General features: G+C 38.3%; 1 pseudogene; it reads right to left on the bottom strand.

Annotated features, from left to right (window-relative positions):
* Window positions 1-3,115: 3,115 nt before the first annotated feature.
* On the bottom strand, window positions 3,116-119,645 carry LOC133093002 (uncharacterized; annotated as a pseudogene).
* Between the last annotated feature and the right edge of the window lie 24,534 nt (window positions 119,646-144,179).

A 144,179-nucleotide genomic window follows, 5' to 3' on the forward strand; every position in this document is an offset into this window, starting at 1 on the left:
CGGGCAACCACTAATCTATTTTCTGCCTCTATGGGTTTGCCTATTCTGGACATCTCATATAAGTGAAATCATGTAATGGACCATGGCCTTTTGTGTCTGTCTTTCTCTCACTTTGCATACTGTTTTCAGGGTTCATCCATGTTATAACATTTATTAGTATTTCATTCCTTTTTATTGCCACATTTTATGTATATAGTATATTTTGTTTGTTCATTCATCAGCTGGTGGACATTTAGGCTGTTTCCACTTTTTGGCTCTTATGAATAATGCTTCTATGAACATACATGTACAAGTTTTTGTGTGAACATATTCTTTTGGGAATATACCTAGGGGTAGAATTGCTTGGTCATTATGGTGATTCTATGTTTAACTTTTGAAGGTCTGCCAAACTGTTTTCCAAAGTGGCTGAACCAGTTTTCATTCCTACCAGCAATGGATGAAGGTTCCAAGTTTTCCACATCTTTGCCAACTTGTTATTGTCCATCTTTTTGATTACAGCCATATTAATATTTATGAATTGGCATCTCATTGTGGTTTTGATTTGCATTTCCCTAGTGACTAATGCAGTTTCTGTTTTACTTTTAATTTCTGAAATGCATCATATTCCCTATGGCTGTAGGGTCTTTTTGCATGCACAGTTCCCTTTTCCCCAATCCCTTAACCTATAACTTGACTCTTCCGTCTGTTCTCTTTATACAGATTGCAATTGTCATTTCCTTAAGGAAGTATTCTCTGATATTTCTAGGTCAAATTCACTGACTATAAGCTCTCATAGGTTCCTGTGATTCTCACTCATAGCGCTTACCACAGTTGTAACTCTACATTTATATATTGTGAGTTTATGATTAGTGTCTTCTCTACCAGACTATGTTTCATGAAAGTAGGAAACTTGTTTATATTAGTCCCTGCTGCATTTTCATCACAGACAATGCCTGGCATATAGTTGTTAATATAGTCAATAAATATTTTAGGAATGAATGAAAGAATAGATTGATTCTGTGTTACAGAAACATCTTTAATAGGTAAAGGCATTCAATGCTGCTGTGTATCCCTGTGGAATTTCTTAGAAGACAGTTTAAGGTCACAAATCCTCTCTCTATGTGAACATACTTTGGTGAGTTAGAAAAGATAAATGGGAGGAGAAAGTCAGGGCAGAGGAAAATGTCTGTAGGAATGAAGGATAGACACTTTTCATCAGATTACTTTTGCATACCCTTATGAATTAAAAAGTAATGGGTTATTATGATTTTGGACAGCTTGTGGAAATCAACTCATTTGTTTTTTAAGCTAATTTCCTCATGAATTGGTTTCCCTAAAATTGTTAAAATGAAAATTCAGTTTCCTTTCAGTGCATTGACCCTTTTTCTGCTACTTGTCTTTGCATTGGTCTATAGGCACTATTTGCCAAGCCTTAGACTTCTTAAAAAAAGCAAAATGGAGGAGTTCTAGCAACATTTATCCACTGACACAAATTATCTCCATTGGTCATTTCTGTCTGAAACCCAAGATTCTTATTCATTTCAGTTGAATGCTTTTGCTAAGCATTAGATGACATTTACTTCTACAAATGAAAGCTAGAATTTCAGGAAAATCTTTTCTAACATCCTCTAGCATTTATCATTTCAAGTGACCCACAGTAAAGAGTAGCATGCACACCCTCGCACTCTGACACTCAGTGGAGATATCAGCTGGCAGTTAGGACCCTTTACTCAAATGCATTGTATCTAGCAAAGGAAGAGAGTGAACAGTACTCCATACACATCAACAAACAATGACATCCTGAAGCATAATGACCACAAGCATGGTAGCCCCTGCCTCACCTGTGGTCAAGTGTAGCCTTGGGTAATAAAGATGGAAAACAGCAATACTAAAGAAAACATACCTGTAAAGAGGCTTTTCCTAAATTGCTAAAGGTGCCAAGCTTCTTTTCCTCCTCCCTGTTAGTAAACTCTTCATGGTTGAAGGCATGGAGGCCTAATGACAGGAGATGGACATGTCATAGACAGAAGTGGCCCTTGGACCCTGGAGGTCACTGTGTGGTGGTGTGTGTGAAGGAATGTGCATCCTTTTCACGTCTTTGTTCCAGCGGACATGGTCCACTGGCAAATCCTGTTGCACTAAGATCGGAGGGTGCAGATAACCCAAACATAATCCAGACATGTGGACATTGTTTCTGTGACATGGCATTCCGAATCCAAAGTGCACCACCCCTCTCAAAAAACAAACAAGGCTTTGGTTTCTTCCTGCGTGTAGAACTCTGGATCTCTAAGTCCCTCATTTTCTCGATCGCTAACTCTTTCTCTCTCTGTGTATCTGTTGCTTTCAGTCTCTTTCTCTTTGTGTCTCTCTTCTTATGTCTCCATTAACTAAATACTTATACTTCAGATGTGTTATGTATGTCTCCTAGATATTGCGTGTTCAATACCTATAGATACAGTTGACTATTTAATATACATAAAACATGTAGCATGTTTGCACAAATCATATATATATATATATATATATATATAATATGTATGTATTCATACCCTAAATACTTACAACCCCCAATTAAAAAGGAAACTCTCAAGTCAATCTGGCACTGAATGGGCAAACATAAATTATCTAACCACATTTTACAGGGGAAAGACAATTTAGTTTTGTCAGAAATAGTGTGAGGACGAACTGGAGTTTATGAATACTTGTCCAAATAGACTCAGTGCCCTTACCTGGGCTTCCCTGCCTATGGGCTCAGCCACAGTCACTGTGTCAACAACTTGGGTTCTCTGTATCAGCTCTTGGGCTCCACCTGGGCTCCATCTTTGGAACCTTTCCTTGGTACTCCTGTTATTTGTTGTGAACTTTGCCCTATGGAGTCTGTCCTGTTCTCTACATATTCACCTGGACCTAGCTCTTTGTATCTGCTTTGGCTCCCAGATCCTTCCTCCCCTGGAGTACTGATCCTAATACCCTGAAGCCACAGGGAAGTAATGTCTGACACTCATTCCCACAGACCTTGGTGTTTCCAGATGGTTCCTTCTGGCCTCTGCTCTGGGATCTCTGCCCCCAAGGGCCTACCCAGTCCTTTAGAGCCACAGCAGATTTTCAGGGAGCATGGAACCCTTGTTGGGTGGCTTCAGAAAGCGTACCTGGGCCCCAGGGCCTGAGTTCTCAGGACCAGGTGCCTCAACTCTAGGCCTCTGAATCCTCCAGAGGCTACAGAGTGACATGCAAGGCCGGCAGTGAGCCCCATGGCCTCCTCTTTCTGCAGCCAGGAAAGCTCATGTTCTAGTACATGGCCTAGGACACTTGGTTCTGTTGGCATTCCTTCTGCCCCAACTGTGTAACAGCTGCAATGGGAGCAATGCACCTGCAACTCAAAGACATTGCTGTGCTCTTGCCTGCAGGGGCAGTTATATCAGGACACGTGGAACTCCAGGTCCATGAGGAGTAATGTGGTTTGCCTTGTATTTGGTGGAAGAAGCAGAGAGTTAAATAGAACTTTTCATCCAGATTAGGAAGGCTCCATTAGAGGACTTCTCAAATGTTCTAGCATCATTAAGGCACAAATTTGGGGCTGTGCTTGGTGTAAGTTGGCCTCAATATTATCATGGTTTTGCCTAGAGGTGGGTAAATGGCCAGCGGTACCAGGTAGTTTCAGAATAGAATGACCAAGTCTTAGGACTTAGTTTTAGGAAGAGCTAAGGGTCGTGATTTTTGATGAACTGGTATGACTCCCTTCCCTTCTTTCCCTTATTCTAATCTCTGACCAACCTCTCTCACACTGACTGAATGCTGTGAGGTAGAGGATGTTCTCATGAAGATTACGCTCATCACCCTGTGCTGCCCAGCCCTGCTCCCATCTGCATCCAGCCTCATTAGGAGGGCAGGTTCTGGATTCAGGCTGCCCAGACTGGATTCAAGTTCCACCTCCACTGTTCACTTTATGCAAGTTACTTTACCTCTGAGCCTCAGTTTCTACAAAATGGCAATAATAACAGTAGGTACTAGTAGGTTAGAACAGTGCCTGGCATGTGGAGAGACTAAAAAGTATTAACTATTGTTACCATCATTGTCATTATGATCAGTCTGCCTTCACACATCACCCAGAGTCCTAATGTGTGACTCTCACTGGTCCAGACTCTTGAACTCTGTCCATCTTGGATAATCTACACTGACAATTGAGTAAAACAGCCTCCGGGAATTCTAAGAGGGCCTGCCTTGATATACCTAGATAGACATACCTCACCACAGGGAAAGTCACACACGGGGAAGAACTGAACTTCTATCAGAACATCTGAATTTGGAGCAATTATGGCATTTATCTCTGCCACATCTGCATTCTTCTGGCAGTGTCATCAGGGCCCTGGCAGTTGGCTCGTACCTGATATATTTTATGGAACCCCACAGGATGCCTTCTGGCCTGCCAAAGCCAAGACCTGCAGCATGTTCTCTAGCACTGGGACTTTCAGAACACCGTCCAAGAACAAACAATGCCTGACTCCCCTACTGTTTACACACCAAGAAGCTGGAGACCAACTTCTGGGTATCTTTCAGGTAGATCGTGACCACCAGAGGTTGTCCTCATTTTTCATTGTCTTCAAATAGAACAATATTTGACCCAGCAGGACCAGATTTCCACATGTGTCCTGGTGACTTGTTCAGGAACCTTGAATAGGATATGAGGAGTGTTGTATAGGAAATGGTAGACCTAAAATAATCCCAGGGTCAGCTTCTATATCCAGTCCTTGGATGAAGGTAACCCAAGGAAGCTATCACAGAAACCCATCTCCCACCTGTGAAGAACTTTAACTTACTGCCAATCAAATCTGATTATCCCTTTGAGCCATGGGTTAATGGCAGAAGGGAAACCGAATGAATAGTGCACTTGATATTGTATCAGTGTGATTTTCGCTTCTTTGAATCCAGATGTTTCTGACTCTAAAGCCCAGAACTCTCTATCACACCTCACTGCCTTTTTCTAATGGTACAGCGGATGCCCACCCTCAAAGAGACCCACCTCCTAAAAGGACATAAGAAATAATATCTATCAGGACTTCCCTGGTGGTCCAGTGCCCCCTGCACTGGGAGTGTGGAGTCTTAGCCACTGGACCACCTGGTAATGATGTTGTGCAATACAGATGGATTAGAGGTAATTTTTTCTTCTTTTCTATAATTTCTCCTGTGCAACCTGCATGTCTTCTGGTCTTGCCTGTGAATCAGTTCACTGTGTCTCATACTATCTCTGTGTCATTGTCACTGCTCTACTCCAGGTCCTTCCTCATGATCCCTCTGCCCTGCTGACGTCATTCGCCTACAAGCCATGCTTCTGTTTGCTCTGTCCAGTCTACTCCCTCCAGAACCGCTGCAAATCATATTACCTAGGCCTCAGCTGATCTGGGCACCCTGCTCCCCTCGGCCCTCTTCTCACTGCTTGTGACCCTGACAACGACCCCCCTCACCTCCCCACCCCAGTCCCCACCCCATCTTACCACCACACTGCCTGCTCTGATCCTCCACTTGTCTGGCCATTGCACCACCCCGTGAGTCTCTTTGGAGTGGCCCCAGACACTGCTGCTTGGGGCCCAAGGTCCCTCGGCCTCCGCTGAGGATTAAGAGCAATAGCCCCACAGCCTGGGCTTTGCTGGACTGAGTACAATGTGGAAAAATGTGCTCTCTTAATTCCTTATAAAGATTGTGCTGATAACACATATATATGGAATCTAAAAAAAAAAATGGTCATGAAGAACCTAGGGGCAAGACGGGAATAAAGACACAGACCTACTAGAGAATGGACTTGAGGATATGGGGAGGGGGAAGGGTAAGCTGGGACAAAGTGAGAGAGTGGCATGGACATATATACACTACCAAATGTAAAATAGATAGCTAGTGGGAAGCAGCCACATAGCACAGGGAGATCAGCTTGGTGCTTTGTGACCACCTAGAGTAGAGGGGTGGGATAGGGAGGGTGGGAGGGAGGGAGACGCAAGAGGGAAGAGATATGGCGACATATGTATATGTATAACTGATTCCCTTTGTTATAAAGCAGAAACTAACACACCATTGTAAAGCAGTTATACTCCAACAAAGATGTTTAAAATAAAATAAAATAAAATAAAGATTGTGCTGAAAAAAACCAAACCAACCAACCAAATGAATAACAAACCATACCCATGGCCACCTTTCCCCAGGGCATCCACACACAATTAGGGTGGATGAATTGGGTGGTTTCAGTGCCTACTCTGTGCCCAGCCACTGCTATGCCAGGTGCTGGGACACACAAGACCAGAGGATCCAAGTTCCACCCTCACAGAGCTCACGTGGCAGTGGAGGAGACTGCACATAAACAAGTCAACCAGCAAACATAAATACTGTAATTTCAGGTGGTGATAAATGCTGTGCAGTAAATAAGTTAGGGTGGGAAAGTTAATGGTCAAAGCAAACACTTATGAGGGAAGGGATCTCAGCCTTACATACCTAATCTCTAGCCGAAGAGGCCTTCTTTAATAAAAATATAATGAACAAACATTTTATATTGCAATTGGTAGAATATTAGGTCATGTCTGTGAAATTGAAGGTCGAAGTGTTGCAAATATTTACTCTACTTTTACGTAAGGACCCCTCTTGGGAAAACTTGGTGTCAGTTCCTTACAAGTTATAATCTGGCAACTTAGATACAGAAATATAAATTATAAAGTTATTGCCTTAGGATAATTTTAAAAGCTAATTTACTGTTGGAATTCTAGATTCACAATATCCTTCCCAGAGTCTGCTGAGGGCTCCCAGCGCTCATTATCTTGCGGTCCCCTTTGTGTTAATGATCCTGGTAATTACCTGCAGGTGTCTTTAGTTCCACCTTTAAGGGATAGGGGTTTCACCTGGCTTAATTCCGATTAAAGTATTTACCTCTCCTCTATGCAAATTCTCCCTGCAACTGGAAGTATGCAAGTAAATCTTGCCGCCCGTTAGGACTGTGCTGCTAAGATAATATTGAGATTTGAGGGGATAGTTTTTGCTACCTATTGTTTTGCATTTTACTTTATGAGGGCAACAAACATAGTTTCAAGATGATTTTTTTAAAACTAAAAAAACCCCAATGATGATGATGATGATAATGGGAAATATTAGTCTAGTGCCTTTTAGTTAGAAACTTCCAAACAAAAAATAAAGTTCAAAGGTTGTTCTTATGATAGATATATATCCCCTCCATAACTGATAGAATTATCTATAAACATATACATTTCTCCTCCAAACTGGGTTTTCTTAACATGGGTCATTTACAAGGAGATTATAAACCACTTAGGGCCATGTTTCAAAAAAATTGAGGTAAAAGTTACATGCAGTTAACTGCGCAGGTCTTAAGTGTAGTATTCAATGAATTTTGATAAATGTATTCACCTTTGTGACCACTACTGTAATTAAGAACATTCCCATTACCCAGAAAATTCCCTAATGTCATAGTTTGAAGTACGTAGACTGTATTTGGCTATAAAAATAATTGCAGCCTGAAATCTGGCTTATTCTCGTTAATACATTTAACCAGGATCTTAACCAAACGAGTCATTTTCTTTAACACCTGCTGGCAGTTAAATATTGCTCATTGCCCATGGGCTTATCAGCAGTGCCAAAATCATTTAGGGAAAACTTTACTCCTGAGGCAGCAAAAGCTTGCTGATTAATTTAACAACGAGCTAATTATAAGAGTTTCTTATAATTAGCTGAAGGTGGGAGGCTTCGTTTCATTTACATCAAACGTGTCCATCATCAGTGTCTTTTGGGCCCAGAAAGCAATCTCAGTTTTCCTGCTGAAATGGACCAGTGCCACCTGAAGAGATATGGACCAAAGCAAAACTGCACAGATTTTATTTTCATTAATTCAACAGATTAACCTCTTACTATGTTCCAGGAATTGTGAGGTACTGGGGTGATAGCAGGGATCAAACAGACAAAATCCCTCTCCTCACAGAGAAAAGTGGCCAAAAAAAAGCCACCCCAAATGAGTCTAATAATGTAATGTTAATGTAGGGGGCTAGGGAATGATGGGGACGAGGGTAACAGTATTATTTTAGTTAGATCATGAAAAGCCTCTCTGAAAAAGTGATATTTGAGTAGAGGTCTGAGAAAAATGAAGGAATGGGACCATGTAGGATTCTGGGAACCGCAAATACATAGGCCCTGAGGTGAGAATGTGCTTGAAGCTTCCAAGAAGAGCAAGGTGATGGGAATGCCTGAGGAGGAGGCAAGTATGCTGGAGGAATAAGAGCAGTCAGATCATCAGATTATAGAGGACATTCTAGGCCATGGTGAGCACTTCTTTGAAATTGGGATTGTGGGAATTATGTGGAGTCTTTTGTTTTTTTTATACCAAAAGTGAGTAAATTTTATTCTGGGAGTATCTTGGTTACCTCAAAATGATAAAACTAAGAAGTTTCCCATCATTTATAGAAATGGGGTTTCAAACAACAAAGTTGATTACAGAAAGATAAAGAAAATTAAATATCTGCATGAGTTTTAAAAACGAACTCTTATTTTGGAATAATTTTAGATTTACAGAAAAGTTGCAAAGATATTACAAAGAGTTGCTGTATAGCCCTTATCCAGTTTCCCCTATGTTACCATCTTAAATTGCAGTGGATAACAGGTCAAGACTAGGAAACTGACATTGGTGTAGTACTATGAACTAAACTCCAGATTTTATTTGGATTCATTAGTTTTTCTGTTACTGTCCTCTTTCTGTTCCAGGATCCAGTCTATAGTAACACATTGCATTTAGCTCTCATGTCTCCCCAATCTCCCCTGGTCTGTGACAGTTTCTTACACTTTCCTTGTTTTTCATGACCTTGACTGTCTTCTCTGGAGTACTGGTCAGGTATCCTATAGAACGTCCTTCAACCTGGGTTAGTCTGTTGTTTTTCTTGTGATTAGACTGGGGTTATAGGTTTTTTAAAAAGTATACGACAGAAGTGAAGTGCCCTTCTCATCACATCATATCAAGGGGTACCTGATATACATATGACCTCACTAGTGATGTTAACCTCCATTTTTTGGTGAAGGTAGGTTTGCCAGGTTTCTCCACCATAAAGTTACTATTTTCCCCTTTTCCTACTTTGTTCTTTGGATTCTAGCTCACCCTCAGGGAAAGGGGACTGGTGGGAATTAAGCTTCTTTGGAGTGTTTTAAGCAGAGGAGTAACACAATTTTATTTAGGCTTTAAAATATGGAATCTAAAAAAAAAAATGGTACTGATGAACCTAGTGGCAGGGAAGGAATAAAGATGTAGACATAGAGAATGGACTTGAGGACATGGGGTGGGAGGGTGAAGCTGGGGCGAAGTGAGAGCAGCATCGACGTATATACACTACCGAATGTAAAATAGTTGGCTGGTGGGAAGCAGCAGCATAGCACAGGGAGATCAGCTTGATGTTTTGTTATGACCTAGAGGGGTGGGATAGGGAGGATGGGAGGGAGGCTCAAGAGGGAGGGGATATGGGGACATGTGTATGCATATGGCTGATTCGCTTTGTTGTGCAACAGAAACTAACACAGTATTGTGAAGCAACTACACTCCAATAAAGATCTATTAAAAAGTGTCACTCTGCAGGGAATAGGCTGTAGAGAGCATGAGCAGAAGCAGACTAGGCCGCACGCAGGTGAGAGATGGCGGCTGGGACTAGGTTGAGAGCTGTGGGAATAATGAGAGTGGCTGACACCTGAGTGTACCTAGGAGCTGCTGCCCACAGGTCTTACATTGCCTTTCTGCCTTCACTGCCATGAGGGTAATGACAGATACTATCTTGTTTTACTAATTACAACATCACTTCCTGGAAGGACAGTGCTCTCCTTTTATAATTGTTGGGTATTGTAACTACTGTTGATCTATTTGTTTGCATTCCCAAAGTAAACCTAACTGGTTCCTTTAGCCAAGCTACAAATAGCACAGATTTGAAAGAGAGAGAGGTATTAGTGTAAAAATTTAAGGTAATCTAGGCTAGGGAATCTAATTTCTTCAAAACCTTTTATATGCTAGGCCCCATTTTAGGTGCTTTGTATTTGTTGTATGAGTTTCAAGGCTCACAAAAAGCAAGAATAGAACTTTATTTTTCTATAAGTGAACTTAAACTTTATCTTAAACATTTTTTTGACATAAAAAATTCAGTCCAGTTATAGCTATGTCAACTCAGTCCCTTTGGTGATTACATTAGTCATTTCATACTTAAACCCATGCAAATCTGGACTTCCCTTCTTCTTCTGTTTCTTTCTGATATTAATTCTCAAAACTGCAGAGATTTGTGAATATGCTGCTGTAGATGTGAAGGACAGGAAGGTATATTTTTCTTGATCCTGATCTGTTGAGATCTTGCTCCAACTCCCATGAGCTAATAGTTGCTTGGTTTGGTCTTTGGGCATGTTCTTCTCCACGCTGCCAATCTCTTAAGAAATAATTGTATTCTCATTAGCTCCCCCGAGAGATTGTACATGCTGTATGTTTCCTGCAGTGTGTCTTAATTCAGCCTGGAGACCTCTTATGGGTTTGTCAGCAGACCCTCTCAGAGCAAGTGAGATTCAAGTCCCCTCTCTTCAGGGATCCTCAAACCTACACCTCCCTCCTCCAGCAGTGCCTCTTCTTACTGGGACTTGGCCTAAGGGTGCAGGATCTTGACCTGTAAATCAGCATATAACTTGTTCTCATCACTTCTCCCAGCCTGTAGACGCTCTTGTTTCTGAAGGGCTTGGAGGCAGAAGTGGAGGAACTAGAAAGGGGGGCACACCCAGCCTGTAGTCTTCCCAAAATCTATTGTTTTTTAGGAGCTAGGCCTTTGGAAAAATAAAATGAACAATTTACTTACTTTGTGTGTGCTAGGCAGTGATAAATGGGAGGCTGCGTTAGAGGCTGGGGTACAGTCAAGGCCAGGATCTCATTTCAAGAGTTGGGTGGAAGAGCGCAGAAGTGAGAAACCAACTGGCAGGGCAATGCATGGGCTAACACTTCATATATCACCTGCCACGTGATGATTTCATTTGCTCTTTATATTGTTTCTATGAGTTTTATCTTCTTATTGCCATTTTGCCAATGAGGAAATTAGTTAAGAGAAGTTACAAAAAATTGTCCAAGTCTGTACAGACAGTATGTGTTGATAGAACCAGGAGTCAAAACCAGATCTGTTCTGACACCAAAGCCCATAATCAGCTCATAATCAAACTCATAGATTAACATTTTCCTTCCATCTGAATGAACCAAAGCATTCCAGGGTAAGCAAAGAATGGGCGCAGGTTATGGGTAGGAACTACCTATTGAGGGCACCTACCTGGTAAGTATGTGTCTAACATCTCCCTTTCTTTTTTCAGATTTCAACCTTCAACCAATAATTATTGAGCGTCCATAGTGTGGTGCAGGGACACAACGGTGAACAAGCCAGTTCTTGCTCTTAAGGAAGTTAGAGCCAGGGAGAGGAGAGAGACAAGTCAAAAGATACTTAAAATACAGCATCGTGAATTGCTACCAATGAATTGAAACAGCTTGATAAGAGAGACCCAGAAGGATCCTCTGACCTGGAGGATGTGAAAAAGCTTCCTGGGAAGAGTGGGATATAAAGAACAGAGCTTTAAGGAGGCTGTGGGATGTGGGGTGGTGGAGGACGAAATGTGATAGCCCATTACAAATCTTCTGGGTCTTTTCCTAAGTGATGTTCTCCTCTGGCTCCTTCAGAGCAGAGTGAACTGAGCTCCAGTTGAGGCAGGGGCAAAGGAGGCTATCTATTCGTGGGCCCACCCCCTAAGATAATGAAGTCCTTGTCCTTAGCCAAAGGTTGGCTGTCCCTTGTGTCTAGTCTAACCATCCCTCAATGAACACTGCATCCTCTGTAGCCAAAGCTACCACTACTTCTTACTGATTGCCTCTGAAAAGGCTTCCACTGTTTGACATCCAGCCTGCTCACCTTCTAGCCCATGGAGTTCTTTTCACTGGCTTTCCTCCCCTCTGGCCTGAACTAGGCCGCATTTGGTGAGGTAAACACCACCAGGGCAATCAAATGCCGCAGAAAAACAGCAGAAAGATGCAAAGCAAACTACACCACTTCTCCCTCCCAGGACTTAGAGGCCCTAGGAAGAGCCGAGGGGAGGATGCTGTTGGAGACTGCTTATTCTTACTTGAACAGGCAGTGTTTAAAAGAAAGAAAAGAAATGTACTTATTTTCAAAATTTGGCCTTTTCCTTCCATTCTCTCCCCGCTACAGGCTTCTATTCAGAGATTCATTTTCTCCCTCAGACATTTCAGCTTCTGAAATTATTTCACAAAAAGCATGATATACATTTTTTCCTTATATGTTTTTTGAGGTGATGGTGAATTTCCCCAATTTCCAGCATTTTCTGCCAGCTGCTTCAGCAGGGGAACACAGAACACACTTCTGCAGCTGCATCTGCCGGAATGAAGCCCCAGGGCCCGTGGCTGGATGGCGATGTTTGTCCTCGGGGGCTTAGATGCTCTAGGGGAGCACCTTACCCTGTGTGCAGACGTTTATGCTTCTGGGGAAAACGGAGTCCCTGGCGCCTGGGGAAGAACAGAGTGTGATCCGATGGCATGCATGTTGGGCTGGGCTTCACTTCCTGAAGCCAAGGGTCTGGTGCTGCCCTGAGGAGGGATCCTGGAGCAAGTCCCCTCCTTCTCTGGCTGTTTCTGGACAGAGGATTTGAGCAAGCCACAGTTATATACTTTGTTGTCTTCAGAAATACGGTGGGGATTTTGTGCCCTCGACCCTCCTACCTGCACACTTCCTGGAGGCTATACTTTAAGCGACCTACCTTAAAAAACCCCAAACAGAAAATCAGAATTTGTGAAAATGATGGTGGGAGAGAAAGGAGGGGGGTGTTGAATATTCATGCTACCACATTTGTTCTTTATATACCAACATCTAAATGATTCAATTTAAAAAATGAATGTGACATACACCTTCTTCATGAGCAGATACATGTAGTTGATAGGAGAAAGGAAACACAGAATTTGTTGAGTGACCTTTGTCTTCTGTTACCTCACTGAGTCTTCACAACAACTGTATATTGCAGATAGCATTATTCTTATTTTCGAGGTGAGAAATTGAGGCAGAGAAGTCACATAATTAGCAAATCAAGTAGCTAAAATTGAGCAAGCCAAGGAAGAGTCCAACCCAAGGCTGGGGCAGGCACTGTGAGACTCCTTAGGGTGTCTGCCATGAGTCAGGGTCCCCTGCTAGTGCCCTTGGCAGTCACTTCCCTCCTCAGAGTCTGATCCTCAGGAGAATCTTGTCTTTCTGGCTTCGCAGGGTTGTTGTGACAGCCATGGCCTCGAGGCACTGTGGCGAAGTGATTCGTAAATGACAATGCATTCTACAAATACCAGAGGGAATCAGTATTACCTCACTGCCACTGAGTAAGGCACATCTATTGCTGAATTCCTGAACTATTTGGCTAAAGGACTTGCTGTGTAGTTTTGTCTCCTGTAGCAGAATACTGACTGAGGCTTCTTGTCACCTGGGCACATGCCCCATGCTGCTTTGTTGGATACACACCGATGCAAAGTGCAGGTCTTATGGAAGGCACTTAATGCCCATGAAGAGGGTATGTGGGGTTATCCTTGAAAGCAGGGCTGCTGGAGCCAAATTGCCTGCCTCTGCCACTTGCCGGCTTTGTGCCCTTGGCCAAGTTACTTAACTTCTCTGTGTCTTAGTTTTCTCATCAGTAAAATGGGCCTACTAATAGCATCTATCTCATATTGTTATTGTGAAGATGAAATGAGTCAGTCCATGCACAGTTCTTAGCACAAGAGTGGAACATAGTAAGTGCTGTGGAAGTGCTGGCTATTCCACTTGCTAGTTGATTTTGACCAACTTGATAGCATTTGCAGGAGGCACACGCTGGTGGCAACAGTAAGCTTCCTGGTAGAGTGCTACACTGTGGAAGGCTCCAGATCAGGGGCTTTCCCTATAAATATTCCCTAAGACTCACAAAGAAATGGCTTCTATGACTAGTACTTCCCCCGGAACAAGTGCTGTGGCAGCCTGGTTAGGGGCTAGGTGTGACACTGCCTGATTTAACTCACCTTTCCAGCCTCACCTCCTGCCATATCATCCTGGAACTTCACATCCACCCATGCTGTACCCTTTTAGGTTTTAGAATGTGACATGATCTCTTCCCTCTCAAACACGCTATTCCTTCTATATACTTGGAATGCTTTTTCTTTGCTATCATAGCCCCAGACCCACCTGTGAGCTTGCTCACATCTCTCTACATATCCCTAAGGTCTCGGTTTAGATGTCATTTTGGGGGGATGTTTGTCCTGATGCCCTTAGACTGGTTTGGAAAAAAGTATTAGGATGCAGTACAGTCTCTAATAATTATTGAAATGAAAACTGTAACCCTGAAAACTCTGTAAAGTAATGGCATTTGCTTAACCAATTACACACTTGTTTTATGCAAATAGCAAGTTATTTTAAAAATATCAACTGCAAGTAATTTATATGTTATATTCTTTGCTAATTCAAGGTAGTTTACTCATGTTCTGAATTATACAAATTTCCTTTTTTCTTCTGTTTTTTTTTTTGGCTACCTATCCCCTTGTGCTACCTCTTGACAAAATCAGGATTGATTCCTCCCACCCGCCCTCCTTTTAAAGAAACAGTGAATTGAAATTTTCATACCATTGAAAAATCTAGAAAATGTCAAATGGCTTCTACCTTTCCTTTTAAAAATTTATCTGAAATACTACTGTACAACATTCAGATATTGCTCATTGGTTTCAGCCCTCATTTTGTAAACAAAAACAATAGAAAAAAGACAGAAAGCTTTATATCTAAGCTTAACAGTGTTATCTGTGAGAGGTAGGTAAAAGTGGATTTTAGTTTACTCCTTTTGTTTCCTCTGTATTCTCTAAATTTCCTAAAATTAATGTATTTCGCAATAACAAAAAGTTATTAAAATTTAAAAACAAAAACAAAGACAACTTCAATGTTCTCTAAGTTCATTTTCAATCGACAAGATTCAATAAACAATGACTGTTGGGGGAATATTTTTAAAAAGTGGACCATTTTCCTGCCTTCAAGGAGATGAACATCCAGAAGACTAATTGATCAGAGAGGAGCTCTAAGAAAGACATGCCTTCAGCTGCTGTACTGAATTCCACTCCCCCACCCCCACCATTTTCTTCTTCTTTCTAACTTTCTCACTCCTACTTCTACTTTCCTTTTTAATATTTTTTTAAGTACATAAGTTGCGGGTGTATGGCATTGTAATACATCTGTATACACAAAGTGATCACCACCACAATTCTAGATACCACCCATCACCATACAGTTGACCCTCTTTGCCCATTTTTCCCACCCCCACAACTCCTCTGCCCTCTGGTAACCACTAGTCTGATCTCTGTATCTATGAGTTTGTTTTCATTTTATTTTGTTTTTTCATTTGTTTGGCTTTTTTAGGATTCCACATATAAGTGAAATCACATGGTATTTGTCTTTCTCCATCTGACTTAACTCACTTATTTTACTTTCAAGGTCCATCCATGTTATCACAAATGGCAGGATTTCATTCTTTTTTGTGGCTGAGCAGTATTACACTGTGTGTATATACCACATCTTCTTTACCCATTCATCCATTGATGGACATTTAGGTTTTTCCATATCTTGACTTTTGTAACTAATGCTGCAATGAGCATAGGGGTGCATATATCTTTTTGAATTAGTGTTTTTGTGTTCTTTGGATAAATACCCAGAAATGGAATAGTTTGATCTTATGATACTTTTATTCTTAATTTTTTGAGGAATCTCCATACTGTTTTTCAGAGTGGCTGCACCAATTTATAGTCCCATGAACAGTGTATATAAGGGTTCTGTTTTCTCCACATCCTCTCCAACATTTATTATTTCTTGTCTTTTCAATAATAGCCATTCTAACACAGGCGAGATGATATCTCACTGTGGTTTTGATTTGCATTTCCCTAATAACAAGTGATGTTGAACATCTTTTCATGTGCCTGTTATTCATCTTTATGTCTTCTTTGGAAAATTGTCTATTCAGATCCTTTGCCCATTTTTAATTAAGTTTTTTTTTTTTTATTGTTGAGTTGTAGGCATTCTTTAAATATTTTGGATATTAACCCCCTATCAGATGTATGATTTGAAAATATCTTCTCCCATTCAGTAGGTTGCCTTTTCATTTTGGTGATGGTTTCCCTTGCTGTGCAGAAGATTTTTAGTTTGATATAGGTCCATTTATTTATTTTTGCTTTTGTTTCCCTTGCCTTTGGAGTCAGAGCTGCAAAAACATTGCTAAGACCTATGTCAGTGAGGTTACTGCCAATGTTTTCTTCTAGGAATTTTATGGTTTCAGGTCTTACATTCAAGTCTTTAACCCATTTTGAGTTAACTTTTGTGTATGGTGTAAGACAGTGGTCTAGTTTCATTTTTTTGCATGTGGCTGTCCAATTTTCTCAACACCATTTATTGAAGAGTATCTTTTCTCCATTGTATGTTCTTTGCTTCTTTGTCATAAATTAATTGCCCATATATCTGTGGGTTTATTTCTGGGCTCTCAGTTCTGTTCCACTGATCTGTGTGTGTCTGTTTTTGTGCGAGTACCATACTGTTTTAATTACTATAGCTTTGTAGTATGGTTTGAAATCAGGGAACATGATACCTCCAGCTTTGTTCTTCTTTCTCAAGACTGTTTTAGCCCTTTTTTACATTTTTCCTTCTTACTTTTTTTTTTTAAACCTACCATATCTGCCTTCTTGACCTTTATCTCAGTCCCTCTATTCCAGTTATACCCTCTTCAGAGAAGATTGTTCACCCTTCTTTCCATGCCTTCCTCATTACACTGTTTTCTCTCTGTCTTCCACTTACTCCTGACTTTTTTTCAGTGATGGGGGCAAGGAAAGCATATAATATTAAATTCTAAGATAGTTTTAGTTAGTGCTTAGAGTTTTTCCTAAACAAAACTTTTCACATAAGCTTTTCACAGACATCAAAATAGAATTTTAGTGTTTTTTAAAAATTCTATTTATATTACAAGCAATATACAAGAGAAATTAGCTATTGGAAATTGTGTTTTCAGAGACCCTTGGCTAGATTTCCTGTTACAGGCCTAAAGGGCCCTGTCACTTACCATACATTTTATGATATTTACCCCTCTCTTGCAAAGATCTGGAAGTAGGAAGTTGTGACTCTTATCTACTATTTTTTAGTATGTCTCACCAAGATCTATCTGCACCTTTCTCAGAAAGATAAATTTTACATTTCAGGAAATAAAATATGTGATGCTTCCTTGCAAGAAATCTCTCTGCAAAAATCAGCTTCTGGTCTTTACTACAACTGAAGACCAGAAGAGGGTCTGTCCAATGAACCCATCTCAAATGAGTAATCATGCTATGATTGCACTTCTCCACTGCCAATCATTCCTGTCTAAAGAGAGGTTGGGAAGGAGGTCAGAAATCCTCTCCCCCTGAAGCAAATACCCTTGTATATAAAATTCATTGGGTCTGTTCCTCAAAAAAAATGGGGATCCAGATCGGTTTGGATATTTGATTTAAAAAATAGTAGAAACTAGCACTATAGGCACAACATACTATCTCATTATTGTTTTAACTGGAATGTCTTTACTTGTGAGTCTGAACATTTTCCCATATATTTGTTGGATATATATGTATATATATATCTACACATATAGCTTAATATATATCTCAATATAAATATATATAATTTTGAATATTTTCTATGCATCCCCTTTGCATTCTTTTCTATCGCTATGATTGTCTCCATATTGATTTATATGAACTCTTCATACATTAAGACACTATCCTTTTGTCCCATGTGTTTCAAACATCATTTTCCAGTGTATGTGCCTTTTAGTTTTGTTTCTTATATGGAAAATAGAAAAAATATGTAGTTGAATCTTGATCTTTTAAAAATGTGTTTTAAAAATTATTTTTTGTTTTCCCTGTTTCTGACACATGAGAGAAAGAGAGAGAGAGAGAAAGAGAGAAAGAGAGAAGTAATCCAGTGTTTTCAGTGAGTTAATAATCAGCCTCTAAATGTTATTGAATCTGAGGGTTAGAAATCAGTTATGTTCCATTTACTTATTTAGAAAAAAAATCAAGCGGTGGGAGGAGAGGAGGAAACATAAATTGGTATTAATTCTGAAGAAAAATGGCTGTGGCTGTGCTCACTGACTCTCCCTGTTTTACCATGCAGAATGGAAAGGGACCTCAGGGTCAGAGGTCCTTTCATCCCCCCCATCCCCCCTCCATCCAGTCAGGAATCCTGCCAGTAAGATTTCCACCATCTCCTTGACAATGGCCAGAATAGTTTAACGCTCCCACTACAATTTTGGAGGTCAGCTGGATTACCTTCCTTATATTTTGCTGAAATTTGCCTGCCTATAAGCTCTACACACCAAGCCTAACTCTGCTCTTTGGAGGCACAGAGACAAAGTTGGTCTAGCTGGGAAAACGTCAACAATTCAGAGAAGGCTGATATCACATCTGAGATGCCTCCTTTCTAGGACACTTTGAAATCTTTTCTCTGTTCCTCTTCCCACACAGTGTGGGACTCCCCTTTAGCCTGTTTGCCATCTCCTGGACACACTCCAGTGTTCGTCTGTCTCTTCTCTTGCGGGCTCCCCCCATCCCCAACTGAATGCAGAATTCTGTGTGAGCTGAATGGGGGCAGAACTGGTGAAAATATGACATTCTCAAGTCCCTTCTCTCTGCTCATCTCCTTTTGCTGTTTTTTACTTTTCCAGCCACTCTCTCTGTGTCTCAGAAACCCTAGAGCAGGTGACCTGGGCACCTTGCCTTGCCTTTGCTCCATTCTACCCTTATGTGGAAGTTTGTTTGTTTTTGTTTGTTGGGCTTGTTGTTGTGAACAGAACCCTGATAAACTTCTTACTTAGCTGCTTGGCAAGAGCTTGTTGGGGACCACTTATTTGCTTCTACTTCCCTTTCTGCTAGTTTACAAGCCGCTGCCTTTTGCTGGCAATAGCAGCAGTTTTCATCCTGGGTTTGTGGGTCAAGGCTTTGGTTTTGGCCCTTGGCCTCACTATCCAGTTAGTCTGGTGTTCAGGACTGGCTTGTCTGGAGCCTTCCACCGATACTTACCTAGGGTGCCTGGGGATGCAGGGCGGGGAAGGGCAGGGCTGGGGTAAAGCAAAGGTGGGGTGAATAGAGGCCGGTGGGGCTGGGCTGCATGGGAAACCAACTTCTTTCTCTAAATCAGTTGGGTCTGGCAATGGTAGGGCTGGTAGGTGGCAGAGGTGCACAGTGGCTGGCAATGCCAACTGCTGCTTTTCATCAAGCACTGACCCTGGCACTGTGCAGCTAACAGCATTACAGGCATTGTCCCATTCGATTACAGCAGCAAACTCAAGAAGAAGGTCCTATTCCTGTGCTCATTTTACAGAAGAAGAGATAGTAACTTAAAGAGGTTAAATAGCTTGCCCAAGGCCACAGTGTTTGTAAGGAGCTAAGCTGGGATTTGAACCCAGGTAGTCTGAGTGCCTGTGCTCCTAACCACGGTGCTATGCCCTTCCTCCACCCCTCCCTCCGCCACCAATTCTGCTCAGTACTATGGCCTGTCATGGTTCAGCAGCAGCTCTAAGAGCTGGGGAGGACCATGTTCAGGCCATTTTTCATTAGTTGGCAGCAGCATCCTGGAAACCTGGGAGTTGATGCTCCTCAATTTTCCACGTCTGAGCTAAGGCCGCCTACACTCTCCTAACGTGTGCAGGCAGCAAACATTCAGGTAGCAAAAGAACATTTCTGCCAGAAGTGGTTTTATGTCAGTTTTGCTATCAGCATCTCCATATTTCAGGGATAAAAACCCAGTAGCAAAACCAAGTATGAGTTTCCCTTGAATGGGAAGCCTCTTTAAAACATTGCTATTAATTATTCAAGTTGGCTGAGGTTGTTTACTTAAAATATTTTTTCTTCCAGTAGACATAAGAAAAATTAAATGCTCTGGCCTTTCCTCTGTGATTTTTGATGTCTTGGCATGCCAATGCCTGAGAAAACTTAACCCACAGAATGAGTAATACGCTGTAGCTAAGGACAAGTGTTTCAATTGCCCAAGGTTGTGGAAATGTTATTGCAACATGGGAATCAGACCTTTAGAAGGAAAGAGAGAGAGAGAGAAGGAGAGAGGAGGAAGAAGCCTGCTGTCCTCTACTGAAAAAATTCATTCCTCTTTAAGGATTTTAATTTGCCTTTCTTCAATGCGACATAATATTGTAGTTATTATCTCCTTGGATTTACACATTATATTGACAGGGCTCAGTGATCCTTGGGTTTGTGAGTGCTCTCCTAAGAATGGAGCATTTTCATATTTATTATCACTGCGTGTGTTCGTGTGTGCGAGAGCGCCAGGATTAGAGAAGTGTTTCTACACCGAAAGATAGCAGATCTGAGGTATCAAGAACTGCCAGCAAAGTGGTGAGGGACAGGAGAAGAAATGAGAGAGCTTTTTCTTTTTAAAAAATCTTGGCTGCACCCTGTGGCTTGTGGGATCTCAGTTCCCCGACCAGGGACTGAACCCAGGCCACAGCAGTGAAAGCACAGAATCCTAACAACTAGACCACCAGGGAACTCCTCAGAGAGGCTTATTTTTATAGATTCATGAACTCTGTGCCTTAGAGACGAAGTGCAACTTTCCAAGAAAAACACCTAAAGTCTTGGCATAAATACTACATGGCACACAGTAGATGTACTCAATACATGTCAATTCTAGTCTCTTCCCCTCCAATAATATAATTGTATTTACCATAGACTTGCCGCTTCCATAACAACTAAAATGAATTGGTGCTGTCCCACAAAAGTCAGATTTCTGTGTCTCTGTAGTTGTTTACTTTTAAGGTATTTTGATCCCAATTACATCACTAGGAACCCTCCAGCAACATTTATCTAAAAATGGTTATAGCTTACATGGCTTCGCCCGTGTTCTCTCTCTCACCTGTTTGTACCGGGGTATAACTTAATCTTCTGCCTTTTTGTTTTCTTTCTGCCTAAGTGAAAAGCAAGAATGCCCAGATTGCTCCTCGACACACCTGTGCACTGTTGCAGAGAGACTGATCTTGAGGGAAGGCTGGTTTTGCCACACAGGTGGTGACTGGGAGGCCTCAACAAGCCTCCAAATAAAGAGGGGAAAAAACCAAAGCCCGGATAGGTGGAGGTAGGGGCTGGCAGGAGGGAAGGGAATACACCTTTGACAGGGTATTTAGCAGATGTTGCTTAATTACTCTGGGTGCCAAAATAGAATTAGAAAGCCAAATGTCACAGGGAAGTAGAATTTTAACATGTGTGCATGTGCACACACACCTACCAGCCCCTCTTCCCCCTCCTGTCTGAGGTGTGCCCTTTCTACATTTTCTTTCTCAGGTGGCTCCTCTTCCTTGACACTGTCACAGAAAATGAAAGATTGAGAGACTGCATCCAGTTAACCCCATGCACTGTTAGAGACAAGGGGCAGAGGTGGACTGCCCCCAGATGGAGCTAATTTTTCTTTGGGGTTGAATCACTTTTTTTTTCTCAACCCAGAATATAATGTTTCAATATTTTCACCACACACTAAAGAAGAACTGAACATAGCACACGGTTACTATTGGCATTTTAGGTGCTAGTGCAGCACGCCAAACAAGGGGTTTAGATTTTGGAGTTTTGGAACACAAACTCAAATGCTTTGTCAGTTAGAATGTTTTTTGTTGTATAATATGTGGTGTTTGTGAGAATGTGGGTATGTTGAATCAACTTCTCCCATAAGCTATATTGTCAACATATTTCAAAATTAAAAATGTCATGCATTTTGATGAAGTGACCCCTTTTCTAGAAATTTATTCTCAGGAGAAAATTAGAAAAGTATTCAAAGATATATTTATAAGATTGTTCATCTCAGCTTTATTAAAAAGACTGAAAAATGGGGAATAAGCTACATGCCCACTAATAGGAAATTATTTAAATGAATTACAAAATGACCCCCAAATGGAATAAATACTCAGTGGCTGTTCAAAAGGAGGATGTAACTCTGTATTTATTGGTATAGAAAGGAATCTAGAATATATTGTTAAGTGAAAAGTAAATCATGGAACTATATGTTTAATATTATTCCAATTGGATGGATATATTTATATTTATACATAGATTTATATTATATACATGAAGAATTTGTGTATAATGGTCTTTGGAAAAGGGGGGTATTGTAGAAGGACTTTGTATTTTACACACTTCTGACTTGCTTAAAAAATTTTTTTTATGATGAATGGTGTTATGTTTCATAATCAGCCAAAACAATAATAATAAAGAAGAAGAAAGAACCCAAGGGGCACTCAAATGAAAGAAACTCTGAATTCTACTGCTGCTACTAATTTCTCTCATTTGTAATATGACCATTGAATTGGATACGCTCAACTTCTGATCAGCTAAGTAGGTACATGGGCCTAGGCTATTTACAATGGACTAAAGAAACAGTAAAAGATAAACAAGTATAAGATAAACAGTATGAAAATATGATATAAATTGGTGGGGACTGCCATAAATAACACACTGGTCTATTTAATGAAATAATATATGACAGGCACCTGATGAGCTTATGAATTGAATATCATGTGAAAATAAGGTCATTGGACATTACAGTAAATGATAGGGGCCACCGCCGGGCTATGATAGGCACTGTATTCAATGCTGTGGGAAGTATGATTCTCTCTCCAACCTCTTTTCTTTCTGAGAGACCCAGCAGTGGGCATTAGAGACTTTCAGTCTACTTTGCCTTTATTTTGGACTGAGACCTAGATGTTATCATGTAAAAATATCCCTGCTAATGCATATTAAGATGTGACATACTTCCTTTTTTTTAATTTTGTATGCCTTTGTATCATTAACCTGAGAGGAAAAAAAAAGAACTCATATCCTGACGTGTAACTAAAAACCTCCCGGTGGGATTTGTTTAGTGTGAGAGCATGATTAGTAATTTTTAGTGATTAGTAATTTTCTCCCTCAGGTGGTTTTTCTGCATTCCTGTAGAGATCGTGTACACAACAGGGCTGCCAAGTGAGAAGAAAAGGCTGAGGCAGAAAACATCACACTTTAGAAAACAGTATGTGTGCGGGCGTGCACATGTGTGTGCGTCTGTGTTTTAAACAACTATTTCAGTTACTTTGACAAATGAAGTGCTTTGATTTGGAATCATTGCTTTTATGTCATATATTCTCTGGTCTTGCAAAAAGTTCCATTATGCAATAATTTTATACAAGGGAGTTATACCTGTGTTTCTATCCATTCACAACCCATCTCCCTCACACCCGTTCTATCCCACATTGGTTTTGGAGAGCAAGCAATTCCAAAAATCTTAGCTTAAAGGGCTTCCCTGGTGGCGCAGTGGTTAAGAATCCGTCTGCCAATGTAGGGGACACGGGTTTGAGCCCTGGACCAGGAAGATCCCACATGTCGAGGAGCAACTAAGCCTGTGCGCCACAACTACTGAAGCCTGCACACCTAGAGCCCGTGCTCCGCAACAAGAGAAGCCACCGCAATGAGAAGCCCGCGCACCACAATGAACAGTAGCCCCAGCTCACCACAACTAGAGAAAAGCCCGCGTGCAGCAGCAAAGACCCAACACAGCCAAAAATAAATAAAATGAATAAATTCATATATATAAAAAAACCTTAGCTTAAGGAGGCCTCAGGGGTTTTTTTTGCAGTTTTTTGTAGGGCCCACTGTGGAAATCATGGGATTGAGGCAGGAGTTTAGCTTTTTAATTAACAAAAGGAAAAAAAGACTGCAGAGGTCTGCAATAAGAGCTCCAGGAAGGACAGCCATTTTTTAGTGTCTCTCCAGGTCAACCCCAATCCACTTTCCCAGTAAAGTGGGCATTCACATGAACTCACACACACCCCGACAGTTGGGTTGCTAGCAAGAGTGTGTAGTTGTTTTTCTCCTTGCCACTCCCTGGGGATTAAAGTTATTTAGCACAAAGATTAAGCAACCTGTGTGGCCTCAGGATTTTCCCACTTGCAGCTTTCATGATTTTATTTTTGCATATCCATAGGCACATATACTAAGCCCAGTGACCTCTTTGGTAACTGCTAGCTCCTCAGAATGTTGCTCTCTGAACCCATGCAAGTGATACACTGTGTTTGGGTTACTCTTTGGTTTCTAAGGCTCAAGTTGGCACTTAGGACAGTAAATGAAATAAGCTTTAAAGTTGAGAGTTAAGGCATCTGCAGTGTAAACTAGGCATTCTCATACGCCGTACCTCACGTATTCCTTACAAAATCCCTACTAGGTGGATACTCTTGTGTCATTTAGTAGAAAACTAAGGCTTTGGAAGACTAAATGAGTGGCCCAAGCCACTGATGGACTGACTGATGGAACTGACATTCATACCTGGGTCTGCTTGAAAATCTCTGCCATTCAAGCCAACAAGAGAGCAAGGGCACTGAAAGCAGAAGCACCAAACAACCCACATCTTTCTTATCATTTTGCTCAAGGCTTTCTTTGAACCTGAGAAAGGAGTCATCTGCATTCTAACATAATACCCTCAGATATTATACATCACTCACATTTAAAAATATCTTTACTCCTGGCTGTACACATTATCTATGATGATAAAATCACAGGAAACAAGAAAAAAATAGTTACATGAACTCTAACACTATCTACCACCTCAGATTCACCAATAGTTTCTCAATAATTTCAATTTACACACACACACACAGAGGTCATAGGGGAGAAAAGAGGCATAGGCACAAATGCTAAGAAATATAGAACTAAGTTAACCACTATTTCATTTCATCTTCCCATGAAATACATGGGCCAAATGGCAGAAGGAAAGAGAACATATTAGTGCTGTAGATGATCAGCTAACTATATAATCATTCTATTCCATTTCTTCTCTCCATAGATATCCATTCTTAACTATTTGGTGTATATTTTCTAGACCTTTCTCTATGCAAATATACACAAATATGAATATATATATAAATATAGACAAATAGAAAATACATACATGTATGTGTACATACATGATAATATATATGTGCATATATATGCAATAGTATACATTTATATATGATAATATATTATGCATATACATGTACACATATATATGCATATACATACACTCATATATAGGCTTTTTAAAAACAGTTTGATCATACTAAGCAAATTATTCAGCCCCTTGCATATTAAACATAAAAATATATCCTGGATTTCCCTAATTCCTTTGACTCGAATAATATTCTACTGTATGGATACATTATAATTTATTTACCAGTTTCCTTGTTAATGGCCTTACAATGGCTTTTGTTTTTTTACAATCACAAATAATGTGTAACTAAGCATCTTTGCAATTACACCCTTGCACACTTATGTATCTGTAAGTTGGATTTCTGGAATTGAAATTACTGGATCAAAGTGTTTACACTTTTTTTTGATAGATACTGTCAAGTTGCCTCCAAAAAACTAAATTTTTCAGCCATAAAAAAGAACAAAATAATGCCATTTGCAGCAACATGGATGGACCTAGAAATTGTCATACTGAGTGAAGTAAATCAGACAGAGAAAGACAAATATCATATGATATCGCTTATATGTGGAATCTAAAAAGCACAAATGAACTTATTTACAAAACAGAAACAGAATCACAGATGTAGCAAACAATCTTATGGTTACCAGGGGGAAAAAGGGGGAAGGGATAAATTGGAAGATTAAGATTGACTACTATATATAAAATAGATAACTAATAAGGACCCACTGTATAGCACAGGGAACTCCACTCAATACCCTGTAATGGTCTATGTGAAAAAAGAATCTAAAAAGAGTGGATATATGTATTTGTATAACAGATTCACTTGCTGTACACCTGAAACTAACACAACATTGTAAATCAATTATACCCCAATAAAAATTTAAAAAAATAGGGCAAACCAGAGAATACATGCAGCATTGCTACCATCAGGCAAAGCCAATTACCAGGTTATAGTAGGTTTATCCACATGAATTATTAAAAACAACTCCAGTTGTTTAGATACCTAGATATGACCTAAAAGATTTTCCGTGAATCACTAATAAATGATTGGTTAAATATGCCTAGATGCTACAAAAGCACAAACAATACGTGGATTTCTTTGGTTAGCCAAACGTTCTGCTTTGAATGTGAAAATGTTAGGTTAGAATGATTAAAGGAGATTTCATGTTTAATCTGGTCTGGTTCACCAGAACTTTACAAATAGTCAACTAGAGAAATCCTGCTTCCTCCCATTCTCCCACCTTAGCATTTAAAGCCAAGGTTAATAGTGAAAATCAAATATTCTGGGCTATTTTGCATACTGAATTCCTTTAAAAGAAGTCTGAAGTGGTCAACTGAGTGTTTTAACTAAATTGAACAGAGTGTTAGAAAGACTTTTTTGAAATATAGCTAGTTTTAGTTTGACAAAGTCCATGTGAAATATAAGAATATTTTGAATGTAAAAATATTGCTTTGGCAACGTAGTCATACTTGTATACATAATGTCAGAACTTGCAGAGTAGTTTATTGAGTCAAGTCATGGGACTGTGCTATCACTATGCCTCTCTTCTGAGAGTAAAAACAATACTGGGAGCATTAGTTCATCACAGTGGGATAAGGAGAAGGATTAAGGAATTTCAATAATTATTGTAACCTTAATCAAAAATTAAGCCTTATTATTTTTGAACAACATCAGGATTGGGATAATATAATCCATTCATTTTATTATTATTTGAATTGGTGATACATTCACATTTTTTTTTTTTCACGTTTTAAATATAAAATATATAAAAGATAATTATTAAAAGACTTTTTTCCTTCCCCGCCTTTCATCCAACCATCCTTATCCCTCTGATAGGTAACCACTATTATTGATTTATTATCCTATCAGATATATATATATATTTTTTTTTAATGTCTGAAACATTTATATTAACATATTTCCATACAAATAACCCAATGAAAGTTTAGTATTAGTTGTTTTGTTTGTTTGTTTATACTGCAGGTTCCTATCAGATATATTTTTAAATGCAAATAGAAACCAGTGCAAATATATATTCCTTTTCTGTCTCATTCCCCACCCCCCCCAAATTTTAATATCCTATAAACCCTTTACTTTTCATCAGTATAACCTACCTAGAGATTTTTCCATATCAATACATTAACCATTTCTTAATTCTTTTTCTACATTTTCATAGTATTCCATTGTGAGGATGTACCATAATTTAATCAGTCCCCTGTTGATGAACATTTAGGTTGTTGACAAATTTTTTCCATTACAACCATGCTGCAGGTAACATCCTTGAACTTAATTCATTTTGCATTTGTATATATGTAGCATAAATTCCTAGAAGTAGAACTGCTGGGTCAATGGGATATGTATTTGAAGCTTACTGTCTGATAGCCCTCCATAAGAATTCTACCAAATTCATACTCTCACCAGCAACAATATAAAAGTATCATTTTTCTGCAGTCTTGCCAATATAGTTTATTATCAACTTCTGGAACTTTGCCAGTCTGTTACAAACATGGAAAAAAACCCAACTTCATCTCATTTTAATTTTAATTTTTATTACTGTGAGTGAAGTTGGGCACCTTTTTTTTTTTTTAAATTATTCAAGAATGGTATCTATTTTCTTTTCTGTGAATACTCTGTTTATCTTTGTGGACTTTTTAATCAGATAAACAATCTTTCATTTACTCTTATGGATTTGTAGGTATTCTTTATATATGTGAGAGATTAGCCCTTTGTCTATGTTTCAAGCAGCAAATATTTTTGCCTAGCTGTCATTAGTTTTTTACATGGGTTATTTTCTTTCCCCAGAAAAAAATTTTTTGATTCTTATAAAGTGGATCGTATCAAACTTTTCTTCCATGACTTCTGAATTTTGTAACTTAGAAAGGCTTTAATACTCAAGGTTATAAAATAATTCTCTCAAATTTTTCTTTACTTCTTTTACATTTAAATACTGAATCTATTTAAAATTTCAGGCTCCCTTTTAGGCCATATCAAGCAAACATATCCCTGGGATAAGTTTGCTAGATTTTACAAATAAAAATACAAATACCCCATTAAAGTTGAATTTCAGGTAAACAACAAATCATTTTTTAGTACAACTATGTCCCATGTAATATTGGGAGTTTTACTGGGGACATACTTATACTTAGTAATGATTCATTGTTTATCTGAAATTCAAATTTAACTGGGTATCCTGTATTTTATCTTGCAACCCTATGCTGGAAGGCAGTAGCCTCTCTGCTTAGATACTTTAGATTAGTCTGATTCTCAATTTAGGCTATGTCAAGGTCTTACTACTCTTCCTCATTTGCTATTTAAAAGTTTAATGGTCTTATACGATGTCTGCTTCCATCTCTTACAGGTTGTGCACACAATTGGTATTAGACAAATTGAAATCAGTTCACCTGCTTATGAATAAATGAATGTCTAGTTCCCTTCTGACACTCTGTCCAATGTGTGCTACAAGAAAATCATTTCCAGGAGCAAGAAGAAACTGCCCTATGGTAGTGAAGAGCTAGTTCCCTGTCTGTGTTGTTCTAATGAAACAATTGAGTTTCTGAGAAAATTTCCTAATTGGAATAATTGTCTCAATTATTGTTTCAAAAGGTTAGAAGCCAGAGTTTCAGATTGACATAACATTGCTATTTTTTCTTACAGGAGTTTTAAATAATAACATTTAAAAATTATAAATTTACTAATGTTTGATTAAATTGCACAAAAACAAGTCTAATGTCTCTTTCTTACTGCTTTTGAAAACACAGAGTCAGAAGTCTTTTCTCTCTGAGCACTTCCATTATGATTAACAAAGCACAGTGTTGAGATAATACTCCCCTTCCCTCCACAGAATTGTAGCACAAATCATGACCACCATGATAAATAGAGACTGTGATGTCACTGAAGCAGCAAGGTCCTGGTTATATTATAACCAGTGGAAGACAGTATACTTCTACCTAATTTACTTGATTGCATCTCATTAGTTCACTAATTCATTCATTCCACGAATATTTATTGAGTGTCTACTGACTGTTAGGCACTGTGTTAGGTGCTAGGCTGAGCAAAACAGGCATGAACACTGTCTTCATGAAGCTTTGCAGTGGTGTGCTAGAGCCAGCTCCTATTGGCTGGTTGAGAGCCCACTGTTAAATTTTTAGGAACTTTGTGAGCATTATAATTGGCAATGGTGAGAGTATTTATACACAAAAATGAGCAAACACTAAAAATCAGGCCTTTCTTTGTTTTTTCTTTTCTCTTCCATTGTCATTTTTATTTAAATAGAGAGCTGGTTGTTAAACACTGACCAGCACATCACTGAGTTTACAGAGATGCGTCTCGACCGAATCACCCTTCCTGCCTTTCTACCACCACACAAGGGCCCCACAGCACCAATATACCTTGCTTTTTACAAATAATAGCTTCTTGAAATGTTGTGAAGGAATCAAATCATTATAAGATATTTTAGTTGACACATGTTGTTGGTTGTTGGCTATCTAAAGAATCCAGAGGGAAACTTTTAAAAGAAACTCTGCAATGTTAAAAAAAAATTCTGAGTTTATATTTAGCTATGTAAGATGGGGATAATAATAGCACCTCCTTCACAGGGTTGTTGTGCGGATTAAATGAGCTACTATGTGTAAAGCACTTTGGGAAGTGCCTGGCACAGTCACATAGAGTACACAAAACATACAAGTCAAGGTCCACCCTGTTCTTATTTTGCATGATATATGCAGATGAATTTTCTTTGTGGTACTGATAGTATGGAAGGTAAGTAGGAAAGTTCATCTGTATCTATCAGCTCCGTTCAATAAGCTAAAACGACCTCTATGATTTAAAAAGATCCTTAAAGGATTTTAGATCTGGAATCTTAACTGCTGGAAGAAAGTTAAGAAAGGCAATATCATGTCCTTGGAGCCGGGAGAAATGCTGTACTTGCTTCTTTTTGCCATCTGACAGAATTAAGGCTTTTTATGAAAAACCTTACTTTTTCTCCCTCTTTGTTATTTTCATGGCTTTCCTAAGTGAGTTAGGGCACTCTGAGTATGCCACAACTGATTTTGTTTCCCTTATTCTATAAGAAGAGCACAGAGGGGAGAAGGGGACCAGAGAGCCTCTGATGGGCTACTAATCCTGGGAATTTGAAATCTAGAATCTCACCTCAGGCAGAATTCCCCAGTCTTTACAAAGATAAAGAATATACTCTATTCCTGATTCTGTTAACCTATTTTTATGTACCAGAAGGTTTTTCTCTCCCCTTTGAAGGTAATTTTTCACATGCAGTTCCTGTATATATTTTGTTAGATTTATGACCAAGTTGTTGATGTTCTTCTTCTTGGTAGTATTGTAAATGGTATTGTTTCATAATTTCATATCCAAGTTGTTCATGGCTAGTGTATAGGAAAACAATGACTTTTGTATATTGATCTAATTTCCTGCACCCTTGCTATAATCACTTACTAGTTTCAGGAGTTTTTTGGTAGATTCCTCAGAGTTCTCTATATTAACAATGATGTCATCTGCAAATAAAGACAGTTGTATTTCTCCCTTTCTAATCAGTACATCTTTTATTTATTTTTCTGGTATTACTGCATTAGCTAGGACTTTGAAAAGGAGTGATGAGAGAGGATATCTTTGTAGTGTTACCATCTTAGGGGAAAGGTATCCTGTCTCTCACCATTAAGTATGACGTTAGCTATATGTTGTTTTGTGTGTATGCCCTTTTTTAGATCATGGAAGTTCTCTTATAGTTTCGTTTTTTGAGGTATACAGAATGTAAATGGTTTGTTTTAATTTAATCTATTGAGAAATTTGATTTTTTTTGTCATTGCTTTCAGGGCGGGGGTGGTTTAAAAGTGGTAGAGGGAGAAAGAAGGACGTTCTACCCTTGATCCCGTGATGACTGGTCCCTGAGTCATCTCTCTGCTGTTTTCGTCCTCCACCCCTTGTCATAAAACAGGGATCTGTAGCAGCTGCATTTGGGAAAGAGGCAGCATGAGATGGAGTGATGAACTTGCTTTTAAATCTGAAGAGCTGCCACTTCTTATCTGTGCGAACTTGGATGAATCATAAAACTTTATTTCTAAAGTCAGGGCCATAATTACCTTTTAGGGTTGTGAAGATAGGTTAGTATGATGTAAACTTGAAAGTACTCTATAAATTTAAGTTTTCTTTTAGACTATAAATTCTTGGACGTCAGGATCCATATCAGTTCTTTTTTGTATCCCCTACATAGTCTGGGGCACAGTAAATGCTTATTATGTATCTAATTATTGTGTTACTGCGTACATTTGTTCCTCCAAGATCTCTTTGCTTGCCCTTGGGCTGTGTGTGTGGGGTGCTAACTAGTGGGCATTACTGCATGGTCTACCACAGCCAGGCTCTATGACGTTGGGAATAAGCCACCCAAGCGCCCTAAAAAATAATTGGACTGTTTGGATGATTATGTGAGAGGACCCAGGTAAAGCACTCTGCAAATATTGACTCATGGAAAATGCTCATTAAATGCTAGCTGTTATTTTTATTTGGGTAATACCTTCATTAGGGAACTAGAGAACGAGAGGGAAAGCCATGGGGGTTTTGGTTTATATGTTTGTGGTTGTTCTTTGGTGTCTCCTTAAGGGAACTTGCTTGTTTGCTCATAGGTGATAAAAGAGAGCCAAAATAAGGGGGAAATGTGGCCCAAAGCTGACAGCTGGTCCAAGCTTGTATCTGTGCCGATTCACTGGTTTTCTTCTTCTCCCGTCCACTAGGTGACACTGTTTACTCATCTATACTACTCTGTTCAGGCCTTTCCACAAACCTTAATTCAAAAGTAGCGTATTTTGTTTGGGGTAATGGTGGTGGTGGTGATGGGGATGGGTGCGTGGAGGGAGTATATTGGGAAAGAAAATATAAATGAACTGCCAGTGACCAATCTTTGAGGTACAATTGTCACCTATGGTTATGCTACTTTATGGGATAAGGTTCAAACTATTTTTTAAACTGATTTTAAGAGCAGCATGCAATTAGTTTCCATTTCTATTCCAAGAAATGAACGAAGGGAGGAACTGCTCCCCCTCCCAAGCCTTCACCAAACCAACGGATAAGATAAAAATGTTGTGGCTTTGAATGTAGAGTTGAGTAGATGCTCTTAAAGGTCTATGTTTTCCTCTCTTCAAGGATAGTTACTGAGGGCACAGACCATTAATAAGCAGTTGAAACAGTTTCTAGGCTAAGCTTAAGCTGGGCCTTCAAATCTAATAAAAATTAATCACTGCAGAGAAGAGACCAAATGCCCTGTGTTCACTTGGATGTGGAGTTTGCAGAGGCCTTCCTTGTCTTCCAGGTTAGTTTTGATCCCATTTCTGCATTGCTATATTGCCACATACTCAGCAGAAGCTGTCATTTATCTGGATACCACCCAGGTGAAACTTGTGATGATTCCAAAATGGCACATGTAACCTTTGGGTAGAAACAAAATTCAAAATGATTTTCTTCCCTTGCATTTCCAGGTTACAAGCCTGGGGAAGCATGTCAACCATATAAAACTAAAGGGTCAAGAAACCAAAGATTTCATCCATTTCCTTGTAGTTTGGGGTCGGTCTTTTCTATTTATCATCACCTCTTCATTGTCCATTACAACTTTAAAATTAAATTGTTTATGCTGCTTGTTTAGGGCTTAGATTATTTTTGTCTTCAAAAGTAACTGAAATTCTCTAACAAATACTTCCCAGTTTAGAATTTTCCTAAAGCTTTCCTGGCCTCCTTTGCTAATGAGCTCCAATTTTCTTTGCTTTTCTGTGTGTCTACCAGCATGCACCACCTTGAGTTGGTGTGTAATAAACAACTAAATATAGTCACAGTTTTGGCAGTTAACTTTTGGAAGACTGTCACAAGGCCCCCTAAAACAGGAATTAAGCAGATTTAAAATGAACAGGCAAACTCTTTTGTGCTTGGTAAGAGAGGATTTTTATATGTTGTGAACAGTAGTTACCACAATGTTTTCTACGTATTTATGCCCACTTTATTTAACTAACAGTAATAACTTTAATGATTGTTAGCAAAGCACTGTCAAATGCTCAGCACCCCTCTCTGAAATAGCGCTTCTTCCAGAAAATTCTTTATGTGGAACCAACACTGTGTAATCAGCAGTTGCATGAAGAGGTTTGGGCAGCAGAGCAGATAACAGCAGCCTCTGCTAGCTACGCAGAACCGCTGTGGCTGAAACATGCATTTTGTTTCTTGATTCTGTGTAGAGCCCCCATGACATCTGGGGTTTGCTTATTCACATCTCCAGTTTGCATGGTCCTCTGAGGAAGAAATGAGAGAGCAGAAAAAAGAGAGGAGGGAAAAGGGAGAGAGGAGGGGGACAGAGAGAATTGCAGGGCTAGTTTCAGTACATTTGAATTCTAACTGTTGGGGCATTCTCCTAAGTAGTGAATACTAATTATGCCGAGTGTGTCAAATCATGTCCTTTTTTTTGTAAATCAAACAAATGTTCCCAGGAGATAGGTGGAGGCCACCAAGCCCATTTCATTTATGATGCAACCAGAATTGAAAGCCAGGACTCGAGAGGGGATAGGCTTTGTGAATTTATTTAATTTTATGACATGTGCCTTGCACCTTCAATGTTACCTTGACATAAATGCTGCAGGCTTTAGTATAATGCTTTCATTTGAACAGTTAATATGCTATTAGGGATGGCTATAGCACTTTTTAGGGACATTGAGAATAAATAAATTGTTTTGAGGGACAGGGGTTGTAGTGCTTTTTTTCGGGAAAAATGAGAGATAGATCATGGTGCATGTATGGCGTTGCTCTCATCCAAAAGGCCTACAGATCTTTACCAAACTCTAGCTAGGTATTTGTGAGATATTTATTGGTGAAAATATAACAGTGCTGCTTCCAAGAGGAAGACTTGACATTCCATGTTATATTGGAGCACCATAGGCCCTCAATGATCCTGTCTTAGCTTTTAGAAGAAAGGAAATAAGTTTTTCTTTTTGTTGCGAGATTGATCTTCCTAAAGCACTCCTTTTTTTTTTTCTTTTTTATCCCCTCCCTCTTGCATCTCCCTCCCACCCTCCCTATCCCACCCCTCTAGGTGGTCACAAAGCACCGAGCTGATCTCCCTGTGCTTAAAGCCCTCTTGTTGTTTACTAACTAGTGCCTAAACTTAGTGGGGACAAAAGCCTTCGCAGCCCAGCAGTGCCTTTTCCAGTCTTCGCGCTCATGCTCTTCTATGTCTCACAGACCAACCACATGGGACTCTGGATTTGGCTCTCCCAGTCTTTGCCAATGCCTGTCACATTTTAAAAATGTGATATGAACTAACACTGACATTTATTGTGCACTTATTGTATGCCAGGCACTCTGCTCATCAGCTTACATGCATGACTTCATTTGGTCTCCCAATAATTATTATTTCCATTTACAGATAAGAAAAATGAGTCTTAGGAAAGTTAAGTGAATTGCTCAAAGACACATAGCTAGTAAGTGGCAGAACTGGGATTCGAACCCAGGCTAACTCCAGTGCTTATACCATTCTGCCTTTTTGTGCAAATTTATGTCCTTCCAGAAGAGAATATAATATAGTGTATCTTAGGCAGTGTTAGAAATAGAAGTTTTCATTCAGCCCAAACCTTCTCTCCTCAATGCCCCTATTTTACAGATGAAAGAACTGAGGCCTCAGAGAGGTTAAGTGACTTATCCAGGATCTCAGAGCTAGTGAGATCTGGGATTAGACAACAGATACCTAGACTTTCAGTCTGGAGAGCCCCCCCTGCCACCTTAGAAAATGGTGTGTTATCACACAGATTTGCATGTACATGAATCTAGCTGGGTTCCCTTAAACATAAGCCCTTTGTGCAGTGAAAGTTCAGCTGACCCTAGATGGTCTCAGTGCTGTCTGCTTTGTCAGGAGGTCTGACTACCTTCCTTTTTGCTTATTAGCTAATCCAGCAGTACTCATTTCAATTTGGCATCTATGTGACTTATCTACTTTAATCTTTCTGAATCTCTGACCAAAGCAACCAAGGGTGATGGAGTTGGCCATTTATGTACCAGAGACAGAGACATTTCCTCTTCTGTGGCTGACTTTGCCCTCTTGTATGAGAACCAGGGTCTGAAGAGGTGGCTTGGGTTTCTGTGTGGTGCCATTTGGAGGCTAGTCTGCTATTTGGGGGCCACAGCTTTCTAAAATATTCACAATGAAGGGTCTCTTAGGGTTAAGGCATTTCCTTAGTGATAAATACTGAGATTGTGGAAACAAAACAAAATAAACAAATAGAGATGACAAGGATGACAACAACAGCACAACCAGAATAATACAACAGAGCATTTGGAATCAAAAAGCTAGAGAACTGGGCACTAAAGGGTCATGACTTCAGGGTGAGTGCCACTTCCTTCCCAGTTAAGCAGGGATGGCCCTGCTTAAGCTCTCCTGTGGAGATTATAAGCACTCAGTCTTCCAGATATTGAGATGAGATTTGAAATCAGAAATAACTCTGCTTCTTAGTGTCAGCTGATCATGGAAAAGCTACTTAGTCTGTTTGGACTTCAGTTTCTTTTTCTGTAAAATGATACCTATCTTACCGAGCTGGTGTGGCAATTAGGTTAAATTGGACAATGTATTTGAAAGCTTTTAGCAAATACAGCACTATACACACACCTGTTCTCCATTAATGATCAACTGATGCTTTTAGAGGGTCCTCATGAAAATGAAAATATACCTTCTGGGAGAGCAAACTAATTTAGTTATTTTATATCCACATTACCTTAAAAAAATTGGTCTTATGATAAAGGATGGCTCTGGGTGAATAGGGCATAGTTAGGGGCATTTCTTTGGTTGTGGTGAGTAGGAGACAGAAGGAGAATGAAAAGTCAGGAGCAAGAGCTTCATCTAAGCAAAGGTCTCAACAGCCAATCAATGTGAAGGTCATGGGTACAGGCGAAGAGTAAGAAGGGGTCAGTGAGGGCAAACATTTCTCGTATCACTGTTTGGCCCAGGGCTGTCCTTCTGCAGGTGTCTGAGTTACCTCATGTGGTATTTCTCAGTCACTGGGCTTTCAAGCTTCTGATATCAAAATTACTGTGGTGACTTAGCAACTTAAAGATCTTGTAGCCATCAGATAATACAGCCTGATATCCCAGTAGCAGGAACACTGCAGGGAAGGAAGATTGAAATGAGTTTTAACCAACATCTATATCTTCCATTTGTGTTTCACATACTATGACTTCTGTTTGGAGAGGTGAGTTTAGGTTATATTTTACATTTTCTATTTCAGAGAGAAGGGAACCTCAATTATCAGGGTGGTTTTGCCCTTATGTATAGGAAAAGTCCCAGCACCCAATAGACAGGTAATAGTGATCATTATAGTTTCTACCTGTACATTATAACTTTCTTGCCCAAGTATCAAATCAGGGTTTTAAAATCTTAGAATTTAAAGACGACAAAGTATTTTCTACCCTCTCTATATATTTAAGCCATCCTAAATAAAAATGATATTCTCCTGCTTCTAGAAAGAGATTCCCAGAGTCCTTTGAAAAGGAACTTCAATATTTTACTAGTCTTCCAACTACATATTAAATCCCACAGCTATTAATTTTTCCCTAATTGAAAATGGAGGCTAGCTTATTGCCACACTTCTGTGGGTGATGCTTTGTGTCATATTCATATTTGCATTCCCATCATTTACCACTGTCCCTGGCATAAAGCAAATGTTCAATTAGTGTTTGTTGAATGAATGAATGAAAAAAATGCATGAATGAATGAATGATTCTTCCATCTAATTTACTCCATTGGTGTGTCTCCTTTTTAGTCAGAAAAATTCTAGTTCTTTAATGTTTCATGAGGAATCTGCCTTCTTTTGAACATCTGAACCTTTGATTGGCTCTTTACTCAATTCTAAGTTTTTCATGTTTCCCTTTGGTTTGAAGCACAGAATTGGAGATCAGTGAAGCTATCAGGTAAAAATACTAAAACTCTTCCTCATTTACAGAATGGAGTAAAAAGTTTTAGTTTTAGGAAAAGGTGGCTATAACAGACTAAAATCTAGTTTGTGGGAGGTTTTGGGGCTTAAAATGTTAGAGTTGAAAGTGATTGAAGGAATTATTGCCAAGTGTTTTTGTTCTTGGTTTTGTTGGTTTGTTTTGATGTAATGATGATAATGCAATGTGGCTAAGGCAACAGTCTTGATCTCTTAGAAATACTCATTTACAGCTTAAATGTTATGATGTCTAGGGTTTGCTTTAAAAAAAAGTCAGCAGGAAATGATGTGGGAGAAATCAAGGCAGTATAGATGAAGCAAGGTATACTGATACTTTTTGAAGCTGGGTTAACTACTATTTTCTCTACTTTTGTCAACGAGTTTTTCTTTTCTTTTTTAAAATATTTATTTATTTATTTGGCTGTGTTGGGACTTAGTTGTGGAATGAGGGATCTTCGTTGCTGTGTGCAGGATTTTCATTGCCGCATGTGGGATCTTTTGTTGTGGCATGCAGGATATTTAGTTGTGCATGCGAATTCTTAGCTGCAGCATGTGGGATCTACTTCCCTGACCAGGGATCAAACCTGGGCCTTCTGCTTTGGGAGCGTGCAGTCTTAGCCACTGGACCACCAGTCCCGAGTTTTTCTTTTTAATAATACAAAGTTAAGGGACTTCTTTGGTGATCCAGTGGTTAAGACTTTGCCTTCCAATGCAGGGGGTGCAGGTTCGATCCCTGGTCAGGGAACTAAGATCCTATATGCCTTGGGGCCAAAAAACCAAAACAAAAAACAGAAGCAATATTGTAACAAATTCAATAAACACTTTAAAAATGGTCCACATCAAAAAAAAATCTTAAAAATAAAATAATACAACGTTAAGAAAAATGTATGTAGACAAACCTACTTATTCTAGATGAGAAAAACCAAGATCTAGAGAGGTGAGGAGGCATGTGTAACATCACAAAGCTAGATAATGGAGAACTTGGACCAGACGGCAAGTCTTCTATCTCCTACTCAAATGCTTTTTCCAGGACACTACATATTAGTTCAGCTTGTTGTGCACTCTCTGTAGACCTTATTCATATCATCTTCATCCTGCTTATGATAATATTAACATGCAAAGACCATTTATGATTCTAGTCTACTACCAAGCTAACTTGGTTTACTATCCCTGTGATTTTAATAAGCACAAAGATTTCCCTAGTCCAGGTAATAATCAAAAGAGAAAGAAATGTTGATATAATGCTTTTTTTTTTAACATCTTTACTGGAGTATAATTGCTTTACAATGAATGTTGTGTTAGTTTGTTTTATAGCATTCTTAGGGACTAAAATAAAACAATAGCAGAGAATAAAACACAAACACATGTGCAAGAATTTCAACTGATGAACAGTCACTAAACATATTTAAACTTTTAAACAAGAAATTGCACACTGCAACAGAATCTAAATAATGTCCCAGAAGTAAATGCTAATTTAAGTGTGTACTCAAATGACGAAATGCTTTGATAGGGCTCTGGCCTGCAGAGTCTCTGTGATACATGCAGCAGCTTGGCAGCCATCCAAAGCCCAGAGTGGCTTCAAGTTTGGAATATCTATCTCAACAGAAGCCAAGACCACCTCAGGAATTCACCTGTGCCCAGCACTTTCAGGGTTATATGGTTTTTTCCATGTTTCTCTTAAAAAAGAAAGAGCAAGCATCTCTTTATTTGGAGGAAAGGAATAGGGGTTGGTCTAAAGAGGGGAGGAAATGGAGAACTGTGTGTGTGTAGGGGTGGGAAGAGGAAATTGTTGGGGGAGTTAATTCATTCAGGTGTAGTCCTAAGATAAATACCATGAAATGGTTAATGAGAAACTGCCAGAGTGGTGTAGCCCAGAATATGAGTTTGATAGTAGAAAACCTCAGTCAGGTGACTTACTCCAGGTGTGGAGAAGTGTTTCAGGGAGAGCCTAACCAGGAAGCTTTCCTCCTGTTCTGAACCAGGGGAAACCACCTGTGAGATGGCTCTTAAACCAATTAGTGCCAATAAGGTGCTGGGGGCACTAAGAAGGAATTTCTAAACCAATGTGGAATTCAGATAGCGCTCACTCCCTTATAAGATAGGCTCAAGGATGTACCGTACAACATGGGGAATATAGCCAATATTTTGTAATAACTGTAAATGAAAAGTAACTTTAAAAAATTATATAAAAATTAATAAATACACGAAAATGAAGGAAAAAAACCCCAAACAAATAGCAGTCACTCCCTTAAATAGTTTTCAAAACATTTTTGGATTAGGTTTAAGACACTTTAAGTGATTTGTACACATAGGCAACACATAGGTATTTTGTCCATTTTTTTCCAATCAGAATTAATTCTCTTTGCTTAAAAGATGCATGTCATCAGAATAAAATTCTTTTTTGTCTAACTTTTGATTGTATCCTCTAATTCCCAGGGTGATATAAAACTTCTTAAGAGGTTAACGTTAACTACGGATTTCAATTTTTTAAAAAAATTTATTTATTTATTTTCGGCTGCGTTGGGTCTTCGTTGCTGCGCGCGGACTTTAGTTGCGGGGAGCGGGGGCTACTCTTCGTTGTGGTGCACGGGCTCTAGGCGCGTGGGCTTCAGTAGCTGTGGCTCACACAGGCTTAGTTATTCCGCGGCATGTGGGATCTTCCCGGACCAGGGATCGAACCCATGTCTCCTGCATTGGCAGGTGGATTCTTAACCACTGTACCACCAGGGAAGTCCCCTGGATTTCCGTTTTAAACAAGTTTCTGAGTGAGAACCAGACAGTCATGAAAGCATACTTTCAAGTGAATTGTGTATTCATTTAAAGTTAAAAAAAAAAATAAAAACAAACCCTGCTCCACCCCACCTAGTATGTGACTCCAGGTCACCACCCTTGGAACGTTGTGTTTTTGAGCTTTTGACTGGATTTGCTTCTGAGGTTAAGAGAAGTGTGTGGCAGATGTTGGGAGGCAGTTGGGGACAGGGGTGGGGTGCAGGGATGAAGGGGCTGCCAGATGTTGAGCGGGAGAGTGGAGTGTGAGGATAAAAGCCTGCCAGATGTCTGCAGTGCTGAGTGTCGGGGACCTGCTTTCCATGATCTTTGGAAGATGATTTACATCCCTTCAGTAGGATCTCATAAAGGTCTTACTCTTCCCCCAATAAATACTGAATCCAGGGCTCATGTAACTATTTTCTGCATGGTATCTTGCCTCGGATTATGTCTTTTTAAAAATCCAAGCTGAGGGTTATATGAATGAAAATACACAATCAACCAATATACTCATTTGTAAACAAAAGAGGGTTGGGGAGCTTTACATTTAAATCTGTTTTTCTGAATTATAAAGACAATCACCTTTTATTTTCTATTTATTTTATTTTTCCAATAAGGAATGATTCGCTTTTCTCTCTTCCCCACAATGAATTTAATAGATTTATTCATCAAGTTTTCTAAATTTAGACACCAAACTGATGTTTTTCTCCCACTGCTTAATTTTATTCTTAGCAGCACTTACATAAAGCCAGGCAGTGAAAGATATGGCAAAATTACTAACTTGCTGTGACCTGGAATGCACCGATAGAATAAAATAACAATAATGAAGATTGATGTACCAGAGAGACTTAATATCATGCACCCCTAATGAAATCTGTTTTATGCTTACAGTTTTTCCCCACAGTGCTTTTGGCTACATGTTTCTTGTGGTTTTTAGGGGTCTATATTTTCCTTGTGATGCCTGGAATAGACTCAATTCTTAGGCTAATAGATGGGCCACACAAAAGAAAATATGTGGACCTTATACTTCCCTTGGATTTTGAAAACTTTACTGTTTTACAGGACTAGATTTGATTATAGCAGGTAAAATTTCTCACTCTGCTCTTGTTTGAAAGGCTTAGAAATAATGGTATTTGGGAAGCTGGAGAGTGAACCAAGAGACTGGGAAGACTGAAAGAGAAGCTACCTTTGTCCCAGTGGCTTCTCAATCTTCAGAAAGCCAAGGCTTGTCATTTACCACAGACCACACTTAGCAGTGTTGATCACTGTTCCTCTAGATTGCACTGACATTCACGCATTCAGTAAATAATTACTGAGCACTTAGTAGGTGCCACACTGCTAAGTTCTGGGAATATGTGGTGAAAGAAGCCCTTTCCTTCTTGGAACTCACTGTGTACGGGGGAAGACAGTCATTGAACAGATAATTGCTCAAATAATTATTCACAATGTGTGCAATGAGAGTATATAATAGTGGGGACTTTGGTAGATGTCCTCAGATAACCGTGGAATCATGATCTGGCAATTTGGTCTCTCATCTAGGATCACCAGGCAGACTATCCACTTGGTTGGGTGAGTCAGATTTCAATGTGATGGTGTGCAAGCATTTCGTCAGGCTGCACTTTCTTAAGTACCACCAAGAAAACAAGAAAACTCTTTTAGACTGTGTTCCAGATTCTTCCGGGGACAATTCTAGAGTTGAAACTGTCTTCACATCCAGACCCTGTGTTTTTTTTTTTAAAAATAAGCTTTCAATTTTAGAATAGTTTTAGATTTATAGAAAAGTTGTGAAGATAGTACAGAGAGTTCCCATATACTCCACACCCAATTTCTCATATTATGAACATTTTACGTTAGTATGGTACATTTGTCACCATTAGTGAACCAATATTGATACATTACTATTGGCTGAAATTCATCTTTTTACTCAGATTTCCTTAGTTTTTATCTAATGTTCTTTCTGCTCTAGAATCGCATCCAGGATACCACATCACATTTATTTGTCATGTCTCCTTAGCTCTTTGGTTGTGACAGTTTTTCAGACTTCCCTTGTTTTTGATGACTTTGACAGTTTTGAAGAGTACTGTTCAGGCATTCTGTAGGATGCTCCACTAGTGGAATTTGTCTGAAGTTTTTCTTATGATTAGTTAGGGCTATGGGTTTTGGGGAGGAGGACTACAGAGGTAAAGTATCATTCTCATCACATCATATCAAGGGTACTTACTATCATCATGACATCACTGTTGATGCTGACCTTGATCACCTGGCTGAGGTAGTGTTTGTTTCTCCACTGTAAGGTTACTCATTTCTCCTTTTTCCATACTGTATGCTTTAGAAGGAAGTCACCATGTGCAGTCTGCACTGAAGGACTGGGGAGTTATGCTCCACTTTTTGAGGGTGGAGTATCCACATAAATTATTTGGTAGTCTTCTGCATGGAAAATTTGTCTATTCTCCCCCATTTATTTCTTTATTAAATCATTTATTTATGTCAGCTATGGACACATGGATATTTATTTTATACTTTGGTTTATAACCCAATACTACTTTATTTTGTTGCTCCAATTGCTCTAGCTTTGGCCTTTGGAAGCTCTTTCAGTTGGCTCTTGTGCCCCTTAGACATACGCACATCATTGTGTGTGTATGTGTTTTCTTTTTGTAAGTTTCTGGAGTGCTTCATTACTTGCTGGCACTACAAATGCTCCAGGCTCATCTTGTATATTACCAGCTACAGTCCTAGACTCAGCCATTTCTCCAAGGAGCCCTGGTTTCTTTTATTGGAGAATGGTATTAGAAACTGACACCTGTCTGTGCCTCTGGTTTGTTTTTCACACTATAAATTACCTGTGAAATAGTGATTTAACAGAAGTGTGGGGTGGAGAAGGAAGTCTGAACTTCAGAGACAGGCCTTATTTCCATTTCCTATATTTCCCACTTATTAACAGCAGAGTTCTGGGCAAATAATTCGGCCTCTCATGATCTCAATTTTCTCATCTATAAAATAGGCATAATATTACTGACCTTGCAGGGTTGTTGTGAGAATTACAAAAAAAAATATTTATAATGGGTCTGGCACACAGCATCTCTTCAAAAAGTCATTTATATGGAGTGGTAGGTCCATATGGGTGTCACCACCCTGGAGTTGTCTGAACACCAAGGAAAATAAATGTTTAATTTTTTAAATTGCATAAACAAAACCATATTGTCCATGAAGGAAATTTTAAAACGAGGATGCTTTACTTACAATTCTATTACCCTAACATATGTTCCCTTTTAGTCCTTGTCATTATGTACTTGTTTTAAAAATATTTTCATCACATTGCATATAAGAGAAATAATGTTTCACCATAGCATATATAGTAATAATAAAATAGCAGCACTTATTGAGTGCTTGTCTTATACTCAACCTTTTACATGGATTATTACAATTTCCATTTTATAGTTGAGGTAACTGAGGCACAGAGGGGCTAAGTACCTTCCCAGAGGGCACTCACCAAGGAGAGGGGAAGACAGGGTTTGAACTGAGGTCTGTCCGACACCAGAGCTTGAAATGCTTAATTATTGTTATATTTTCTCTTTAATGCAGACACACACGCACACAGTCCCATATACACACACATATGTATGTATTCATTTCTTTATGCAACACATACTGAGCATCTACCATGCTAAAGGCAATGAATGATGTTGGTAATAAAAAAAATGCATTGTTCATAGTCCCTGTTTTTAAAGGTTCTCAGGATTTTATAGGGGATATTGCACACAATGACTGCAATGAAATTCTATGTGTAATAAATAATATTTGAGCCATACAGATTTCAGTGTTTGGAAAAAGGAATGATTATATCTGCCCAGTGACACCAGGGAGAGTTTGATGGAGGAGGTGACATTTGAACTGGGACCTGAAGGATGATGGGCCAGATTTAAATAGGTAGGTTTGTGGATAGTAAATGTATTTCAGCCAAATGGGGTAGTAAAAATAAAGCTGCAGAGGCTTGTGGTAAATTAGATCACTGAACAGCAGTTATTCATTTAATTCCCCAAACTGCTTGGGGTGGAGCATCCTCCCTTACCCTCAGTGTCTTTGGTCTTGGCCTTGTGACTTTCTTAGGCCAATGGAAGTGACATCATGACACTTGTGAGTATAGGCCTTAAAAGAGGCAAGATAAGTGTCTGCCAGCCCTCTTGGAGCTTCTTCCTTTTGTCTTAAGAAGAGCATGTTTCCGGTAACAGTTACTCCTTCAGCCTGGGACCCAGTATGAAGGCACACGCAAGCAGACCTGAAAGTGACCTGGCCTGAATCCAACCCGGCCCAGATGAGCCCAGCTGAGATCACACAACCTTTGGCAGATATGCAGACTTGTGAGTGTAAAATAAATGTCAGTTGTTAGAAATCCATGAGATTTTGGGGTGTTTGTTATGCAGCATAATCTCAGGAAAAATGTGATTAAGACAGGCCAGAAAAGACAAATTAGAAGAGAAGGTAATTGTCCAGTTTGGCTGAAGAATATGCATGCATGCCTGTAAGAAGAATTTACACTTAAGATGAAAATAATGAGTAAAATGACTTGTACTTTGTTGGATTTTGGCTGCTAAGATGATTTTATAGGTATCTTATGTAGGATTTATGAAAAAATCTACAAAGTTATGGACTTGGAATAAAAGCACAGACTGTCTTGGGTATTTTTCCTTCTCTCCCCACCACTTTTGTGCCCTTTGAGCACATACCAAGTGAACAATGGGGACATGGGTCTTCCCCCCAAGGACTTTATAATCAATTTAATAAGCAAGATACATATACAAAAAGGAAATACAAGGGGAATTTTTGTAAACAAGAAAGCAGGATTGAAGGTAAAGAAGGACTCTGATACCATTCTAGCTTAATAACATAAAGGTTAAATGCTAGCAAGAAGTTAATCACAACAGTATGATGGGTATGATTCATTCATAAATATCCTCTCCTGAGGACAGTTAATTGCCACGGGTCCCCTACTCTTTCTACTTCTCCATCTTCCAAGTCCAGGAACATAAATGCAAATTGCTGATGATTGACAAGCCACCTGGATGCTTAGCCCAAGGTAGAACCCTAGTGGGAGGAAAGACAATGTTTCAAAAGCAAAATGAAAGAATAAAAATTGAGTGAGTGGGTGGCTCCATGGGAAAGGACCACGAGGGCATAGCTTTTTGGGAAAGACCTAGAGTGTAGAACTAAAACTAATGCTGGGGCAGGGGATGGGTGGAATAGACTAGAGAGGCCTTTCTTTCACCTCCATCCATTTTGGACTCAGGTTGGAAAATGTCGCTCCAACTTCACATTAAAGACTGTTTCCTCCTGGTTTTGTTGTTGTGTTTACTGTGGTCAGTAAGGCCATTTGGTTATAAACTATGCCACCCCTGCCTCTTACTTGCAACTCATCTATATATTGTCATGTCTAAAGAGCTTGTCTCCTCTCAGCCTTCAGGACATGCCCTTGTATTACATGTCTCCTTTTATGAGACGAACTTGTATCATTAATTTTCATCTAATGAATTCTGCACCATGGAGTAAATTTACAACCATAACTTTCCTCTGGCTTAAAGATGAGGGAAAATTTGTGTCTTTGGTACATCATTCTGAAGTGTTTCTAGCACTGCCTCAGCCTCCAGTGAATCAAGCCTTACTTTTGCCAGGGTGGGCAGGAGAAATATAAGGTCCTCCGGCTGAGTTCTGACTAAGCACTGCCCCGATCCCCTCATTAGTGTGACCACAGGGACTGCAGCCATAAACAAGCTCCATAGGAAGTCTTGCCACTAAAGAACTATAAAACATATTTTACCAACATTTGTTGAACACTTGCTATTTGACAGGCATTGTGGTAGGCATAGCAAGGGACACAAAATGAATAAGACATGGTTTTCTCCCCCATGGGGGTTTATAATCAAGTGGAGAAATAGATAGGCACAGAAGCAACACAGGATGTGAGAAGCTGAGTGGAAGGACAAGTTTGAGCATGGGCCAAATACAGAACCACCCAGTCTCTAGGTTCCAAATTGGAACGCAGTATAACGGAAATCCTATTCTAGTCACATGGAAAGCCAGAAGAAGACCCAATGGAGGACACTGATTTAAAACATTATCCTAGCAGGGTGGTCAAAGCTGAGGTACCCTATACTGGTCTGGGGAGAGAAGAATAGGCCCAACTGGATAAAAGATCCTCTTTTTAAAACCCCATTTCAGCATCTTTTCTTCCTAACTTCCTATTTTTGTTTCATCTTCCAGAGGCGCTGGCTAGAAGACTCCTAGAACATTCTTTGCCTGTGGGATAAAGATGGTATGATTTTACTGGGCCTCAGATCAGAACCAAGTGGGTTTGTACTTTAAGCAACAAAACTCCTGCACTCACCATGAGCTAGTTTCCTTTTGGACTGAATAGAAGTGAAGGAGTTAGCACTCCATTCCACTATGTAGACGCTAAACTCCTTTCAGCTTCAGTGAGCTCTTATGTAGATCATCTTGGAGATCTGGTAGCAAAGTACCACTTGCTAATAGTTCATTCATTTTTTTGTTTAAGTAGAACAGTCTTGGAAGACAGGCCTGGGAACCAGGCTTATAGGCTGGGAAAACAGACAGGGATTCAGGCAGCAGCTGTTTTTAATGTGCTTAGAGACTTCATCTGTTCTATGTAGAGAACACACTGCACTCAGTAAGATCATAAAATATGCATGCGAGTGTGGTAAGAACATGACAGTAAAAATGGTGCTGCCAACACAATGGAAACACTTTGCTGCTAAACCATGTGGCTTCATGTCTCAGAACATGGCAGCAGGATACACACACACACACACACACACACACATAGTTGAGATTCGTTGTGTTCTAAGGCCACAATCCTCTACTTTCCCCACATGATTAATATATAACACTAATAGTATTGCTAATGGTACCCTCTAAACTCTGGGGGGAATGCAAGGCTCCCTCTGCCCCCAATCTATGGAATGGTCTAAGGACAACATAGTTAAGGACAAAATCCTCAGAAATGGGCAATTTGCCATACTAGCAAAGTTTTGAGAAGGGAGGGTAAATGGTGTCAAGTGAGGTAGATGGACCTAGAGTCTGTCATACAGAGTGAAATAAATCAGAAAAACAAATACCATATGCTAACACATATATATGGAATCTAAAAAAAAAAAAAGGTTCTGATGAACCTAGGGGCAGGACAGGAATAAAGACACAGACGTAGAGAATGGACTTGAGGACACGGGGAGGGGGAAGGGTAAGCTGGGACGAAGTGAGAGAGTAGCACTGACATATGTACACTACCAAATGTAAAATAGATAGCTAGTGGGAGGCAGCTGCATCGCACAGGGAGATCAGCTCAGTGCTTTGTGACCACCTAGAGTAGAGGGGTGGGAGAGGGAGGGTGGGAGAGGGAGGGTGGGAGGGAGACACAAGAGGGAGGGGAGATGGGGATATATGTATATGTATAGCTGATTTACTTTGTTATACAGCAGAAACTAACACAACATTGTAAAGCAATTATACTCCAATAAAGATGTTAAAAAAAAAAAACTAAATAAGTTAAGCAATACTTTAAACTCTCATTCAGTGCACCTTAAAAAATTACTGTTTTTATTTTAATAAACTTTTTATTTTGAAATGGTTTTAGATTTACAGAGAAGCTGCAAAGATAGCACAGAGAGTTCCCTTGTACCCCTCAACCAGTTTCAGTTTTCCCTCATGTTGCGATCTTACAGTATCATGGTACATTTGTCAAAAATAGAAGACCAAATTGGTAAATGACTGTTAACTCTAGACTTCATTTCACCAGTTTTTCCATTAATGTCCTTTCCTATTCCAGGATCCAATCTAGGATACTATATTCCATTTATTTGCCATGTTTCCTTAGTCTCCTCTGTTCTGTGACAGTTTCTCAGTCTTTCCTTGTTTTTCACAACCTTGACAGTTTGAGGAGTATTGGCTAGGTATTTTGTAGAATGTAAAAAAAAAATGCTGTGCTTTAAAATGAGGCCTGATCCTCTCTTACTTGGGAGAAACTGCTTTCTGTCTTGGAAGGCCAGAGAAGAACCATGGTCGACTCTGGGGGAGAAAAGGCATAGAGGAGGACACTAGGCCTCCTCCCACTCTGGTCTTCTGCTCTGGGGATGAAGAGCACCTGAGGACCATGGGTGGTCCAGTATATTTGAGGGCAACTCCCGGAGTCAATGGTCTAACCCGGTACACATCAGAATCACTTGCGGAGCTTCTAAAAATACTCAGAACTCACACCAGACCAATTAAATCAGAATTTCTGGAGACGTGGTCCAGGCCTGGGTATTTTTTTTCTTTTTTTAAAATTTTTATTGGGGTATAGTTGATTTACAATGTTGTGTTAGTTTCAGGTGTACAGCAAAGTGAATCTGTTATACATATACATATATCCACTCTTTTTTAGATTCTTTTCCCGTATAGGCCATTACAGGGTACTGAGTAGACTTCCCTGTGCTATACAGTATGTCCTTATTAGTTATCTATTTTATATATATTAGTGTGTATATATCAATCCCAGTCTTCCAATTTATCCCTCAACCCCCCTTACCCCCTGGTAACCATAAGTTTATTTTCTACATCTGTAACTCTATTTTTGCTTTGTAGATAAGTTCATTTTTAGCCTTTTTTTAGATTCCACATACAAGCGATATCATATATTTGTCTTTGTCTGATTTACTTCACTCAGTATGACAATCTCTAGGTCCATCCATGTTGCTGCAAATGGCATTATTTCGTTCTTTTTTATGGCTGAGTAATATCCCATTGTATATATGTACCACATCTTCTTTATCCATTCCTCTGTTGATGGACATTTAGGTTGCTTTCATGTCCTGGATACTGTTAATAGTGCTGCAATGAATATTAGGGTACATGTATCTTTTTGAATTATGGTTTTCTCTGGATATATGCCCAGGAGTGGGATTGCTGGATCATATAGCAGCTCTATTTTTAGTTTTTTAAAGGAACCTCCATAATGTTCCCCATAGTGGCTGTACCAGTTTACATTCCCACCAACAGTGTAGGAGGGTTCCAGGCCTGGATATTTTTCAATAGCACACCAGGTGATTTTCTTTCTTTCTTCCTTCCTTCCTTCCTTTCCTTTCTTTTTTCATTTATTTTTTAATTAATTAATTTTTTTAACATCTTTATTGGAGTATAATTGCTTTACAATGGTGTGTTAGTTTCTGCTTTATAACAAAGTGAATCAGCTATACATATACATATATCCCCATATCTCCTCCCTCTTGCATCTCCTTCCCACCCTCCCTATCCCACCCCTCTAGGGGGACACAAAGCACCGAGCTGATCTCCCTGTGCTATGTGGCTGCTTCCCACTAGCTATCTATTTTACATTTGGTAGTGTATATATGTCAGTGCTACTCTCTCACTTCGTCCCAGCTTACCCTTCCCCTCCCCGTGTCCTCAAGTCCATTCTGCACGTCTGCATCTTTATTTCTGTCCTGCCCCTAGGTTCTTCAGAACCATTTTTTTTTTCTTAGATTCCGTATGTATGTGTTAGCATACGGTATTTGTTTTTCTCTTTCTGACTTACTTCACTCTGTATGACAGACTCTAGGTCCATCCACCTCACTACAAATAACTCAATTTCCTTTCTTTTTATGGCTGAGTAATATTCCATTGTATATATGTGCCACATCTTCTTTATCCATTCATCTGTCGATGGACACTTAGGTTGCTTCCATATCCTGGCTATTGTAAATAGAGCTGCAATGAACACTGTGGTACATGACTCTTTTTGAATTATGGTTTTCTCAGGGTATATGCCCAGGAGTGGGATTGCTGGGTCATATGGTAGTTCTATTTTTAGTTTTTTAAGGAGCCTCCATACTGTTCTCCATAGTGGCTGTATCAATGTACATTCCCACCAATAGTGCAAGAGGGTTCCCTTTTCTCCACACCCTCTCCAGCATTTACTGTTTCTAGATTTTTTGATGATGGCCATTCTGACTGGTGTGAGGTGATACCTCATTGTGGTTTTGATTTGCATTTCTCTAATGGTTAGTGATGTTGAGCATCCTTTCATATGTTTGTTGGCAATCTGTATATCTTCTTTGGAGAAATGTCTATTTAGGTCTTCTGCCCATTTTTAGATTGGGTTGTTTGTTTTTTTGATTTTGAGCTGCATGAGCTGCTTGTATATTTTGGAGATTAATCCTTTGTCAGTTGCTTCATTTACAAATATTTTCTCCCATTCTGAGGGTTGTCTTTTCGTCTTATTTATGGTTTCCTTTGCTGTGCAAAAGCTTTTAAGTTTCATTAGGTCCCATTTGTTTATTTTTGTTTTTATTTCCATTTTTCTAGGAGGTGGGTCAGAAAGGATCTTGCTGTGATTTATGTCATGGAGTGTTCTGCCTATGTTTTCCTCTAAGAGTTTGATAGTGTCTGGCCTTACATTTAGGTCTTTAATCCATTTTGAGTTTATTTTTGTGTATGGTGTTAGGGAGTGTTCTAATTTCATTCTTTTACATGTAGCTGTCCAGTTTTCCCAGCACCACTTATTGAAGAGGCTGTCTTTTCTCCATTGTATATTCTTGCCTCCTCTATCAAAGATAAGGTGACCATATGTGCGTGGGTTTATTTCACACCAGGTGATTCTAATGCGCATCCAGGATGGATAAGAGCAGAAATAGCTAGAAATAAAGAATATAATTGCCTAAGTATCCTAGATATAGCCAGGGAGAAGGAGTAGGCCACAGGCATACAGTTGGTCAAGGATTTGGGATTTGGGATCCTGGAAAAGGCTCTTATCACAGATTTAATTGACAGTATTATTCTGTTTACTTACTTTTCTTAACTAGCTTGACAACTAAGTGCCAAGCAGTGGATTTGTTTCCTTAATCATCAGTCTGATGTGAGACTAAAACAAATGAGATTTGGAACCCTGTTCCTCATTTAGTTGTCTAGTGACCAGAGCTGACCATTTGGAGATGCAATCTATTGCTCAGGTAAAAACACTGAACTGGGAATTGGGAAACTGGGTTTTAGTCTTAGGGCTTTAAAAGCCATTTGACTACTGGTTAGTTAAGTCACTAAATTTCTCTAAAACTCAGAGCACTCACCAGAAAAATGAAGGGTTTGAATTAGGTCACCACTGACATCTCATCTGGCTCTAAAATTCTATGCTTCTTGTAAGTCCCAGTTTGTTACTGACTAAATGTTCGTACTTAAGTGAGCCACTTAATCTTGCTAGGCCTCATTCCTATCTGTTAAATGGAAATAGGGATATCTCACTTCAGGGTTGTTGTGGGCAGTAATTGAGATCATTCTTTCTGAGGTATTGTACAATTCTAGCTATAATGTTTTCTGAAAAGGTGGGTGATTCTTCCCTCTCTTGGGGATCCTTGTATCACCATTGTATATCTTTCCCATACCACATAAATGCCTCCCAAGTACTCAATATTTGTGGATTGAGTAAATGCCATAATTTGAAGATAAAACTTTAGTCAACATAGCAGTGGATTGCAACAGTGGCTTCCAATTAGATTCACCTGAGATGCTTTAAAAATCATGATTCTCCCATTGCCCCACAGACCATCAAATTAGAATCTCTGGGTTTGGGATCCAGGTGTCAGACTTTTTTGTTGTTGTTTGTTTGTTTGGGATCTCCAGGTGATTCCAATGTGCAGCCAAAGGTGAGAACCACAGCTTAGGATGGCTGGTTTTCCTTGCTCAGCAAGTTGAAGAAACAGAAGATGGCTCAAATATTAAAGATTGCCCAATCCTTTTTTTTTAAAAAATAAATTTATTTATTTACTTTTTTACTTAAAAAATTTTTTTTGGTTGCATTGGGTCTTTGTTGCTGTGCATGGGATTTTTCTCCAGCTGCGGCAAGCGGGGGCTACTCTTTGTTGAGGTGCGTGGGCTTCTCACTGCAGTGGCTTCTCTTGTTGCAGAGCACGGGTTCTAGGCACACAGGATTCAGTAGTTGCAGCATGCGGGCTCAGTAGTTGTGGCTCATGGGCTCTAGAGAGCAGGCTCAGTGGTTGTGGTGCACGGGCTTAGTTGCTCTGCGGCATGTGGGATCTTCCCGGACCAGGGCTCGAACCCATGTCCCGTGCACTGGCAGGCGGATTCTTAACCACTGCGCCACCAGGGAAATCCAAGATTGCCCAGTTCTTTAAGGACATGGGTTGTATCTTTATCTACCACAACACTTAGCTCAGGTGCATGGCTGGAACTCAATGCAAACTTGTTGAATTGGATGGAATGAAAGAAGAATTCCCAGATCACCATTTACTCCCTTAACCATTTCACTCACTGTGTGATACAATGAGAAAGGCAGGGGAAGTCAAGGGTTCTAATCCCCTTGATTGTATTCTCACTACAACACAGGTTCAGTTTTAAAAAATGATTCTTACAATTTAATGAATTTAGTTTGAAAAAGGGCTCCTTCCTCATTTCACCCCCACTCTTCATCCTCTTGTTGGTTGGGCTCTATAGTCCTGCAGCTGATTGAAGCCTGGGGATGGGGAGCAAGGTAAGTGTCAGCTGGCGGTGGTGGCATTTTCAAGAGCCAGCGTTACTGCGATGAGTCCAGGGCATGTCACTGCTTCAAGGTGTTTCATCTACTGACCAAAAGGTACCTGATTTGATCTCCACACTCCTTAGGTTCACAATGCTTTATTTATTCTCATATGAAAAACATATTTTTAAAAAGATTCTGAGGTGCTCCTCTTATTATTAATACAGGTGCTTACTTAGTTCCAGATAAATACAGACACCCCCCCCCCTTTTTGAATGAGTTGTAGCTTTATATGAAGCTAATGGAGCAAGGCAATGCTCAAACGTCAAATTAAACTGCACAGCTCTGTAATCACTCAGACTGACATGGCATAAAAGGATAATTAGTAGTTCATTACATGGAACATTGTTTGTTCAGCTAAATTGATTTCTCAGCTGCCCATGTTTTCTGTTTACTTAGTAAGCGCTCCACTGCACATTTTTATTTGAGAGCTAGGAAATCCCTTTCCCTGAACTTTTTTTTCTCGATCAGTGCAGTTTTAAAATATTATTTGCTTGAGCTGGGTGAACCTCTGAATGACACACAGGTGTACAGTAACAATCACGAGTGTGGATTGATGCACGGAACATAAAACCGGCTGTGGTTAGAAACCTGGGAGACTCTCTCCAAAGGCCGGGATATACCCCGTGGCTTTGTATCTGGAAATGCTTTTGTGGCTGGTTGCTTTTCAACTTAAGAGTGAACTCCCCTCTCAGAAAGGGAGGAGGGAGAGAGAAATTGGAATAAACACTAAATCCCTTGCCGTTCAAAGTGGAAATTTTCCAACAAAGTTTTCTTCATGTTGCCTGCTAATGCCAAGATAAAGAAAACAGTGGCTGTTTTAGGATTTCCTGTGTCCCTGTGCACCAACAGCAGGGTTTAGGAAAAAAAAGAAAACAAATGCTGACTTCAAAACTTTCTGAAATTGCTACCTTATAACGATAACGTGAATTTTCTAGGTTGGTGCAGCACAGCTATCCATAGAACATGCCCGTCGGCTGTTTCCATGTCCATGGCAATTCTCCTTCCTGGGGAGTGAAGCAGCCACGTAGATCTTACTGGTCAAATATAGGCATTCAGATGTGTGGTCTTTGACATCATCAGCACCTGCCTCCTAATGCGTAGCTCACCCAGGGTTTTGCCATTGGCTTGCTCAGCTCTGCTTGACCCATAGGTTAATGCATTGACCTGAATGGCACCTTGGCGTTGTGACAGTCACAAAGAGAGGAGAGACACCAGTTCTGCAGCAAGTTCAGACTTTGGGCACATGATGAAATATAAATCCAGGCAGGGTGTCAGGCTGGTAGTTCTGCCACAAAGATTCTCGACATTAATTAGGTTTTGCTAGTCCTTGGAGGAACTTAGAAATCTGCTGTTTGAAATTAAATATTTATGTTGTCTGTATTAAGTGGAGAAGGTGGGTCCATGTGAAGAGAGGGGAGGTCTTTTGAGGCTGGGCAAAAAAAGCTTAGTGGCTCACCCTGGTTAAGAATTCTTTCAAAATACATGTGTGCAGCTGGAGTTCATGCTAGTGGAACTAAAGATTGTATTAAATTCCACCACAACAAGTTCTGGGTTTCTTTCCTTGGCCCATTAGAAGGCTCCTATAACATAAACATGACATATTGAGCAGGCATTTCTCAGTTACCAATATTAATGGAAGGAAATAGAACCTGCACGAATGAAATCCGAAGATAATCCCAGGGGCTCACCAGTGCTTTTTGATTTAATCTTCTTCCCTAGCAACATTTGGTGCTGGAGTCAGAGTTGAAGGTATACTCAGAAGAAGAGAATCCCATCTTTTGAAGAGAGTATGGACATATTATAGTTGTATTCTTCAGCAAAGACCCTTTATTTTCTGTAAAGAAAGTAATTTGGGGGTCAAAATCCTGGGCAGGCCATTCTCTTATAGGCTTTGAATGTGAAGACCAGTCAGAGTGAAGATCTGTGATTACCTGGTTTGTATTGGGACATTGCTCAGGTTAAAACAATGATAGCTAATGAATGTGCCTGTCATGAACTGAAGCCTACTGTGTGTCTGGCACTGTGCTATGTGTTTTACATCTGTGATTGTGGTCCCTTCCCTCCCAACTCTAATTGCAGGTTTCCTTTTCCTTCTTTGGCTATTCCCAGTACTCTATGTTAAGGCAATGGGGTGGTTATCGATATAAGACTGTCCTTTATTCCTGAGCAGTACCTGCCACCTGGATGTTTGCCTGGATGCTTGCTCACCTGTTCTACCCTCTTTATATGCTGCAACCTCCCTGGGTTCTCTCGGACAGGGCTTGGACCTTCCGGCTCCCTTTTGTCATCCTCAATCTCATTTTTCCTGTTACAGTTTTCCCTGAGTTTTGACAATCGGATTAGCTATTGCTGGTACCCCATGCCCCCAAACTCCCTGCTAATGTGGGAATATGGGCTCAAACACAGCTCAGTTCCTAAGCAGATGCCTATAAAGGGAGAATGAAAGTAAGCAGTCCTCCCCAACTTGCTCTTGCAGTGTTTTATCAAAGTTCTGCTGCTAAACTGAATTATCTGAAGGTCTTGTTACAACTCCTGAGTTCCTGTTTACACTAACTCTCCTTGGCTGCCAAAGAGACCTGTAAACTGCTTCTCTAAGGGTAAATCCTGGGCCCCATATATCTCTCTCCTCAATCACAGACTCTCCTCAGCCCTCTTACATTGGCCCAGGATACAGGGTTAAGATTCTGTCCAGATGGCCCTTCCCCTGTGCCTGGAACAATGCCTGGCATGTAACAGATGCTCAATAAATACTTGTTGAATAAAGTCCGGCATCCTTGTCTAGCCTGGGGAAGGGTCCTAACCTGTTAACACTTATGTCTCTGCCTTTGCCTTCAGGCTGGGATCCTGCCTTGCTTGGTCAGGAACTCTGCCTGGTTTCCAGTTCCTCATCTGCCATCACCTTTGGAGATGCTTTTCTCCAGCTCATTTCACTCTGCCCTGTCTTGCTCTGTGTGGCTAAGAGGACTATGATGCCTCATTCCTGAGTTTACAAAGCTGAGTTACAACAGCTTTGCCCTCCAGTTTCTCATTTGAATCTCTTGGCTTTCATCTGTGCTCCAAACTGCTGAGAATCTGAATGTTTGCTCTAATCACTGCTTCTCACATATGACTTTGGTTTTGTCGCCATCTTGCTCTCACCTTGATGCTGGCCTAAACCCCTAGGTCTTGCTTCATATTCCCCAGGAAGAAGCAGTTGGAAGCTAAACCCCAACAGAGCCTGAAGAAGGCAAGTTGACTTTTCATCTCAAGCACAGTTTCCAATGCAGTCATGTGCCATGGATGTTTGCTGCCACTCCCTCAGGCATTAGTGAATCAGGAAGTATGTTGGTTCCCTTGACCCTTGCTGGTGAAGACCAATCACATAGCTAAATACATTAAGGCCCATTAAACTGCAAAATCTGGTTGTGAAGCAAACCAAGGAAAGCAAAATTTACAAGATTACCAGCTTGAGACACAGTCTAGAACTGATATGGGAAAATAAGTGTAATAGAAGCCTCAGAATTAAAAAGGAAATTCCACTCTTATGTCCTAGCTATTGTTGGGCTTTTTGATAGTAGGTGTGAGTACATGAGTGTAAATAATTTGCATATATTTATACTCCAATTACTGGTTTATAGATGATGTATATAAAATGTAGGTGATATTTATATTTTACTTTAATGAAAAGTTATAAAATGAGTAATATTTATTCAAGAACCTAGAATAACTCCTTTGGATTTACTTGGATGATTAGGCCAGGAACACATTATATACATATATGTATAATATATAGTCTCTCGTCTCTCTGAAAGAACAAAGTGCTAGTTCTGCAGCATTTCAATCTGTCAAGCAAATATATATGAGCATGTTTTTCTTTTGAAAGGCATATTATTATGTACCCAATAAATCAAAATGAGCTCTTCTGAGTGACTTACATCTGTCAAATAAATAAAATTTGATCCCACATATATATATCACCTATTAAACAAATCCAATGTGGGGACAAAACTAATTCAGTTATGTAATGCTTTTAAGAACAAAAATTAAAATAGATGTTTATATAATAAAACTTGTTTAGAAAAGAAATATACTCCATAATATGGATATTTCATACTTTATTTAATCATGCTGCTATTGATGGACATTTAAGATTATGTGATTATAAACAATGTTTATATTTGTATCCATGTGGAAATATTTCTGTAAATTTAATTGTTGGGACTTCCCCGGTGGCGCAGTGGTTAAGAATCCGCCTGCCAATGCAGGGGACGTGGGTTCAATCCCTGGTCCGGGAAGTTCCCACATGCCGCGCAGAACAACTAAGCCCATGTGCCACAACTACTGAGCCTGCACTCTAGAGCTGGCAAGCCACAACTACTGAGCCCACGTGCCACAACTACTGAAGCCCGCATGTCTAGAGCCCATGCTCCACAACAAGAGAAGCCACCGCAATGAGAAGCCTGCGCACTGCAAGGAAGAGTAGCCCCCGCTCACGGCAACTAGAGAAAGCCTGCGCGCAGCAACGAAGACCCAACGCAGCCAAAAGTAAATAAATAAATAAATAAATAAATAAATGCATTAAAAAAAAGTGACATTGCTGTTTTAAAGAGATTGTGCATTTTAATTGATAGATATTGTGAGACTTAAGCTCCAACCAACACTGCATGAAAATGTTCATAACCTTATACTATCTCCACTACAGGACTTTTAGTTTTTGCTTACTTGGTCAGTGAACATAGTTTCCTTTGGATTTATTTACTTATTTATTTATTCTTACAATTTTGCTGACTTAAGTATAATTGACCTACAATATACTTGACATGTGACTTCGTGTGTTTATATACGGGTTGTGTATGAGAAACTATCACCACAATCAAGCTAATAAACATTACTATTGCCTCTAAAAGTTTCCTTTGCCCCTTTGTAACTCTTCACTACCTCTTCCATCCCCTCCCCACACTGTCCCCAAGCAACCACTGATCTGCTTTCTATCATTATTCTATTTTCTAGTCTTTTATTTAAATGGAATTAAAAAGTTTTCTTTTTAGTCTGGCTTCTTCTACTCTGTATAATTATTGTAAGATTCATCCATGTTGTTGTTTTATCAACACTTCATGCCTTTTTATTGCTGAGTATATATGTCCGTACTATAGGATATACCACAATTTATTTTCCATTTGCCTGTTCATGGATATTTAGGCTGTTCTCAAATGTCTTGGTTATTAGAATTGTGTGCCTACATGCTTTTATTTCTCTTGGGTACCCAAGCATGAAAGGGCCAGGTTGTATGGTAGGTTTATGTTGAACTTTTAAAGAAACAATCAAATGGTTTTCCAAAATGGTTATAACATTTTACATTCCCACAGTGAGAGTTCCAGTTGAACCACCTCCTCTCCAGCACTCTGTCAAGTTTTAATTATTTTAGTGGATGTGTACTGGTATTGCACTGTCATTTTAATTTGCATTTTTCTAATGACTAATGATGTTGAACATCTTCTCAGGTGCTTAACTGCCATATACATATCTTCTTTGGTGATGTGTCTGGTTGAATTTTTTGCCCATTGTTTTATTCAGTGGTTTGTCTTATTATTGAGTTGTAAGAATTTTTTATATATTCTAGGTACATGTCCTCCATCAGATATATATGTTCTGCAAATATTTTCTTCCAGTCTGTTGGCTTGTTTTCTCCTCCTCCTCCTTCTTTAATAGTATTTTATGAAGAGCAGAAATTTTAAGTTTCGATTAAATCCATTTTATTGATTTTTTTCTTTTATAATTTGTGTTTTTGTGTTGTATCTAAGAAACCTTTGCCAAATCCAAGATCACTTGCTGACTTTGAAGCTAGAGGAAGAGGGCTATGATCCAAGGAATCAAGTGTTCTCTAGGAGTTGAAGGCCAGAAAATGGATTCACCCCTAGTGCTTCTAGAAAGGAAAACAGCCTTGCCAAACCTTGATTTTATCCCAGTGAGACACACATCAGACTTCTAATCTACAGAACTTTAAGATAATAAATCTGTGTTGTTTTAAGCCACAAAGTTTGTCGTAATTTGTTACAACAGCAATAGAAAACTAATACGGCATAGTTTACCTAATTTTAGTTTTTGATTTTCCTTACAAGTATGTAGAAATAAAATTAATTTTTATATATTTGTCTTGTATCTTTCAACCATGCTAAACCTTTCCTACTTTCCATGGAATTTTCTATATAGATGATCATGTGATCGTGTATGAATAAAAACATTTTTTTACTTCTTTCCAATCTGCGTGCTTTTTCATTTCTTTTTCTTGCCTTTTTGTACTGGTTAGAACCTCTAGTACAATGTTTACTGGAAGTAGTAACAGTGAGCACCCTTATTTTTTCCTGACCTTAGGGGGAAAGCATTCAGTCTCTCACTGTTAAATATGGTGTTAGGGGCTTCCCTGGTGGTGCAGTGGTTGAGAATCTGCCTGCTAATGCAGGTGACACGGGTTCGAGCCCTGGTCTGGGAAGATCCCACATGCCACGGAGCAACTAGGCCCGTGAGCCACAATTACTGAGCCTGAGCGTCTGGAGCCTGTGCTCCGCAGCAAGAGAGGATGCGATAGTGAGAGGCCCGTGCACCGCGATGAAGAGTGGCCCCTGCTTGCCACAACTAGAGAAAGCCCTCGCACAGAAACGAAGACCCAACACAGTCATAAATAAATAAATAAATAAATAAATAAATAAAATTAAAAAAAAAATATGGTGTTAGCTGTAGGTTTTTCATAGATGCCCTTTATCAATTTGAGAAATTTCCTTCTATTTTAAATTTGTTGAGAGTTTTTATTAGAAATGGATTTTTGATCTTGTCAATTTTTTTTTGTTTTTTTCATTCTTGAGATGACCATATGGTCTTTTTTAGTTTGTTAATATGATGAACTACATTGATTGACATCAAATGGTAAAGTAATCGTATATTGCTGGCATAAACCACATTTGGCCATGATTATGTTATCCCTTTATCATTGGGTTCAAGCTGTTAAAATTTTATAAAGAATTATTGCATTTAGGGCTTCCCTGGTGGTGCAGTGGTTAAGAATCCGCCTGCCAGTGCAGGGGACACAGGTTCGAGGTCTGGTCTGGGAAGATCCCACGTGCTGTGGAACAGCTAAGCCTGTGCACCACAACTACTGAGCCTGCGCTCTAGAGCTGGTGAGCCACAACTACTGAGCCCACATGCCACAACTACTGAAGCCCGCGTGCCTAGAGCCCGTGCTCTGCAACGACAGAAGTCACCACAGTGAGAAGCCTGCGCACCGCAACAAAGAGTAGCCCCTGCTCGCTGCAACTAGAGAAAGCCCATGAGCAGCAATGAAGACCCAACACAGCCAAAAATAAATAAACAAAACAAACTATTAAAAAAAAGAATTACTGCGTTTATATTACTGAGGGATATTGGTATGTCCTTTTCTTGAATGTCTTTGTCAGGTTTTGATAACAAGGCAATGCTGGCCTCATAGAATGAGTTGGGAAGTATTACCCCTTTTTAAATTTTCTGAAAAAGTTTGTGTAGAATTGATATTACTTCTTATTTAAATGTTCAGTAGAATTCACCAGTGTAGGCTTCTATGCCTGTGGTTTTCTTTGTAAGAAGGTTTTAAACTACAAATTAAATTTCTTTAATAAATATAAACCTACTGACGTCTATTTCTTCTTGAGTAGACTCTGACAGTTTTTTTCAAGAAATTTTTCCATTTCATCAAAGTTGTGGCATTTATTGACATAAGATGTTTATAACATTTCCCATCTATCATTTTATCATCTGTAAGATCTATAGTTATATCTCACATTCTTGTTATTGGGAATTTGTGTCTTTTCTCTATTTCTTGATCAGTCTGACTATAGTGTTATCAATTTCATTGATATTTCAAAATAATCACCTTTTTGTTTCATTGGTTTTTATTCTTTTTTCAATTTATTTATGCTCTTTAAAAATTATTTCTTTTCTTTTGTCCATTTTGGGTTTAATTTGCTCTTTTTCTCATCTTATAACATGGAAACTGAAATCACTGTTTTGAGACCTTTCTACTTTTCTAATATAACTGTTTTAGTGCTATAAATTTTCCTCTAAGTACTGCTTTAGTAGCATCTCGCAAATTTTGATAAGGCATGTTTTTATTTTCTTTCAGTTTAAAGTACATTCTGATTTCCCCTTCGATTTATATTCTGATCCATGGATTACTCAGAAGTGTATTATTTAGTTTTCAAATTTTGGATTTTCTACTTATGTTGTTGATTTCTAATTTAACTCCATTTTAGAGAACATACTTGTATGATTTGAACCTTTTAAAATTTATTGAGACCTGCTTTATGGCTCAGAATATGGTCCATCTTGGTAAATGTTCTCCATGCACTTGAAAAAAAATATAGTTTGCTGTCACTGGTTGGAGTATTCTGCAAATGTTAATTAGGTCAAGTTGGTTGATAGTGTTTTAAATCCTTCTAGATTTTCTGTCTACTTCTTTTATCAATCCCAGAGGCAAGTTTTTGTTTATTTTTTTAAAAATGTCGATAATATATTGTGGATTTATTTATACATTTGAAAATAAAATATTTAAATACATTAATTATAAATTATTTATTTTTATTTCTAGTTCTATCAGTTTTTGCTTTATGTATTTTGAAGCTCTGTTAGGTTCATAAACATTTGGGATTTTTATGTCCTCCTAGCATACTGACCCCTTTATACTGGTATAGTGATGACAGCAGATTTCTTTCAATTAGAAAGAAATTATATGCATGGCATATAATTTTCCATTATTTTACTTTAATCTATTTCTGTCTTTCTATTTAAAATGAGTTTACTTCAGGCAGGATATAGTTAGGTTTTACTTTTTTATCCAACCTGATGAGTGGGAATAGAAACAGTGCCCTTGTGAGTTCTTAGGCTTATTCTTTTTAATCATTTTGGGAGTTTACTTTGCTGGTCTCAGGTTTTTTCACAAGCATGTGCTGATCTGAAGGCTCAAGGGGAGGTCTCTGCAGATCTCCAGAGTTTTCTTCATGTAGATTTCTCCTCTCTAGTTCTCTGCCCTGAAAACCCTAACATGGCCTTCTAGACTTTCAACTCCATTTCCTCAGTCTTTTCAACTCAGGAAGATTGCCAGGCAACACTTGGGTTCTCCCTGAATTGTGACCTGGAATCAGGCCCCAACAGTAAGTTGGGACCATTCTTGGTCTTACCTTTTTTATTTCTTCTCTTTCAGATATCACTTTCTTGCACTATCTCATTCTAATGTCCGAAAGTTTTTGTTCTAAATACATTTATTTTGTCTAGTTTTTAGTTGTTTTGGGCAGAGGGTAAATCTGGTCCTTGTTACTCCATCTTTGCTGGAAGTGGAAGTTTCAAGTGGAACTTGGATATGATTTAAATTTTAAAATTTCCTTATTTCTAGTGATATCAAGCATATTTTTGAAGGTTTGTTAAATATTTAGTTCTTTTAATGACTTAATCTTTATATATTTGCCAGTTTTTTATATATATATTTTTATATTAATTTGTAGGAGTTAAAAAATATATTCTGGATATAAAATCTTAGTCTTTTTTATATGATGAAATATTTTTTCTCAGTCTATTATTTGGTTATGGTGATTTAGATATATATGTACTATATGTTCTGATACGGAAAGAGCTTCAAGAAATTTTCAAGTTAAAAAAAAAGCAAGATGTAAGATAATCCATATAGTATGATTCCATTTTAGTAGAAAACTATTATGCATAATATGTGTATTATATACACTGAACAGAATGTCCACTAGAATGTAAGTTCCTTGAGGCCGGAGGCATTCTTCTGTTCATTGTTGTATCTCATTGCCTGTAACAGTACATAGAAGATAGTTAGCAGTAGGGGTCAATATAACTTGCTGAATGATTGAATTAATAATCTATGATGTTGGGACTTCCTTGGCGGTCCAGTGGTTAAGAATCTGCACTTCCAATGCAGGAGGTGCAGGTTTGATCCCTGGTCGGGGAACTAAGATCCCACATGCCACACGGCCCAGCCAAAAAAAAAAAAAAAATTAAAAAACATAATCTATGATGTTACTACATTTACGTAAAATAACTATATAGGTACAAGTTATGTGGAGGAGGTTGCATGTATAGCTATATATATTCATTTATATATTTAAATGCATAGAACAATGTTTGGGAGAATATATACTAAACTGTTATCAGTGGTTATCTGTGGGTTATCTTTTGGGTGGAAGGGAAGTGAAAATAGACGTTTACTATTACTTGATATATTTCTGAAATCAGATGTTCATATCATTTATTTTAATAACAAAAATATATATCAGTAAAGAAAATAATTATTATCTCAATTCTGATCAAAGGTATTTAAATTTGAAGATCCTATGTCCTATATCATTAAGCACTATTTTTGCCAAGGAGATTTTAAAGGGACACTTAAAACAGTCCTTTAAAAACTAAGGAACAGGCACTTCTTATAAAGAAGTGCAAACCAGACTTGGAATGTGGCATAAATAAAATATGGGTGCATGGTGAACAGGAACACAAGCATTTTTTTCTATCATCAGGCTTTGGGCAAGAAGATCCAGATGGTAGTGTCATAGTGGGTAGATCAGTGGGCTCATAACAGGTATCACTGAGGGGACACTAGAAGTTACTTAATAAGGGAACCAATAATCTGATATCCAGGGATGAAACTGAGTCAGGAACTAAAGAAGAGAAAGATGCAATTCTACTGATGGACTGAGTTATGAGTCATGAAGCAACTTGGATGATTTTTCTTGCTGGATTTTATTGCCCAGCAGTGCCTGTGGCAGTTGTTATATTTGGAGTTATTATGAAGGTTCCAGGTGTCTCCAATTAGGCAAAACCTATCCTTTTGAATCAGCTTCACAATCAATATTGTCAAAGAGGAATGTATTATGTGAAGATTCAGATTTCATTCAATATGAGTTTATACAATGCTTATAGCACACAAAGATCTGGAGTAGGCTCTGTCAAGAATACAGCAGCAAATTAGGCAGGTACCCTCTTCCTTAATAACAGGATCTTGGAGGTGAATCAAAACATGAACATAAATTGCCATGAAAGGATTAAAGTGATGAAGATACAAGGTTATTAAGTCAAGAAGTAACAGTATCAGCGGGAAAGAAAGGAGGGAATGAATTTGAGAGGAATTGAAGAGAGAGAATGGAAAGAGAATAGCCATTGATTGGATGCAGTGACTGTAAGAAAACTGCCAAGCATCTATTGGAGTCACTGAACATCCCAGGTGACTCTCTTGAGAGAGTGTCTTTATCAGGACTCGCCTAGGTCCCAGGATTTCCTGGACTACAGAGGGTAAAGAAAGCTATTTATTAATGGGTGTCTATAGCCTTTATGGGCAGTGAGGGAGCCATTTAAGACTCTACCAGGTCAGGACAACTCATATTTTACTTATTTGTCTCACTCACCGCCTATAAGTTTCTCTGGGAAAGGACTCAATAGTTATTTCCATATTCTTAGTGTGTTACACAGTGCTGGGTACAGAGTAGACACTCAATTATTTCCTGAACATAAAAGCAATAATTGGTCATTAGGAAGAGATACCATGAAACAATAAGCACTCAAACTTCTTTCATTTGTCTAGAAGGACTGAGTCCCTGACTACTTGTGATATTCATTTTACAGAAGGCAGATACATAAATTCAGCCCCAACACTGGAGTTACGTAGATCCATTGTATTTGTTGATTTATGTAAGCAGACTGCTCCTGGACAACCAGAAAAGGAGATCTTTCAATGTCAAAACTTATGCTAATTTTCTGGGGGTATAGACATGACTATGATAAGGTGTCTCCTCCCACGAGTCCAGTGAGAGTTCATCAGATATACTAGATGGGTGCAGAAGGAAACTACAACTCAAGAAGGGCGACAAGTTTTGCTACCAGCATACTCGTGTGTATCATTCAGGATGGGCTAGTTATGCTGTGGCAAAAACAACCTCCACACCTCAGAGGTTCCCAAGGACAGTTTTCTGCTCACACCACATGTCCATCTTGGGCTGGCTGTAGCTTGGCTGCCCATTGTCTTCACTCAGCGACCCAAGCTGAAAAGATCATCTTTTATACCTAGAGCATTGCAGGTCATTGTGGCAGAGGCGTGCACTGGCTTTTAACTTCTTCCTGGAAGTGACATATATCACTTCAGACATTTCATCAGCCAAAGCAGGTCACATGGGAATGTCTGAGTTCAACAGGCTAAGTAAGTATAATCATCTCACAGGGAGGGGCAGTGAGGTTTTTTTTCAAACATCTTTATTGGAGTATAATTGCTTTATATTGTTGTGTTAGTTTCTGCTGTATAACAAAATGAATCAGCTATACGTATACATATATCCCCATATGGCCCCCGTCTTGTGTCTCCCTCCCACCCTCCCTATCCCACCCCTCTAGGTGGTCACAAAGCACCGAGCTGATCTCCCTGTGCTAGGCAGCTGCTTCCCACTAGCTATCTATTTTACATTTGGTAGTGTATATATGTCCATGCCACTCTCTCACTTCTTCCCAGCTTACCCTTCCCCCTCCCCGTATCCTCAAGTCCATTCTCTATGTCTGCATCTTTATTCCTATCCTGCCCCTAGGTTCTTCATAACCAATTTTTTTTTTTTTTTTAGATTCCATATATGAGTTAGCATACAGTTTTTGTTTTTCTCTTTCTGACTTACTTCACTCTGTATGACAGTCTCTAGGTTCATCCACGTCTCCACAAATGACCCAATTTCATTCCTTCTTATAGCTGAGTAATATTCCATTGTATATATGTGCCACATCTTCTTTATCCATTCATCTGTCGATGGGCATTTAGGTTGCTTCCATGACCTGGCTATTGTAAATAGTGCTGCAATGGACATTGTGGTACACGACTCTTTTTGAATTATGGTTTTCTCAGGGTATATGCCCAGTAGTGGGATTGCTGGGTCATATGGTAGTTCCATTTTTAGTTTTTTAAGGAACCTCCATACTGTTCACCATAGTGGCTGTATCAATTTACATTCCCACCAACAGTGCAAGAGGGCTCCCTTTTCTCCACACCCTCTCCAGCATTTACTGTTTGTAGATTTTTTTGATGATGGCCATTTTGACAGGTGTGAGGTGATAACTCATTGTAGTTTTGATTTGCATTTCTCTAATGATTAGTGATCTTGAGCATCCTTTCATGTGTTTGTTGGCAATCTGTATATCTTCTTTGGAGAAATGGTCTTCTTAGGTCTTCTGCCCATTTTTAGATTGGGTTGTTTGTTTTTTTGATTTTGAGCTGCATGAGCTGCTTGTATATTTTGGAGATTAATCCTTTGTCAGTTGCTTTGTTTGCAAATATTTTCTCCCATTCAGAGGGTTGTCTTTTCATCTTATTTCTGGTTTCCTTTGCTGTGCAAAAGCTTTTAAGTTTCATTAGGTCCCATTTGTTTATTTGTGTTTTTATTTCCATTTCTCTAGGAGGTAGGTCAAGAAGGATCTTGCTGATTTATGTCATAGAGTGTTCTGCCTATGTTTTCCTCTAAGAGTTTTATAGTGTCTCGCCTTACATTTAGGTCTTTAATCAAGTTTGAGTTTATTTTTGTGTATGGTGTTAGGGAGTGTTCTAATTTCATTCTTTTACATGTAGCTGTCCAATTTTCCCAGCACCACTTATTGAAGGGGCTGTCTTTTCCATTGTATATTCTTGCTTCCTTTATCAAAGATAAGCTGACCATATGTGCGTGGGTTTATCTCTGGGCTATTTATCCTGTTCCAATGATCTATATTTCTGTTTTTGTGCCAGTTCCTTACTGTCTTGATTACTGTAGCTTTGTAGTATAGTCTGAAGGCAGGGAGTCTGATTCCTCCAGCTCTGTTTTTCTTTCTCAGGATTGCTTTGGCTCTTAGGGGTCTTTTGTGTTTCCATACAAATTGTGAAATTTTTTGTTCTAGTTCTGTGAAAAATGCCATTGGTAGTTTGATAGGGATTGCATTGAATATGTAGATTGCTTTGGGTAGTATAGTCATTTTCACACTGTTGATTCTTCCAGTCCAACAACATGGTATATCTCTACATCTGTTTGCATCATCTTTAATTTCTTTCATCAGTGTCTTATAGTTTTCTGCATACAGGTCTTTTGTCTCTTCAGGTAGGTGTATTCCTAGGTATTTTATTCTTTTTGTTGCAATGGTAAATGGGAGTGTTTCTTTAATTTCTCTTCAGATTTTTCATCATTAGTGTATAGGAATGCAAGAGATTTCTGTGCATTAATTTTGTATCCTGCTACTTTACCCATTGATTAGCTCTAGTAGTTTTCTGGTAGCATTTTTAGGATTCTCTATGTATAGTATCATGTCATCTTCAATCAGTGACAGTTTTACCTCTTCTTTTCTGATTTGGATTCCTTTTATTTCTTTTTCGTCTCTGATTGCTGTGGTTAAAACTTCCAAAACTACGTTGAATAATAGTGGTGAGAGTGGGCAACCTTGTCTTGTTCCTGATCCTAGTGGAAATGGTTTCAGTTTTTCACCATTGAGAATGATGTAGGCTGTGGGTTTGTCATATATGGCCTTTGTTATGTTGAGGTAAGTTCCCTCTATGCCTACTATCTGGAGAGTTTTTATCATAAATGGGTGTTGAATTTTGTCAAAAGCTTTTTCCGCATCTATTGAGAAAATCATATGGTTTTTCTCCTTCAGTTTGTTAATATGGTGTATCCCATTGATTGATTGGCATATACTGAAGAATCCTGGCATTCCTGGGATAAACCCCACTTGATCATGGTGTATGATCCTTTTAATGTGCTGTTGGATTCTGTTTGCTAGTATTTTGTTGAGGATTTTCGCATCTATGTTCATCAGTGATATTGGACTGTAGTTTTCTTTTTTTGTGTCATCTTTGTCTGGTTTTATTATCAGGGTGACGGTGGCCTCGTAGAATGAGTTTGCGTGTGTTCCTCTCTCTGCTATATTTTGGAAGAGTTTGAGAAGCATGGGTGTTAGCTCTTCTCTAAATGTTTGATAGAATTCGCCTGTGAAGCCATCTGGTCCTGGGCTTTTGTTTGTTGGAAGATTTTTAATCACAGTTTCAATTTCATTACTTGTGATTGGTCTGTTCATATTTTCTGCTTCTTCCTGGTTCAGTCTTGGAAGGTTATACCTTTCTAAGAATTTGTCCACTTCTTCCAGGTTGTCCATTTTATTGGCATAGAGTTCCTTGTATAGTCTCTTAGGATGCTTTGTATTTCTGCAGTGTCTGTTGAGTAACTTCTCCTTTTTCATTTCTAATTTTATTGATTTGAGTCCTCTCCCTCTTTTTCTTGATGAGTCTGGCTAATGGTTTATCAATTTTGTTTATCTTCTCAAAGAACCAGCTTTTAGTTTTATTGATCTTTGCTATTGTTTTCTTTGTTTCTATTTCATTTATTTCTGCTCTGATCTTTATGATTTCTTTCCTTCTGCTAACTTTTGGTTTCGTTTGTTCTTCTTTCTCTAGTTCCTTTAGGTGTAAGGTTAGATTGTTTATTTGAGATTTTTCTTGTTTCTTGAGGTAGGCTTGTATAGCTATAAACTTCCCTCTTAGAACTGCTTTTGCTGCATCCCATAGGTTTTGAATTGTCGTGTTTTCATTGTCATTTGTCTCTAGGTATTTTTTGATTTCCTCTTTGATTTCTTCAGTGATCTCTTGGTTATTTAGTAACGTAGTGTTTAGCCTCCATGTGTTTGTGTTTTTTACATTTTTTCCCCTTAATTCATTTCTAATCTCATAGCATTGTGGTCAGAAAAGATGCTTGATATGATTTCAATTTTCTTAAATTTACTGAGGCTTGATTTGTGACCCAAGATGTGATCTCTCCTGGAGAATGTTCTGTGTGCACTTGAGAAGAAAGTGTAATCTGCTGTTTTTGGATGGAATCTCCTATAAATATCAATTAAATCTATCTGGTCTATTGTGTCTTTCATAGCTTCTGTTTCCTTATTAATTTTCATTTTGGATGATGTGTCCATTGGTGCAAGTGAGGTGTTGAAGTCCCCCACTATTATTGTGTTACTGTCGATTTCCTTTTATAGCTGTTAGCAGTTGCCTTATGTATTGAGGTGCTCCTATGTTGGGTGCATATATATTTATAATTATTATATCTTCTTCTTGGATTGATCCCTTGATCATTATGTAGTGTCCTTCCTTGTCTCTTGTAACATTCTTTAAAGTCTATTTCATCTGATATGAGTAATGCTACTCCAGCTTTCTTTTGATTTCCATTTGCATGGAATATCTTTTTCCATCCCCTCACTTTCAGTCTGTATGTGTCCCTAGGTCTGAAGTGGGTCTCTTGTAGACAGCATATATATGGGTCTTGTTTTTGTATCCATTCAACAAGCCTGTGTCTTTTGGCTGGAGCATTTAATCCATTCACGTTTAAGGTAATTATCGATATGTATGTTCCTAAGACCATTTTCTTAATTGTTTTGGGTTCGTTTTTGTAGGTCCTTTTCTTCTCTTGTGTTTCCCACTTAGAGAAGTTCCTTTAACATTTGCTGTAGAGTTGGTTTGGTGGTGCTGAATTGTCTTAGCTTTTGCTTGTCTGTAAAGGTTTTGATTTCTCCATCAAATCTGAATGAGATCCTTGCCGGGTAGAGTAATCTTGGTTGGAGGTTCTTCCCTTTCATCACTTTAAGTATATCATGCTACTCCCTTCTGGCTTGTAGAGTTTCTGCTGAGAAATCAGCTGTTAACCTTATAGGAGTTCCCTTGTATGTTACTTGTCATTTTTCCCTTGCTGCTTTCAATAATTTTTCTTTGTCTTTAATTTTTGCCAATTTGAGTACTATGTGTCTTGGCGTGTTTCTCTTTGCGTTTATCCTGTATGGGACTCTCTGTGCTTCCCGGACTTGGGTGGCTATTTCCTTTCCCATGTTAGAGAAGTTTTCGACTATAATCTCTGCAAACATTTTCTCGGGTCCTTTCTCTCTCTCTTCGCCTTCTGGGACCCCTATAAATGCGAATGTTGTTATCTTTAATGTTGTCCCAGAGGTCTCTTAGGCTGTCTTCATTTCTTTTCATTCTTTTTTCTTTATTCTGTTCTGCAGCAGTGAATTCCACCATTCTGTCTTCCAGGTCACTTATCTGTTCTTCTGCCTCAGTTATTCTGCTACTGATTCCTTCTAGTGTATTTTTCATTTCAGGTATTGTATTGTTCATCTCTGTTTGTTTGTTCTTTAATTCTTCTAGGTCTTAGTTAAACATTTCTTGCATCTTCTCGATCTTTGCCTGCATTCTTTTTCCGAGGTCCTGGATCATCTGCACTATCATTATTCTGAATTCTTTTTCTGGAAGGCTGCCTATCTCCACTTCGTTTGATTGTTTTTCTGGGGTTTTATCTTGTTCCTTCATCTGGTAGATAGCCCTCTGCCTTTGCATTTGTCTATCTTTCTGTGAATGTGGTTTTTGTTCCACAGGCTGCAGGACTGTAGTTCTTCTTGCTTCTGCTGTCTGCCCTCTGGTGGATGAGGCACCACTTATCCATTCTTCTGCCTCAGTTATTCTGCTATTGATTCCTTCTAGAGGATTTTTAATTTCATTTATTGTGTTGTTCATCATTGTTTGTTTGCTCTTTAGTTCTTCTAGTTCCTTGTTAAATGTTTTTTTTGTATTTTCTCCATTCTCTTTCCAAGATTTTGGATCATCTTTACTATCATTACTCTGAATTCTTTTTCAGGTACACTGCCTATTTCCTCTTCATTTGTTTGGTGTGGTGGGTTTTTACATTGCTCCTTCATCTGCTGTGTGTTTCTCTGTCTTCTCATTTTGCTTAACTTATTGTGTTTGGGGTCTCCTTTTCACAGGCTGCACGTTCGTAGTTCCCATTGTTTTTGGTGTCTGTCCCCAGTGGCTAAGGTTGGTTCAGTGGGTTGTGTAGGCTTCTTGGTGGGGACTGGTGCCTGTGTTCTGGTGGATGAGCCTGGATCTTGTCTTTCTGGTGGGCAGGACCGAGTCCAGTGGTGTGTTATGGAGTGTCTGTGACCTTGTTATGATTTTAGGCAGCCTCTCCGCTAATGGGTGGGGTTGTGTTCCTTTCTTGCTAGTTGTTTGGCATGGGGCATCCAGCACCGGAGCTTTCTGGTTGTTGAGTGGAGCTGGGTCTTAGCATTGAGTCGGAGATGTCTGGGAGAGTTCTTGCCGATTGATATTACATGGGGCCGGGGGGTCTCTGGTGGTCCAATGTCCTGAACTTGGCTCTCCCACCTCCGAGGCTCAGGCCTGACACCCAGCCCGAGCACCAAGATCCTGTCAGCCACATGGCTCAGTAGAAAAGGGAGGAGAAAAAAAGAAAGAAAGAAAATAAATAAATAGAAGAAAATAAAGTTATTAAAATAAAAAATAAAAACAACTTTAAGATAAAATATTAAAAAAGTAAAAAAAAAAAAGCAACAAAACCAATAAAGAAATCCACCAATGACAACAAGTGCTAAAAGCTAAACTAAGATAAACATATAAATCAGAAACTAGTCAGTTGCATACAGCAAACCCCAAGTCTACAGTTGCTCCCAAAGTCTACCGCTTTAATTTTGGGATGTTTCGTTGTCTATTCAGGTATTTCACGGATGCAGCGTACATCAAGTTGATTGTGGAGATTTAATCTGCTGCTCCTGAGGCTGCACGGAGAAATTTCCCTTTTTCTTTTTTCACACAGCTCCTGGGGTTCAGCTTTGGATTTGGTACTGCCTCTGCATGTAGGTTGCCCTCTGGCGTCTGTTCTTCACCCAGACAGGAGGGGTTAAAGAAGCAGCTGATTAGGGGGCTCTGGCTCTCTCAGGCCAGAGGGAGGGAGGGGTACAGTAGTTATAATTGGAATGTGGCATAAGCCTGTGGTGGCTGAGGCCGGCGTGACATTGCAACAGCCTGAGGCGTGCCGTGTGTTCTCCTTGGGAACTTGTCCCTGGATCATGGGACCCTGGCAGTGGCGGGCTGCACAGGCTCCCGGGAGGGGCGGTGTGGATAGTGACCTGTGCTTGCACACAGGATTCCTGATGGCTGCAGCAGCAGCATTAGCGTTTCATGCCTGTCTCTGGTGTCTGCATTGATAGCCGTGGCTTGCACCCATCTCTGAAGCTCGTTTAGGTGGTGCTCTGAATCCCCTCTCCTCACGCACCCCAAAACAATGGTCTCTTGCCTCTTTGGCAGGTCCAGAGTTTTTCCCGGACTCCCTCCCAGCTAGCTGAGGCGCACTAGCCCCCTCAGGCTGTGTTCACGCAGCCAACCCCAGTCCTCTCCCTGGGTTCTGACCTCCAAAGCCCAAGCCTCAGTTCCCAGCCTCCACTGCCCTGGCATGAGCAGACACGCCTCTCAGGCTGGTGAGTGCTGGTCGGCACCGATCCTCTGTGCAGGAATCTCTCCACTTTGCCCTCTGCACCCCTGTTGCTGTGCTCTCTTCTGTGTCTCTGAAGCTTCGCCCCCGTCCACGCACCATCTCTGCCAGTGAAGGGGCTTCCTAGTGTGTGGAAACTTTTCCTCTTTCACAGATCCTTCCCAGACGTGCAGGTCGGACCCTATTCTTTTGTCTCTGTTTCTTCTTTTTTCTTTTGCCCTACCCAGGTGTGTGGGGAGTTTCTTGCCTTTCGGTATGTCTGAGGTCTTCTGCCCGCGTTCAGTAGGTGTTCTGTAGGAGTTGTTCCACATGTAGATGTATTTCTGATGTATTTGTGGGGAGGAAGGTGATCTCCACGTCTTACTCCTCCGCCATCTTGAAGGTCCTCCTGGCAGTGAGTCTTGATGAACAAAAATATCTTCTACCACATTACTCCTCTGTACTACATTTTCTCAACCCTAAGACTTCATGTCGTAGAGGAAAATCTTGAGACTTTAAAGCATTTCTGGAGAACAAGGTATAGGGTACAGGAATAAAGAAGATGTTCTGAGAGAAGCTGGGACTGTGGGAGAAAATTCAAATAAAGGAATCTTCAGGATAAACGTGAGAGAGGATTTTTAATTTAGCCATATACCCAATAAGGTAGTTGGTAGGAATGGTTGTGAAACCACGGAATTTTATTTTTCTGTGCAGATGATATTATCATATGCTTGTCACGACTAGACTATTACTGTAAATTTTTTAAAAGAAGAAAAATGAAAAAATTTTGATCTAATGTCATCTTTATTTCAGAAAAAAGATAAGAACACTAATTGTTAAGACTGACAAAGAATTAATTTCTAGTTGCATTGAGAGGAAAAAAATTAGCAGACTATCAAAATTATAACCTTAACATGATTGAACTCATTACTCTTGAAATGTGGAGCAGATACTTTGTGTTGGTTTTTTAGTTTGTTTATAGAGCTGGAAATGACTTTAGCATGTTAATATTTTATCAAATCAAAATTAATACCATTATGTTTTGAGAATCAAAATGTAAATGCCATTATATATGTTAGAGCATGTGCTTTTTTAATTAAAAAACACAAGCTTATTATCAAAATTTCAAGTAGTATGAAAAGTACAAAGAAAGAAAAAATTACTTATAAGTAACCTAGTAGAACATTTGGTGAACACTATCTTTAGTCAACCCTATATGCATGTATAGAGATTGACAGATGAACTGAGAGGCAAGGCGATAGATAAATAGATAGATATAGAAATAATTTTATAAGAATGAAATCATACTATGTCAGCTATTAGAAATATATTTAATTTTCCTTTAATTTACTAGATTTTGAAATGCAGGAATTTTGAATCTTTTTAAAGGAATTTTGAATTTTTGATAAATGATTTTCTCCTCCAGAGATATTATTCTCTTAAGATCCTAAGCTTGAAGATTCTGAAAACAATCAAGACATTAGCAACATTACTTTTAAAGACTGAAATGTTTCCAGTATTTTACAGAACTCACTGATTTTTGCTATGAAGGATGAAGTCTTTAACAGTCTTATTCTTCCTTCTACCCCTGTTTTGTTCTGATTTTATTTAATTTTAATATAATTTTCAACTTACTCCAATGTTGTAAGAATAGTACAAGGCATTCCTGTATACTCTTTACCCAGATTTACCAATTTTAAAATATTTTTCCCCATTTTTTATTATTCCTTGTATTTTACCCATATGCATATTATTTTTTCTAAACCACACTTAATATATATTTCTGAAGAACAAGGACATTCTCCTACATAATCACAGTGCAATTTTCAAAAGCATTAACATTGATGTAATACTGTCTAGTCTGCAATTCTTACTCAAATTCTGTCAGTTGTCCCAATATGATTTTATAGATCTTTTTTCTAGTACAGGGTTCAACCTAGGATCATGCATTGCTTAGTTATCATGCCTCTTTTGTCTGCTTTAATCTGAAACAATTGTTCAGTCTTTCATTTTTCTTGATCTTGACATTTTTGAGGAATTTAGGCCAGTTATTTTGTACAGAATGTCCCTCAATTTGGATTTATCTAATGTTTCTTCATGATTCAATTCAGGTTATGCATTTTTGGCAAGAACATCACTGAGGTGATGTATCTTTCTCAGTGGAAGCACAGATGTCTATTTGTCCCAACTTTGCTGATGTTAATTTTGATCACATAATTAAAGTGGTGTTCACCAGGTTTTTCTTCTGTAAAGGTAATGTTTTCCCCTTTTTAATTAATAAGTATATTGAGCAGAGATATTCTGCGACTATTTAATATCTTACGACATCAAAATTTTGCCCACTAATTTAAACCCATTGATGATTTTCTATTTCCATTGTTCCTTCTATATTTATTAGTTGGCTTTCTATTAGAAACAAGAATTCTACTTTACCCATTATTTACTTATATTTTCATTGCAGTATGCATTTCTTATGGATTGAATTGTGTCTCCTCCACCCCCCCCAAAAAGATATGCTAAAGTCATTATCCCAGCACCTCCGAATATGACCTTATTTGGAAATAAGGTCCTTGCAGATGAACTTATAAGGTTGGGCCTTAATCCAATATGTCTGGTGTCCTTATAAAAAGGGGAAATTTGAATACAGATACACACAGAGGGAAGATAATATGAAGACACACATGGAGAATGCCATGTGAAGATGGAGGATCAGAGTGATGCCTCTACAAAACAAGGAATGCCAAAGATATGCTGGAAAACCACCTAGGGAGGTGCTAGGAAGAGGTAAAGAAGGATTTTCCTACAGATTTTAGAGGAAGCATAGCTCTGCCAATACCTTGATTTTGGACTTCTAATCTCCAAACCTGTGAAACAAATTTTTGTTCTTTTAAGTCACCCAGTTCAAGGAACTTTGTTACAGCAGCCTCAGGAAACTAATATAACACATGTGGATTTTTCTTTTGTTCACAAGTTATAATCAATTACCATTATTATTTATTTTGATGTACCAATTGTCCCAGATTTTGCCAGAGGGAGCCACTTCAAGCTGGCTCATGCATCCTCCTGATATTACCCCATTATTTTTTGAGCATTTCCTTAATTTCTGGCATAAGAAGATGTTCATGCTCATCTTTTAATTCCCCTGTCCTAGCCCTCCGCACTCCCCCCAGCTCTACAGCTAGGAGATATCTCTTTCTCCTTCTTTCTCTCTATCTCACTCCCTGTCTCAGTCTCTCTCTTATCTCTGTCTGTCTGTATCTCTATCCTCTATCATCTCCATAAGGTCATACTGACACTCTCAGTTTCAACCCAGTACCTCAGGGTACATTCTTGTCTTCCTCCTTTCATATTTGTAACTCCTACAAGGAGAAATCTGGCTGTCATATTTTGAGCAATATATTTACTCATTTGCTCAAGCCTAAAATATGTTTACCCACTTGTCTAAACTCACACAAATTAATTTTAGAATTGCTAAGCCATACTACTGAAAAAAGAAAATTTACTAACCAGAGTTTAGTATTTGTTTACAGTTTTTACTTTTTTTTTTGGTGAAATTTAAATACAGTGAAATACACAAATCCTAAGTATACAATCTAATGAGTTTTGACAAATGCATACACTTATGTACTCCACACCTCTATCAATATACAAAATCTTTCCATCATCCCAGAAACTTTCCTTATGTCCATTACCAATTAATCCCTTCCGTCAAAGCAATATCTTTTCCATTTTTTTCACCTTTGTATAGTCTTGCCTGTTCCAGAATTTTATATAAATGGGATCATATATCATGTATATTTTTGTGTCTGGCTTCTTTCACATAATGTGAATAATGTCTGAGATTTGTGCATGTTGTTACATGTATTCATGACTTTGTTAAATTCGCTTTAAGTTTTAGTAGTTGCTTTGTAGATTCTTTAGAGTTTTCTACATACAAAATCATATCATATGTGAATAGAGACAGTTTTACTTTTTCCTTTCCAATCCATATACCTCTTATTTATTTCTTCTTGCTTTCTTGCACTAGCTAGAAACTCCACTACAATGTTGTATAAAATTGATGAAATCCTTTCCTTGTTCCCAATCTTAGGGGAAAAGCAGTTAATATTTTATCATTAAATATGATGTTAGCTGTAGTTTTTTGTAGATGCCCTTTATCAGATTTAGGAAGTTGATTTGTTTTCCTAGTTTGCTAAGAACTTTTATCATGAATGGGTATTGAATTTTACCAGGTGTTTTCTGTATTCATTGAAATTATTATATGAGTTTTCTCGTTTACTCTGATATTATGGTCTATTACATTGATTGATTTTCAAATGTTGAACCAACCTTCCATTCCTAGATAAACCTCACTTGGTCATGCTGCATTTTCTTTTTTATATGTTGCTGGGTTTGTTTGGCCAATATTTTTTTCACCATTTTTTTTTTTTTTTTTTTTTTTTTTTTTTTTTTTTACCAAATGGACCAAGTGCCTTTTTTTTTTTTTAAGATTTTTTTTTTTTTTAACTTTTTGGGTTTTATTTTATTTATTTATTTATTTATTTATGGCTGTGTTGGGTCTTCGTTTCTGTGCGAGGGCTCTCTCCAGTTGCGGCAAGTGGGGGCCACTCTTCATCGCGGTGCGCGGGCCTCTCATCATCGCGGCCTCTCTTGTTGCGGAGCACAGGCTCCAGACGCGCATGCTCAGTAATTGTGGCTCACGGGCCCAGCCGCTCCGCGGCATGTGGGATCTTCCCAGACCAGGGCTCGAACCCGCGCTCCCCGCATTGGCAGGCGGACTCCCAACCACTGCTCCACCAGGGAAGCCCCACCATTTTAATTTTTATTTATTTTTGAATTTTATTTTATTTATTTATTTTTTATACAGCAGGTTCCTATTAGTTATCTATTTTATACATATTAGTGTATATATGTCAATCCAAATCTCCCAGTTCATCGACCCCCCCCTCCCGCTTTCCCCCCATGGTGTCCATACATTTGTTCTCTATATCTGTGTCTCTATTTCTGCCTTGTAAACAGGTTCATCTGTACCATTTTTCTAGATTCCCCATATATGCGTTAATATATGATACTTGTCTTTCTCTTTCTGACTTACTTCACTTTCTATGACAGTCTCTAGGTCCATCCATGTCTCTATAAATGACCCAATTTTGTTCTTTTTATGACTGAGTAATATTCCATTGTATACATGTACCACATCTTCTTTATCCATTTGTCTGTCGATGGGCATTTAGGTTGCTTCCATGACCTGCCTATTGTAAATAGTGCTGCAGTGAACGTTGGGGTGCATGTGTCTTTTTGAATTATGGTTTTCTCTGGGTATATGCCCAGTGGTGTCACTATTTTTATATGTATATTCATTTGATTGTATTAGTCTATAATTTTTGTTTCTTGTAATATTTTTGTCATGGTTTGGTATCAGGGTTTGGGTGGTCTCCCAAAATGAGATGAAAACTCTCCTTTTTCAATATTTTAAAAGGATTTGTATAAGATTGGTGTCATACCTTCCTTAAATGTTTGAGAGGATTTATTGGTGTAATCATCTAGGCCTGGGGTTTCCTTTGTAGGATGTTTTTCGATCATGAATTCAATTTCTGTAATAGGTACAAGGTTATTTAGATTTTCTATATCATTTGTCTCATTTTAAGTTGTGTATTTTACAAGAAATGGTTTCATTTCATCTATGTTATAAAATTAACTGGCACAAAATTACCTTTTAATGTCTGTGTGATTTGTAGTTGTAACTTCTCTTTTGTAACGGATATTAATAATTTTAATTTCCTTCCTCCCTTCCTTCTTTCCTTCCTTCCTTCCTTCCTTTCATTTTCTGGTTAGGGATTTATCAATTTGGTTGATCTTTTCAAAGAATTAGCTTTTGCTTTTGTCGAATCTGTCAAGTGTTTGTTTCACATTTCATTGATCTCTGCTCTTTATTTTTTTCTTCTTTGCACGTATCTAAAATTTACTTTTTTAAACCTTAAAATTGGAACTTGAACGTTGATTGTAAACTTTTTCTCTTATTTAAGGTATGTATTTGACACTATAAATTTCCATCTAAGCACTGCATTAGCCACGTCCCATAAATTTCCTATAATGTAATTATCATTCTATTAAAAATAATTTATATTTTCTCTGTGTTTTCTTTAACCCATGGATTATTTAGAATTGTGTTGTTTAATTTCCAAATATTTGGTGGCTTTTCTTGATATCTTATTACTATTGATTTCTAATTAATTCCTTTATGGTTAGAGAATATACCCTGTAAGATTCCAATCTTTTAAAATTTATTGAGACTGAGTTTATGGCTCAGCATATAGGTATTATTTTAGTAAATATTCCATGTATACTTGAAAAGAATATATATTCTGAAATTTTTGAGTGTTCTGTAAATGTCATTATGTTAAAGGGGCTAATAGTGTTATTCAGCTCTTTTATATTCTTACTCATTTTTTTAAGCAGTTTTTCTATCAATAACTAAGAAAGGGATGTTATAATCTCCAACTGGTCAGTTTTTGCTTTATGTATTTTGCTTGTCTGTTAATTAGGTGCATACACACATGATTGTTATGTCTTCCTGATGAGTTGACTCTTTTAGCATTATGAAATTTATCTCTATCTCCGGCAATAATCCTTACATTTCTTACAGTTATTTTTTTCTGATATTAATATAGCCACTCTAGCTTTCTGTTGCTTACTGTTTTTATAGTATATGTATTTTTTCATCCTTTTACTTTTAACCCATCTGTGACTTTACCTAAGGCATTTATTATGTGCAGCATACAACTGAGTCTTACTTTGTTGTATAGTCTATCAATTATGCCTTTCAATTACATATTTAGTCTATTTATTTTCAGTGTGATTATTGATATGGCTGTATTTTTGTCTACCATTTTGTGCTTTGTTTTCTATTCAGCCCATTTGTTTTTCTGTTCTTGTTGTCAAATATATATATATATATATACCCTAGAACAGAATGTTAAAATTTTTGCTTTAAACAGTCATATGTTTAAAAAAATTAAGAGAAAACAAATAGGGGGTTTTATATTTATCATTTATGTTTTCATCTGGTGCTATTTCCCTTTAGCTAGAAGAGCTTTCGTTAATATTTCTTGTAGTGTAGATCAACTGGCAACAAAATTTTCAACTTTTCATTTATTTGAAAATGTGTTAAATTCATTTTCATACTTAATGGATAATTTTGCTGGATATAGAAATCTGGATTCAAAGTTTTTTATTTTTCTTTCATCATTTTGACAACATTGTTCTGGTTAACTATTGCTGCCTCACAAACACCTCCCAAACCTAGTGTTTTAAAACAACACCAATTTGTTATATTACATCTAATGATTTTTTTGTTCAGAAATTTGGGCAGGGGTTGGCTGAGTGATTCTTTTTTTCCACGTGTCATTGGTGGTAGTTACTTGGTGGTATTCAGCTGTGGCTGGTCAGCATGGTCCAGGATGATTTCATTCAAATGCATGTCACCTTGGTAAAATGTATGGAAGCTAGGGCTTAGCTATACATTTCTCCCTCTTCATGTAGTCTCAGAGCCTATCCATGTGATCTTTTGAGCAGGGTATTTGGACTTTTATCTGTCATCTCAGGACTTCAGGAATAAGTGTTTCAAGAGATGAAAAGAATCTGCCACTCTCTTAAGGCCCATAAACAGATACAATATTACTTCTACCACATTCTTTTGGTTATGCTATCACATAGCTCACTCAGATTCAAAGGAAGGGAATCTCTCGATTGGAGGAGTACCAAAGAAATGTTGGCCATCTTTTGTCTACCACAGCCCTCCACAGTTTTCTCTTGGCCTCCATTGTTTCTGATGAGAACTCAGCCATCATTGCTATCATTGTTTCTCTATTATGTAATATGTTGTTTTCTCCTGTTTTCAAGACTTTACTTTTATTTTTAGTTTGCCGTTGTATGACTACAGTGTATCTAGCTGTGATTTTCTTTATATTTATCTTGCTTGAGGTTTATAGAAATTTTTGGTCTGTAAGTTTATGTTTTCCAGTAAATTTGGGAAATTTTTGTTGCTATTTTCTTCTTCCTTTTGTTCCCCCTCCATTCTCTCTATCTACTCCACAGGTAACTGAATAGTTGCTCATATTTTCCTCTTTTTCCCCCTTCTTTTCTGATTGGATAATTTCTATTAATCTGTCTTCAAGATTTTAGAGACTTGCTTCTTTTTCCTTCAATATTTTATGTGGTGAATTTAATGTAAAATATTATACTTTACCATTTTAGGATTTCCACTTGGTTCCTTTTTATAGTTTCATATCTTTGAGATTCTTCTCCATGTGTTCATTTATTTTGATGAGTCATTTTTTTTTAAAATTCTTGAACATATTCTTAATAGCTGCTTTAAGTTCTTGCCTGCTAATTCCAGCACCTAGATCAACACAGATGTTAATTTCTGTTGACTACTTTTTAATTGACTATGGGTCACATTTTTCTGTTTCTTTCTTTTTGACTTTATGCTGGATATCATGGCTAATACACTGTAAAGATTCTGAATTCTACTGCCTATTTCTGAAATGTGCTGATTTTTGTTCTAGCAGGCTGTTAACTCAAATTCCACAATCTGTCTCCTCTGTGGTATGCTCCAGCTACAGTCTCTGCTCAGTTCTTTTAGCCTTCCAGCTGTCACCTCTCAGGATCCTGGTGAGACATTTTAATTTTGTCCTTGTAGTTGCCTTCATCTATGTGCAGTTCAGAGTTAGCCAAAGACTTGGGTAGAATTTACATGCAGATTTTCTTTTACATACATTTCTCTGATTCTCCAGTTTCAGAGATTTGTCCCCTTACTTCCTCACTTTTTAGCTGCTTTGGCAGCCCCGAACTCCATTCTCTAACTTCTTAAGTCAGGAAGAATGAAGCTTCCTGCTTAGAAAGTTGTGATGTGCTGTGTAAAACAGAAAGTGACTATAAGTGAAAAGCTGTACAAATGCAAATGTTGCCCAGCAAAGTTCCCTTTTATTGAGTCAACTCCTTTCCAGTATGGCTGCCTTTTGTCATTCTCCAATGCATTAAACTAATTAAAAAATATTTTGTCTAGATTTTGTAATTGTTATATGTGGGAGAGTTAGTCTGATACAAACTATTCTGTTATTACTAAAAACAGACATTAATTTTTCCTATGTCATGGTTATAATATTTTCATTTTATTCTGTAGCCAAATTTCCCCAGAGATATAGACTTTGTTATATGTTAAAATTCATTAAAATTTAACCATGACTCCTCTTACTTATTATCTTATTTAATGATGATTTCTTTATTAGGGTTTCATATGGCATTATGAGTATTTTATTTCCTAAGCTCTTCCAGGTGTAAATATATCTGGACAGTTGCCTTTCTATTTCAACGGCAACAGGATTGGATATAATATTCTTGGTCATAGATATTTTTTCCCCTCAACTCTTAAGGGAAGAAAAGTTGAACTCAGTTGTTGAATAATGTTGCATAGATTTCAGAGTCCAGGCTGATATTTTTTCTTCTTGTAAGTTACTTAATTTTTCTGCCTAGATAAGAATTCTTTCTTTATCCTTAAAGTTCAATAACGTAATCATGATTGGTTGTTATATAGATGATTTTGTCTCACTTTTCCCTGGTATATGATAAGCCCTTTTGATCTTCAGATTTAGTTCTTTCTTCATGTTAGTACAGTTGTCCCTCAGTATCCACAGGAGATTGGTTCCAGGACCCTCTGTGGATACCCAAATCCATGGATCCTCAAGTCCCTTACCTAAAATGGTGTAGTATTTGCATATACCTATGCACGTCCTCCCATATACTTTATTTTTTATTTTTTAGATATTTTATATTTTTTATTTTTACTTTTTAAATTTTTATTGGCATATAGTTGATTTACAATGTTGTGTTATTTCAGGTGTACAGCAAAGTGAATCTGTTATACTCCCATATACTTTAAAGCATCTCTAGATTACTTATAATACCTCATACAATGTAAATGCTATGTAAATAGTTGTCAGTGTCAGTAAATTCAAGTTTTGCTTTTTGGAACTTTCTGGAGTTTTGGGGGGAATATTTTCAATCTGCGGCTGGTTGAATTCACAGATGCGAAACCCACAGATATGGAGGGCTGACTGTATTCCTATATACCTCTGAATTATTTTTTTCTTTTCTATTAGTTGGTTTCTCTGATACCAATTATCATTTTGTTGTAAAGATTTTATCTCTTTCACATCTAACAGTTTTTTGTAATTGCTTTACTAGCTTGTCTTTTTCCTTTTATATTTAAAAAATTATATATATAATGTATAATATATATAAACATATAATTCCTTTATGTGTAATCATCTGAAGCCTTTCTTCTTTGTTATTTGTTCCCATATATTTGCTGCTTCTAATTTATGTATTACACCTTCAATGTTGTTATTTTGCTTCTCAATTTGTTTGTTGATATGGTACCTTCTTTGCAATTAGTTATGTTGTTGTACCATTCCATCTTTGAATACATATTCTTTTAAGTTCCTTTATAGATAAAGCATTCAGGCATTTTCTGCTCTTGGATGATATTTTCTGAGTTCATTAGGCTTTTGCCTCCTAGGATATTTGATACATTTGAAAATTTTTTTCTTCTACAGTGTGATTGCAAAGTTGCCATATTTAAGTTACTCAAGCTTAATGTGGGAAACTCAGTCTAGATCGTACATTTACTCTGACTTTTCCTTGACTCCATTCTCCTCCATTTCTTGATCTTTCTCCCTTTTATCAGTGTGGGGACAAAGTGTTGCTTTCCATGTACTTTCTTAAAGTCTGAAGGAGTATGGATAGAGTGAGCTGGGTACCCATGGTGACCAGCATAGCCACTTCCTGTGGGCTCAGAGATCTCCTCTCTCTTTTGAGAACCCACTGTACCACTTTTGTACCAGGATCCTCTCCATTTTGCCAAGGGTGTATCATAAACCTACAAGCTTCAGCTTATTCCCCCAACTCAGCATAGAACCCTGGGATATGGCAAACTCAGGCTACTAATCATGCTTAATAGAGGTCCTGGGGCATTAAAAAGCAGATTTTACTTTTAGGAGTTTTTCCATGGAATATCCTAGGGTGCTTTACTCACCTGAGTCTCCTTTGCTCCAAGAGTACTTTTTAAAATTCTCAAGATTTTGGTGACACACTTTGTTCCCTCAGTTCTGCTTTTTAAAAGGTTAGAAATTGTGGGTACAAGTTTAGAAGTTGGGCTCTGATACAACAGAATCTTTTATTTCTTTTCCTGGTTACCATTTTTCTGAGTTTAGGTTATAAGGATGAGATCCTTTTTTGGGTTTGGTAGCTGTTGGTTATTTTTTCTAAACTTCCCTTGAAACATTTTTTTTCCCCATTCAAGCCACTTGGTATTGGGGGAGGAATATTTTGTGATACTGATTCATTTGGTCATCTTTCCTCAGATGTTTCCAATAAGATTTTGTTGTTGTTGCTGTTGTTGTTTTAACATCTTTATTGGAGTAGAATTGCTTTACAATGGTGTGTTAGTTTCTGCTTTATAACAAAGTGAATCAGCTATACATATACATATATCCCCATATCTCCTCCCTCTTGCGTCTCTCTCCCATCCTCCCTATCCCACCCCTCTAGGTGGTCACAAAGCACCGAGCTGATCTCCCTGTGCTATGCAGCTGCTTCCCACTAGCTATTTTACATTTGGTAGTGTATATATGTCCATGCCACTCTCTCACTTCATCCCAGCTTATCCTTTCCCCTCCCCGTGTCCTCAAGTCCATTCTCTACGTCTGCGTCTTTATTCCTGTCCCAATAAGATTTTATAAAGTTTTTTGCTCATGTTGATGCATGCAAGTATTCACTTAAATCATAATTATAAATGTAAGAGAAGCAGGAAAGACACAGCTCTTTCCACTACTATAAATGTAATAACTATCTTGCAAGATCTCAAATGACAACACACAATCATATAAATGTTTCATGAAGTTTGGGTTTAATTGATTAAATTATTTTTTCTCCCTACATTAAATAATTGTCACTAAGAACAAGGCACATTTTAATAGATTTTCTTGATACTATTTTAGATGAATGAAGCTCCTGGCGGGCAGAGGCCCAGGTGTATTTGAGGGTACTAGTGTGGCGTGATAGGAAGGTGTGGCTATGGAGTCAAATTAACCAAGGCTCAAACCAATAAACATTCACAGGAAACCCATTCAAAAGGTTATGTTCATCTTGCCTAGAAATATATAGGCTTCCCTGAGCAGTTACATGGCTATTGATGGCTAAGAGTAGGAGCATTTCTTATAATCTCACTTCGAACTGCTCTGGAGAAGTACGGTGAAAGGTTCATACTATTCTCTATTAAAGTTTAAATCCCATTAATAATAATAATAATAAAGCTACCATATGGTGATGGAAAATATTTTTTTATCCTCTGCTTCATTTAATTAATTTCAAAGTACTAAAGAATTTGCATTCTCTGGTGGTGAGCCCTGAGTCTGAATGGGTACACATGAAAAAAGCCAAATAAATAAGTGAAATATAGCCAGTGGCACTCCACCAATCTTCAACAGTTACTATAATTCAGAAAGTCCTGGAATAAAATTTATTTTTGTATTCTACATAAAGAAAGGATTTGCCAAGATTAGTTGTTTAAAGCAATCAAGAAAAGAAACAACTTTAAGACAATTTAGAGGCATTCACTGTAAACAATAAAGATATTAATAAAATCACAGTTATCTTTTGTGGAATCATTAATTAATGGATTAATTTTTTAGTGAAGATCAATAAACTGCAGTTTCTCTACCTGAGGCTCTCATAATATGGAAAGAATATCAGACTAAGCTCCCAAATGAGGTATGGGTAAAGAGTTGTGAGAGTTTGAAGAGAGCAATACTACATTTTTTGGAGACTAATCTTAATAATGAAAACTAACATTTATAGAATGCCAACTAGGTGACCAATCCTGGAAAACCTGGCTTTAAAAGGTTTATCGCCAAAGCTGATGGGAACTTGCCCTGCCTTCTGGGTAGAGGTTGTCCAACACTGTAGCCTGGCATTAAGCTTTAGGTCCCAGTTAATGGAACAAGGAAATGTCCTGAATATTTGTTCAGAATGGAGGTCTTCAACCTTCCTACTTTTGAAAGAAAGATGAAAGAGAAACTTAGATTGTACAAACTCTGCTTCTCTGATTTGTATACTCAAAGTATCAATAATGTAGCCATATATTTTTCTTGGAAATGGATAAGAATAAACTATCAGATAAGGTACTATTGGTAAGAGACTCATGAAACTTCAGTTTTGTGAGGAACTTGTAAGTGATCATTCTTAGTTGCAACAAATGAGTACTGGATTTCTGTTTTGGGCTACCTATCCCAGGGCACTGAGAAAAACTGTAGATGAGCTTAGTCCTTAGGCACCTGTGGAGAATGGAAGAAGCACTAGAAGAGGGACATAAGACTTACTGGTATTACAGTGACAAACTGGTAATCCAGGCATCAAACCGAGATAGAAGTATGATTTATGAATATATAGAAAAGAAAGCAATGGGTTCACTAAGTCATGTCAAATAAGCTAAATTTTCTTTTTTGACAGGGATACTAGCTTGGTAGCTTAGGAGACAGCTCTAAACACAGCATTTATTTCAGGATTGCATTTGGCTGTCTCTCTTGAACTTTGTTTTTAAAAAACAAAATGGAGAATGGCAAATAGGATGTCAGTATCAGGGTATGTATTCATAACTGGTCAGGGAAATAACTGAACCCCAAAGAAGACTAATTAATGCAACATTGATAACTGATGTACAGTTCTATAGTCCTACCACATAGACTGGGCCCTTTTCCTTGTCAATAACTGACAAAGGTTTGTTTAGTGTCTACTATGTACCAGGCATGGTGCTGAGTGTTAGAATTAACACTGGATTACACATGCCATGAACTGTACTCAATACTTTATAATCTTATTTGATTCTCACAATAACCTTATTAGATAGGTATTAGTATCTCCATTTCATAGATGAGGAAACGGAAGGATGGAAAACTTAATTAGCCTGACCAAGGTTGGCCACATAGCTACTAAGTGGCAGTGCTGAGATACAAACCTTGGTCTGTTGACTCCTCTTCACTGCCAATTTTTTTTTTTAAATTAATGATTAGAACAAGAAAATGAATCAATAGGCATATAAAATGAATGCAGAAGAGAGATTGACGTGGGCACATGCTTAATGACAGAATTAGTGTCCAAAAGAATTTTAATGGGCTAGAGCAAATTTAATCAGAGAACATTTAACAGAGATGCACATGAGATCCTGAGCTTGGTTCCAAATATCCAGCTGCACAGGGCAATGTGGCTTAGCAGCTGCATAAGCTCAATGTGATTTAATAGTGTGACGTAGCGGCCCTAAAAGTGAATGAAAATGAATGCCACATTTGTATAAATCTAGTATTCCAAACAAGGAGACAGATTATTCTGTTTTATTAGGGAGCCTAATAGCTCTAGGCAGCACACCTTTGAAGGGGCATAGAGTTAGCCAGACTTGTGAAAGGACTCAGTATCATTTTTCTTTCATTCTTTTGACAAGTTCTTTTTTTCTTCATTGAAATATAGTTGATGTACGATATTATGTTAGTTTCAGGTGTACTACATAGTGATTTGACATTTGCATACATAATGAAATGATAATGATGAAATGATAAGTCTAGTAACTATCTGTTCCCATACGAAGTTATTAGAATCTTATTGTCCATATTCCTTATGCTGTAATTACATCCTTGTGGCTTATTTATTTTATAACTGGAGGTTTGTACCTCTTAATCCCCTTCACCTATTTTGAACATTGGGGTGCATATAACTTTTTGAATTACTGTTTTTGTCTTCTTTGGGTAAATACCCAGAAGTGATTTGTTGGATCATATGGCAGTTCTATTTTTAACTTTTGAGGAACCTCCATACTGTTTTCCATAGTGGTTGCACCATTTTACTGTTCCACCAACAGTGCACAAATTTCCTGAAAAGTATTTTTTTTGAGTGCTTACTATGCACCAGATATTGTGTTAGGCACTGAGGAAATCGAAGTTTATAAAACAGCCCTCTTATAGTTTACATTCTTATTGGAGAGGAAAACAAAAACAAAACAAATGAATAAATGTATACCGTAGTGTCAGACTGTGATAAATCCTGGAAGAAAACAAAGCAGTATAAAGGGATAGAGAATAGGGCGGAGGCTATTTCAGATAATTTGGTCAGGGAAGTATCTCTGAAGAACTGTCATTTGATTAGAGACCTGGAATAACTAAGGGACGGCATCATATATTGAAGAAGAAAATTCCATGCAGAGGGAAAAGAAGGTACAAAACCTTGAGGTGGGAGTTCGCTTCTTATGTTCTGGAAGGAACTCAAGGAAGCCATTGTGCTATGTTAGCAGACAATAATGCAGGAGGAAAAGCAGGACTCTGGGCTGTCACAGAGGTCAGGTGAATAAAGGATTGCAAGAAGGACAGAGGGAACAACAGGAGTAAGATGAGTAAGATGAGAATAGAGAACTGATCATTGGATTTGGACATGTGAGAGTTTGTTGCTCCTCATGAGAATTAATTGAAAGTGTCTGAAGACATCTAGTCGTGGAAAGAAAAGTCTTAGAGCAGTGTAATTGTGGACCATCTGAAGACCTCCTGAAATTAGATCTCTAGGGATATGGAGGCCTGGAATCTGCATTTTTAGCATTAGGAGTTTCTTCTTCACCTTAAAGTTTGAAAAGTATCTGATTTGGAATATTTACAAAGTTGTTCTGCATCTCCACTATGGGACTGATGAACAGTGGCTAAAAGTAGACAAATTTTTTTTAAAATTTAAATTTAATTTAATTTTTTAACATCTTTATTGGAGTATAATTGCTTTACGATGGTGTGTTAGTTTCTGCTGTATAAAAGTAGACAAATTTTTGCTATACATTAGATGGAACACTCAAATGCTGGCCATCTTAAAGAAGGAGTTGCTTATGACAGAAATAAGTTCTCTCCCATTGAAGGAGAGACTGGTTAACTACTTTGGGAGGGGGGGATTATTTGGAGGGAATTTAAACATTGTATGGAATGGGAAGAGTGTTATACTAAGTAAAGTTCTAACCCCAAGGTCCCATTATTCTGAAATGTAAACAGCAAAACTGCTCCAAAGAGCCAGAGGAACACTGGCTCCAACTAGCTTTTTCTATGTCTTATTTGACTTTCAAAATGTAGGAAAAAGACCTTTCTATTTTGTTGAGTCCTAGGATTAGAGTTGTCAAGTGACCATAAAGCAACATCTATTAATTAAGGAAAAGGAGGGAATTAAAATCTTACTGAAAAATGGCAAGAGAAAAGAAATCTTAATAATTGAGAAAACATTGTATAAACATTAATGTTCCCATTACAACATATAGGAAAGTCCTGAAAGTCAATTCCCTTGCTGTTATTGGATTTATTATTATTATTATTATTATTATTATTGAATTAGGGCAAAAGGGCACGAAGTCAGAACAGATTATCTTGGATCTGTTAGTGAATGAGATGTTCCAAATTTTGTGTCACACAATAAGTGTGGTGGGTTTCTTTCCTCTGATCATAGCATTTCCTGTATGCCTCAGAGGCTGGGCTGTGGACCTCCTCGTTTGTTGAAGCATATGCACTATTGTTGAGCTCACCACACAGCTGTGGGGGGAAAACGTTGCTCACCCTAAGGTTATAACCCCCCTTCTCTAAATTACTGTTTACTGATGTGGGAGAAAAGGACTCCTGGCATAGCCCAATAATTACTCTTGGCACAGCTCAATAATTAATGAAGTGTTAGAAAGACACTGCTAAAGTTTGTGCATCTGCTATGGAGGGTGCGAAAGTACAAGAAACTCGCCTGCGTCGCCAAGTCAAAGACACACATGGCTTGGCCCGTCCTCCCAGGAGAGGACCCGGTGGGGAGTGAGCACAAGCGAATGAGTTAGTGAAGGAGAGAAGGGGACTCTTACTACCAAGCTGTTTCTACCTTACTGAGAATAGAGAAGCCCAAGGTGGTAGAGTTGTAATTTCTCAGACTTTTCTCCCCTGTGATTTACAGGTAGGTCCTTTAATTTGTGAAAAGAAATTTATATGCAGAAACAACCACTCTCCTTTCTCTATTGGTTATAATATAGTACTTGTTAAATCAGCAGTTTAAAATAATTTGATGATGATAATGCAACAAGGACAAATAATTACTGCCACTAGTGTGGTATTTATCTCCTGAAGTTTTCTGAGGTTGCAGGCTGGCATTTAGTCTAGTGAATAAGATATCAAGAGTGCTTTTTTAGCTGCAAAATTAACAAGGGAAGGAATAAATATTATTTTTCCCTCAAAGGACCCAGTTTGGAAAAAGCCCAAGGATTAACTCTTTGTGCCTCAGTCTGATTTCACAGTGTGTCACCTCTCACACTTGTCCTCATCAATCACTGACAAAGGACCAGGACTCAGACAAGCCTCTGGGCTTTCCCAGGAATCCCTGCTGCTTGGCTGCAAAGTCAGGTCCAGGCCAAGGGTTTCTGAAACACAGCTCAGGTACAAGCTGACTCTAGCTTCTAGCCAATTTCTTTAAGCAAAAGGTCTTTGCTAATATGTGGAACAGAAAAGAATGTTGGGAGAATGAGTTGGTGTCTTTTCATTCTCCCTCTTCCTCTGTCCTCCCCTCTCCCATCCCTAAGCTTTTTAAGTTCTAGTTTAGACTAAAAGGAAGACATTTGACAAATTCTGTTTTATTAACTCTACTCTAGTTTGGTTGATGATACATTGAATATTGTTTTCTCTTTTCCTTTTTTTTTTTCAGTGTTGTGTATATAAATTTCTTAATGGTCACAATTTCTCTATGTGACAGCTAAGGGGGAGTATAGGGCAAGGAGTAAACCTTAAAGAATTAAGGTGCAGGCTACCCTATTTTTTTCCCCTCCTCTTTGATATGAAACTGGTTACAGGCACATTTTTTTAAACCTCTCAGCAGGAATTGCAAAGTTTTCCTGGTCATCACCTAGCAACAAAACCCAGCAAAACATTCGCAAAGCAGTTTTTGCAATGCAGCCATCACTGACTGGCAGAACTGACTCGTGGAAGGCTGAATTTGTAATGGAGGCGAATTGAATGCTTTCTTCTTTATTCAAGTAGAATGCTGAGATGTGCAGTCTGGATCCTGTTTGAACCAAATTAATGTACATTAAAGAATAAACCATAATGCCCATTGTGAATAGGAGGTCGGAATGATTCAACAGAATTTGATGATGAGCCAGTTCTTGTTGAAACTATTTAAATTGAACTTTTAAAGTAGTTGTTTTAAATAAAGCAAACTGAGATTGATATAACTATCCCTTTATTAGATAAAATATTCTGAGGACCTTTGGGTAGTATAAGAAACCTTAAGTCTATTGGGTAATAAGTTCAGAATTCAACTGAAGATTACTTAGCCTCTTCTCTGAAAATAATGATAAAAATTCCCCTTCAGAAGGACAGGAAATCTGCTTTGTCTGGCTTTGACTTCTACTCAGAGTTAGCAGCCAGGCATAATGTCTGTTATCATTAAGAAAATATGCTACTCTGGAACTTGGTTATAATACCCATCTGAAGGTCCATGCTGTGGGTCTTTTTCTTTAGACATATAAGAATCTTACAACAAGATCCTTTTACTTTGTCATGTACTTTAGAACCAAAATATTGGATGCAAACACATTTTGTTTCAATTATTTTTTTCTGTAGTAGCTATATGTGGAGACTCAAATATATCAAGTCAACGATTTGATTTTTAATACTCAGGGCCTTCTGAATGCCTATCTCTTTTGATAACAGAGGAAGTTTTTTAGCTCAGTATTTCAGGCAGATAGCAAAAGGATTTGTTGAATGTGACAGAATCCTCACTCTCCAACGAGAATTCTACAAAGTTTGTTTCACATATGTACAATATGTGATGGAGGCTATAGAGTATGTTCTCATATCAGGCTTCAGCTTTTGATCACTGAGGAACTAGCGAGACTAGTAACTTGTGAGGAAATTGTTGTGATCCCGTTTAGATTCTCTTCCTTGTGTCCCATAGTCTGGTTGTCGTCCGGGGTGCCAACTTAGCTTTCTGTCCATTATTGCTAATGACAATTTTTCTGTACACTTGCCCATGTCCTTGCACAAAATGGAGCTGTTAAGTACTGAGTCCTTTCCAGTTGATTTGTGTAAAAGTCTTTGCTTCCCTCCATTATGCTCTGTGAAATGTTGGCTATCATTTGTCCATCTCTCTTTAGGCTGAACTCCCTTTGACAGTTTTCTCTCTTGTCACAATTAGCCCTTCTGTGGCTATGGGTAAATCCTTGTTGCACAAAGCAAAGTATGGTCTGCATCAGCACCTGGGGACTTGTTATATATATAGAATCTCAGGCTCTACCTAAGAACTACTGAGTTAGAATATGCATTTTAAGAAGTTGCCCAGGTGATTCACATGCACACTGAAGTTTAAGGAAGATTGTAAATCTTTTCGATTCAACAATTTGCTTCCTGCTAGGAGTGCTAGCTGAAAATGGATCTTCCTTTTGATATTTCCTCTAAAACAGCATTAAACACTCCCTACTCTCAACAGTACTGAGGTAAAATTAGAGGCTGAACCATACAAGTAACAAGGAGATGTGAGCAAAGATATAGAGACTGCCCATATGTTAACTGGCACACACAGCACAAACCAATGGCTCCACATGACCCAGCAGACTATCAGATAGTTTAGTCTGTACCCATTTTAGCGAGAATTCTACATTTTGTCTTATATTGTAGTTATTTTTATATATGACAATTCTCTTGCTAGATGAAAAATTTCTTGAGGCAGTATATGTTTATATGCTTAAATATAAGTACTCATATTTATCCCCTTCACATCCCTAGCCCAGGGCTTTCATAATAATAGGAACTCAACAAATGATGGCTGCATCGAATTGGTAACATATCCAGTAGATGCAGTATGTTTAAAAAGGCTACAACCTCGCTCTTTCTAGGGAAATTGCATAGGAACTCAATAATGACCTAACACAGAGCACTGAGGGGAAAGTGTGCCTTAGTGACCCTAGGCATTTGGGTCACATTTCAAATGGTACAGTCTGGTTGAAATTAATCCTGTCTATTACCAAATAGGCCAGGTCCTCAAGTCAGTTATGAAAAGTAACATAATTTGGGGGCATCCTTTTGATTTTGGGCCTAGATTGGCTTCTTACAATACTAGTTACCAAAAACGTGTAGAGTTTTCAGTAGACTTATTGATTGTAGAAAACTTCTAAAATTTAATCCAATTCAGATTTTCCAATTCCTGGTTTATCCAATAGATTATACAGATGAAGTGCTGACATTTTGGGAGTATGAATTGGCCTACTTATATTTATATGCAGTTTTACAAAGTTTGTGAAGGGTAACACAACTCAGCCACAGTGCTCTCACATCCAGGTTTATGTGATATATTGGCAATTTGAATTGGTAGTGGAAAAATTGGAAATGAAAATTCTGTCATGTGCAATATTAGGAACCCACATTGGGGAGAAGAAACTAAGCATAAACAGGCAAATTGGTTTCACCTCAAGGTAAAAAGCAAGAGGTAGGATAAAAATTACAGGTTTATACAAATTACTGCATACATCACCCTGAAAAATACAGGCGACCAGATGGGAATTTTTATCCTGTTTTCATGAAGTATAAGTTTCTTTTAAAGGAAGGGTTGTAGTTACAAAAAGGAGTAGTTAATAACGTGTAAAAGCTGCACTAGTTTCAGCAGCACGAAATTTCATTTATAGCTAAAGGCAAGTTTGTCACTTAATTAGTAATTCTGACACAGGTAAAGGGGAAGACAGCTGCTTTTCTAGGCATTTTATGCCTCACTGGTCCCCGGTAACCAGATGGCATTGTTGTTGCTGATGGATGAACCAGAGAAGATGTGGGAGAGGGTCCACCCCACCCCCCACCCCAACTCCTTGAAATAAAAAGCTTGGATTAGAAATCTCGCAAGGAGTAGGCTTTCTTCTGTGGTCACTCGGCCAGGGTGCAATGGGGAACAGTGTTGGAGCTGAACCAGTAACTGAGCCTTCTACCCTCCTCACAACTTGTCTGGGGAGACCCTGAAGTTGGTAGGTAAATGAGCAGCTGCACATACTAGCTTGCTTTCTTTTGTTTAGAAAAAGTCCCAATTACAGAATTATTCAATAATATTACACAGGTTTTTAAAACTAAAAGAAATCCCATCTATTTGTCTAGCATTTTGGAGTTTTCCACTTGCTTTTTCATCTATTATTTTACCAAACCCTCACATTAACTTTGCGGAGAAAGGCAGGAGTGGGACTATTATTTCCATTTGTCAGATTGAGAAACTGAGGTTCAGAAAGGTGGATTTAGTTCATCAAAGTTTGCAAAGCTAGTTACAAACCTAGGACTGAAATCTAGTCTTTAGATTCCCATAATTAGTGCTTCTTCTAACTAATGCAAACATAAACAGGCAACAAGTAGATGAAATGATGATCAATCTCACTAGTAATCAGAAAAAAACAAATTAATGTATCAAAATTTTTATCATCAATTTGGTAAAAATTAAGAAAATTAATATTCACTGTTGGCAAATATACAGAGAAACACACTGGTGTTGTTATAAATAGGTGCAGCTTAGAAAATATTCATAGTCTTTAACATAACAATTCCACTTCTAGTAATCTATCCTACAGAAAAACACATTTGTACATAAAGATGTATGTACACTGATGCTGATTGTTTCTATTAATAAAAAACTGCAAGCAACTTTAAAGCCCCTAATTTGGAGATTATTAAATAAATATGGCATATATATCATGAAATATAATAAAACTATTTTAGAAAGGATGGATGTACATGTACTGATACACAAGAACTCCCAGACATATTAATAAGTAAATAAAGCAAAATGCACAACACATACCATTTGTTTTTTTAAAAAACAATGTATGTGCACACACATCTGCATAGGAAAAAAGGTTTGTGAGAGCACAGACCAAACCGAAAATAGTGATTACCTATGTTGAGAAGAGTGATATTGTGGGATGGGCAGATGAAGAGGAAATTTTACACTTGGTCTCTATATTTCTATATTAGTAGACTCTTTTAAAAGAATTTATTTATGCATTATTATAAAATTAAGAACATTTAAAAAGAAAAGTTAAAGTTCCCAGGGCTGCCTTCATTTCTTGCATCCTAGATAGCTGCCTCTCCTATACTGTCTGATTAGTAGAGCCATTCCTGAGTCTGAGCTGGAGCTCAGCAAGATGTCTCCACCTTGCATCTCCAACATCTTTAGGTAGGGGAAGGGCCTGAAATTGACCTTTCAGGATCATCTAGGTAGACTTTCTATCCTTGCACATGATGGAGCCTTACCAACCCAGATATATAGTTTCATGCTGATTTTTTTTTAACCTTTGCTAGACCAATGGTTTCAAAATACTTGTGGCAACACATTATATTCAGAAGCACAATGCATGAGAAGGCAAAAGTAGAGCTCTTTTGGTTGAAGTTGAGGAGGGTGGAGGCATCTTTTCAACCTCATTACTTCTCCCTACTGAACTCCAAAAAACTGCCTCCAAAAAACTCCTAGGTCTCCACAGACGAATCACTGACACCATGTCATTTTATAAAGAAACAGGAGTCCAGCGAAGTGAAGTTCTTCAGCTGAGATTATACAAATGCTCAATGTAGAGCCTGTCTTTGAATCCAGATATTCTGAGTCCAATTTCTATTGGCCTTCCCAAATAGGGAAAGGTGCTTCACCTTTTAGGCAGCTCCAATTAGCTTTGTCTTTCCAGACTTTTTCAAAATAGCAAATAGCATCTCTACAAATGTTTCATTTTCCTCCTTGCTTCTTCCTAATACCACATTTCACCTTTGCCTTTTCCGTGATCATTTTCTTCTATTCTGATCTTATAGAGGTGATTCCTTGCAAAGATAATAGATAGGAATATTATAGAAGCCTCTCATAGTGTTAAATAGGTAAGGGTTGAAAGTTTTTAAAGGATTTTCTGTTAGTCATGGGCTAGTGAACGAGGCTAGTCACAGTTGAGACATTGCTTAGAATCTGTTCATCAACAGCAGGCTTCACACACACACACACACACACACACACACACACACACCCCTCCACTGAAAGCATTTAGTGACTCTGTTATCAGCAGGTCTTATTCCTTCAGACCAAAGAAATCATAAACTACTTACGTTCTAGTTTTCACAACCTCTTCTAAATGTTAAAATAGATTTTTATCTATTTATTTTTTTGGTGCACACTTCTCAAATACTCTCTACGATTAACTTAAATTGCTTTTTTTTTTTTTTTTTTTTTAGAAAACATAGTTTTAAATATTTCTAGTATATTTGAAACAATAAGACACATTTCCACTTAAAAACTTGACTTCGGGGTTTGGGGAGAACCAGTAAATAACATCTGTTTATCAGCCCATCTGGGTCTGGAATCAGCAGAGAAAAAGACATAGGACATAGACAAATGGGACCTCAAAACATCAACTTTAATACTGACAAAATATGATTGAAAGACACGCCTTTGGGTGCAGTGGGCCTCCTAATAATTCACCCAAATTAAGTTTATCCAGCTAGTCACTAACACAGTAGGCCTTTACTGTGGAGGTGGGGGACAGAGGGGTGCAGAGGAAACAGCCTGCATATTAGAAAAGGAGAGCAACTGTATTTTCTCTGGTGCTAGGCAGCAATGTCTGTGACCGAAATTCAATTACAATTAACTTTTTTTTTTTAATTCACACTTTTATTTTATTTTACTTGAAAAAAAATTCTTTTGGCCATGCAGCGTGGCACGTAGGCTCTTACTGATAGTTCCCTGTCCAGGGATCAAACCTGTGCCCCTTGCAGTTGATGTGTGGAGTCTTAACCACTGGACTGCCAGGGAAGTAACTGATTAACTTCTTAATTACTTTATCTCAAAGAGCTCCACTGGGTAGATACTACAAAGTAAAGTTCAGTTTCTTTATACTATTTTACTTTAGGAGATGAGAAGGTAAAACTTAGTATCTTGTAACTTGTGTGTTTTGAAATATCCAGATGGTGGTCACGCTATTCTGCATTGAGCCATAATGATCCGGTGCTTAACATCAAGAGCTGGGGTTTGGAAAACTTGTCAGTGTGAAAAACCTCACAGTCCTAGTGTTGGTGAATGAGGCCAACGAGCCTTTAACTAGATTAACTGGTTAGGCCATGCTCATCCACGTTTACTAATTTTCACTCACATTGGAACTATGGGTGAGTCACAGGTTTACAGTGATGCTTTCAGCCTATTTTCTGGTTGATAAGCAAATTATTTCTCATAGTAAACTACCCTTAAACATCATCAAAGTCAATTTTTTAAACAATTAGAATAAAGAAATTCTAAGACCAGGATTTGATCTGTATTGAGTGTCGTAAAATGCTCCATTAGGGCTTCCCTGGTGGCGCAGTGGTTGAGAGTCTGCCTGCCAATGCAGGGGACACGGGTTCGAGCCCTGGTCTGGGAGGATCCCACATGCCACGGAGCAACTAGGCCCGTGAGCCACAACTACTGAGCCTGCGCGTCTGGAGCCTGTGCTCCACAACAAGAGAGGCCGCGACAGTGAGAGGCCAGCACACTGCGATGAAGAGTGGCCCCCGCTTGCCGCAACTAGAGAAAGCCCTCGCACAGAAACAAAGACCCAACACAGCCAAAAATAAATAAATTAATTAATTAAAAAAAAAAAAACAAAAAATAAAACAAGGCTTCCTAACTCATTTTTTAAAAAAAAAAAGCTCCATTAACTATGGTTGGCTTGGCTAAAACAAGTTAATCCCTTTAAAATGAGAATGCTTAACAACACTAGTTTTACCTTATCAATCTTTCCTCTCCCCAGGCTTATTGAGGTATAATTGACATACAGCACTATATAACTTTAAGATGTACAAAATAGTGATCTGACTTATATATATTGTAAAATGATTACCATACCATATAAATATTATCATTATTACGATCATCATTATGCTTTATTAAGTGCCCCTTGCTGGTCTTTGGGAGTAAAGAATAAGACCAACAACATCACTGTGCTGTACTGGACACATGCCCAGGAGATAGAGAATATAGTTCCAACTCTAACACTGGCCTTTCTAGAACCCGGTTTTCTAACCTGCAAAATAGTGGGGTTTGACTAGATCAATTTTACTTAATCTGGTTTATTTGAACCTCTAAAACTTCATAAAGGAATTCTCCCCAGTTTCTCATGGGGATCATTTTCAGTATTTCATAAAGTCTAAATGAAATGGCATATTTATATTAGATGAGGCCCTAAAAATGAATTAATGCATTGGCCATCTAATTAATTACATAACTTCATTAATTTAAAATACTGCTGATTAACTATGCTTTTTACTGTATTGTATATTATAGTTTTATATGAATAAAAGTGAAGAAATAATCTATTACTTAATAAATAAAATCTCCCAGGAAGAAAAATTCAAAACAGAAACCACATGGAATGTTGAAGTGCTTCTTGGTAATGAAAATTTGGGAATCTCTGGTCTATAAAATCCTTAGGCATCTCCTAAGAGGATCCTTAATGATCCCTGACTTCTAGTATTCATCCCCTTATGCAATCCCCTCCTCTTGAGTGTGGTCTGGATTTATTGACTCCCTCCTAGTGAATAGAATATGGCAGAGGTGATGGGATGTCACTTCTGAGATTAGGTTATGTAAAGATTTTGGTTTCTATCTTGCAGGCTCTCTTTCAGATCATTTGCTCTGGGGAAAGGCAGCTGCCATGTCATAAGGCAATCCTGTGTAGGGACTCACACGAGTGAGTTTGGAAGCAGTTCTGAGGCCTGCCAATAGCCATGTGAGTGAGCTTGAAAGCTGATCCTCCCACAGTCAGGTCCTGAGGTTTTGGTAGCCACAGCTACACCTTGGTTGTAGCCTCATGAGAGACCCTGAGAGCAGAACTACCCAGCTATAAGCCACTCCCAGATTCCTGACCCATAGAAACTGAGATAACAGATATTTGTTTCCAGTCTCTAAATTTGGGATATCCTGTTATGCAACAATAGATAGCTAGTATGGACCTTTCACCTTTTCCTGTTTTAATTTCCAAATACTTTAAAGAGATTTAAAATATAATAGAAAGACAGATAATATAAAGAGAGATGGTCACTACTAAAAGTGGGGAAAATAAAGGAGAACAAACAGGAATAGGAAATATCAGACAGGCAAAGGGAACAACTGCCCTTGAATACTACAGAACACTCTCCTGACTTCTAAAGAACTTGAATGAGTACAGTGACTCATCATTATCTTTTGTGAAGAGTGAGAGTTATTTTTACTTCTGAGATAGTTGGGTGGGGATTGTGGTGGTAGTCACAAAGAGCCTCTCCCTTCCTGCATCCCCCCAAAGTCAGAACTTTGGCCTTGGAGTTTCTCATTTGTATATATACTGAGGTGGTGACCCCTTCAAGGGTCACCACCTCAGTATATATACAAAATATTGGCTATGTTTTCTGCATTATTAGTATGAGCATTACAAAAGATGATAGATGAAGAGCAAAAACAAAAAGGTTCTGTGAATTTAAAACAGAAGTCTCTATTTCTTTAATTTTTAAATTATGTTTATTATGCATTTTTAGCCTTTATTTAGAAAATACATGAAGGAGTAGGAAAAAGAGAAGAAAAGGGTAATTTTTAAAAAGTAAAAGAGAGGAAAAAGTAAAGAGAAGGCGGGGAAGATTTCCACTCAGGATGGCTCAATGAGTTTCTACTCACTTCACTCCAAATATGGAGCAATGGTAGATAGAATGTGAAAATAGAAAACCGTAGAGAGGTACTGATGAAAACTCAAGATAAATATCACTGTAGACCAGTGGGGGGCTGATTTCACAAGCCTGGACACTCCAGACCTAGAAATAAGGAGTGGTATTAGGAGTCCTGTGGGGAAATGATTCCATGAAATAAGCAGTCAGAGTAAGACTAACAGTTTTAACTGAGGGACTAGATTGGGAAGTCCCCTTCTTGATCACTACCAGGGGCTCTGGCTTTAGCAGGTGTCAGGTTCCAGGAAGGTGGGGAGTGGTTTAGTGAGAGGAGGGTAGCACAAAGGAAATCTATTTATCACTTGTTTATCACTATTAGAGAAGAGCTCTAAAATGTAATTGTACAACAATTCTGGACTAGGAGCCTGGGAGGCAGGTGGAGGCAAACCTCAAAACTGCTAGATGAGGATGGGTAAATACAAGGGCAGAGAGAGAGACAGAGAGAAAGAGAGAGAGAGTGAAAGAACCATAAAAATATCAAGAGCCGTTTGTTAAACTTTTGTTATACAGAAGGCACATAGAATGATTTATAAACATAGAATATATGACTCATGCATCATCTCAAGAACTCTATGAGGTAATCAGTATTTTTATTTTCCTTATTGTTGTTATTGTTATTTTTATTATCCCATTGTACAAATGAGGAAACCAAGTCACAGAGAGGCTAAATAAATTGCCAGGATCACTTGGCCAATGAGTGGCAGACCTTAAATATGAACCCAGGAAGTCTAAGCCCAGAGCACATATGCTAATCACTTCACTATTCTTTCCTGAATGCAAAATTCACTTAAAATCTTCCTACTCAAATGAACCTACAAACTATATTCCAAACACAAATAAATCAAATTCTATGAAAGGCAGGAAAATAACTAATGGAAACATGAATTCAATACAGACGGAATTAGTGTGACAAAGATTTTAAAATAAATATGTTTAGGATAGTTAAAGAGATAAGTGAAAAAATAATATATTTTTACAAAAGCAAGAAATTTTGAAATGAAGGGAACAGGTGGATAGGAAAAGAGGTTGATTAGAAATCTTGGAACTAAAAAACATAGTCATGACCCCACTCTTTTTTTTTTTTTTAATTGGAGTATAATTGCTTTACAATGTTGTGTTAGTTTCTGCTGTACAATGAAGTGAATCAGCTATATGTATACATATATCCCCTCCCTCTTGGACCTCCCTCCCAGCCCCCACCCCCATCCCACCCATCTAGGTCATCAGAGAGTGCCGAGCTGAGCTTCCTGTGCTTTACAGCAGGAGTCATGACCCCACTCTTAATCCATAGTTGAGTAACTGTAGCTGGATTTACCCTCTCACTGTATACAGCTAGAAAACTGGACAAAGTATATAAAATTATTGTTCTCAGATATTAGACAATAGGCAACATAGGAATACGATACCTGAGAGGAGGGAAACAGATGAAGTTTGCTTGATGATCACATTGGCTTTCTTCCTAGGGGCACTTTATTTACATTCTATGGCACAGAAATGGGGAACTTAAAAAGAGCACAGCAGTCTCACTGAATTGAGGAGACAGAGATCAAAGTTTCAGGAGTTTGAAGCAGCTGGAATTCACAGAGCAGAGTATAGAGAGGCAAGAAGTGTGCAGAGAAAGAGCTCCAGAGATCTGTGTATGAGCCCCTTTGAGCCTGGTTGAATGACAAGCTACATATTCGTAGCATGAGAATCTATGAAGATGGACAAAGAAAAATTACTAGGGAAATATCAACTATAAGGAAGCTATAATAGGGGCTAGGAAACATTTGAGTGGAGGCAGGCAGAGTAGAGAGATTTCCTTGAACAGCCAGGGAATTTAATAGTGATTTCAAAAGGGTTGCACCTTAATACTAGGGCTAAGTAGCTTTACAACAATGGCTACTCTAGACCCACCCTAGAAAGCCTAAAAACAAGCCTTAAAAGGACCAGGCTTGTCTGCAAGTTACATAACTGCCTGACAAAACAAGACTCAATACTCTTTAAAGGAAGAGAAAAAAATCCAGACACTCAACAAATAAAAAAATTTGTCTAGTCATCAAACATGACTACACATGCAAAGAAACAGGAAATGTGGCCCATAACCAGAAAAAGAATCAGTTAATAGAATAGATCCAGAAAAGACAGAGATGAGGACATTAGCTGACAAGGATGTTTAAAAAGCTATTATAAATACATTCAAAAACTTAAATTAAAACATGAAAATGTGAAAATAATAAAAGAAATAGACAATGGAGAAAAGACAGTCTCTTTAATAAGTGGTGCTGGGAAAACTGGACAGCTACATGTGAAAGAATGAAATTAGAATGTTCTCTAACACCATATACAAAAATAAACTCAAAATGGATTAAAGACCTAAACGTAAGACCAGATACTATAAAACTCCTAGAGGAAAACACAGGCAGAATAAACACTCTTTGACATAAATCGCGGCAATATTTTTTTGGATGTGTCTCCTAGAGTAATGGAGATAAAAACAAAAATAAACAAATGGGACCGAATTAAACTTTTGCACAGCAAAGGAAATTATCAAGAGAACAAAAAGACAACCTATGGACTGGGAGAAAATATTTGCAAATGATGTGATAGACAAGGGATTTATTTCCAGAATATACAAACAGCTCATACAGCTTAATATCAAAAAAACCAACAACCCTATAAAAAAAATGGGCAGAAGATCTAAACAGACATTTCTCCAAAGAAGACTTACAGATGGCCAACAGACACATGAAAAGATGCTCAACATCACTAATTATTAGAGAAATGCAAATCAAAACTACAGTGAGGTATCACCTCACACCAGTCAGAATGGCCATGATTATAAAAAGTCTACAAATAACAAATGCTGGAGAGGGTGTGGAGAAAAAGGAACCCTCCTACACTGTTCGTGGGAATGTAAATTGGTTACGGCCACTATGGAATACAGTATGGAGGTTCCTTAAAAAAATTAAAAATAGAGTTACCATATGATCCTGCAATTCCACTCCTGGGCATACATCTGCAGAAAACTCTAACTCAAAAAGATGTATTCACTCCAATGTTCATAGCAGCACTATTTACAATAGCCAAGACACAGAGGCAACCTAAGTGTCCATCCACAGATGAATGGATAAAGATGTGGTATACATACACAATGGAACATTACTCAGCCATAAAAAGAAATGAAATGGAGGTGTTTGTAATGAGGTGGATGGAGTTAGAGTCTGTCATACAGAGTGAAGTAAGTCAGAAAGAGAAAAACAAATACAGTATGCTAACACATATATATGGAATCTAAGGGAAAAAAAAAAAAAAAAAAAAAGAGGTCATGAAGAACCTAGTGGCAAGATGGGAATAAAGACACAGACCTACTAGAGAATGGACTTGAGGATATGGGGAGGGGGAGGGGTGAGATGTGACAGGGTGAGAGAGTGTCATGGACATATATACACTACCAAATGTAAAATAGATAACTAGTGGGAAGCAGCCGCATAGCACAGGGAGATCAGCTCGGTGCTTTGTGACCACCTAGAGGGGTGGGATAGGGAGGGTGGGAGGGAGGGAGATGCAAGAGGGAAGAGATATGGCAACATATGTATATGTGTAACTGATTCACTTTGTTGTAAAGCAGAAGCTAGCACACCATTGTAAAGCAATTATACTTCAATAAAGATGTTTAAAAAAAAAAAAAAAAAAAATGAAATAATGCCATTTGTAGGAACATGGATGGACCCAGAGATTATCATATTAAGTGAAGTAAATCAGACAGAGAAAAACAAATATCATATGATATCACTTACATGTGGAATCTAAAAAAATGAGACAAATGAACTTTTTTGGCCTCACTGTATGACATGTGGGATCTTAGTTCCCCAACCAGGGATTGAACCCACCCCCTGCAGTGGAAGCATACAGTCTTACCCACTGGACCGCCAGGGAAGTCCTGATACAAATGAACTTATTTACAAACAGAAATAGACTCACAGACATAGAGAACATACTTACTGTTACTAAAGGGGAAAGGTGGGGGAGAGATAAATTAGGAGTTTGGGATTAACATATACACACTACTATATATAAAATAGATAAACAACAAGGACTTATAAATGTATGTCTGAATTACTTTGCTGTACACCTGAAACTAACACAACATTGCAAATTAATTATACATCAATAAAAATATTGGTTTAAAAAAAGAACAAATGCATCAACTATAAAATTGAAAAAAAAAGAATACATTGTACAACATGGGGAATATAGCCAATATTTTTTAATAACTATAAATGAAGTGTACACTTTGTTATACAGCAGAAACTAACACAACAATGTAAAGCAATTATACTCCAGTAAAGATGTTAAAAAAAAACTATAAATGAAGTGTAACCTTTAAAAAATTGTGAATCACTATATTGCAAACCTGTAACATATAATATTTTATACCAACTATACTTCAATTAAAAAAATAATAATCCTCTTAGAGGAAAACATAGGAAGAACACTCTGACATAAATCACAGCAAGATCCTTTTTGACCTACCTCCTAGAGAAATGGAAATAAAAACAAAAATAAACAAATGGGACCTAATGAAACTTAATAGCTTTTGCACAGCAAAGGAAACCATAAACAAGATGAAAAGACAACCCTCAGAATGGGAGAAAAATTTGCAAGTGAAGCAATTGACAAAGGATTAATCTCCAGAATATACAAGCAGCTCATTATCAAAAAAACAAAAAACCCAATCCAAAAATGGGCAGAAGACCTAAATAGACATTTCTCCAAAGAAGATATACAGATTGCCAACAAACACATGAAAGGATGCTCAACATCACTAACCATTAGAGAAATGCAAATCAAAACTACAGTGAGGTATCACCTCACACCAGTCAGAATAGCCATCATCAAAAAATCTACAAACAATAAATGCTGGAGAGGGTGTGGAGAAAAGGGAACCCTCTTCACTGTTGGTGGGAATGTAAACTGATACAGCCACTATGGAGAACAATATGGAGGTTCCTTAAAGAACTAAAAATAGAACTACCATATGACCCAGCAATCCCACTCCTGGGCATATACCCTGAGAAAACCATAATTCAAAAAGTGTCATGTACCACAATGTTCATTGCAGCTCTATTTACAATAGCCAGGATATGGAAGCAACCTAAGTGTCCATCGACAGATGAATGGATAAAGAAGATGTGGCACATATATACAATGGAATATTACTCAGCCATAAAAAGAAATGAAATGGAGGTGTTTGTAATGAGGTGGATGGAGTTAGAGTCTGTCATACAGAGTGAAGTAAGTCAGAAAGAGAAAAACAAATATCATATGCTAACACATATATATGGAATCTAAAAAAAAAAAAAGTGTTCTGATGAACCTAGGGGCAGGGTAAGAATAAAGACGCAGACGTAGAGGATGGACTTGAGGACACGGGGAGGGGGAAGGGTAAGCTGGGACGAAGTGAGAGAGTGGCATGGACTTATATATACTACCAAATGTAAAATAGATAGCTAGTGGGAAGCAGCCGCATAGCACAGCATGCGGAGATCAGCCGCATAGCATAGCATAGCATAGGGAGATCAGCTCCGTGCTTTGTGACCACCTAGAGGGGTGGGATAGGGAAGGTGGGAGGGAGACGCAAGAGGGAGAGGATATGGGGATATATGTATACATATAGCTGATTCACTTTGTTATACAGCAGAAACTAACACAACATTATAAAGCAATTATACACCAATAAAGATGTTTAAATATATATATATATATATATATATATATATAAAGGACACATTATTTTCTAAGTACTCATCTTTATGAGATCCATTTTTTCTATTTTGATTATCCTATGTAATCTACTGGATGGCAAATTCTAAAAATGTTTTATGAGTACTTTAAAAAAAGACTAATCTAGAAAAACTGATAAAAAAAATCAAAAGGTAGAGGTACAAATTAAAACAATACTAAGGTCAAAAGAGATATAATTACAGAGATTTAAAGAAATCTTGTGACTAATACAAATAGCTTTAAATCAATAACTTTGAAATTTTAAATGCAGTGAATGATTTTTTAGAAAAACGTAAATTACCAGAATTGACTCAAGTATAAATGGAAAATTAAGTAATTCAGTAACTCTTAAAGACATTAAATTGGTAATAAATTATCTCTAATCTCTAACCTTCCCATGTGCACTTAATCCCAAATTCACTAGGGTTTGATAAGCTTCCTAAAGCTTCATCAAACATTCAATGAGAAGATCTGATTAGCCATTATACTACCGTAGAAATTTCTGGGTTATGCTTGGTGAACAATGTACATAATAAAATAGGTCATTGGCAGTGAAAAAGTTAGGAGCTGCTACGCTATCAACACCAAATTCCCAGGTCTCCTGAATTTCCTAGTGCATTCAAGCATTCTTCCCCATTTCTTTGATAAAATCTTCTCTAAAATCCTCTAAAACACATTCCATCATAAATGACTGTTAATATGAACTGCTACCACTGAGTAGATGGGGATGATCCTTAAACAACAAAATGTTAAGTATCACTTTAAAGGGGAATATCTTTGACTAGGGCCTCCTCTGGATCCCAGTAATCAGTGTTGATTTCCCCTTCAATGTGAGATAAGCTGGTTAACCAAAAATAAAATATAAAATAAAATAAAATCAGAGGTTAAAAATATTAACTATGTGTCCATTTATTAGGCATTTTTTTTTCTAATCATTGAAAAAATGACTAGCACATTAATTTCCAGAATTAAGTGTTAGGTTTTGAAGTTCTTGGAGACATACAGCAAAACCCATTTTGGAATCAATATGCCAATCTCCACTTCTAAGTATTCATATCATTATATTTGGATAGTGAAAATCACTCTAGCAGCATGGCCAGAGTGTGTCTCCTGGTTGCTTCATCCAATACTTTGGGTACCTTATACAATGAAGTAGTATCATGATGGTTTGGTATCATGGTAAAAATGGGATTAAGAAAAATCACCATGAATGTAATGGAGTTCTTATGGATTATTAAAAAAGAAAGGAGATACCCTCCTTCCCACATTTTCCTTGGTGTAATATTGATAACCTCCTGATTTCCAGTTGTACGAAAATTGGAAAATGTGGAATTGGAAAGCATAAAATCTGTAATTTCTAGAGGTATACTTTTGATTGTGTTTAGTCTGAACTGAAAGCAAAGAGTGTATATTGAATCACTCAAAAGAAACTGGAAATTGCATACTTCAAGCACATCTTTCAATGGTCTACTTCTGTCATTACAGTATTAACAAAAGGCTCTATGGATGCCGGCAGGCATATCTACCTAGTTTCTTGGGAAGAAAATCTAAAATGAAAAGACTCAACAAAAGACTATAAGATGGAAGGAGATTGTTGTGAAGGAGATGTCCTGGATTTCCTTTTTTTTTTTACCTGTTGCCAAGGAGCCCAGAACCTAGCTGACACAAAATCTTTCCGGGATATTTTGCTGCTAATAACCCTAATTACAAATCAGGTAAGACATGCAAATCTATCTTTTTGACATTATGTACATTCAGGGAGCATGTAAGTTCAAATTGAAAATGAAATGCTGTGACTGGATAAAACAAATAAAGCATATATTTTTTGGTGATGGATATGCATGATGAAGGTAAAAATAAAATGAACAGGTCACCTAAAGTGGAAGAGATGAAAGAATACTTCAGAGTTCATAAGAAGTTTTCCTTGCAAAAAGATCAAACAATAGTTGAAAGTATAAAAGCTGCATTGTGGTAAAACTTCTATTCTAAAATTCTTTAGCTATTCCATTTAAAAACACACATTAGCTGTTAGGTTAGCATCAAATATGGAAATGTCAAAATGACCATGGTCTCAGTAAGGATGAAAGGAAAAACAGGGACTTGTTGTAAAAACACATCGTTAGCTATATTTGCACCTCTGGTTCATTGACCTTGAGAATATAGGTCTTTTTTCTTTACCTTCACAGACAGTTCCACCCTCTGGGAAAATGAATCCCTAATGTTTGGCTAGGTGTGCCTGGGAGTTTTTCTTTGAAGACATTATGTTCCATTGTAATGAGGTTTTAATTGGATCTATCTCACTCATTCTCAGATCATCCTGAACATCTTTTAAAAAGTAGATTTCCTTTTAAACAACAGTATCATAAAACAACCACAACAAAAACAAACATATAAAGCAGGACTCATTTTTAAGATTTTAGTAACTATGGTTTAATTTTTCAGAAATCATCTAATTGCTTTTTCTTTACTTCAAGGAGACAGGTAGGAAAATCAACCAACTTACACTGATTTGAATAAACCAAGAATTTGTTTCTTTCTGCTGCTTTACATAGAGCTAAAACGACATGAAGTGAGTATATATCTTGGAGAAATTATGTTGGATTATATGACATGTTCAAAAGACTTCTGGTTTATTACTGACAATATATTCAGGTTTGAAATTTTCTTCTCTTTGGGCCCCACTCTCACCTCTGACCTGTGTTGGGCAACTGGGGTGGGAAATTAACCTATGCTTCTCCTCTGAATACACCTTTATATTTGTGTTAATCAAAATATTAATTTATTTGGTATAAGCTTCTTGATGGGAAGTTCTGCATTTATTTTCTAAAATTGTGTATTTTCAGTGACTTTAAAAAATGAGCTACAGATACTGATATCCTGATATACTGCAATGGCAAATGCATCTCTCATTCCCTCTTGTACTTCCTTACTCCTTCCATGTTTTTTTAAAAAATAAATTTATTTATTTTTGGCTGCACTGGGTCTTCGTTGCTCTGTGCTGTCTTGCTCTAGTTGCGGCATGTGGGCTTCTCATTGTGGTGGCTTCTCTTGTTGCGGAGCATGGGCTCTAGGTGTGTGGGCTTCAGTAGGTGTGGCACGAGGGCTCAGCAGTTGTGGCCCCTGGGCTCCAGAGTGCAGGCTCAGTAGTTGTGGCACATGGGCTTAGTTGCTCCGCGGCATGTGGGATCTTCCTGGACCAGGGCTCGAACCCGTGTCCCCTGCATTGGCAGGCAGATTCTAACCCACTGTGCCACCAGGGAAGCCCCACCCCTTCTATGTTGATTTTGTTTTTCAACAACAAATGAAACAAGGTCATAAATTAACATCATCAATTTAATTTCTTCCCTGTCCCCTCGCCACTTGTCTAGTACTTTTATTCATCAGAAGCGATAAGAAACAAGACTTTAAAAAGGCATTTTAAAGTAGCAGTAATTTATTCACAACTCAGACTCTGGGTTCTTTTATTTTAAAATGTGAAACTCACCATCTGAAACACGCACTGTATGTCAGACATGTCACTTCCCTAAGTTGTGTTCTAAGAAAACCTACACTTGTTTTAATTGGCCCTCCCTTCTTTGCCTGATTTGAAGGTTGCTATACATACCAATGATGAAGTGACATGACAAGAGCTTTCTAGGAATGTTGTTGCTGTACGTGTATGGAACAGATTATTCTAGGGCAATTTTAAAGGATATTTAGTGAAAATAAGAAAAAGAAATGAAATAATTTAGGAATAAAAACAATCATTTATTGAGTACTTACTTTGTACAAGATGCTTTATATACATTTTTCCATTTAACCCTAACAATGACCTTATAAAATATGTATTATTACCTTATTTCATAGCTCAAGAATCAGAGGCACAGAGAGGTTGAATAACATATAAGACAGAAGAGCTGGTGTTTGAACCCAGGTATATCTGACTCTGGAGCTCACAGTATAGAAATGCAACAGATTTCTGTGTATTAATTTTGTATCCTGCAACTTTACCAAATTTATTGATGATCTCTAGTAGTTTTCCAGTAGCATCTTGAGGATTCTCTACGTATAGTATCATGTCATTTGCAAACAGTGACAGTTTTACTTCTACTTTTCCAATTCGGATTCTTTCTATTTCCTTTTCTTCTCTGATTGCTGTGGCTAGGACTTCCAAAACTATGTTGAATGAAAGTGGTGAGAGTGGACATCCTTGTCTTGTTCCTGATCTTAGAGGAAATGCTTTCAGCTTTTCACCATTGAGTATGATGTTAGCTGTACGTTTGTCATCTATGGCCTTTATTATGTTGAGGTATGTTCCCTCTATGCCCACTTTCTGGAGAGTTTTTTTTTTTATCATAAATGGCTGCTGAATTTTGTCAAATGCTTTTTCTGCATCTATTGAGATGATCATATGGTTTTAATACTTCAGTTTGCTGATGTGGTATATCACAATGATTGATTTGTGGATATTGAAAAATCCTTTCCTCCCTGGGATAAATCCCACTGGATCATGGTGTATGATCCATTTAATGTATTCTTGGATTAGGATTGCTAGAATTTTACTAAGGTTTTTGCGTCTATGATCATTGGTGATAATGGCCTATAATTTTTGTGTGTGTGGTGTCTTTGTCTGGTTTTGGTATCAGGGTGATGATGGCCTCATAGAATGAGTTTGGGAGTATTCCTTCCTCTGAAATTTTTTGGAATAGTTTGAGAAGGGCAGGTGTTAACTCTTCTCTAAATGTTTGATAGAAGTTACCTGTGAAGCCATCTGGTCCTGCACTTTTGTTTGTTGGGAGTTTTTAAATCACAGTTTCAATTTCAGTACTTGTGACTGGTCTGTTCATATTTTCTTTTTCTTCCTGGTTCAGTCTTGGGATATTGTACCTTTCTAAGAATTTGTCCATTTCTTCCATTTCTTGTTCATTTTATTGGCATATAGTTGCTTGTAGTAGTCTCTTAGGATGCTTTGTATTTCTGTGGTATCTGTTGTAACTTCTCCTTTTCATTTCTAATTTTATTGGTTTGAACCCTCTCCCTTTTTTTCTTGATGAGTCTTGCTAACAGTTTATCAATTTTGTTTATCTTTTCAAAGAACCAGCTTTTAGTTTCATTGATCTTTTCTATTGTTTTCTTGGTTTCTATGCCATTTATTTCTGCTCTGATCTTTATGATTTCTTTCCTTCTGCTAACTATGGGTTCTGTTTGTTCTTCTTTGTCTAGTTGCTTTAGGTGTAAGGTTAGGTTGTTTGTGATTTTTCTTGTTTCCTGAGTTAAGATTGTATTGCTATGACCTTCCCACTTAGAACTGCTTTTGCTGCAACCCATAGGTTTTGGATCATGGGGCTTTCATTTTCATTTGTCTCTAGGTATTTTTTAATTTCCTCTTTGATTTCTTCAGTGATCCACTGGTTGCATATTTTTTAGGCTCCATGTGTTTGTGTTCTTTAGTTTTTTTTCTTGTAGTTGATTTCTAAACTTATAGTATTGTGGTCAGAAAATATGCTTGATATGATTTCAATTTTCTTAAATTTACTGAGGCTCGATTTGTGGCCCAGCATGTGCTCAATCCTGGAGAATGTTCCATGTGCACTTGAGAAGAATGTGTATCCTGCTGCTTTTGTATGGAATGCTCTATAAATATCAGTTAAGTCCATCTAGTCTAATGTGTCATTTAAGGCCTGTGTTTCCTTATGAATAGACAGGATGACCTGTCTATTGGTGAAAGTGGGGTGTTAAAGTCCCCCACTATTATTGTGCTACTATCGATTTCTCCCTTTATGGCTGTTGGTATTTGCCTTATATATTGAGGTGCTCCTATGTTGGGTGCATATATATTTACAATTATTATATCTTCTTCTTGGACTATTCCCTTGATCATTACATAGTGTCCTTCTTTGGCTCTTGTAACAGTCTTTATTTTAACGTCCATTTTGTCTGATATGAGTATTGCTACTTCAGCTTTCTTTTGATTTCCATTTTCATGGAATACCTTTTTCCATTCCTTCACTTTCAGTCTGTATGTGTCCCTAGATCTGAAGTGGCTCTCTTGTAGAGAGTATATATACAGGTCTTGTTTTCGTATCCATTCAGCCAGTCTAAGTCTTTTGGTTGGAGCATTTAATTCATTTACGTTTAAGGTAATTATTGATATGTATGTTCTTCTTGTCATTTTGTTAATTGGGGTTTGTTTTTTTTCCCTTCCTCTTTTGTTCTCTTTTCTTGTGATCTGATGACTAACTTTAGTGTTATGTTTGGATTCTTTTTTCTTTTTGTGTGTGTATGTATTGTAGATTTTCAGTTTGTGGTTACCATGAGGTTTTGATATAGCCGTCTGTATATAAACAAGATTGTTTTAAGTTGCTGGCCTTTCAATTTCATATGCATTTCCAAGAGCCTGCATTTGTGCTCTCCTCACAATTGCTGGTTTTGATATCATATTTGTGTGTGGATGTTTTCCTACCTTTATTGTACGTTTGCCTTTACTGGTGAGCTTTTCCATTAGTAATTCTCCTGTTTCTAGTTGTGGCTTTCTTTCTTTTTCTTTTTTCTGCTTAGAGAAGTTCCTTTAGCATTTGTTGCAAAGCTGGTCTGGTGGTGAATTCTCTTAGCTTTTGCTTGTCTGTAAAGCTTTTGCTTTCTCCATTGAAGCTGAATGAGAGCCTTGCTGGGTAGAATATTCTTGGTTGTAGGTTATTCCTTTTCATCATTTTAAATATATCGTGCTATTCCCTTCTGGCCTGCAGAGTTTCTGTTGAGAAATCAGCTGATAACCGTATGGGAATTCCCTTTTATGTTATTTGTTGCTTTTCCCTTGCTGCTTTTAGTATTTTTTCTTTGTCTTTAGTCTTTGTTGATTTGACTACTATGTGTCTTGTGTTCCTCCTTGAGTTTATCCTGTCTTGGACTCTTTGCGCTTCCTGGACTTGGGTGACTCTTTCTTTTCCCATGTTAGGGAATTTTTCAGCTATTTTATCTTCAAATATTTTCTCAGGTGCTTTCTCTCTCTTCCCCTTCTGGGACCCCTATAATGCAAATGTTGGTGCATTTAATGTTGTCCCAGAGGTCTCTTAGGCTGTCTTCATTTCTTTTCATTCTTTTTTCCTTTATTCTGTTCTGTGGCAGTGATTTCCACCATTCTGTCTTCCAGGACACTTACCCGTTCTTCTGCCTCAGTTATTCGGCTATTGATTCCTTCTAGTGTATTTTTCATTTCAGTTATTATATTGTTCATCTCTGTTTGTTTGTTCTTTAGTTTTTCCATGACTTTGTTAAACATTTCTTGCATCTTCTTGATCCTCACCTCCATTCTTTTTCTGAGGTCTTGGATCATTTTCACTATCATTATTGTGAATTCTTTTTCCGGCAGGTTGCCTATGTCCATTTCACTTAGTTGTTCTTCTGGGGTTTTATCTTGTTTCTTCCTCTGGGACATATTCCTCTGTTGTCTCATTTTGTCTAACTTTCTGTGATTGCGGTTTCCATTCTGCAGGCTGCAGGACTGTAGTTCTTCTTGCTTCTGCTGTCTGCCCTCTGGTGGATGAAGCTGTGTAAGAGGCTTGTGCAGGCTTCCTGATGGGCTGAACTCCACTGGTGGGTGGAGGTGGGTCTTGTCCCTCTGGTGGGCAAGACTGTGCTCAGGAAAACTTTAAGAAGCCCGTCTGCTGATGGGTGGGCTGTGTTCCTGCCCTGTTGGTTGTTTGGCCTGAGGTGTCCCAAGACTGGAGCCTATAGGCTGTTGGGTGAAGCTAATGGCGGCCTCCAGGAGGGCTCATGCCAATGAGTACTCCCCAGAATTGCCACTGCCAGTGTCTTTGTCCCTTCAGTGAGCAACAGCCACCCCCCTGCCTCCACAGGAGACCCTCCAATACCAGCAGGTAGGTCTGGCCCAGTCTCTTATCAGGTCACCTTTTTTTCCCCCTGGGTTCTGGTGTGCACGGGACCTTGTGTGCGCCCACCAAGAGTGGAGTCTCTATTTCCCCCAGTCCCATGGATTTCCTGCGATTAAACCCTGCTGGCTAACAAAGCCAGATTCTCTAGGGGCTCCTCCTCCTGTTGCTGGATCCCCAGGCTTGGAAGCGTGATGTTGGGCTCAGGACTTTCATTCCTGTGGGAAGGCGTCCATGGTACAATTGCTCTCCAGTCTGTGGGTCACCCACCCAGTGGGTATGAGATTTGATCTTATCACGATTGCACCCCTCCTACTGTCTCATTGTGGCTTCTTCTTTGTCTTTGGCTGTAGGGTATCTTTTTTGGTAGATTCCAACATTTTTCTGTGGATGGTTGTTCAGCAGTTAGTTGTGATTTTGATGTTTCTGTAAGGAGGGGTGAACCCATGTCCTTCTACTCCACCATCTTGAGCTCGAGCAGTCCAGAGAGTTAAGTTTAGAAAGGTAGAGAAAGAATGAAAGGAGAGACAAGGATATGTGCTGAGATGGTCATGAGGAGTTTGCTGTTGTTCTCAAATTATATTTTGAATTTGTGTCTCTACCATCATTGTGATTTATTGAGCATATATTATGAGATATAATGTAATGGAGGAGATGTTTAGGAAGTAGACCTTAATTATTACATATTTATTTCATTAAAAATTTTCCTTAAGCTTTAATGTCTGAGACATTGTGCTAGGCAAAGTGAATGGCCATTCACTTATTGAATGTGAATTAAAGGAAGGTACATATTCAGGTCCCATTTGTCAGAGAAAACTCCATGGAGGGCATGAAAAAGACAAACCAAGTAATCACCATTTATATTATTCATGGTCCTCAGGGCATAGATATTGTGTAATAGGATGTATATACAGTTTTTTTTTCCTATTTGGGAAGCAAACCATCTCCTTTTTCCTTCCATAGACTTAATTTAAAAACTCTGTTCAGAATACTAAGAGAACCTGTAACTCAAGCACTACTTTTAATAGATATGTAAGTTAGCTTCTCACATGAAGTCTGATAAAAAAAATTTATAGAAAGCGGGCAATAAACTTAATAAGGTGTTATATAATATGCAGAATAAATATTAGTACAGTACATGAACCTAAATGACAGCAACAAATTATAAAGCTTAGCATGCAATTAAAATCGCTAATGGAACACTGTATAGAGAGAATGTGTTCATTCTTAGATCAGTCAAAGAGCAGCTATTTGGTGTCAGAGCCACCACTTGAACTAATGACACCTTAAACTTATTTTTAAACACTCTGTCATGCAATAGCTACACTTTATGGGTGTCTTCAGTTCAGTCTTTTAGCATACATTGTACATGCTAATAAAATGTGTCCTCAAGGCAGGATGGTCCTGATGGCCAAGAGACAATGGTCAGATTTATGCCCAAGTGCATTTTTCTGATGTCAAACTTATGAACAGACAATAATAACAGTACATCTACTAGTGATTAGCAGGCTGACAGTATCTTAGATTTCAAACTTAGGAACTAAGAGCTGCCTGAAACTTGTCAGTTAATTGATCCTACTGCCATGAAAACTATTATGCTCTGAGTTCTTGTTTTTTACAAGGTTGTACTTTCTTGGCTCCATGCTCTTGTGCATGTGATTCTCTCTGCCAATGTCATTTACCTCATCTCCACATGTACAAATTTTACTCATCTTTAAAGACCCAGAGTAAATGACATCTTCTCCATGAAACTCTCCTCCAGTCCTCCCAGTTTGAAGTAATCTTTCCTTTCTCTGAACTTCCGTTGCATATGTTTGTACTTCATTAGCACTTTTCACTATCCACATTATAGTGTTATGTGACATATATTTTGCATATTTTAAAATTATATATCTATAAAATATATACCATACTTATTTGTATATGCGTCTTATCCCTTATTTTGGACTAATATAGGGAAGAAGTGTCCTAGGATTAGGTATGGATGCAAAGGGATGCCAGCTTTGGTTTACAAGCTAGATATGGACATTTACTGAAAGTTTACCACTTAAGTGAGGGATATTCGTAAAATGATGGAATGACTTTGTAGTCTTTGATGGTTGGCAATAGAGTTGCCCTTTCTATGTGTAATTTAAAAAGTTGACATCTGTCAACTCTCTTGGCAAAAGAAACATTCGCATAAGTGAAAGGTTTCAAATCCGCGCAGACATTGAATGGGAAGAAAGGAATAATCTCCTGTATTCAAGGAGAAAAAGTTCACAGAGTTCATGGTAGGAATGAGGAGAGAAGATTTAGTGTTGATATTGAATCTGATCTACTCAACATTAGAAACAGGGAGCCTTTTGGTTTCTATGGCCATGGAGGTATGCCACTCAATCCCCTATCAAGAAAGAATCTGTTTAAGAGTGTAATTAGCAGAGAGCCTCCAGATATTGCAAATTTGGGATCCTCCACAGTCTTCAACTCCAAGTTCATGCTCTTCCAGGGCTGCTCACAGCCAGTAACAGCCCAGGAGGGGTTCTGTGCACCAAGTACTGTAGAGCCAGGTCATTTTGGCCCCATATGGGACTTCTCTAATTTTTGCTTTTGGCTTCCCCATTGGCCTGACTGGGACTTTCTTGAGCTACATTGCAGTCTGAGGCTCTTCCTACCCAATCCTCCTTCCTTCCCTCTCTCCATTCACAAGTGACAAAACAGCATTGTGATACAAAGTCTTTTCCTTCCTACTATTCACACCAATTTATTTCCCCCAATACATTTCTTGCTCTTCTAAGTCCAGCTCTGTATCTGCTTCCAGGAGTACCTGAACTGACTGACACAGCTTAACACTAACTATCATGTTGAGCAACCATCATGGCAAAATTGGACCTGAGTACCCACACTCATGAACTCATTCATCTATTCAATTTATCTTACAGATATTTTTGAGCATTTACTATGTGCCAAGCACTTTTGTTCTAGATAATAGTGATATAGGAATGAACAAGGCAAACGAGATTTATGTTTTGAATAGAATCTACATATATAAGGAAACCAATTAAATGATTATTGTTTCTCACTTATCTATTATCCCATAAGGTTGTGTAGCTCATGAGTATTTCCTAATGCTTAGCAACTTGGTGTCTCAGAAGGTTACTTTATGTCCTTCCTCTGCTTCCCTCCCTCCCTCCCTCCCCTTCCTTCCCCCCTTTCCCCTTCCTTCCTTCCTTCCTTTCTTCCTTCCTCCCTTCCTTCCGTCCCTCTTTCTCTTTCTTAAAAATTTTTTTTCTTTCTTCCCGCCCTCCTTCCATCAGAATAATTAATAATATGTTTCTAATGAAAGAAAACCTGTAGATGGTAGTAGGTTTGGAGACTGTACCTTAATCTCAATGAAGGCAAAGCACATCTCAACTTGGACAGGATTAAGGAAGGCTGATACATTATCAGCACAGTACAGTGGAAAAGAAAGAAAAAATTTGGGCTGTCGAAATACGTGGTTGACCGCAGGTCTGACTTGGTTTTGGAGAGGTTGGTGTCTTTCATATTCCAGGGAATTGTGCATGTAAAAAAAATACTCAATACCATTTGTATCTTTTTTATTGCCAAATTTGGATTGTCTCCTTCTTTCCCTAAATCGGGTATTGTCTTGCCACTTTGATATATTAATCTAGTTTTAGTATTACTGGAACCAAATTATAGATCAAATCAGTATTTAATTTTAATTAGTAAGGTCACCTAGAGGTTTTCTCTACTAGACATCAAGGGATCAAGTTTGTTCAGTTAATTCTTTTCTTTGGGATTCTGGTCTAATTATTCATTATGTAACACACTGTCCACCCCTTTTTAAAAATTTTTGTTGTTGTGTATGCTCATGAGGACTGATCAACTGATAGATTCTTTTCTAGTTGGTTATTATCTGTGGCCACTGGTGTTTTTCAGTCCTTGTTGTTGGTACTGTAATTACCTTTTCTGGATCTATTTGACTTATTCAACTTTCCTGTGTTCACTCATTTCTGCACACACAGACAGAAACAAGTACGTAGCTGTACATTAAAAATATACATATACTAACAGAAGTAAGAAAAAATATTTACTCATTTCAATATTTCACTACTTATTAACATAAATAAAAATACTATCTTCACATTACAATTACTTTTGTACACCATTTATTTATTATTTATTCTTACTTTAAAACATGGAGCCCATGGAAAATTCACCACTGTTGCTAGAAATAAGCTATACTCTCTTGGAGTTTTTTTCTGGATGAATCTGTATTGCTTCTACAAGTAATAACATATTGCCCTTACAAGTTCCCCTACAGAGTTAACTTGCTACAGATTTGTATCCTTTTGGTTAATGTCCAACATTCAAAGATTTTTTACTGAAAGAGCTCTTCTAAATAAGAATAATGTTACAAAATAATAGTTCTAAAAGTACACATTACAACTGAAGAGGAGAATAGATACATAGTTTTGAATATAGCCATTATCAAAAGTACTAGAAAATTTTTTACAAAAAGGTGTAGACACCCTGTTGAAAAGCATCTAGATGCAGAATTCTTTGCTCTGGGATATCCAGCTGAATTCCACTTTCATAATATTTGATTAAAAGCAAATAAGACCCAGATTCTCTTATATCTGGTATCTAGAACTATCATAATCTAATATTACCACAAAAGCAAGTTTTTAATTGTCCTAATTTTATTCTAGTCTAAAAAAATATTTTTAACCATCAAGTACATTTTATTTATTAAAGGACTTTCATGCAGATTATATCTCAAGTTTTTGTCAGGTAGATAAAGTAAATAAAGATGAACTTACAAAAAAAATCACTTATCATTCCCCTACATATCACTAACCGAGTAGAAAATATAATAGAAAAAAAAAGCAAACTCACTATAGCAACAAAAAAATTAAAGCATCTAGGAACTAACATAATGAATGCACAAGACCTTTATAGAAAAAAGTAAAGCTTTAATAATAAAGATATTATAATTGGATACTCATGTAATAAAAAAAGGAATCTTGATCCCTACTTCACACCCTACAGTCACACACACAATGGATTGTAAATGTAACTGTAAAAGGCAAGACAATAAAGCTTCTAAAATAATATAGGAGAGTTTCTTCATGAACTTGAGGTAGGTAAAGATTTCTTAAACAGGACATTAAAAAATACTATCCATAAAAGAAAAAAAAAGATAACTTGGACCAAATTAAAATTAAGAACCTTCCATACATCAAAAGCTACTATTAAGAGACTGAAAAACAAGCCACAAATCAGAAGATATTGTAATACATATATTTGATAATGACTCACATCCAGAATATATAAAGTCCTATAGTTGAATGAGACAATTAACCAAAAAAAAAAAAAAAGGGCAAATACTTAAACAGGCACTTCATGATAGAAGAATGGTCATCAAACTGACAAAAAGGTGCTCAATTTCATTAACACCAGGAACATGCAAACTAAAACCGTAATATGATATAACTATACACCTATCAAAATGGCTAAAGTACAGAAGAGAAAAAAGCAAGTGTTGATAAAGATGTGGAACAACTAGAACTCTCATATGCTGCTAGTGGAATTATAAATCAGTACTACCATTTTGGAAAATTTTTAGTAGTATCTAGTAAAGGTGACTACAGGCAAACTAAAGCTGAATATAGGCAAACCCCACAACTGAGCACTTTTAGTCATATACCCAACAGAAATGCATACATTTGTTCACCAAAAGATATTTACAAGAATATTCATAGCAGCACTATTCCTAGTAGTCCAAAACTGGAAACAACCCAAATATCCATCATAAGGGTAAACTGTGGTATATTCATACAATGGAATACTACAGAGCAATGAGAGTAAACTAACTCAACTATATACAACAGAATGGATGAATCTCACAAAGACAATGTTGAGTGAAGGAAGCCATACTCAAGTATATACTGCATGATTTCAATTTTATAAAGTTCAGAAATAAGCTAAATAGAAATCAAGATAGTGGTAATGTAGGAGAGAGGGGATAATGTAAGGAAGGATAATGACTGGGAGGGTAGGTAAGGGTGGCTTCTAGAGTTCTGGTGTTTTTTGATCTGGGTGCTGCTTATATAAGTGGGCTTACTTTGTGAAAATTAGTCAAAGTGTACACTTACAGTCTGTACACTTTATGTATATTATATCAATTAAAAGTTTAGATGAGAAAGAAAAGGGAAAACATACTGGATTACAGATCTCAAAAGAAGCAGAACTATAAATCAAAAATTTTAACTTAAAAATCACTAAAAGGGACATAAATGAAGACCTAAAAAATTGCTGAAATATGTTTATGGATGAAATAATTTAACATTAAGGTAACCATCCTCTCTAAATATGTAAATTCAATGTAATTCCATCAAAATTTTTGAGGAATTCAACTAATGTATTCTAAAACACATACTGAACAATAAAGGTGCATAAATAGCCAAGACAATTTTGAAAAACAAAAGCAGAGGGGAGTCATTATCAAATATTATGAAATACTGTGAACAGTAATAAAAATAATATGTTTCTGGAGCAGAAGCAGACAGATTAATGGGATACTACAGAAACAGACCCACTTACATATAAGAAGTTAAGAAAGAATGGACTGTTTAATAAATGTTGGGAAAACCAACTTGAGATCAGAATAATAATTAAGGTGGCTCCCTACCTTAAATCAAATAAAAAGCTAAACTCCATATAGTTGAAATACCTAAAAAGAAGCTGTAAGGCAAATAGAAGAAACATGTGGAGAAATGTCTTTAGGAAATTCTGATAGAAATGGATGTCTAAAACGAGATTCAGAGTGCACAACCACAAGGTGAAAAACTGATGGACTAAGAGAATTTGTTCAACAAAGTACAGCATAAACAAAGTTAATGGATGACCTCTTTCACAGCTCAACATCCACTTACCTGGAAAGATGAGAGAATCTGTACATCCTTCCACGTGAGTCCTTGTGATTCATTCAGGTTGTAGTCTAAGTTTCCTTTCAATCAATCCAAGAAGGATCAGAGTGACCAAACAAAGCAGGTTCCGAAGGCAGGAAGCAGAAACCATATGATGTTATGGAAGTACCTTTCTGAACAGTCCCTTCTGCTGCTGTAGGGCCTTGGGGCAACCCTTCAATGTAGGTGCTCGGCAACAAGTCTGCTGAGACAGGCTGACCTTGGAGCTTTTGTAGCCTCTCTCGTACAGCACTGGTCAGGTCTCCGTAAGCCTTGTCAAGGCGGGCACGTTCAGTCGCAGCAAAATGAGACCTTACCTCCATCACTTCCACACTGGCTTCCCGGTACTCCGTGAGGTCAGCTTTTCCCACAGGACTCACGAACTCGTGACAGTAGACGATCTGGACATAACTTCTTAGCATCATCTGCCCACATATTTCTAGTGACCCCAAGCACACAAGCTTCGTAACATACTGCAATTACTCCACCAGCCTTCCATGATTTGTACTGTATAACCGCACAAGTTTTAGTCTTCAAATGGGGATTTTGCCGCTGCTCCCCTTGAACAAAAACAAACAAAAAACAGTCCATGTCCACCAGAGCAATGGTCCTGTCCATCAGCCATTTTTCAAGGTGACAGACACCTGACAAAACCGCCGCCCGCGGACGCCGGGCTCCGTGTCCAGTGGAAGAAAGATGAAAGGATCTTAAATACCTGTTCCCTTTCCGGGAGTGGGCTAGTCAGTTTCGAGAGAGGTTTATTCCCCGTAACGACAAAGGAAAGGACCAACGGCCAAGAAGACCCTCGCCCCGGCAGCGGCCCGCACAGCCGGGCAGCCTCAGCCGAGGTCACGTGCTCAGCGGATCGCCCTCCTGACGGAGACGTGATGGTGCGCGCGCCACCAATGGCCGATGACGCGCCTGCGCACCGCCCCTTACGTCTCCCGGGACGCTTTCCAAACTAACTTTTCTGTTTCGGTGCGGTGCCGTAATGAACTCTGCCTTCCACAGACTCAACTGTTCTAATTAACCGTAACTGTTATTATATTTTGGTTTGGATGTTTGAATCATCATGGCTTGGTGAGTAGCTGCTCTTTCAGCTGATCTGTTGTCGTTTCAGCACATCCTGTCATCCTAGAAAAAGTCTTGTTCTGCTATAACCATAGGAGGTACCATCACCATCCTAATTTTTTCTGTCCTAAGACATGAAGCCAGGAACCAAGGAGTCCTGGTTCCTTTGAGTGTGATTTGAAATCGTAATCTGCGCTTTATGAGTTCTCCTAATGGCAAGTTGTGTACACAGGTGCTGCTATTGCTGTAGGTGAAATGCTTTTAGCGGCAGAGCTGGGAAGTATATTTTTAAGAGTATGAGCTTTTACATCAGAGTTCTTTCTAAATTTAGAAGTTTGAATAATGTAAGTTTTTTTGCTGCACTGGCCGTATGAATCGAATTGCACGAATGGGTTTCCTAAGCCAAGACTTGTTTCTGTTCAGAACCAATATTTTCTGAGATGGGCTACGGTGGAACCTATGGTTTTGATCCACCCAGCAGCCCTTCCCCTTTCTTTGTTACTAACATTCTCGTTTTCCATCTGGGGACTTCACTTCCCTCCTTCCATGCTGTTCTGGTGGGAGAGTCATGTGCACTGATTGGACACGTGTCTGAGATAAGACTAACCCTACCCTCCCAGGAGTTTGAGTCTTCAGTGAGGGGACATTGACACAAAGCATCGAAATGGGTCCTTCCAATGGCCATCCCTTGAAAAGATACTCTGTTAATGCCTCTTTCCTAATTTCTTGGAGCATCTTTGATCCTATTGCTCCCAACGCCTGATTGTTCACTTTTTCATTAGGGTCTATAATTTATTTTATTTTTGTTAATTATTATTGTTACTTTGCTTAAGTTAACCAGAGTCTGTTTCTGTCACCTGCAACCAGATAATCGTAACTGATGCACTTTTCTTTGTGGGTGGGTATGTGGGTTGCCAGTAGCTTCCACTGTAACCATGGTAGGTGATTCTGACAATTATTTGCATGATGACATGATCAGTTTACTTAGAGAAGATTTCAGTCAGTAACAAAGGGTGTGGGAAAAACGTGGGTCCTTTTTATTCACAAAACAGGCTTTTTTGTTTTTGAGACACATTTTGTTTTTCTATTTGTTTTATTTGTTTATAGGTACAATCATTTTCAGAGTTATTTTTATGTGAAAAAGATTACTCACAATTTGTCATTTTCAGAAAGCGAGCTCATAAGACATTCTTTGAGGGAAAGGCCTGCATAACTTTACCACCCTGCCCACAAGATTATCTGAGGTTGCATATCCTGTATATACAACACAATTACTCAGCCTCTGTCTTCATAAGGAAGAAGGTCAGAGGTACCTTTGGGTTGTTTTCTTTGATGTCTTGGTATAGAGATTTGTTCATAGACAACGACTTTAGGACATCAAATATTTGAACTTGTCTGAGTTGAACTATGTGATTCCTACCAGCAAGGGTGCTGTGTTTTCCCCATCTGTGAAGTGCTTTTCTCATTTCCTGTGTTTAGGAAATGATAATGACTGACCTTGAAATTTGCTGGGCTGAAGTGCTAGGTAAGCGATAAATAATAGCAGTGATTCCATGGGATCGAAGTCCAGGTTGGGTGTTGTCTGCATTCTTCAACATTTCGTTGTTGGTTCAGTTACCAACTCAATCTTCAGATCATGTGTAGTAAGCCATTCCAAATCATAGGTACAATAGAAGCTACCATTTATTGAGTATACTGTGTTATGCACTGTATCAGGTGGTTTGTAAAAAGTGTGTTCTATTTTTACCAGTATCCTGGGTAAATACTGTCATTACCATTTACAGAGAAGGGAACTGGGATTCGAAGTTCTGTGATTTCATAAAGATTTCCCTATTCTACTTTTTTTTTTTTTTTTTCACACACACTGTATTTTATTTTTACAAGAGATAAATAGACTGACACCAAGCATTGTACATGGATGACCACAACAAAAGCAACAATGATTGCAATTACCAAACATGAAACACACTCATACTATGTCATAATATTGACATTCAGTCCAGTAATCCTCCACTGCAACAGCTCCTTTACTTTGCAGTGAAAATTGATTTGTATATTCTTTGCCTCTGAGTTCTTGTGGGATTTTTTCTTTTTTTAAATTCAACCAGAAAGTCACAAAAATTATACTCATCCTCATCAGTTCACTCAGTCCCATGTAATTAATTTTTTTTTTTCATCTTGATCTTTTGTTAGCACTTTTATGAGCTCATCAGTTTTTCATTAGAGTTCTGAAAATGCTTATTCATTCAGTTCAGCAGTACAGTCAGGTACCAGAAACCTGTACTTGTCAGAGTCTTTTCCATGAATTTCCTGAAGATGAAACCCTTTTATAGGAACATATTTACAAAAGCATCAGAGTACACCCAGAACTGTCTGTAAATGACAAAAGACTTAAAAATGACCACGGTTAAAGATTGGATGAAAGTTCATAATAATGCAGTTGACAAGAAAATTAGTTATTTCTGAGATATACATTTTAAAGTAATAACTAGGATTATGACTTATAACATTATACCAGAACATATAAGATTTTTAGAAATTTCATGTAATGTCTGAAACATTTATATTAACATATTTCCATACAAATAACCCAATGAAAGTTTAGTATTAGTTGTTTTGTTTGTTTGTTTATACTGCAGGTTCTTATTAGTCATCAATTTTATACACATCAGTGTATACATGTCAATCCCAATTGCCCAATTCAGCACACCACTATCCCCACCCCACCGCAGTTTTCCCCCCTTGGTGTCCATATGTCTGTTCTCTACATCTGTGTCTCAACTTCTGCCCTGCAAACCGGCTCATCTGTACCATTTTTCTAGGTTCCACATACATGCGTTAATATACAATATTTGTTTTTCTCTTTCTGACTTACTTCACTCTGTATGACAGTCTCTAGATTCATCCACGTCCCAACAAATGACTCAATTTCGTTCCTTTTTATGGCTGAGTAATATTCCATTGTATATATGTACCACAACTTCTTTATCCATTCGTCTGTTGATGGGCATTTAGGTTGCTTCCATGACCTGGCTATTGTAAATAGTGCTGCAATGAACATTCGGGTGCATGTGTCTTTTTGAATTACAGTTTTCTCTGGGTATATGCCCAGTAGTGGGATTGCTGGGTCATATGGTAATTCTATTTTTAGTTTTTTAAGGAACCTCCATATTGTTCTCCATAGTGGCTGTATCAATTTACATTCCCACCAACAGTGCAAGAGGGTTCCCTTTTCTCCACACCCTCTCCAGCATTTGTTGTTTGTAGATTTTCTGATGATGCCCATTCTAATTGGTGTGAGGTGATACCTCATTGTAGTTTTGATTTGCATTTCTCTAATAATTAGTGATGTTGAGCATCTTTTCACGTGCTTCTTGGCCGTCTGTATGTCTTCTTTGGAGAAATGTCTATTTAGGTCTTCTGCCCATTTTTGGATTGGGGTGTTTGTTTCTTTAATATTGAGCTGAATGAGCTGTTTATATATTTTGGAGATTAATCCTTTGTCCATTGATTCATTTGCAAATATTTTCTCCCATTCTGAGGGTTGTCTTTTCGTCTTGTTTATGGTTTCCTTTGCTGTGCAAAAGCTTTGAAGTTTCATTAGGTCCCATTTGTTTATTTTTGTTTTTATTTCCATTACTCTAGGAGGTGGATCAAAAAAGATCTTGCTGTGATTTATGTCCAAGAGTGTTCTTCCTATGTTTTCCTCTAAGAGTTTTATAGTGTCCAGTCTTACATTTAGGTCTGTAATCCATTTTGAGTTTATTTTTGTGTATGGTATTAGGGAGTATTCTAATTTCATTCTTTTACATGTAGCTGTCCAGTTTTCCCAGCACCACTTATTGAAGAGACTGTCTTTTCTCCATCGTATATCTTTGCCTCCTTTGTCATAGATTAGTTGACCATAGGTGCGTGGGTTTATCTCTGGGCTTTCTATCTTGTTCCATTGATCTATGTTTCTGTTTTTGTGCCAGTACCATATTGTCTTGATTACTGTAGCTTTGTAGTATAGTCTGAAGTCAGGGAGTCTGATTCCTCCAGCTCCTTTTTTTTCCCTCAAGACTGCTTTGGCTATTCGGGGTCTTTTGTGTCTCCATACAAATTTTAAGATGATTTTTTCTAGCTCCGTAAAAAATGCCATTGGTAATTTGATAGGGATTGCATTGAATCTGTAGATTGCTTTGGGTAGTATAGTCATTTTCACAATGTTGATTCTTCCAATCCAAGAACATGGTATATCTCTCCATCTGTTGGTATCATCTTTAATTTCTTTCATCAGTGTCTTATAGTTTTCTGCATACAGGTCTTTTGTCTCCCTAGGTAGGTTTATTCCTAGGTATTTTATTCTTTTTGTTGCAATGGTAAATGGGAGTGTTTCCATAATTTCTCTTTCAGATTTTTCATCATTAGTGTATAGGAATGCAAGAGATTTCTGTGCATTAATTTTGTATCCTGCAACTTTACCATATTCATTAATTAGCTCTAGCAGTTTTCTGGTGGCAGTTTTAGGATTCTCTATGTATAGTATCATGTCATCTGCAAACAGTGACAGTTTTACTTCTTCTTTTCCAATTTGTATTCCTTTTATTTCTTTTTCTTCTCTGATTGCCGTGGCTAGGACTTCCAGAACTATGTTGAATAATAGTGGTGAGAGTGGACATCCTTGTCTTGTTCCTGATCTTAGAGGAAATGCTTTCAGTTTTTCACCGTTGAGAATGATGTTGGCTGTGGGTTTGTCATATATGGCCTTTATTATGTTGAGGTAGGTTCCCTCTATGCCTACTTTCTGGAGAGTTTTTATCATAAATGGGTGTTGAATTTTGTCAAAAGCTTTTTCTGCATCTATTGAGATGATCATATGGTTTTTATTCTTCAATTTGTTAATATGGTGTATCACATTGATTGATTTGCGTATATTGAAGAATCCTTGCATCCCTGGGATAAATCCCACTTGATCGTGGTGTGTGATCCTTTTAATGTGTTGTTGGATTCTGTTTGCTAGTATTTTGTTGAGGATTTTTGCATCTATATTCATCAGTGATATTGGTCTGTAATTTTCTTTTTTTGTAGTGTCTTTGTCTGGTTTTGGTATCAGGGTGATGGTGGCCTCATAGAATGAGTTTGGGAGTGTTCCTTCCTCTGCAATTTTTTGGAAGAGTTTGAGAAGGATAGGTGTTAGCTCTTCTCTAAATGTTTGATAGAATTCACCTGTGAAGCCATCTGGTCCTGGACTTTTGTTTGTTGGAAGATTTTTAATCACAGTTTCAATTTCATTACTTGTGATTGGTCTGTTCATATTTTCTGCTTCTTCCTGGTTCAGTCTTGGAAGGTTATACCTTTCTAAGAATTTGTCCATTTCTTCCAGGTTGTCCATTTTATTGGCATAAAGTTGCTTGTAGTAGTCTCTTAGGATGCTTTCTATTTCTGCGGTGTCTGTTGTAACTTCTCCTTTTTCATTTCTGATTTTATTGATTTGAGTCCTCTCCCTCTTTTTCTTGATGAGTATGGCTAATGGCTTATCAATTTTGTTTATCTTCTCAAAGAACCAGCTTTTAGTTTTATTGATCTTTGCTATTGTTTTCTTTGTTTCTATTTCATTTATTTCTGCTCTGATCTTTATGATTCCTTTCCTTCTGCTAATTTTGGGTTTTGTTTGTTCTTCTTTCTCTAGTTTCTTTAGGTGTAAGGTTAGATTGTTTACTTGAGATTTTTCTTGTTTCTTTAGGTAGGCTTGTATAGCTATAAACTTCCCTCTTAGAACTGCTTTTGCAGCATCCCATAGGTTTTGGGTTGTCGTGTTTTCATTGTCATTTGTCTCTAGGTATTTTTTGATTTCCTGTTTGATTTCTTCAGTAATCTCTTGGTTATTTAGTAACGTATTGTTTAGCCTCCATGTGTTTGTGTTTTTTATGCTTTTTCCCCTGTAATTCATTTCTAATCTCATAGCGTTGTGGTCAGAAAAGATGCTTGATATGATTTCAATTTTCTTAAATTTACTGAGGCTTGATTTGTGACCCAAGATGTGATCTATCCTGGAGAATGTTCCGTGCGCACTTGAGAAGAACGTGTAATCTGCTGTTTTTGGATGGAATGTCCTATAAATATCAATTAAATCTATCTGGTCTATTGTGTCATTTAAAGCTTCTGTTTCCTTATTTATTTTCATTTTGGATGATCTGTCCATTGGTGTAAGTGAGGTGTTAAAGTCCCCCACTATTATTGTGTTACTATCAATTTCCTCTTTTATAGCTGTTAGCAATTGCCTTATGTAATGAGGTGCTCCTATGTTGGGTGCATATATATTTATAATTGTTATATCTTCTTCTTGGATTGATCCCTTGATCATTATGTAGTGTCCTTCCTTGTCTCTTGTAACATTCTTTATTTTAAAGTCTATTTTATCTGATACGAGTATAGCTACTCCAGCTTTCTTTTGATTTCCATTTGCATGGAATATCTTTTTCCATCCCCTCACTTTCAGTCTGTATGTGTCCCTAGGTCTAAAGTGGGTCTCTTGTAGACAGCATATATATGGGTCTTGTTTTTGTATCCATTCAGCAAGCCTGTGTCTTTTGGCTGGAGCATTTAATCCATTCACGTTTAAGGTAATTATCGATATGTATGTTCCTATGACCATTTTCTTAATTGTTTTGGGTTTGTTTTTGTAGGTCCTTTTCTTCTCTTGTGTTTCCCACTTAGAGAAGTTCCTTTAACATTTGTTGTAGAGCTGGTTTGGTGGTGCTGAATTCTCTTAGCTTTTGCTTGTCTGTAAAGCTTTTGATTTCTCCATCAAATCTGAATGAGATCCTTGCCGGGTAGAGTAATCTTGGTTGTAGGTTCTTCCCTTTCATCACTTGAAGTATATCATGCCACTCCCTTCTGGCTTGTAGAGTTTCTGCTGAGAAATCAGCTGTTAACCTTATGGGAGTTCCCTTGTATGTTATTTGTCGTTTTTCCCTTGCTGCTTTCAATAATTTTTCTTTGTCTTTAATTTTTGCCACTTTGATTACTATGTGTCTCGGCGTGCTTCTCCTTGGGTTTATCCTGTATGGGACTCTCTGCGCTTCCTGGACTTGGGTGGCTGTTTCCTTTCCCATGTTAGGAAAGTTTTTGACTATAATCTCTTCAAATATTTTCTCTGGTCCTTTCTCTCTCTCTTCTCCTTCTGGGACCCCTATAATGCGAATGTTGTTGCGTTTAATGTTGTCCCAGAGGTCTCTTAGGCTGTCTTCATTTCTTTTCATTCTTTTTTCTTTAGTCTGTTCCGCAGCAGTGAATTCCACCATTCTGTCTTCCAGGTCAATTATCCGTTCTTCTGCCTCAGTTATTCTACTATTGATTCCTTCTAGTGTAGTTTTCATTTCAGTTATTGTATTGGTCATCTCTGTTTGTTTGTTCTTTAATTCTTCTAAGTCTTTGTTAATCATTTCTTGCATCTTCTCAATCTTTGCCTCCATTCTTATTCCAAGGTCCTGGATCATCTTCACTATCATTATTCTGAATTCTTTTTCTGGAAGGTTGCCTATCTCCACTTCATTTAGTTGTTTTTCTGGGGTTTTTTCTTGTTCCTTCATCTGGTATATAGCCCTCTGCCTTTTCATCTTGTCTATCTTTCTGTAAATGTGGTTTCTGTTCCACAGGCTGCAGGACTGTAGTTTTTCTTGCTTCTGCTGTCTGCCCTCTGGTGGTTGAGGCTATCTAAGAGGCTTGATGGGAGGCTCTGGAGGTGGGTAGACCTGACTGTTGCTGTGGCGGTCAGAGCTCTGTAAAACTTTAATCCACTTGACTGTTGCTGGGTGGGGCTGGGTTCCCTCCCTGTTGGTTGTTTTGCCTGAGGCAACCCAACACTGTAGCCTACCCGGGCTCTTTGGTGGGGCTAATGGCAGACTCTGGGAGGGCTCACGCCAAGGAGTACTTCCCAGAACCTCTGCTGCCAGTGTCCTTGTCCCCACGGTGAAACATGAGCCAGCCCCCGCCTCTGCAGGAGACCCCCCAACACCAGCAGTTATGTCTGGTTCAGTCTCCCCCAGGGTCACTGCTCCTTCCCCTGGGTCCCGATGCACACACTATTTTGTGTACGCCCTCCAAGAGTGGGTTCTCTGTTTCCCCCAGTCCTGTCGAAGTCCTGCAATCAATTCCCACTAGGCTTCAAAGTCTGATTCTCTATGAATTCCTCCTCCCGTTGCCGGACCCCCAGGTTGGGTGGGGCTCAGAACTTTCACTCCAGTGGGTGGACTTCTGTGGTATAAGTGCTCGCCAGTCTGTGAGTCACCCACCCAGCAGTTATGGGATTTGATTTTACTCTGATTGCGCCCCTCCTACCGTCTCACTGTGGCTTCTCCTCTGTCCTTGGATGTGGGGTATCCTCCTTGGTGAAGTCCAGTGTCTTCCTGTCGATGATTGTCCAGCAGCCAGTTGTGATTCTGGTGCTCTCGCAAGAGGGAGTGAGAGCACGTCCTTCTACTCCGCCATCTTGGTTCCCTATTCTACTTTTTGACAATTTATTCAAATTAAAGATAAGCTAGTCCTGCATATTTCACATAAGAGCGTTCATAAATAATGGGATAGGGACTTCCCTGGTGGTCCAGTGGCTAAGACTCTGCGCTCCCAATGCAGGGGTTCGATCCCTGGTCAGGGAACTAGATCCCAAATGCTGCAACTGAGAGTTCGCATGCCACAACTAAAGATCCCCCATGCCACAACTAAAAGGATCCCACATGCTGCAGCGAAGATCCTGCACGTGGCAACGAAAATCCTGCGTACCACAACTATGACCCGGTGCAACCAAATACAAAATAATAATAATGGGATAAACACAAGACATGTGCCTATGTCGCCCTTGTTTCAATGATTTTCAAATCTCAAACTCGTTACCCCTATTCTTTGATCACATCCAGCATTCAACACCTTTTCCAAGTCAGAAATCCGAAAGTCACCCTCGATCTTTTCCTCTTTTTATTCCCTTTTGTTCATCAGTTATCAAGTCTTGTCAGAAATATATTTTGAATATGACTATTTTTCTTCCTTTCTACTGTTACTGCCATACTTTAGTTCACCATTATCTTGTCATCTCAATGATGGTATTACTGCAACAATATTCTAGCTGTATCTAAAAGGAGATGTCTCAGGTAATCTATGCTTATCCAGGCCTCTGGAAGACATGGACTTTTTGGAATGAGTTATGGTCCTAGAGGGGAACAGAGTTATGGTCCTAGGGTGATAATGTGTGGTCACAGACTTGGATGAGAGATCATCTATGGGGAAAGAATAAAGATTGAGTTGATTCATTTTAGTGGTAGGCTAAAATCATCATGGAACCTTTTGAACCAAGGGTGAGAGATTAAATCAATAAGCAGGAAATGGAGCTGTCTTTGGATTCTGGGCATAACAGATCAGTGTGCCACACTGTAAAGGTAAAGGTATTAAGAGAACAATAAGAGGTCAGCAATATATTAGGAGAAAAGAGCAAGATGAAGTTGGAGAGGTAAGATGGTAACTTTCCTAACATTTACCATGTTCTATGTAGGACCTGTTTGTTGAATTGTACAAAGGCTTTATTCTTATTTATATGGTATAAAGGTCTTCCCAGGTTGAGGGTAGATTCAAAGTGTCTGGACCAAATAGACCTTTAGGAACCAAGGGCTTGAGGCCTGAGTATCAGTTCGGTGAATTTAGTAATGCCCTTTGGCCATACCTTTTCCTCAGCTAGAGATTGGAAAGTGGCCAATACTATGCCCAAGCAGGTTGGGCCATGCCCGTTTTGGACTGCCCAAAGGCAGAATAAAAGATAAGTAAAAAGACCAGGTGATATTTTTAAAAAAATAAAATGAAAGAAGGCAGTTTCATATGAAAAAGACCTTATAAGCGGAGAGATCGGTCACCCTAAGTGAAACAATGTTAGATGAATTCCACAAGGCTGTGGCTGATGGTTTTTGCTAAATCACTATGGATTATATTCACCTAGAGTACCATTTCATTGTGTAGTAGATAGGGTCTTGGGGGACAAGAACAAACATTGGATTCCCTATCAAATAGCACACTGAGCCTGGGAGAGGAAAGTTGTGGATCTCTCATAGCCAGAATGAAACAGTATTTCATTGAAAACGTTCTCACTCTAAACTAACAGGGATCCTGATTTCTAAATTGGTTTCAATTAAATATATTTTCTTCCCTTCTGAGAAAACAACATACACCTATAATCTCTTCTAACTATTGGCAGATCTGTGATGTTATAGCACTCCACACCTTCCCAGTGGCTGCAATTACACACATCAAATTTCAGGATGGACGACAAGGTAAGATTCTAGAGGTAAAAGGCTACCACTTATGGTCCCCATTTTGCTCTCATATGTCACAGCCTTTTATTGTCAGGAGTTATTTAGAGAAACAGTCATCAGCTAACAAAACCATCTGTTAGTTAACAACAGCAAAATATAAGGCTATTTCAAAATAGCATGGGGCATTTCAAGTTAAGGGCAGATGAGTGCCAACTATTTTTTCCCTTCAGTCTTTCCTTGTTAAAAAAGAATGCATTTGTTATCAAAGCTAGTTTGGCTAATGTGCTTTCACCTCATACATATCTAGAAATCAAAGCTGCCTAGAAAGTTATTTGAGGGTATGTTCTCCCTTTGGAGCCCATCTTGCTCCAGTCATGCTAATAGGAATTTCATGTGTGTGTCAAGAGGACAATATAGCCTTTATGCAATTCAACCAAAACGTCCTACTCAGAACATGGTAAATGTTGGGAAAGCAAAAACAGTCTCACTGGACAGATTTAGTAAAATTCTTCACCTTTGTGCTTGTCTGCACTACTCCATTACTTTTTCCATCTGGAGGAGGAGGGGTGGTAGTTGAAGAATCTCTGTACTCCTCCTTTTCCCTTGGCCAGATAGTTTCCCAAATCAGCTAAATATAACTCCATTTATTGTCATGCTAAAATGTTCTATTTAGCTGTGTTTAACTGGATATCATGATTCCCCAGGCTCACCTTTTGCTCCTGGGAAGTCGTTTTAAATTCAATCCCGGCAAAGGAAAATCCTTCCAATTCGCTGGCTGTGAAAGGTCACAAGTGAAATGTGTTTTGATGGTATCTGCCTATGGCTTAATTCTCAGTAAACTTGAGCACTAACTGGGCCTCAATTGTGCTTTGTCTTGGGAATCTGAGTTCTAAGAAGCCTGGGAGAGCTGAGTGGGAGACATGGGGCTGAGTTGCTGGCATCAGCCAAGGGTACACAAAGGTACCAGCTGAAAGGTAAGGTATATGGTGCTAAGTTAGGTCAATGCTGCCTTCTTTCTGAGCTGATGAGGGATTCAGACTAAAATATATAGTTTCTCTCCCTGTTTCATTTGATCTGTTTAAGAGGGGCATTTCCCACTTTCTGGGAGGCAAAGAGGGCTTAGGGTGAGATAGAGAAGGAACTAGAAGTGTGTGAACCAGTCAAGAGGAAATTGGAGTATCCTGAAAATTTAGCCATTTCAGGGTCCAGAGCATAAAGTCAGCGTTCCAAGTTTGACTCTTTCCCTTTTACAACATCTTTCTCGTTTATAATTTAGTAGCACTTGAGTCTCCAGTGAGTTCCTCACCATCATTATGCTGATTTTTAACTGAATTAAAGTACTTTTATTACATCTTATCAAAGAACCTCACCCCCATTTAAAAAAATCGTATTTACCCAGCAATATTAGGAGCTCTGTCAGAGACTTTTGAAGAGTTCAGTGGATGAAATATTGAGGTGAAGTTTCTGGATTTTTGTTTTGTTCTTACTCTATTTCAACTTTTTGTGACTCTGTGCCATAATCATTCAATCAACAAGCATAATATCTGGCTCTTTCTAACTGAGAAACAAGCCCAGAGAACAGTCTGCCCTCCCAGCACCCCATTCCTCTATCACACACACATTATGCTCTACGCCAGCAAGTATTCAATGTTTCCTGAACACGACTTGCAATTCCATACTTCCATGCCTATGTTGATGTGGCTTCCTCTTCCTGGATGTCTTCATTTTTTTCATCAAAATTCTATTCATGCAGAAAGGCCAAAATGGCACTCCTTTCTGTAAAGCTTTCAAAAGGCTTCCCTCCTCTCACCTGTGTTGAAGGCGAGCATGACTTTGTAACATTTTGTCTATGCATCTATTATGCTTGGATATTCTATTGTGGTATATGTGTGTCTCCCACTCAACCCAGCACCCTGAGGGCAGAAGCTGGGCCTTCTTCATCTTTATACCCCAGTGCTTAGCTCAGGGATTACTCTAAGAAGAGGAGTCTTTAGCCATCCTACCACTGGAGTATGAGCAGTATGAGCCTTTGATACCAAGGGGGAGAAATGAAGTGATGTTTCTTAGAGCAAATGTATCTTGAGAGTTCATAGCAGCCACAGGAATAAGAAGAAAGCAAAAAACTCATTCTCTAAAAGCAGTAAGGGCAGTCCTCTGGTCATAAATGAGAAAAATTCTGCTTCCCTTTTCCCTTCTTTGTGTGTCAGTTCTTGGAAATACCTGGTTGCCGGGAGAACTCTTAGAATATTGGCAGTGAGTTCAGCAGGAGAGAAATGGAGATGGCTTTGAAGTTGGGTGGAGACAGCTACACTTGGCCGCATTTCACCAGCTTCTCATCTTCTTCTCCCTTCCTGGTTCTCCCTTCCACCCAGCAGACGGCAGGCCGGCTCCGATTCCTGAGATTTCTTGAGAGAGAAAGCAGTATATGGCCTGCCAACCCCTGAGTTAAGCCATGTTCTACAGAATCAGCGTTTGGTGATCCAGGCGCAGCTGATGGAGCAACTGCTTGCTCTGACTCCTTTGCCATCAGTGGCTTCTGGCATTTAGTGACCCCGGGTGGTCCTGGGTACCATATCAGTCCCAGATGACAGCGCTTTCTGTCCCTCCTCAGGGGTCAGTCTTTCTCAGATATTGGTCTAACGAATTATATCTGTCAGGATTGTTGGTTGTAAGAATCCAGAGAAGCTGGTTTAAGGAGAAAATCTCCCCAACCTCCTGGTGGACTAGAGACTCCGGCTTGAATGCTACACAACTGGAAACAATGGGCAGTTATGCTACAAGGCCCTTCACTGGCAAAAGTACCACTCCTGATATCCTATGCCTCAATTCCATACGGAATAGACACCAGGACCTTCACCTTTTCTGCTCTCCAAGACTTGGACACATTTGCCACATGTTCTCTAGAAGGTGAATTTCACAGGCCTTCTTTTTTTACATTGTATTCTTTTGAAAACAAGTCTCTCATGGCTGAGTTTGATAGGTGGATCCTAGGTCTCAGACATACATCTTAGCAGCTAAGTTGCTGGGGAGACTTGTTTTCTAGTTTCTACCTTGAGGAGTTGAAACTCATAAGGCAAAATGTTTTCCAAGTATTTCAGGGCTCTCAAAAGGTGCTGAGCAGCTGGAAAACATGACAAAAATCTATTGTATCCTATAGGGTATTTTAAAAAATTTTAACCAGTATAAAACTGTATGACATTATTATACCAATTTCCTCAGTCTGTCTGATAACTTAGTGGTGTGTGAAACTTTTTTTCAGGAGTTTGAGGCTTAGATTACCTTTCCAGTTCCTGATATCTCTCTTCCTAATGAAGGACGTTGCTCTTTGTTACCTTCCTCATATTGTTTCTTCTCCCAAATTCATTCTCCCACGTGTTGGTATGTTGGTTGGGACCTTGATGCATGGGACATGTCTTCTGCTGGTGACTTCCATTTGGTACCCTGTATACCATCCCTCATGGCCATGGCCCACCCTTGTGGTGGGACCTTCAGTTGCCAATAATTTTCTGAGTCATGCTTCAGCTCATGACTCTGTTTGAATACAATAGCCTTGATTCTCTGGGTTGCCTTTTAAGACCAACCACTAGGGCCAATTGAGTTTGATATAGCTTGATTTTTCTCCATGCTGACTCCATCTTGACAAGGGTCAGTGTACCTTGCTTGTGAGAGGTAGGCATAAAAACAGAGCTGCCAATGCAGATTTTTCAAATTAAAATAAATTTATGCTGTGAGTTCCTGAAAGGCTAGAATCTTAATTAATCATATCTTAATGATTAATCATCTCTGTATTCCCAGTGCTCAGTATAGCATCTGACATGCAGCAGGCCTGCAATTCAATTTGAATGAATGAATGAATGGAGTGAATGCAAATTGCATAAAGGCCACCAGTATATTTCAGCATCACAGACTGATCATTCATTTATTTAGCAAACATTTTTTGAGAAGTTGCTTTTATGTACAAAGCACTATACTAGATACCATGGAAATCTGAAATAGCCCTAATGTAATTAATAATTACAACCATAGGCAACATTTATTGTATACTTACTAGATGGCCAGCACTGAGTTACCTGTTTCATGAACATTCATTTGGTTCTCACAACAGCCCTGCGAGGCAAACATACTATTATTGTTACTCCCATTTACAAGGGGAAGAATTGATTCTCAGAAGGGTTAAGTAAATGAAAACAAGTTGGGGATATGTTTACACAGTAGAGTTGGGAAGGTACAAGAGCCATCTGGAATGTCTTAAATATCACAGGGCAACACATTTGCAGTACTCAGATTCCATTCAAAGAGTCCTTGAGTGCTAAATGGATACAGCTGGGGAATCAGAACTTACCTGGTGACCTTTATGCAACCTGCATTTTAGCACTAAGGAACTCTGCTTTATTCATTCATCCATTCATTCAACAAACATGAATGGTATGCCTGCTGTGTGCTAGGAACTGTACAGAGCACTGGGTGCAGGGTGGGGGGAACTGGGAGAGGGGAGGACAAAAATGTCAATAGATCATTGCAATTCATAATAAGAGCTATAATAGAGGTGTGAACATATTTCAGAGGAAATATGTTTTTATCTTTCATACTTCCAACATTTCAACATTAAGTATGACATTTGCAGTAGGCACTTGTAGTTACCCTCTATTAGGTTAAAAAGAGTCCTTTTATGCCTAGTTTGCTAAGGGATTTGCAGATCATAAGTGGGTTTGCATTTATTTCAAATGTTTTTCCTACATCTATTCAGATGAATTTTCTCCATCTATGGAGATTATTTCTCTTTTTTACTTATTAATGTGGATACGTAAACCATTATCTGTTATGAATATTTTCTAATGTTAAACCAACTTGCATTTTTAGGGCAAAACATACTTTTATACTTTTATAGACCTATTCAGATTTTCTCTGATTTAAATTAAAAAAAAATTCTCCATTCACTTTTGCTAAATTGCATATTTGTAGAATGTATCCTTTCATCTATGTTTTAAAATTTATTAGCATAGAATTATTCATACTCTCAATTTAATATCTTTTAAATTAATATAGCATCTGTAGCTATGGCCTCTTCATTAATATTGTTTACTTATTCTTTCTCTCTTTTTTCTTTATTAACATTACTAGAAAACTTTCAATTTTATTAGTTTTTTCAGTGACCCCCCACTTCGGCTTTTTTTAATTCTAAATAATTTCTAATTTCATGTTATATGTTTTACTCATTAATTTTGAGCCTTTATTTTTCTACTGTAGGCATTTAAACCTATGTTTTTTTTCAAGAAATGCTTTAGCTGCATCCCTCAATTTTTGATATGCTAATTTTTCATATGTCATTCTTTTGAAACATTATATGATAATCTAAGTTCCATTATGATTTCTTTTTTGTCCTGAATTATTTAAAATGTATTTAAACATTTCTAATGAAATAGATTTTTTATTTTGTTCTTTTTGAAAAGTTGTGTTTATTGCATTGCTGCCACAAGATGTGGCCTATAGAGAGCCTTTGAAATTTATTAGACTTGCTCTACAGCCTAATGCATGGTTAATTTTTGTAAATAGCCCTTGTATGTTCAACAAGTAGTTGGATGCAGATTTCCATAATATGTCCTTTGCATCAGGCTTGTTATTTGTGTTCAGATCTATATCCTTGCTGTTCTTTATTCACTTGATCTATCAATTACTGAGATAAGTGTGTTAAAGTGTGTGAACATATAAATTTTTCTTAACAGATAGCTCAATTTTGTATTCACACATTTTGAAGGTGTAACATACCTAAGAGTTTAAAATTGTTATATGCTCCTGTGAGTTGAAGCTTTTATTATTATGTAGTGACCATTTTTATTTTTAATAATGCTTTTTACCTTAAAGTCAATTTTGTGTGATAATTTTGCTACGCCAGCTTTCTTTTGGTTAGGATTTCCTTGGAAAGAAATGGTTCCAAATGGTTTTTAAAATTTTTTTATTTTTATTTTTGGCTGTGTTGGATCTTTGTTGCTGTGCGAGGGCTTTAGTTGTGGCGAGTGGGGGCTACTGTTCGTCCTGGTGCGCGGGCTTCTCATTGCGCTGGCTTCTGTCGTTGCGGAGCACAGGCTCTAGGCACGCGGGCTTCAGTAGTTGTGGTACAAGGGCTCAGTAGTTGTGGCTCATGGGCTCTAGAGTGCAGGCTCAGTAGTTGGGCACACGGGCTTAGTTGCTCCACGGCATGTGGGATCTTCCTGGACCAGGGCTCGAACCCGTGTCCCCTGCATTGGCAGGTGGTTTCTTAACCACTGCACCACCAGGGAAGTCCTCCAAATGGTTAACAGTGGTTAATGCTAACCCTTCGAGGCAAAATTAGTTTCCCCCTTCTGGATTTTGACAGTACTCTCTCAAGGCTCAAATCCAGACTCACCGCTCTACCTTGTGGGCTTTGATTTGCTGGGGGGCAGAGACCTTTCTGTTTCTGGGTAGAACCATGCTGTAAGCCAGCAACATCCATCAGACAGGAGGGGTGGTTTGCTGGAAGCAAGTTCCAGCCACAGGGCATTGGTAGGTGTCTGGGGTTGTAGGGTTGGACTCAGTATCTTTGGGACCCAGTGCTGGGGCACAAGGAACGCTGGACAGGGCAAGCCAGTGTTTATTAAGTGTAAACATCTTCACAACCACCACTCCTTGTAAAAACCCTGTGAGGGATGCGCTGTCGTCCTTCGTGGCAAATTGTGGGGATTGGCTTGCTCTACCTGTTCCGACCCCTTCTGGTGTGTCTTCCTGGTGTACAGAGGCTGTACAATTAAGAATGACATTTCCTACATGCCCTTGCAGCTATGATTTTGGATGCAATTTTAGTTTTATCACTTGTACTCTCCTGAGACTTGGATTTGTCACAGGGTTAAATATAGGGGGAGAGATTAGGCGTGAGGCATCTATATTGCTAGCAAGGAAGATGCCAGAGGTTAAGTGGTTCTAGCAGCTGGAAGCTGTACCAGGAAACTCAGCCTGGAGCCTGATCTTCTAGCCCTTACAGTGATTTAGAAAGCTACTCATACTTAGTAATAAACTCCTTTTTGTTTTAACAAGTTAGAGTGAATTTTGCTATCTATAGCTGTGCTCTGACAAATACACCCATTGTATAGGAGAGGACGCTGAGACTGGAGCTAGGAAGTGACCTGCTTCTGGTTGCACAGCTCATGAGTAGCCGAAATGGATGATGAGCTTGGGTCCTTTGATGCCAAGTCAGGGCTCTTTCAGCAGCAGGACAAGCAGCAGACTCAGGGACCAGGCTCTGGAAGTTTCCAGGGCCATTAAGATAGTACTGAGAAACCACACATGCAGATCCAAGGTCTGGGTGCCGCAGTGACACTTTGACTACATTACCCAGTAAGAGCTGCTACAACTCCTACTGGCCTGAGCTGGAATTAGGTGGCTCCCCACCAATTCCACCCCATTACTTGCCTCTTCCTGCATTTTTTTTTTTTTTGGCCTTTCTACTAAGTGTATTACTTGCGCTCCTGCGTTTCTGTGTTAATATTGGGATCCCATAGAGTTTGGGTTGCTCATTCAGCTGTGTTCACATTGTACTGTGTGCTCCTTTACTGTTCTTAGAATATTTTATTGCTTCTTCAAAACTTTTTGGGAATGAAGGAGAGAATAACAAACCTATAGGTTGATGTGCAGATAAGCAAGTAGTGAATTGTAACTATCAGATTACTTTTCTGTCTCCCACTAAAGTATCTAAAGTAGATGTCCTGTCCATCTCAGTCCATTGTTGTCTCATTTATGGCTCTCCTCATAATTTGTAATTATTTTCTCCTTTTGGGGGGGTTATGTTTGTTTTCTTTTATATTTTCCATACTAGGAAATAAGTTTCATGAGATCAGGGTCCATGTCTACCTTGATCAGGGCTGTGTCTGCAGCCCCTAGTCCATTCCTGGCACAAAGTAGGTATTTGAAAATGTTAACCAAGTGAATGAATGAACGATAAGCAGGGACCATGTCTTATCTTTTCATCTTTGTATCTTAGCATCCAGTTCAGAACCTGACACATAGAGGTTGCTGACTCATTTTAATTGAAAAAGAAGCTACAGTATGTGTACATGACCTACATTCATGAATACAAATTTTATTTTTTTCTTTTCAGTGTCTTCATAACTGGAAACTTTGGGTTGTTCATCGTTCACTTGCTATTTATTCAACAGATATCTATAGAGTGAGTTGATACAAAGATAAGAAACAAACCTTTCATAGTTTCAATTTTAGCAGAAGATCTAGCACATTACATATCTTTAATATACTTTCTAGAGGAATAAATAAATGAATGAAGGAATGTTAAATTTGTGGGGCTTGATATTACATGCATAAAAGAAACTCAGCATTTTCAGACAATAGGGTAACTTCAACTACACTGCATTGATTAGATGCACTGGATATCTTTCTGCGAGGTAGTATTTCCTAGATGGCATTCTCTCTGGTATTTCTTCTCTGGCTGGTCATGGGGAACAAGAATCTGCAACACCTTTGTCTCTGAGTGTTGCTGGAGGGTGTTTGGGCACCACTCACAGAGCCGAGGCACTGGCAGGAGAGAGTAGAGGAAAGGAGAATGAAAAAGCAAGAAGAAAAGAAAAGAGGGAAATGAGAGGTCAGGGGATGGGAACGAGGGAAAGAATGGAGGAGAATTTGGAAGAAATAATGGTGATAATGCTAGTGATGCCTGCCAGTTATTAAATGCCTTTTATAGAGAGTCTGTGTTCTTTTCAACACATATATTATCTCTAATTTTCATAACGCAGCCAGCAAGGTCAGTAACGTTTATTACTTCCATTGTGTAGATGAGCAGACAGGCTCAGAGATGTTAAGAAGTAACCAGTCACACAGTGCTAAGAGGTGAAGCCAGGATTTGCTCTCAGGAGCGTCTGGCTCAAAGCCACAGTATGTTCACCTGGTGAGAAATGACAGAGAGCCACCACCAGGGACTTGCATGCCTCCCACAGGGCATTTGGATTACAGATGATTGTCAACCTACCACTTCAGGTGGGATGTCTAGATATCAACACTTTAAAGTAGCTGTCTATTTATCTGCTGATTCACATACATATACATACACACAACCAGAAAAAAGAAAAGAAAAATTTATTAATTTTTGTGTACACTTTGACCAGAATAAATACTTAACAGAAAAGAGGCATAATGGATGACAAATGGGGCAACATTCTCAAATGCCATAATTCCAGAAGTAAAGCAAAACCCCTGACTCTAGCCTCACCCGCCACAGGTAGTGAGTAAACAAAGCCACATAGACCAAAAAAAGCAACAGGAAAATAACAAATAAAATTGAGGAGCCATGTAAATACTTTCTGAATGTCCATCCCCCAGAGGGTTGAGGTCAGGCATATGGTTCTGTTCACCAAACCCTAAACAAAGGACTTGGGCTGTTTTATGCCCTGGTCATTATTGTTGTTTAAATTAAAGCATGATCAAAAGAAGTGTAGGGCTTCCCTGGTGGCGCAGTGGTTGAGAATCTGCCTGCCCATGCAGGGGACACGGGTTCGAGCCCTGGTCTGGGAAGATCCCACATGCCGCAGAGCAACTGGGCCCGTGAGCCACAACTACTGAGCCTGCGCGTCTGGAGCCTGTGCTCCGTAACAAGAGAGGCCGCGATAGTGAGAGGCCCGCGCACCGTGATGAAGAGTGGCCCCCACTTGCCACAACTAGAGAAAGCCCTCGCAAAAAAAAAAAAAAAAAAAAGGAAAAAAAAAGAAGTGTAATGGAATATTAATTTCAGTTACTGTAGCTAATTGAAACATAGCAGGAGTTGTGATTATTGAAAATGGAGTAAGAGCACTCAGATGCACGTCCAAGTCTAGCTTACCCTTTTCAAGTTGGGCAGTAGCATATTTTTGAAAATGATCATTATCCCTAGAGTCTATACTTAAGTGCATCAGGAGAAGTACTTGGCCTGGGAAAAAAGAAAAGCAAGTAACTCTCAGCTATCAGCAGACTTCAAAAATTCAAATTCAATTTAAAACTATTAATTGTTAATTTGTTCACATAAAAGACATTGCAAAAATATATAATCCCTGTCAAGCCAAGGACTGTGTGGTTTTCATCTTGCTGTTCCCAGTTTGAAGCCTACATCCTGGCATCTAGGGGATGCTTATCAGTAATTGTTGACTGAATGAGTATATGATTGTTGATGACTTTTGATTACTCTAATAAATGAGAGGGTTTTCCTTCTCAGACAACTGACCCCCTTCCTAAGTGAAAGTGCAGATCAGCAAGATTTGCAAGGAAGAAGACAGCTCTACTTTAGCTTGATACATAAACCTGAGAGAGAGATGAAGAATATAACCAGGAATTTGTCTGTTTTGTTCATAACTGTATTTCCATTGCATAGAACGGTATCTGGCAAATGTGAGGTATCCAACAAATATTTGTTAAATTAATGAATAAATGCTTAGCATGGAATTAGAAGGAGAGAATGAGTTAAGCAAAGGAGGCAACGTGGAGAACTCAGAACTTCATAGTTCATAGAACTTCCTATTTTACTTCTCTGCTGAGTTACCAATTCTCAAACATGGGGCACACTCCTACTCAATGTAAGTACAAGAATCCCCTCCTCAAATCAGTATAATCTGCCGTGTGGGATTAATCAGGTTTCTCTTCATCAACATGAGGGACTGGGATAATGCTTTTAAAGGCATCAGTTCGAGCAACTTAGTGAAAGTTGCTCTAGAATCACTTAAGATGCAAGGGGGATATATTAGGGTCATGCCAGTCATTCTCATGTTACAGGAGAATGTTATGTCCTTAAGGAGAATTTGTATTAGGTTTCTGAGCTTTGTATCCTCAATGTCCATTACCTACTTACACTCATTGATTTTTCCTAGAAGAGGCTTAGTCTACTCATTTTTCTTCAGGCAGAGATACTTTACTGATAATCAAAGGCCAATGACGCAGAGGATGTACATGAGAGGCCATGTTTAAGTAGCACTGAGAGAAATGGTCTTATGAAGAATGCTCCTAGAATGTGTCTTTAATCTACACCTGACAACATAATGGAGGGAAACACTGGCAGAAAACAAGCTGGATGCACTTTAGCAGGAGTAATTTGTATGGGGTAGAAAAAATGTCATCAATACTCAATAGTCACCCTCTGTGTGTGGTATTCTGTGTATGTGGGTGGCATTTTTTTTTAGCTTTTTCAGACGAGTATGTATATGTTGTTTGTTGTCTTCTCCTTTTGTTATACACTTAACCATCAATTTAAAGGGGAAAAAAAGACTGTTGAAACAACATTTATTTTCATTTAGACAAGTACCACATTTTCTGAATCCATTTTAAATTCAGTTCAAGTGATGGAAAGTTGGTGAAATTTTTCATAGAACCACAAATTTGAAAAATTGTCACAAAGTTTAGTGTTCCTCTGTTGTCTCATGATCATACATGGGAACCAAAGTCATATACTTTTGAACACATCTCTTTTGAATTGAATTCCCAGAACTGTGGTGCAAAGATGCAGGCAACAATTTTCACATAGTAAGGAAATGTTCAGTGGGCTTTTGCGGTTGTTTTACCTAAAATACTATTTGAATGTGACTCTTTTACATCACTGGGTGAAGCTCTCTGGTGTCACTGCACACAGTGGGGCTCTCTTTACCAATGAAGAAGAGGGGGAAAGTCATAAGAGGGCAAGGAATAAAGCCAGGGGGAACAGGGTTTATGAATACAAAACTTACAGTAGAATTTTAGACAGGAAAAAAGTTGATGATGCAAGTTAAAGCTGGCCCCAGGCAGCAATAACTTACTTAAGTGGCATTTATTTGGCTGATAACCCAAGGTCTTGCTGAACTTGCTAGTACAACAGAGGTAATCTTTATGGAAGAATGAATTACAATAGCAGTTTACAGTAACATTATTTGATCTTTCCCTTATGAAAGACCTTGTAAGCTCCCTGAAAGCTCTAAGTTCCAACTCTCTGCTATGGCTTAGAAACTGAAATGGGAATCTTCCTATATATCCTAAAAGATTTTTCCAATAGGTTTGCAGTATATCTCACCTGTAATAGAGTGAGCGATAAGGGCATAATGTGAGATTTGATCTCATGAAGTAACTGAGCTGAAAGTAGATGGAGTAAGATATTTACATTCTGAGAAGTAAAATGACTTGCTCAAAGTCACACAGCCAGGTGACATGCTTCAGGTGTCATGTCAGTAGCTATTATTTCAAAGCCAATTAAACAGGCTCAGATCAAGAAGTCTCAAGATGAAAGAGGATTATAAAAAAGATTGTGATGCTTTTCTGAGAAGCATGGGTGTCATGAGAGCAAGATGAATACTGAATTATTTGTAAAGACTAGTTTTCCTTTCTTTTTTCTTCTCTAATTAGGATGATATTAATGGGCATTAAATAATTTTGTAGCTGAAAGTTTGAAATTTATTTACAGTGTACTAGGAATCTTCAATGCATTTTGATGCAGAGATACACTGTGTTTGTTTAGAACACAGAGCTTTGGGGAAGGATGAAACTTCATCATTTTAAGTTTAAGACACATGGAGTGTTTTCTCTTCCAAGGTACATGCACTATTCCTTAAACACCCTCTGAATGCCAAGCAATATGCAATCTGGGTGGGGTAGACATATGGCACCACACCTGGAGAAATGCTGAATCATCCATCAGTTGCAGTTTAGGTATTTGGAGCTGGCTGGGAGCATAATGATGAGGCAGGGATCCTAGGTCTCTTGTCTACCTCCTCCACTTCCAGGGTCTTACTCCAATGTCGAAGCTCCAGTTTGGGGGCATTATAGGTGAGGTGGAGAGTAGTGAGAGATAAGACTAGAAATAACAAGCCAGTGTCAGTCAGGGAGACCTTGAAAATCTCTTTCTCTCTCAAGTTGCCATTTTTTTCTTCTCAACATATCATCACAACTAAGTCTTTCTAATCATTAAAAAGAAAGAGTCCATCTGTATTCCCCTTTAACTATTGCGTTTTCTCTTTTCCCCTTCAACAGCTTGAGACTTATCTGAAGTCTCTTTTTTCGCCTTGCGTTGGCTGCTATACTCTTCAACCTAATGTGGCCTGACATTTGCTTCCACCTTGCCTCTGAAACTGCTCTTGCTGAATTCATTAATGACATACTTGCCAAATCCAGTGGCATGTTAAACTTCTTATATTAGGCAACATACCTATGGTTTTACACTGTTGATTTCCCCCTTATTCTTGAAACTCCTGCTTGGCTTCCACAGTTCCCTTCTTACCTTGCTGTCCTTCTGTTTCATGAGTCTCTTCCCTTTCACATTGGTGCTCTCCAGTGGTCTCTGGGTCCCTCTTCTGCTCTTACTCTTCATACCCCATGTCTTCTATTCATATAGTTTTAAATGCCTTCCCATGAGCTCCGGACCCGTATTTCCAATTGCCTCATGTAAATCTTTCAGTCTGCATGCAGACACCGCAACTTAAGCACATCCTAAACCGAACCGACCGTCTATCTTCCAAAATCAGTTCTTTGTCTTGTATTTTTGATTCTGCTTAATAACTCCACCATATACTTGGTCCCCCATGTCAGAAATTTGGGAATAATCCATTATACTTTCACCCTTGCTACTTCTATAAATGTCATCAAATTCTCTTGGTTTTGCTTCTTAATCACTTCTCAAGCCCGTCTTTTCCTTTGTCTATTGTCACTACTGTAGTTTAGCTACTCATCATTTTTTAATCCTAGCTGATTAATCAGTCATGAAAGTTGTTATGGGAAAAATATAAACAGTGTGATATGACAGCGTTTCTGGGACCATCTCTTTGATGAAGTGACATTTTGGCCTGATGACAGAGCCAGC

This window comes from Eubalaena glacialis, chromosome 6, assembly GCF_028564815.1.
Source record: "Eubalaena glacialis isolate mEubGla1 chromosome 6, mEubGla1.1.hap2.+ XY, whole genome shotgun sequence".
Taxonomy (NCBI): domain Eukaryota; kingdom Metazoa; phylum Chordata; class Mammalia; order Artiodactyla; family Balaenidae; genus Eubalaena; species Eubalaena glacialis.